The 112,558-nt window shown below is 42.9% G+C and overlaps 1 protein-coding gene and 1 long non-coding RNA gene across 3 annotated transcripts; both read right to left on the bottom strand.

The window, feature by feature from the left end:
* Nucleotides 1–19,818: 19,818 nt before the first annotated feature.
* Nucleotides 19,819–86,287, bottom strand: TCF20 (transcription factor 20). The gene is given in 9 exon segments (XM_036400350.2): nt 19,819–20,596; nt 21,747–21,982; nt 25,734–25,861; nt 28,847–28,896; nt 35,639–35,732; nt 62,024–63,341; nt 63,343–64,045; nt 64,048–67,645; nt 86,245–86,287. Coding segments are annotated over 6 exon segments (5,811 nt in total). The 5' UTR covers nt 67,610–67,645; nt 86,245–86,287; the 3' UTR covers nt 19,819–20,596; nt 21,747–21,982; nt 25,734–25,777.
* Nucleotides 86,288–88,610: 2,323 nt separating this feature from the next.
* LOC118697603 (uncharacterized) lies at nt 88,611–97,308 on the bottom strand. Of its 2 annotated transcripts, XR_004981790.1 has the most exons (4): nt 96,823–97,308; nt 93,141–93,279; nt 91,537–91,860; nt 88,611–89,546 (listed from the first exon to the last, which is right to left on the bottom strand). It is a non-coding gene; the product is annotated as an uncharacterized LOC118697603 (long non-coding RNA). The 2 variants fall into 2 exon arrangements; XR_004981789.1 differs by lacking the exon at nt 96,823–97,308 and having other exon boundaries at nt 93,141–93,683.
* Nucleotides 97,309–112,558: the final 15,250 nt, after the last annotated feature.

Here is a 112,558-nt window from a genome sequence, read left to right as displayed (position 1 = left end):
AAAAAGAAGCAGTAAACCCATCACAGCTTGATCTGTGATCTCAGTGTGATCAGAGGAAAGCCTCCTAGTGGAACAGTTGCTGCAGCAGTGATGGAGAGCTTGGGCTGCAGGGCAATGCACCTGCAAATCCCGTGCAGGCAGCGCTGGTGTGCAGCCAGGGCCTCCAATGCCCTTTCCCCTGCCAGGGGAGGCACCTCCATGCTCATTGTCTGTGTGCTGACCTTACCTTGCTGGAGTCTCCACAGCAGAATCCTGTTTTGAAAGCATCATGACTCAGGGTGCAGGGTTGGTCTCAAGTAGTTTGAAACAAACATGTAGAATGGGGAACAACTGGGGGGAACACCAGCTCCCACACAACTCAGAACTGTGATTTCTTCTGAATTACAGAGACATGCCAGGGTAGATCACACACCTGGAGAGCTGCCCCAATGGGCACAGTGTCTTCAGGAAGGACAGGCTGGAAACAGTGCGGAGTGGTTGTGTGCTGTGCAGAGGAGCGCCCAGAACTTGGCCATGGGAGAGGTGATGCGCCATCCGAGTGCTGTGGGCAAGGAGAAGTGGCAAAGCACTGTGGGCGGTGATGGACCAGGCACTCACTACAGACTTCTTGGGAAAGGAGAGAAAGTCAATAGAGCCATCCCACACAATCACAGGCCTTAGGGCTAACTCACAGTGTGCTTTAACTGAAGGGCTGCATGGTCAGGCACAGTCTGGATGGTTTCTTGAGTGTGCTCAAGACAGCTTCATGGCACAGCTGATTGAAAAGACAACAGGAGGAGATGCTGTGCTGGGTTTGTTGTTCACAACATAGGAAGAATTGGTTCAGGATATGATGGTCAATGATGAATTTTGCCTGCAGCAACCACGAAACTGTGAAATACTAAATCCTGCAAGAAATCAGCAGTGCAAACAGCGTTACTGCCCTTACCGGCAGGAGAACAGGTTTCATTTCATCCAGGGATCTCCCTGACAGAATCCCAAAGGGAACTGCCCTGCAGAGTGAAGGGGCCCAGGAGAGCTAGTTGTTCTTTGAGGGCAGCCTCCTCAAAGCATGAGATCAGTATGTCTCATTTATTTCCTGGACACTGCAAAGCCTTTAACACCATTTTCTACAGTACCAGGGTAGCTGATAAAGTGGGTGGATGATTGTTCAGATGGTGAGGCTGAAAGAAGTGGGATCAACAGTACAGAGTCCAGCTGGTGGATGATCACCAGTGACGTCCCTTAGGTGTTTATACTGGGGCTGACAAACTTAAGGTTATTAAGTTATTATGGGTGATGGGACAGAGAGCACTCTTGGCAAGTCTGGCCTGGGAGAGCTGCCAGAGCTGAACTCTGTTTGCAGTGTAGCCTGGGAGTTGTTGGCTTTTGAGTACCCTCCACATTTCAAACAGTTCTAGTGTGAGGTCTCAGGAGACAGAGCTGCAGCAGTTCCCTACTCAGTGAGCTGGCTTGAGCAGGAGATGGCTGAATGGGAAAAGGTGATCAAGGGCTTCCTCCCACATTGATTTTCATGATACATGCACTCAGATGACAGAGGAAAAATGGGAAATGTGGCCCCAGGAATGTCAGTGGACATTTCCTCATCACCCCACCAGTAAAAGGATGTTACCTTGCCTGTTTCACTTTAGTTTGAGCCTGACCTTTATGAACTTCAGCAGAAAAATCTTCACCTAGGTCCTTTCAGTTTTACTTACCCTGGCTAGAGCCAAAGAGCCAAAGGCTGTTGGATGCCCATCATTCACCTGTGGGCTCTAACAAGGATGGTTGATCAGAATTGAGGAAGTGGATTTAATTCTTATGAACATCACCCTTCTGATGGAAGGCCATCAGAATAGGAACTCTCCAGCTACTCTGCTTCCTGTGGCTCAGCCTTGACATAAAGTGACAAAGCTGTAACCTGAGAATGCATGAGCTTAAGGAAAAGACCCTTACACTGACACTGACTTCCCAATTGACATCTTTCCAAAAGGTCACTTGGAAAATGATCCTTTCCTGCAAACTTGACAGCTCCTCCATTTTTGGCTAGTAGCATGGATGGCCAAGCCTGCAAAGGAGTGGAACAAGTGCTATAGCTTCATCATTGCAAAAGAACAGTTTTCAAAGCCAGCAAAGAAACAATAGACAACAAATCTCTTTCTGACACAGAGAAAGAAAAAAGGGTGAGTATTTTTCTGAAAAATGGAAGATGCTGATTTGCATTTCTTTTCAATAAAGTAATATTTTGAGCAATTTTCAAATCAGAGAAAAAACCCTCCAAATACATACATATTAATTTTAGCTAACTGCTGCCCCGCTGTGCTGGCTGCATATCTTTGACTGAGCACAGTTTAGAATTTAGAGATGAGCTAAGTGGAATTACAGAAGTTGCATGCAGACATTACCATTCTTTGAGTGAAGGCACTGAAATACAAACAAAAAGGCAACTTTAAGAGAAAATTTATTAATCTTGCAAAACAAAGCATCCAGAACCAATATTATGCAGGAGTTGCCATTTAACAAAAAAAAAAATTTAGGCAACTTTAGTTGAGCCTTTTTGTCCATATTGTCCATAAGATCATATTTAATTATAATTACATGCTATATTTCCTTTTGAAGGACCCTCCCTGTATTCAGTGCACAGAGTAGATGATGATCACTTACTAACCTGGTTTTAATTACAGCTTTTGTCTTCCAAGTCTACTTTCCACCTACTGTTCACACCCTGCCTGTAAAGGTGGTTTAGATGGGCTTTTCCACAGTGATCATCAGTGCCTGTGTGGGTGAGGAGCAGGAGGTCATTTGTCCCCAAAGCATCTCTCAGAGATGCCACCAATGGAGGCAAATGACCTTCTAAGGCTTGGAACTGAGTGTAAAAGTCTAGAAGGTTCCACACACAGCTGTCCACGGCACATGGCCAGCTCCCAGCTGAGGCTGCAAGCAGCTTCTGCAGATCTTCCTGCAGGATCACAGCTTTGGCGCTCTGGACGTGGAGGTCAAAGCTCAGTGCCTGGTTATGAAACCCCTGTTTCAGTAATTACCCAGCACCACATACTTCTCTCTCCACAAGGGTGGGGTGAAACCCTTCCAATGGCCAAAGAGATGCTCCTTCTTCCCTCCTTCCCTCTTTGCTTCAAGTCTGGAGCCAACCAGGAAGCACTGGTCACATAGCATGAATATTTCCATGAGCTTTCAGAAATTTTTTGTCCAAATCCCATCAGGCTGACTGCTTTCCCCTTCACACCTCAGATGTGGATGGACACAAACCCCAGCAATTTTTCCTTCTGGAGAAGCAAAGCCTCTTGCAACAACATTGGTTAGTTTGAAGCCTGCTGCTCTCATTCCCTGGCTATGCATCTCCCAGGCTACAGCAGAGCTGGGGCTGGTGAAGATCCCAGAAACCTCTCCTCTTTGGTGGCCTCTTCTAAGGCAAAAACCCCATGGCCTCCAACCTAGTTCCAGACTTTTTTTTAACCTTCCCCCACCTCCTTTTTTCAGCACACAATGTCTCTTTTGCCAGTTATGCCTTCACTCAGCCGGCTTCCCCCTGACCATTTTGGTGCTGGAATGGGCAAGGGGTGCAGGGCAGAGATCAGCTTCACACTTGTCATCTGCCCTTAGCAGCCCTGGCAGCCAGCTATAACCAGCACCTGCTCCACTCAGACATCTCGGGGGAGTTTTAGATGAAGAACTGAGAGCTCTATCAGGTGCACACAAACTGGGTTTTCAAGTGCTTGTAGCGGAGCCAAGTTTGAGCACAGTCTTACAGAGCTGCTGCAATGTGTCTTCCTAACAGAAAGCTGCCTCCTGCCAAATTTTGCCTGTAATGCTTCAAAGCATTCAACTGAGACAGGAAAATAGCACCAGAAATTTTTCTAATGGGTTAGGAGAAGGTCAGATAAACAATGGATTTCTAAGAAAGATGTCAGCTGTTAGAAAGGCATGAACAAACTTTTGGCTGAATGTTCCCAAACAAATTTAGCCTGAAGCACAACCCCAACTCTGGAAATTTTAATCTCAGCTGGTTCATTGTGACTTTCTTGGCCTTCAGATGGGGATTTTAAACATTAGAAGTACTTCTACAGCCTTAAGATGGACTGTGCTAACAGCTTGTTCATAATAAAGCAGTCAGCAGAACTGAAATAGCCAAGACTTTCATAGTTACTGTTACTATGACTTACTGCCAGCCTTCCCACATTGCAAAGAAATCTGTTCTTCAGGCTTTTCTTCCTTAAATTCTCCATGGCTTCCTACCCTTTTTCCTATATCAATCACACCAGTTCACTTATCACCAAAGTGAGTTGTAGTTGAACTTTACTCACCCATCCCTGCCCATACCTTTACCCCTCATGCCATCCCATCCATCCCCAGGACATGTCCCTTGCCCTGAAAGAGCAATGATGTGAACTTGGTGCCAAAAGCAACGCATGTCTTGGGCCCCCTCTCTTTTACCTCAGAGAGACAACTCTGTGCTGGTGCTGGAAGATGTCAAGAGACGAGCTCCAGTGATGCTGTGAGCAGTTTGGCAGAGTGAGCTGTGCAGTTGCTGCAAACATCAACATCTGGGTGAATAAAGCAGCCACCGAGATGAAGTCACCCCTAGAAAAGCCTTGGACAGCGAGGACTGAAAAATGAAAATGATAAGAGCAGAATGGCTTTATTTGACTTGACATTTCACAGAGCTTGAGATGATCCAGGACTGGGCTCACACGTACACGTAACGCTGCCCAGCAATGGCTTCACCAGCTCAGCAGGCCCAAGGCTGTGGTTATGGGCCCCAACCACAGCATCCTCATCATGTTAACTGGGGTTAAGCAGAGATCAGAGCAAGCTGGCTTGGTTTTAATGGCCAAATTCAGTTCTCTCACAGGCTGAACTGTTCCCACTGTTACTTCAATCTGAGTTAGCCAAACAGAGCTCAGCACGGGCAATTTCTAAGCCCAGTGCAAGGAAGAAATGAATCGAGGGGCTACTTTGCACAGGTTGTGGTTGCAGCACTGGTCCAAAATGCCTCCTGAAGATTCCATTAAACCTCTGTGATGTGTCTGAGCTCTGGGAAGATGCCTGCTCATTTGGAAACTGGCAGCAGTTGCCTTGACTCACATTCTCTTGTGAAACTGTCAGAAAAACATGGCTTACGCCCCCAATACCATAGGCTGTTGATTTCTCTCAGCTGCTGGTTTTGGTTTCCTGCTTTTTAAGCTTCTCAGGAGCTGTGAATATCTTGCTATTCTTTTCATTTTTGGTTTAACACTGATAACATGGGTTTTTTCTTTGCTGTAATGAGAGCATCCCGGGGAATTTTGGAAACAGCTACTGGCTGAAACCCTGTTATTATTCTTTTTCCCTAAGAAATACATTTAAGTCCACACAGAAAAACTCATCCTACTTTTCTAAAGTGTGAGATCAATAAACACCTTTGGAAAGAATGGTGTAATTAGATCCATGGTTTGGAAGCCAGACAGACAAAAGAATCTTGATTTGGTTCTGCCCTTGATTTGTCCTGTGACACTGAGCTATGTCACTACCCAGTTAATAATAATTTCATTTGCTTATATTTTTCCTAAACTTCTTGAGTTGGAGACACCCTGGTTGTGATTTGTGCATATTTCAATTGTGCCATTTAGTACCAGAATACAGTAAACTTTTAACAGCTTTCCTATCTCCAAATTTGTGTATGAAGCCTACAGATTCATGTATTGCAGACAGCAATAGAAAGCTTGTTTTGCAAACCAGCAGATTGCTGTTGGAACACACTTTCTCTGAGACCTGGATCAATACAGAATGCATTTTAAGATTCTTTCTTCTGTTTTCTATGGCTTCAATTAGCCTGGCAGAAATAATTTCCAATTCCATGAATGTCATCCTGTATGACGACTCTGCTTAAGGGTTCTAAGTTGCCAGGAGAACAACATGGACTTGCCAGGGCACAGAGCTGGGCTTTCTCATAACTGTCTGGGAAATATTGAATACCCAGTTTAAATATTAGTATTTTGTAAGGAAAGAGCACCATGTATCCCCGCACTAAGCTTCCCAAAGCAATGTTCATGAACTGAACATGCAGAAGATGGAAAAAGGCAAATACTTCTACCATATACATTTCTGGGAACATGGACAGCAGAGAGTGGATGTTGTGTCAGATAATTTTCCTGGGTTTAGGATTTTCTTTGCACTCAGATACCATCATGATAAATGTAACTATATTTCTCCAAACATTAGATTATATAGGTGATTTAAATGTCCATCCTCAAATGGAAGGTATCACTACTTAGCAATGCTGAAAAAATTTGTTTCCAGGAAAGCTGCTATTTATTAAATCTTTCTTCTGTTTAAACTCTTGAGGCTAGCTTCCAGTTAAATTCTTCTAGCTTTGCTGTTTACTCAGTGCTTTATATATTAGAAGTATTGACACTTTGCTTTTAAGATATTGTTTTCCTAACTATAATCTGAAGTGTAATATAAATATAAGGAGTCTGTCTTGCCTCAAAGTGGCTTAATACAATAATTTCACTTTAGAAAACATTGCAGTTTGAGAATGAAATAACATCTGCCTTTCTGTATTCATGGGAATGAACAAAGGAATGTTACATGAAATGTCTTGAGGCGGGTCCAGTAGAAGCCCAGAATGGAATTTGGGTGCAGAGATCAAAAGTTCTAAGTCTGGAGGCATAACTGATGATCTGCTTACCAGGTAAGCATGTACTTGGTTCTCCACTGTACTTTCATTCTTTTGCTTTTTACTGTCTCAGATTCCAAATACTGTGAATGTTAATATGGACACGGTATTTTGATAATTATTTCATGCTTGGTCTGTTCAATATCTAGAGACTAGACTTCACTGTATTTCACTCTTCAGAGAGGCTTATTATGTTGGGAAGTTTCAGACCATGTGTGAAATGGAGGTTGATTTAAGAACCTTGTGAGGTTTGGTAAGAGCTATTGCTTTTTAAAAAGAATCTAGAAAGAAGAGGCTCTGCCCCATGTTCTCTATAAAGCCTGAGTAGATAGTGAACCTTCCTTCCCCCAAGTCAGAATACAAAGTTGTAAGAATTCCTCAGCATGACGGGGAATCAAACTAGAGCTTCCATCTGTTAGGATGGTGGCCTAGCTACCAGACATTGGCTGCACAGTTTAATAAGATGTATTAACTGTGCTTTGGAGGTAGCATCACTGTACAGAAAACAAAAAGTGCTCCACTGAAATAGTGACAGAGTAGATCTGTCTGCATGGCCCTGCAGTCCCATGGCCTGATATTGGGTAAACTTGTAGTTTTATAAATGAGAGCTTGTCATCTGAAGAACCCTTAGCATGGGCTACAGTCATGCTCTTCCTTGTTCTCCCTGACTGTCTCTGTGACTTTTCAGTTCTTGAAAGAGTGGCAAAGCAAAATGGTGGAAAAATGTGCTCTGCCTTCACAATTATGGAACTTGCTGGGGAAATCAAAGCTTCCTTCATTCAGAAGAGGAACTTGAACCTGTATATTCCATTTTGTGGACAGTTTTAGGGGCATAAAGGGAAGGGGAGAAAACAATAAAAGAAAAACCTCTCTAAAAGCAAAGAATAGGCTGTGCTCTGTCCTGAATTAGAACTGGGATAGAAGGAGCCTCTGTTTCCCAACGGGCAGAGATATTTTCTATCAAGTATGGATGATTCAGGTAAGCTGGGAAACAGCTGCTGACTGACTATCATATTTTTTTTGCTCAGTCTGCTTCATGGCTTGGAGCCTGTTCTGATATATGGGACTGCTCCATGAACCCTGTGTGCCTCAAGTCCACTAGCATAGAAAGTAAATGTGTAACTTTTAAGTTTCTAAGTCAATTATTGGATATAACTCAGAAATAATGTATTTGAAAAGGGAGCTAATTCTTTATTTTATCTCTGGTTTTCTGTCCCAGTCACAACATTAGTAGCAACAACCTGAAGAAGGTTCCTGCATTATTAAACCTCTATACAGGTAAACTTAGGAAAAACTACTAAAAACCTTCTCAGACACCTGCTCGAAATGTATTGTAAATGATAAGAAATTAAAGGTGGTATAATAAAAATACTAAGTAAAGCAAGAGATGCACTTCTTGTTCTTTGTAAAGCTTATTGTATAGTAAGTTTCCATAAATGTTTCATTCATTGATGAACAAGGAGCTTCTGGCAAAATTCAAATATAAAAAGGCAGTTTATAGAGGGTGGAAGCAGGGATGGTTACCGTGAGAGGAATGCTGAACCACTGTTTGGCATGCAAAGATATGTTTAGGAAAGTCAAAGTCCACTTGTAGCTGAACCTGAGAAAATATGTCAAAAGCAGCAAGAAAAAGTTCTTGAGTACACAAGTAGCAAAAGCAGGAGTAGGGGAAATGTGAACATACTGCTGAATGGACAAGTCATCCCATTCACTTTTATTGTTTGCACTTTTCTTCAGAAGTTTCTCTCTTTTTTTTAGCATTTAATTTCTTCCAATTCTTCTCTTGTGTCTTTGCTTACCTTTCTTCTCTGATTTCAGCATTTCAATGGGAATAATTTTGGCAAGTTTCAGTGGTTTTCACTGCACCTCATTTCATCTCAGTGCACTTGGTTGTAGTCATCCTATTTGCAAATTTTCTGACTTTTTTTCAATTGCATTTTACTTCATCATATCTCCTATCCAGAGTGTTTGTTAGACTTTGTTCTCTGGTTTCAAGGTTTCAGTGAGGGTCAGTTGGGCAAGCCGTGCTCCATTTCCCTGCACTTCAGGTCATCACAGTCACTTTTATTGCTTTCCATTTGTTTCAGAATTTTCTCTCTTTTTTTAGCATTTCATTCCTTCAATTTCTTCTCCTGACTCTTTGTTTACCTTTTTTCCCTGATTCTGGGAAATGAGGTGCAGTGTAAGAAGCAAAACTTGCCAAAATTAGACTCATTGAAAATTATAGTGATTGAAATCCTGAAATCAGGGAACAACATGAATGGACAGGAAAGGAAAGGGATGAAATGAAATGCTAAAAAATAAAAGAGAGAATTCTCAAAGTGAAAACAATAGAATGGTCTGGGATGACACAAAATGCATGGAAATGGGCCAAACCTTGCCGAATTACTACTCACTGACATCTTGAAATCAGAGAAGAAAGTGAAACAATCTGAGTATGGTAGACTGATAATAAAACTAAATTCAATGTAAAGAAATAAAACAAAATGCTGAAATGAAGTGATTGTAATCAAATGTAATGAGATGAGATAAAGTACTCCACTTTGCATGCATTTTGGAGTTGAAACATCCCTGAAGGTCTGGGCTTTGTGGTTTTCACAAGCCTAACCTGAAGCATAAGCCTAAACCTAAGTGGTTGTGCCTTAGAGGGTAGCATTCAGCTGGCTCCTGGCTCCATTTCCTCTCTTGCATAATGTGTTTAATGGAGCTGTTTACTCCGTTGTGATAAAGAACCTGAAAATCCTGGTGCAAAGGGCATTAATGAGCCAGAATGATTACATAGGTAATACCTATGATATCACCTAATTATACCAGAATGATTACAAATCAAAGATATATGTTGCTAAGGATCTCAAATACAGATTAAAATAGATAAAGAGCTAACCTGAAGACTCTCTTTGGTTCCAGGAAGTGTCTAGCTAGGATCTTTTTCTTCTGGCAGAGGGAGTTTTTCACAGGAAGCATTTTGCTGCTGTTTCCATGCCTTGGAAGGATAGTCAGAGATGCTGCTTTTTCATAGTTAGGTTCTCAATTTAGTCTTTTATGAATAAAATAAGAAAAAGGGAAGCTAATCTGGCTAATCCGGTGCTTATGGCTCTCAGGAGCAGGCAGAATAACCTTGGGTGATTCTGTCTCCTTATAGGAAAGTCAGATTTCAGGTTTCAGCAATAATTCTCTATCTTTTCACTCATTAATCATTAATATCAGATGATATTAACACACTAAACTGAAAATATTCAAACATACAATTTTGATGATCTAAACCCTCTGTTAATAATTTCTGAGAGAACAGTATGCTTGCTAGAGTACAGAGTTTATTATTTTCATATATAATGCAGCACCAAGTTCTCATTAAGAATTTTTCGTGGTTTTATCTGAAAAAAACTTTTTCTGTCAGGATAAACAATGACTTGAATACAAGTCAGCATTTAGAAGTTTTTCTCAGTGTGCTGCAAATAGAAGATTGCTGTGTATACTATGACAGTGAAATGGGAGTTGTTTATATTTGATTTTAGTTTGATGCTCCCAATGATAGTTTATGCTTCACAAATCCAAATGTGCATTGGAACTCAAAATGTGTATTTTGTATTTCTGTAGGAATAGAAAACCCTCAAATAACTTTTGATTTGAAATATTGGCACAGTTGTGCTCACAGATGAATTAGTAACAGTGGGAGCATATGGAGTGAAATAGAAATTAGAAATTATGGAAGTTCATGCAAGACCTTACTACTGGCTCTCAGTTTGTCAGTTACCTTTGGAGCTCCATACCAAATGATCTGCAGGTTACTTTTGCCAACAGTACTTGCTACACTCTCACAGCAACCGCACATAACAAGCCTAATTTTCTGTGCTCATTTGTAATTGTGTTTTTGTGTCAACAAAAATACTCACACTCTTTTACTCAGGAGGTATCCACAGGAAGGAGGATCAAAGATCCTGTGGCTGCTAGGGAAACTGAGAAGGAAAGTATTTTTGTGATTTTTAAGCTGACCAAAAGTCCAGGTTGCTGCTGAAAGACATCACAGTGCCATGCAGCAGGTGAGTGGTAAGGAAGCATCCCGGGATGTGCTGGTTCCTGCTTCTTTCCTTCTGATGGCAAAACAGCAAGCTCCTTGACATAAGCAGCTTCCCCACCTGCACAGAAGCAGCAGCTTCCTAAAACTGCTGAATCCCAGGTTCCCTAGGAATGGCTATGTGGCACTTGCAGCTCAGAACGAGGTGCCCCTGACCACCAGCAACATGCAGGCCTGAGCTAGCCATGAAAAATGAATGCTTTTGAGGTGATAACACTTTAAAACTTTCTGTTGGGTTTCTTAAAAAAACCACAAAACCCATGAAAATTTTCAAAGCCATGCCACAGATGGAGATGACAAACCTTAGCTCTCCTATGGACTGAACACAGGCACTATGAATGTGAGTTAAATCCTTTCTGCAGATCCTTTCTCATTTGTGCTACTCCAGGATAAAACATATTAGCTCATATCCAGAAAGAGGGAAAGGCCTCATGAAAATCCTCAATTGCTTTTTTTAACTTAATGATGCTTTATTGCCTTTTTCAAAATCAAAAGCTTTTTGATTTGTGTTCGTTTTGACCTAAGGCCTAATACCTGGGATAACCTTTGCACTCAGAGTTAAAAATCAGCAACTATTTCTAATGCTACCTGTTTTCCTGTGCAAGTCTTTTGCTAATGAAGGGCACCTCCTGTGCTGACAGCTTTGTGGCATACGGATCCCATCACCTATGTGCTCCTGTGGAAACAGAATCCACATGGATTCCTACAAACACACCTTGCTGCTAGTGTTGCTGGAGGGAACAGCAGTAGAGGGAAAAGCTGCCAACCCCAGCCAAGCTGACTTCCATGGTCTCTGCTGTGTCAGAGCTGCCACTAATCTCGCTGTCTTCCCCTGGCTGGTTGCTCTCCAGAAGTGGCTTCAGACAGACCTTCAGGTCAGAGATGCCTCCTCCCGGTGTCACACAGCACAGGAATTTTCAGCCAGAAGCACAACAAGAAGGGAAAGGCTGCAGATCACACAATAAGCCAAATAACAACAAAATTTGCCACCAAAAAGCATTCAAAGTGCAAATGCATCCACACCTCTAATTTGTGGCCTAGAGCCAATGAAACCAAGCCTCAAGCCCTCTGTCTCCCCACAGAAAGGCAGGCTGTAGAAACCTCTGAGAAACTTTCATCTCCTGCCTCATCTGCTCCGACTCTGCCCTACAGATTACAAAGGATGGTTTCTCACAAGCCACAAAATCAGGAGGTGCACGCAAAAACTTCCGTGAAACCCTGCTATGCTTTCCCATGAGAGCTGGCGGAGAAGGCAGCGGGCTCAGCGAGAGTGGGGTGAGGGCTTTGTGCCATCCTCCAGCTGCTACAGACGGCCTCTGGCCGGTCCCCAGCTCCCCAGCCTCTGTCCCCAGGGAAGGCGGGCACGGGTTTTGCTGGAGTACGAATTTAGAGCCTTAAGGTGGCAGCACCAGACAGCCCTGAGGGCCGCGTCCGCAGCTCTGGGCCGGCCAGGAGCTCGGCAAGGACAGAACCACCGAGGGCTGCGAGGCGGCAGCGATCGAGGAGGGGCAGGTGAGCAGGGAGGCAGAGGAGGGTGCGAAAAGCTCGGGGTTCTGAGAAGGAAAGAGATTTCGGTCCTGCTTCCCTCAAGCAGGCTAGGCTTGGCTGGAATCAGGATGAAGACCGCTGGTCTTCACCTGAGCATCAGGTTTGCTGGAAAGTAGGAAAAAAGCAAGCAGGGAGCTAGCAGGGAATTGCAGTTAGAAGAAGTAAAGCTTTGAAGACTCGAGTCTTTGACCCTCTAGGAATGAGCTTCAGAAGGCAGGCAGTGATCTGCACTCCCCTGTCCTGGCTGTGGAGGGAGGGACTGAGGCACAGCTCCCTGCAGGAACTGGATCCAGAATGAACACCCACTGCTGCCCCAGTTCCCCAAGCTACTCTGGACAGTTGCACCAAAGGCCTGCAGGTGTGCTGGATTTGGGGATTAAAACCACTGCTAAATATTTTCAGGGATTCAAGCAGCCTGGCTGTCCTAACCTGTCATATCACCATGAACTGCTGATTTTATAGGCAGGGCAGAGTCAGATTCTTCTCCAAATGGCACAGTGACAGGGCAAAAGGCAAATCACAAGCTGCAACAATGAGAACTGTGGCTAGATGCAAAGAATTGCTGCTCCTAGAGGACAGCTCAGCACAGGAACAGGGGCCCAGAATTAGCGTGGACTACACTAGAAGGGTTTCAAAATTTGACTGTCCAAAGCCATGAGCAGGCTGTTATAGTTCTGAGGCTGACCTTCATAAAGCCATCAGGTTGGACCAGAGACCTTGAAAGGTGCCTTCCAATCTGTTCTATAACAGGATTTCTGGAGAGTTTTAAAACACGAATATACATGATAAGTAAAAATTTCATGTGTGTCCTGGCTGTAATAGTCATGGCTGCTGGATGGGTTTCCTGATCACAGACACAGTTTGAATTCTTATTTAATTTTTTGATCTAGAGCAGGTACACCTTTGCAAACACTGCAGAAAATTTCTTCAGTTTTGGAAAAGAAAAAAACCAAAGTTTTAAGAGTCTGAAATAAATGTTCTGATTCTGTAAAAGAACAAGAAAGAAGAGAAAGAGATGGGGGGTTGGGGGGAGCAGAATCTCAGGACTTCAGACCTGCCTGGATGATGAAGACATGAGATAGGCCAAAAATCCAACAGGAGAAGCTGGTGAAGTGTAACAGCACTGCAATAGACACCGGATACCAAGGCAGTAACCTCTGCATGAGCCTGGAGATACTGGGGCATTCTGTGCTTCCTGAGGGACAGGGACCAGCTACAGATAACCCTTGATCCCACATCAGGGTGAGAGGGAGGGCTCCTGCTTGAGCTACAACTCCAAAACAGAACCTTTGAGTTACACCACAACAAATGATGACACACAGGCTGTTACCTGCGAGCAACACAGCCATGCATTACACAGATAACTTGTAAGTAATGAAAGATGGAGAAATGCAATGCCAGTCTTACAGATACCCCTCATCAGTGGAGACGAGAATGGAAGTGTCTCCACCTGGTCACACCTCTTATGAACTGTCTTGGGCTCTTTGAATCAGAGTGCCACAAGGCTTTTCAGAATGACTGGAGATAGTTGGCTGCTCTGGCAATTGCAGCAGGCTGCAGCAGAAATCAAGCTCAAACACTTGCTGTCAGTTGGGGCAGAAGTGAAAGCAAAGTGGAAATACAGGAGCTGCTGTGTTGTGTGGCTGTGAGAAGCTCATTTCAAGGATGAGCACGTTGGAAGCTGTGGCCTGAAGGTACAAAACCTGCTTACTCCATGGGAAGGGGGTTTTTTGTTTCATGTACACTGCCTGTTTGCCAGACAGAGGCTCAGCGCCTTGTGGGACATTTTGAGTTGTGACATTTTAATTGCTGAAGTGCCCCCTGAACTTGTGACAGACCTTAGCTGTGGTTTTTACCACTCCCACCCAAGGTCATACAAGCTGGTCAATGAACATTTTTTTCTCCACTTCTGAACCCTTATGTATTTCCAGACATATGTGCAGGCTTACATATAAAAAGGTAAGGACATATGTTCTTAAAAACTACAAATTGCTTATCCTTAATGCACCTAGTGAAGACATGGGTAGGCCAAAAAAAGACTGTGGCTTTTTTGTAGGGGGTTGTGGCTAACAGATATGAAGAGGCTGCTCAGGCAAGCCCCTGACTTGTTCTTCCTCTTGCATTGTAAGGAACAAGAAGTTCCACCAAGCCCTGCATTGCACACTTAGCTGCAGACTGGGAAAGGTTGTTCAGGTTTTTGATCAGCTACTCCTAATGTCCAAGTAACTCAAATAAATACTAAAAATAAGGGGCAAATCTCATTCCCTCTCTGTCTCTCTCTCTCTGCGCAAAAATGGTAAATACAGGTTGCAAAGACTTCTGGTGTCTGTCTCAAGCAGCTCTTTCAAAGAGGTCAAATGAAACCCTAGAAAATGAACATCAGCTGTTGTATTCCAGTTTCTGTGGCATGCCACTGACTGGAGGTAGAAAACCATATTGATGCATTTCTGAAGAGGTACCAACCAACCCTGGTGACCTGGCCAACACTCCCCCTTGAAGCACAACAAAGACAAGCCCCTATTTGGAACGACCATTTGGATGCAAAAAGGGTTTTCTACGTTAAAGGGTGAATTTCAGGGCCTGTTGCTCTGTAGTCTAATAAATGGCACAGAATGGATTTGGTAAGGTACCTACCTGGACTGTTCTTCCAAAACTCACACACACAGAGCTTCCCACAGAAAAGGTCATCAGCAACAGCCACCTCCACCAGTGAGGCCCTCAAATGCCATTCCAATGATCTCAGGGCTCCTCTCATGGCATAGCATTCCCTAGAAGGAACCTCAGGAAAAAATCTCCCCAGACTTCTACTGACCTGTTATTTCTCCATGACTCTTTCACATGACTGGGCCACTTGTAAAAGGTTTTCTCACTTCTCCTTATTTTCAAGAGGAACTTTGGATCATAGAACTGCTGTGCCCAGCTCAGGGGTGAATCCATCCAGCGTGGGTGGTGGGCAGTAGTTGAGGCCAAAGGGCTGTGCTCCAAAGCAGAATTTTTCCCAGTTACTGGCAGTCCTACAGTCACTGCTGTTGATTAGCAGTGCTCCTAATAATAATTTGTACATCTTCTGATCCATGAATCCTCTAGACAACAACAAGTCTGCACAGTTAAAAAAATGCACCTTCTTTCCTTTTCCTGAAGCAGCAGACCACAAACTTGATGTTTGCTAAGTCCATCTTTCACATTGGTCATAAGGAATGTTTACACTTCTGCTGTAACAGCATCTTTTCCAAGTCTTCTGTGTTCCTGTGGCAACGTGACACTGCTGGTTTTAGTAGAAATGAGTAGTGCAGCTGGAGTCAGTCAAGAGGCCTGCAAACCTTGATGTCCTCTTTAAGGCTGTAAATGCCCACTTCCATCTCACAGCTCTGGAAACTGTTTCTTCTCCTGGCACACTTTCCTGTCATGTAAAGCCAAGAATGATTCCCACTTGGAGCAGAGTCAAACACAACCCTGGAAACCAGCTTAAATGCTACAAAATTGGGCCATTCTGTATGGCCTCTGCCTTTAGTTGCAGGAAAAGTCTCCCTCAGCAGCATTTATTTTACTGGCTTATTTTCTTGCAGAGTGCAGCTCTTTGGCTTCATTCCCAAATGGGCAGTTGTATTTTTGCCATCTATCACCTGTACATGTAGTGATTCCCCCTCAGAAGTTTCAGCCACAGCAGGACACCAGGTGAACAGAGAGACTGCAACATCCACTTTATACAGTTACTTCCTCACCTTGGTTTCCAAAGCAGCAAAATATTACAAAACCCTTGTTCTGCTTACAACACAGTGCTTTCTTGCCTCTTTGAAATCCATTGCAACCTGCCAATTCTGAATTTCACAGTACAACTCTAAACAGTAATTTGTTTGCTCTTCTGCATTTCTTCTGACTACAAATGCAAACCGTGAGATCTGTCTTACGTGCATGTTACTTTAAATTCAAGGTGATGAAAAGGTGCATGAGAAGAAGTAGATATTGTTATGCCCCATAATCCAGGTTGCTGTAAATCCAACAGCCTTCAAAGTAATGTCCTCAAAATAATCTACAATTTGTAAGAATCTAATAATTCCATTTCTCTTCTGAGAGGAAACCAGTTCTGGTGGGCAAGAACTTGGGTGAAAGTCCAATTAAGTTTTTATCATACAAATGCTGTGAAGTGTACAGACTCTTATTTTTTAATAAAGCCATGAGAAGTGGTGACATTTCTTTGATGAACTGGCTTCAGCTCAGAGGACTCTCGCTATACAGTGCAAATTTACCCTTACACCACCATTTTTATTTTCAGTGTAAACACCTCCCAGTCTTTCCCCAACAATTTCTCTGCCATTCTTTGCTGCTCCCCACTAAAAGATGTGGCACTGAAAGTAAGCAATTTCAATAAAACTCAGAAAACTATTGCCATGCTGTATCTCAAAACCAGGGAGCACCAACCTCCAAATCTACTGTGCACTCCAAGTTTGGCTGTCAGCAGGGGTAGCTACAACCCAAAAGCCCCTAATGCAATACAGGTGGTATTTGCAGGTAACCTGGCTATGCTCATGTTCAGTAGCACATGCAAGCAGTTTTTATCATGCAGAGAAGAACACATCAGGATGACTCCTGAAGCCCAGCTAGAGTGGAACATTTCTTTCACAGGGGGTTTGCTATGAGCTAGAAGACTATTTTTCTTTTTCAAATTATTTGGATGGGAGTTAAGTCTCTCTGGGCTGCTAAGAAATATCAGCATTTCAAAAGTTGGCCAGGTAGGGTCAAAACCTTGAAACCCCAGCGTTAAAACTGAATTAAGCAATAAATTGCAAGAAGCCTCTGGAGGATGAAGGGGGAAGAGAAGCAATCTCAGCTCTAAGTACTGCCCTGTGGAAGAAGCCAGCAAACAAGTGATGCTTTCCTTCCAGTTCAGGTTAAACACACTAAACAGGAAGTGGGATCCACTTAAGAAATTAAATCCTACAAAAAGACTCTGTAAGCAGCATTCTCTTCACTTTCCAGCTGGATGACAGAGTAAACCTTTTGAATTCCACCAGAAGTACAGAGAGAACAAACAATGAAACAATCACATGTAGGGACAATGCCAGCAGCTATTTCGCTGACCTTGGCACTCGAAGGAAAAACCTCATAATCTCCTTCAGAGCTTTACATATTAATTTCTGGCTGAATAGCACAGGTCATGTAGGGAGCTCATGGTGCATGGTATTTGTATGGAGCCAATTTTTCAGTGGTGTGCATTAGCCAAGCTCTCACTGGCCTGTAGCAATGCCAGGAGAAAGTACCAGACTGTTACCAGTCTCCCACAATTTTCTAATAATTAATTACTTTTGTCCTCTACCTTTGTTGACTAAATTCTCTGACTTGTAATATGCTGCCAGAGTTCCATCTTAAAAAACCTGAAATGAAAAACTAAACCCAAACCTAAACTTGTTTGTTGGAATTTCACAGTGAGACAAGAATCTTATTCTGTTTCACAACAGGGATTTCTAACCCAAAGCCAAGATTGCAACTACTCTTTCAGCATCTCATAGCAAAGTCAGTAAAACCACATCTTTGTGTTTTCTAGATCTGTAACTGAACCTGGATTACCTGTATTCTGTTTGTTTTCATAATTTTTAATAGTTTTAAAAAATTCCAGAGCAGTGGTGAATTATTCATCCTCAACCATCTAAATATCCTGTTCCACTTCCAAAAGTATGATATTTACACTTAATTTTTTACATTTTGAGATAAAGGACTGCTTCTTTCAGTCATTCTGGCAAGCCAGGGACTAGATAGACAGACCAATGCTGTATCCCTCTACCAAGTATTTCTATAACGTCCAGGACACCCACTGCACTTGGGACAGCACAGGTAATTCCTTACATAATGACTCAGCTAATAGGCATGATAATTTATAAAGTTTATATCCAAATCAGCCCCCAAATGTTCCCCCTGTAACTGTGCCAGTTTAAGGTATTATCTTTCCTAATACACATTTTAATGTACATTACTGCACATTAAATAGTGAGAATTCCAGAGCTGTCATTCAATTGCCCATATCTCAACAAACTTTTTGTATTTTACATGCATGTCCCACCAAAAATGGATTTCTTTAGCTTGCCATTAGCTGGACTCCATGAACTGCACTATTCTTCAGCAGATCCTACACCCTGAACACCTGAATGTTTTTTATTTCAATACTATTGAACATCATCAGCTTGTCTTGTTCTAAGGTTCAAGAATGTCACAACCCCAAGTAAAACCCCCTCTCATACCTCTGTGGTACAGATTAGTAAGGTTGGCCACTGCCCTCTGCAGGAGCAGCTGAGATGGGTTTCTCCCATGCTGCACGATCCACAGTGGCCTGTGCCTCGGATTTCCAAGCATGGATTTCACATGCAATACATACAAACAACAAATGTATAGATGGGCAGCTCCTGGTATCAAGATCTGCTCTGTACACATCCCAGGGCTTCCACCAGCTCCGGCAGCACTCCCTTTATCCTTGTCATATCAACAAACATCCTTTGCATGTTGAATCCATTCCCTGTTCTTGACGTGAAAACATCTTTTCTTCGACCCCATGCAGCAGTGCTGACTCACTCTGGTTAGCTTGGAAGCGCTGCTAAACCATCACATTCAATTCCAGCCTCTGGGTGTAAGTCTCTTGAAAGAGATCCTGATGGGAGTCAGCATGGAGAAGCACTTTGAAAATGAGCTGCTTTATCCAAGCTCTTGTTAGTTCATTCCTCATCCAAGCAGGCAATTCCCAAACGATGCCATTCTCATCTATACACAATCTCTTTTAAGGTTCTGCTGCAGGTCATTTCTGCTCCAAAAATTCTAAATTAGCCAAGACTTCCAAACCTTTTCTTTCTTTCCAGTTTGGGGTATCCACGATGTCGAGCTGTTAATTGCTTTTGCAGGATGGAGCAGGTAAATGTTTTGTACAACAGCTTTCAAAATCCACTCAGGACTTCGTATTTTCTCAGCCAAAATAAATTTTTATTTCCAACAGGATTTTATGACTCTTCTGGATAATTTCCAAGTTCTCCCAGGAAGCCATTACACATTGTTTCAATTCCTCCTGGCTCAGTTTTAGAATCACGACAGCTCTGCTTTCTGTAAAGCCTCAACCACCAAGCACAATCCTGCTCTACTGGAGAGCACCCCTCACCTCTGACTACAGCACTGGGGAGATTAAGCCACAGCTAAGTCAAAGGATTTGAAGCACTGTGAAATACTTCCCACAGAACTGACTGTGGTACCATTTCTTTATTTGCTCTACACAACTGCCGCTACTTTCCAGCCACGGTGCACGAGGAAATACTGAATCTCCATACTTGCCACAAGCTCCCACATGGAAAACTTCCAAGGCTCCCTCCCAGCTACCTGAAAACCTTCTGCCTCTGCTGTGACACCACCCTGAGGAGCCAAAGTGAAAGTGTCAAATTCAGCAGTTCCAGCACACACTGTTCTGCTATCACAGTGCTACATACAGAGTTGACTCTTCACCAACATAAAATCAATGCATCAACAGGAACTTTTTTTTTTGAGTATGTAGAATAGAACAGACACTATGAAAAAAAAAAAACAATTTTTATTCAGTTGAAAAGAAGTCATTTACTCAATCACATTAACTATGCTAAAAATGACTTTTTTCTGACTACACCAGCAGTTAAATATTTTCAGCACCAATTCATGACACATTAGTGACATTTATCACAACAGGTCTATTTCTTAATGTAAAGGACATACTAACTTCAGTAGCTGCTACTGGGAAAGGAATAAGCAGAAGGCTGCCTTTTCTTTCCAAATATTTATGAGTGAGAGTAGCAACTTATAGAAATAAATAACTGCCAAATTATCTCCCAAATTTTTAAATCGATCTTTTAAAAATAGAGTTAAAATAGATATCTTAATATGAGCTATCATAGATTTTATTTTTATGTGCTGAATACTCCAAAATGTGAGTAGTTGAGCAAGCATCCAGTACATAACTTTTAAAATAGTTCTTCCCTCCCCACAATATCAACCCCATTTTTTTATCCATGTCATGCTGGTTAGATCCCTATCTCTAGTGACTTTCCAGTAAACAACACGCTGTTTGATATCGCTAGGATATGCTACCATCCTATGAGTGAAAATCAGTGACCTGGTGAAATACCACCAGCTCACACGAACAGAAAATTCATCCAGTCATTGGCTTGTTAACTCCGAACATCAAACAAATCCTAAGCTTTAGTTTTTCAAAGCCTTTGTGGTCTTCCTCTTGCTGGGCCAGTTCAGAAGGTCATCACTGAAGGCAGAACCGATGAAGGCAAAGAAACCAAAAAGCAGCAGATAGTACTGTCTCTGTCCTTTTAAACAAATCAAGTTCGCACAAAACAAAAGGAGACAAGGTTAAAATGAAGTTTATTAGTTTTTTTGGTTTTTTTAAGCTTTTTTTATATAAAACTGTTTGTGAAACAGCTATTTTTATTCCCATGGCAGAGTGACCCCTGAAAGATGCACTAACCCCTTTCTTAAGGCCTTAACAAGAAAAAAAAACATGATTTTTTTGTTGTTGTTCCTAAAACCCAAATGTTTTAAAATTACATAATTTACAAAAAAAAAAAAAAAAAGAAAAAAAGAAAATAAAAAAGGAAAAAAAAAGAAAAAAAACCCTACCCCGAATAACCATATAGTGTAGGCTGTTACACTGACATTCCCTCTTCCTTCCTTAGGAAAAGCAAAAAATATAAAAATAAAAAGAGGGCCAAGTGGATTTACCCCAATCAATTTGAAGATACATTGACTCCACCAACATTCAGACTTCCTTTCATTCCCCAATCTGGCAGGTAAACCATGTCTTCCTCTCACCTGCCTTCCAAACTGAAGGCAGCTTCTTGGAATGATCTGGGGGTCACGTTGTGGCACACAGGGCAGATACCAGATACTCCCTTCCCCTGTGCAGTACAGGTGTTCCCACACCAGTGAGGTGTATGGGACCTAGCAAGCAGCAGCCACCTCTTACTTCACGAGTCTCACAACCCAAGAGTCTGCAGATGTTATTCAAGCTTACATTGTCAATAGTGTTTCTCAAAAATGGAAACCTCCCTACCCCTCAGACACAACTATTGACACCAAATTACCTGCAATCATCCAAGCCTTCCTCCCACACCCTATAAACAATTTATCAGTATTTTATTTGCCTTTCAAAATTGAATTTCATCAGATGTTGTGAGAAAGAAAGCAAGAGGAACAGAGACAAGTCCTGTTTGGAGTACTCCCAGTTTTGCTATTCTTTCCCACAAAATGTTAGGCTCCACATGCCTTGCTTTAATTTTGGATTTAATATTTACTTTAGCTATAGGTTTCTTTTTTAATTTATATGGGGTTTTTAAAATCTTAATCAAAAGCATCAAAAGGGATATAGCGCACCTTTCATTTAAAACAAAGTCTTTCAGGACTAAAAAATAGATCTTTATATATATATATATTTATCCCTCCCTCTGTAATTCCCCCCACCTGTTTCCTTTTTCCCCCTCCCCTCCCCACTGTCACTATGGAGATTGTGTCCATGGAAACAGCTGGTTCAGACTCCTTGGTCAGATTCTGTGATGTCATCAGTCTTGAGTGTGATGTAAGAATTTATGAAGGAAGTGCTGGCATTGGCAGGCACGTCGAGAGGGGGCATGGCTGCACAGTGGGAGAGATTCCATTCAGTCACGAATGTCCACCGCTTTTTATCTCAACAGCCTAACCTGAAAAACAAAGTCAAAATAATATTGGAATGGTTCCTTCCCTCCATTTGCAAACAGGCCCCTCAGGCTTTGGAAAAACCCATTCAGTAGCCTACCACAGCAGCAACACCAAGAGCTCTTTAGCTTTGTGGACTGAAAACAGATATACACAATGGCGAGTAGTTCATGAAAGCTAATCCATGTGATAAAAACTCTTCATTTAACAACCAGCAAAAAAAAATTAAGCAAGCCCAGTTCTGAAGGTCTGGGATAACAGGATGATCCATACCACAATGGCACAGCACTCACCTCTACCTTTAGCAGCAAGGCAGGAGCTCACTCACCTCATGTCCGCTCCTCACACTGACCGTGAGATTGGGAAAGAGAGGGGCCAAGCATGTCCCAAGATGGTGACAGCTCCTGGGATGCCATCAGGGACTGCATCCAAATGTTTCCCTATGGGCCATCCAGTGGTGGTTTCCAGTGAATATATAGCAGATAGTGCAACTAGTGTCAAAATTACAGGAGTCCAGGAACCAATCCTGGGAAATTGCCAGATTTCACCAGCTAAAGGTAAAGCTGTGTGTGGTTTAACTAATAGAAGGGCAGGTGATATTTCTTTCTGCTGCTTTTTGGATCTAATTTTCATATTACAGAGACAGTTCATAGAAGGACTAAGCTTGTGATGTCTTTCAAGACAAATGTGGAAACGTCCAAGTGCTTGGCACATGTTCTCCCTGTCCAGAAATTCTCCGAGGTGAGAAAATGAACTTCAGGAGTTTGCTAAGTTGGTGGAGGCTCAGCTCAAAAGAGAAGTTACAAAGTTAAAATTTAATTTCTCTAAGTTAGGGTTCTCATTCTTATTCTGCATAGAGAGAAAGCAAAGCTTGAAATAATGTATTCCTTCCTTCCCTTATCCCATACCACAAGTGAGCCCAACAGCAATTTATTTATTTATTTAGTAAGGTTAAATATGATTTAGATAAATCCCTTCCTACCAGCTAGTGAGCTTGGGAAAAGAACTTACACCAGAAGTGATGCATATGGAAAGCAGCTAACGGAATTAGAGGTGTGCCTGGGAGCAAAGTAACACCCATGTTTGTTCATAGCTGGCAATTAAACTCCAGGAACTCTAACTAAGTGAGATGGAGAAGTCAATACTGCTTTGATCATCAGCACACCAATTAGATTACATCCCAGCAAGCCCAACTCTTGGCTGCACATATCCCCCATCCAGGTGCCAGACTGCAAGTGAGTGAAGAGTCAGGCAAGCACACACAAAATGCAGACGGGCAAGGTCAGGGAGCAGCAGCTGAGGAGGAAAGGGGGAGGTTCCCAGAGAGCTCAGCTGCCCTCTGTGGTTTCATTACCGCGCAACGGCGAGCCCTCGCTGAGGGAGTGTCAGGGCCGTGTTGCTCTCTGGCTCCTGTACAACTGCAGCTTGCCCATGCCTGGAATTGGTCCAGAGCATTAGGCACTGGCTCAGGGAAGAAACAGGCTCAACTCACAGAGAGTCCTGCCTCATTCCTGGACAAGATCCAGAGCACCAGACTTGCTCTCACAGTCACTCTCCAGATCTGGACTTGATCCAAATGTTCTAGAGGCAACTGGCTCAGGGAGAGAGAAGCAATGAAGACAGAATACACTGACTTGCTTGGATGTTATCCAACACGCAGGATTTTTCTTAACTTGCTAGGCCTGGGAGTGAACCAGGACTAAAACAGCCCAATAATCTCACAACTGAGTACCCATTGTATCTTACACTAAGGCCAGCAGAAGGACAGTTCCAGTACTACTTCGGCTGCTACAGAATTCCCCTCAAGTTCTTTAATTACCACAGTAATACAACAAGTTCTTGTTGTTGTTGTTGTTGTTGTTGTTATAAGGACCTTTTAGATTTGCATGGCTTTTATTTTGAAATGCAAGATCAGGTTGGAATTTGAGAATCTAATTTTTAAGATATTCTGAACATTGAAAGGGGGTGGCTAAATAGGACCTTCTGGTAAGAATTACTTGAGGCAAAAAGTGGATTTCAAAAGACATGATGCCTTAGAGAGATATCTAGAGCATACAGTGAATACAGTGCAGAGATTCCACAGCCTGCAAGGTCTTAAGACATTCCTATGATATATAAAAAAAGAAAATAATGGAAAATAATGCAGGGAACAAAGCTGTGTAAAGGTCTCTGGGACACAGTAATGTTCACCAGCACCTTAAAGGAATGGCCCAAAAATCACTTCCCTAGTGTTAAACAGCCACAAGAGGCACTTTGGCTGTGGGATTCTTGTCCTGCTTTAACATTATGAATTACATTGCGTGTTACATTTTAAGGAAAAGAGAAAAGCTTAAAGGAATCCCAATGACCTTTACCATGGAAGGAGAAAGCTACTCAAACACTGAATACTGTTAAACACTGTTTACATGGTAACTGTTAAAACAACACTCCATAGCCAGGAATGAATGCTATTAAAAATAGAAAGTCACAGAACACAGCTGAGCTAAAGCAAGTCAGCAGTCAATCTGCAAAAAGTGTTTATATGGGACACTACCTGTCTTGTGCTACTGCACCAAAACCCCACAATCTTCCAATTAATCTCTCATCCTTCACACAGAACACCATTAGAAGTACTTCACAATTACTTTACTTGAAAAACAGAAAGATTTTAAGTCAGGAGAGGTGCCTGGGAAGCAAGGGAACGGTAACGAAGGAAGGGGATTACCATCAGCAGTTCCAAGAACTGACACAAAAGAGCAACTTCCTCTGCATGATTGCAAGAAAAAAGACAGAGAAGCAAATAGCTTGAGTGAGAAATGCATTTCAGTAGTGAAATGAAGGCAAGAGACCTTCTTGGGCTGCAGCTTCATGGACAGGGTGACAACAAGTATTAACTTGAAACCAAACACTTATTTCATTTTAATCCACCCCGTTGCCTTTGAACTGCAGTGCACTTGCAATTGAGTAAGAAATAAGGAATCCCAAACTCATCCCATTCCCTGGGTGCTAACTCCCATCTCAGTGCTACTCCCTCCTTGTGCCAGTGTATTTTCCCAGCCACACAGTGAACCAGATTAGGAAAATGACCCAGCTCTGATGCTAACATGGCAAAAAGCTGTTTCAGACAAACTGAATTCCCAACCAAGTTCTCACTTGGCTGCATGAACGCTGGGCCTAAACAAAGGAGGAGGCAGAAAGGAACTGCAGTGAGGAACTTGGGGCACATTACAAAGTTATGGAATTGTGACCACTTCTGGATACAGTTCTACCTTCTATGCCCCATGTCTGTTTGCAAAATAGAGAAAAAAGCTGGGCCAAAAGAAACACCTGCTAAGACTGATTTACATATCCCTGGATCTATCTACATTTCCAGAAAATGGGAATCCTACAATAATCCTGAACTCATCAATATTATTTATTTCTTACATATAGAATTTAAGATACTTTGATGACTTTATTTATACAGAAGCTTACTAACTACTCTGAGACTCACAGAAAAACACCTTCAAAGCCTTATGGACATGATACAAAAGGAGATTTCTGCGACTCATTTAGCTGAGAGAGTAATCAGGCAGTTGTAACAGCTAATAAGCTTTGCCTTTCATTGTTTAACAGAAGGAACTGCTGCAGAAATACAAAAAAAACCCAGGATGGTAGCAGAGAAAAAAATATGACAAACTTTCTGAATATATATAAAAGCACCTTAATTTCTCACAGAAATGGGGAAGGCACTGGATGTAAGACAGCAGGTGGAACTGGAAGCTCTTCCCCACTCACCTGTGCTTGCTTTTATATCCATTCCCAGGAGTACACTTCCCCCCTCACCCCCGCTCCGACTGCTCTGTGCTGAGGCTGCCTTTCACCATCTTGTTCTGCAAGGAGGGAAAAGAGCAAGGAAGGAGGGGCTGACAAACCAGCAAGCCAAACAGAGAAGGAAAAAGAAAATGAGGGAGAAACGGAAGACAGGGGTAGGGAAAGGGAACATACAGAAAGCGAGAGAGAGAGAGAGAGAGAGAGAGAGAGAGAAGTCAGTATTGGAGTCAGAAATAGACTTTTCAGACAGAGTTTTCTCCAAGACAAAAGCAAGTAATTCCACAAAAGTAGAGTCTGAGATATGAAAGCCTGGTTAATTTTAAGAAACACAGAATTTAACACAAAAAGGTAGAACAAGCTGAGAAGCATCACTTGAAAATTGCCCAAACAGATGGCTTAAGACAATCTAAGATGGCTGAGCCACCAAAAGGTGAGGTATCCCATCCCTTTTATAGTCTCTCTACAGCTCAGCATCCTCATCAGGTCTGTTGCAACCTCACTTGCTGTGATGCAGACAGAGCCGTTTGGATCTGTGAGAGGAACCCTTCAAAAGATGACAGTTTTCAGACAGCATTTTCACTGGGATAAAAGCTGATATTTTGCATAAGTAGCACATTCAGGACATGGATGGTTGAAACATCAATCCTGACAGAAGGAAATGGAAAAGCTCACTGGGGAGCACATGGAAAGGCAGGACCAGTTCCCTCTGGACTCAGCTTGCTTATGCCCTAAGAGTCAAGCACAGTTAATGAGGTAAGAAGCACCTTTGCTCTCCAGGAGCCGCTTTCTGTGATGAAGTGTATTTACCGGTGTGAGGCACAGACTGCCAAAGGGTAACAGCCCTGGACTGGGGGACTCAATGCTGGAGATTTATAAAGTTAGCTCCTCCACCCATTAGCTACAGCACAGCAGAGTGAGCTATGAGACAGTTACTAATTTGCTAACAGGGCTAAGGTGGTGTTACCTAAAAGCATCGCATTCAACAAACTAATTGAAAGTCTTTCTTCCTCTCAATTGCTCATACTTGTATAATGCAAAAAAATTGATGCAATTTGTTCCCAGTCATTCTAGAGCAATGGTTTTCAGCCTTCCTGTTCCTGCATTGTCACTGTCTGGAATTCCCCTTTCCAGCCACTGGAATGGAAGGAACAGAGTAAGCTTATATTCTGCACTGCAGAAAGATTGGGAACAAACCAATAATGATTAGTGATATACGCAGTGAAGGCAGAGAAAGAAAGCAAAGAAAACTCTACTTGGCTTCAAATAAATTATTTTTGTCTTTACTAAGCAAAAGCCAACAAACTTCAGTGTCAAATAAAGGCTGCTGATGTTGAAGTTATGTTTTTGACAAAATAAAGAAAGTGATCTGCAGTGGGATAGTTCTGAATAGAATTAAAAATTTTATTGCCTCATGAAGAACTGTTAAGAACTTAACTGGTAGCTGTCCCACTCCCATCCTTCAAGATTACTTTAGAAATCCATGTGCTTTCTCAGAATTTTCTCTGAAAAGCGGATTCTTTGCCTGAATCTAAACTAGTTCTTTCCTTTCATGGTTTGAGCACCATCACTCCAAAGTGCTCCCATACAGCAGCAGTGACTCAAGCCATCTATGTAAAACTGTATTTCCCTGGAATACTTCGGGCAACAGGCAGCAAAAATAAAACAGCCTTCAAATACACAACTCTCTGTAATAGTTTAACCCCAGCTGGCAACTAAGTACCAAGAAGAAAATAACTATCCCATCCAAACCCAGGACATACCCAATTATCTTTAGCCAAGTATCCAAAGTCGGGCAGAGGGTGGCACTTAGGCAGTTACATTACACAGAAAGGAGAGCTCATCCTTCCCGGTTTGTTGGCAAGATCTGCAGGTTCTTGTAGCATTAATGCATTAATTTAAGCTTGCTGTACATTGTCAACATTATTCCACAGTTGTACAGAATAATTTATTTTCTTTTATATAATGAAAAGTAGGCCAATTCTGGATAAGAGCCTGAATGTGCACTGAATCTTCCAGCACATTTTAAATACGTGTGTATAAATACATCATTTTGTGGTGGAACATCCAGAAAGGAACATGAGGCTAATTCCTGTATGTTTACAAAAGACAGATTAAGAATAAGCTGTGAAAACAAAAGACCACCAGATGTCAGTCTAATTCAAGGCAGGGATCTGCAGACAAGAACTAGATGGAGACTAATCCCTGCTCAAAAGCAACACAATTCTTCCCTATTATCATTTCCTTTTCAGCACAAGCCATCCAAACTCTTGCCCAATTACTGTTGTATTCAACTGGCAACAAGAACAGCTGTTTTTTTCTGGATACTCTCTGACCATTTAAAACTGGAAGACTGGTATCCACAACCTCCTGGGGGTGTATCCTCCCTTAAGGGCTGGGAGGGTATTTCCAGCACTGTAACCCATTACTTATGCTACAAGAGAGTAGGTATTGTCTACCTTGTCCCCTCTTGCCATACAGACAGCCCTCTGCACCACTGTGCTTGTAGGCTCTGGGGACAATCATTAAGGACACCCAGACCCTGGGCAGAAGGAGCAAAGGGGTCTTCTGATGAACCAAAGATGTACAGAAGAACCCCACAGACCCACTGAAGGCTGAGTGGCTGGACTCAGTCCAGTTACTACTGACCGGTAAACTAGAACAAGATGTCTCCAAAAACCAGGAGAACTTTTTCATAAAGTCATTTTTCTTCTTTCTTGCATCCTCAGTAAATCCAAGGAGAAAACCCAACAGTCCAATGAAACATTCAAACAGGAATAGCAAGCAACATACTGATTATATCACAGAATTCAGGAAATGAAGCTGAGCTTTCTGAACAGTCATCAAGGACCTAAAGAAACATTGAGCAGATGGAACAAAAATTTTATCTTCTTAAACTTGTAGTCTTCTTGAGTTGATGTTTGCCCCCCGAATATACCACAAGCATATATCACAGAATAATTGAACTAAAAGCATCTCTAACTACAGACATTATCCAGGTAATAAAATTACTAATCCAAATTTAGAAACCAGAAGAGGGCAACAAGAGACCCAGGTATAATCCAGGAGAGGATTCTTACCTTGTGCTTGGGGCACCTCACTGAGAAATTCTCTTCGTTTAGTAAACAATCTAAAGGAGGAGAAGACAGCAATGCATTATTTTTTTAATGAAAACCAACTTGAATAATACATCACATGTGTTAATCTTGCCTCCAGGTACACATTTTTCATTCAAAGATCTCTTATAGGAATACTTTGTCAGTATTGCCTGATCTGTGTATTATTAGCAGGTTCATTGCCTAATGCCTGATCTGTGTATTATTAGCAGGTTCACTCCTTCCAGCCCCAAAGTTTTAGCAAACAAAGTAACTGAACACCCCAAGTGACAATGTTGCTTGGATTACCAAGCAACCTCAGTTTTCCCAATGATTTGTATGTAGTAAGAATGACAACAGCAAGCCTACAAATCCTGCATCCCAACCCCCTTCAGCTATTCCAGCCTTCTTTGCTTTAGCACACAGAAGATGGACACATTCATCCAATCTGAACAGACAATCCCTGCATTCCGTAGTACAAATGCTGCCTTTCACCCTTACCCCAAAGGCCCTGCCAGCATCAGGGAGAGCAGGGGTGTGTGTCTCTAGGTATGGTGTTTACTTGCAATCACAAGTCCTGGTGGTAAGTTTACACTGTGACACTATGTCTGGTAGTCTGGTCACTCATGCTGCTTTTAGATCTGCTTTCATGAATCTTATATGTGAAGCTTTTATGATCTAAAAAATGATTCAGGTAATTATTTAAACATATTATGTAAAGTGAGGCACCTATATGGAACTGCTTATTTAGGAACAAATTAAGCAATACTGCCATTTGCAGAGCACTTATTTAGCAGCACTGCCAGAGTATGGATTGCTTCTCCTCACATCCCCCCTCCCAGACTCTGCCTCTAAGTGATGCAAGTCGGCAGCTCTCAGAGCTTCAGCCACAGGAAAAGCAGCACTCCCCTCAGCGCACTCAGCTGCCTCCCCTGGGCACCCTGAATTGCAGGGTCACCACTCAACCTGCCCAAACGCCTGACACTGCTCGGTTCCAGTGGCCTCTTGCCTCGGAGGCTGACCCGAGGCTGTCACCTCATGGGCAGGACCAAGCACCCATCCCCACCTCAGCACGAGCGAGCAATGCTGCCCTGGAGAATTGAGCAAGGTGCTTCTGACCTCCTGCCTACTCCAACACACCCAAGGGCTCACAAGTAGAGAAGTGCAATGGTAACTAAGATGGGCTAATTTAAAACGCTCTTAAGTATGTAGCATAACCAGTGCTACCTGCTGTTTCGATCTGCTGGAAGAGTTTAGCAGACAGCAGGAGACTGGAACTAAAGCTTGAGGGAAAAGCTTTCTAGATACCCAAGCTTTGGCAGAGCATCCCTCTGCTAGGGATTGCTTAATGTTTTAACATGAATGCCTCTGGCCTGAATCAAAGGGAAACAGCATGCAAGAGGCTAAGTTACTTGAGAGATTTTAGCAAAGGGGAGTAAAACCCTTAATCCTGCCACAGATAATTTCAAATGCAGCATTAGCAAATCACAGGAAATAAATAAAATGTCTTCTCATTATAAGGGCAGGAATCATACATTTAGACTACAGCATGAATTATCACTGCATAATACAGCAATCATCAAAAATATACAGAGCAATCATCAAAAACATACACAGTATGTTAGAACAGAATGGAGTTTTCTTCTTTGTTGGAAACCCAACATTGGTAATGAATGCAGTTCTTTAGCTAGTACATCAGAAAGGAAGATTCTACAAGGATCAGGAAGAAGCGCCAGAAACCTTGTACCTAATGCCTGATCTGTGTGTGGAGCTCCATTTCCTACTAAGGTCAGCATTTTTGTTGCAAATACTAATAGCAGATCCAATTAATAGCAATTTTTTTTTTGTTTCTCTTAAAGGACAACTATGAAAAATGTCATCAGCACACTGCAGAAAATCAGCTGAATACCAATAAGGCAGAAATTGTTCATCATTACAAAGCTGGCCTGGATTTTGGTTAGCAGTTCCAAGTATTTTATATAACAGATTACAATTTGTCATGAAGTCAGCAGACACAGAGCTATGATCAGCTCATTGTGGCAGAAAGCAAAAAGAACTGAGACTTGTCCTTGTTTCCACAGATTTTTCTCCATAAAGTAGTCAGGGAAAACCTAAAACACTTTTAATAGAAGCAATTATTCTTCTGTAAGCTTCATACTTTTGTCTCACCCTCTGTGTTCTGCCTGTTACTCATCTTTAATGATACTTGTGAAGACACAGGATTTCTGTTCTCTGAAAATTCATTTTATTTTCCTGTTAATCTTTTCCTAATTTACAGTTAAAAATCTTCTGTAAGTGGAACTGCCTGGATATATGTTGTAGGAACAAGTGTGCTGCAACCATCAGGATCTGATTCCAGGTGGGGAGGAACAAGCAGAGGGAGAGGATATAAAATTTCAGAAAACAAAGATCTTGTTTCCATGGAGACATCCCTAGGACTAAGTTATCTTGAGACATCAGAGGCTCTTCATAAATTTGGACAGATGAAAGCCAAACACAGACAATGTTAACCACAGTCATTTCCATACAAAAATTACTTAAGTGGGACTACTGATCTTGATTTTTATGTAAATGGATAAGAAATGTTCAGCTCTCTTACACCCTATATTGCCAAAGACTATTTTCTGTGAAAGGAAATTAAAAGACAGCCTGAATTCTGCTATATAAAAGCATCCATATGTACAAACTGGCAACTTACAAAGCCACGTGCCTTGCACAGCACTCCATTAGCAACAGTGGGGCAGAGCCTGGCCCCTCACCAGGGTGGGGTTGGACACTGACCACTGGTGCAGAAGCCAGAGCCCAGGTCCCACCCCAGGGCTACCTTCAGTGCTGCAAGGAACTGAAGCCATTTGACACACTGCAGCCTCCAGCCCTTTCCCAAAAACATTCTGCCTTTCATGATGCACAGTAACTGACTGGGACCAACTCCTAACCCACATGGATGCAAAGGCAGAAACGCTTCAGCTCACACTGAACTGCTTCGAAATACAACACGGGTACTTCATCTCAACCAAGGCACGGTCACTTCCAGGAATTCAGACAAACCAAGTGTGTATGACTCAACATACCCTAAAAAACACTCCAGCAAGTGTTTTCTGTTTGGCTTTATTTCTTTGAGATACAAAACCAGTCATACATATTCCAAAAGCCTGAAAGCCCTTGCAAATGTTAACACAAACTTCTGAGGATTCAGAACAGATCTGTGACAGATCCTAAATAAAGCAAGGTGGCACCATCCTTCAAAGCAGGATGGTTGATTTCAAAATGGAACTACCACTGAGCTCAAGGAAGCTGAGAAGCACCTGTACAGTTTCACTACAGAAAGACAGTAGAACTGCAAAACCAATAAAAAGGGTTTACAGGCTGAGCAAAGAGAAATAATGTTGATTTGTTTCTCAAGGAAGCCTACATTTTCTGCTTGGTCATAAATGAAAACCAGACCTTATGCCATATAGCTTGGTTATTTTACACAGATTTATTGAAGAGTGTCTATAGATTAAGACAGCTTGATTACACCCACAGATAAAACCAACCTTGCAAACAAGGTCTTTTACTGTCACACCATCAGGCTGAAATTTTAAATGCTGAGAATCTACTTCAAGCTGGGGCTTTTTTAATTGTTTTGGTTGAAAACTTCAGCAGAAGCAGCCCAACAATTTCCTTAAAACTCTTTCTTGGAAAAAAGTTATTCCGCCCATGATAAACATCCCAGGATTTTTTCTCTGAAAAGCTCTACAATATTCTGATTTTCAGTAGGACCTGGACTTTAGCTAAGGCATGCCCTTGCCAGCTACCATAAAACCAGCAAACAGAACTCCCTGAAAAGCAATATGGGGATTTTCATGTACACATCCTCAGAAGAGGCCTATTAGATTTTAGTAGCACGGCCTTTCAGATTTTAAAAGCTAGCTAGTAGCTTTTAAAAATTCCACCAACTATACTTCTGTTTGGGGGTGATCAGGCCCTTCCTATAAATGAACCTCTGCCCTCAGATTCAGGCACCAGTCCCAAAAGCAGTGAAGCTGTCAGGGGACATTTCTAACACTCAAGCAACCCAAAAGAAGAAAGTGACCATTTCAAAACTGCAAAATGGGAAGCACTAGTCCAGCAGGCAGAAGTGAAAACAGTACTGAGAAGGGCAGCCAAGATACAGAAAGAATGGAGGCTAGCAGGAAGGAGACCAGTGCTACCGGAAGTCAGGAGCAGGGAATTAAGGATGAGTGCCAGCAGGAGGCTAAGACAAAGAACTGATTGGAAAAAGGCACAGAAAAGTGAAACAGAGAATATAAAGGACAACATACAAGAACAAACCAGGACTAGCAGGGTGAGGTGTGACAAGGAGCTGAGTTAGGAGAACCAAATGGCAGTAACAAAGCCCAGAGAGGAGAAAGAACTAGAAAAAACAAGAGAGGAAGAGGTGAAGTAAGAGCAGAGAGGAGGAAGTCAGAGTAAGAGCTAGAAAAAAGGAAAAAAGAAAAGTCAGATAGAATTAGGAGGAATTGGGTCTTACAAAGAGATTGGAGTAAGAAATTTGTAAAGAGAGGCCTGAGAGCAACTAGATAAAAGACCTGTGGCTGGTATGAGAAGCCAAAGAGAACACATCAGACATACAGATGAAAAGGAACAAACAGATAGGAAAATGTATTTTAAAAGCACCAATGAAGTATTTTGTTCTCACTACACCGTACTCTTCCTGAAGTGAAACCAGAGACTCACCAGTTTTACCAACTCCTCCACTATTTTTTAAATATGTTTGTGAAACCTCACAGTCCAAGTATCCCATCTCCATGCAGCTCTTGCAATTTATTACTGCTGTATTACTCAAAGGAGGGAAATTAGCTTGGAATTGTGCACTCCAACAGATGGCCACATGACAACATGATGTCTCATAACAAAATTAAAAGAAGTAAGCATAGCCTTGGAACTTGAACACAAAAAGCTACTCTAAAAAAAAATCTCACAGGTTGCAAAGTCAAGACAAAAGTGAAAAAAAGCCAAATTTAATCTAACCCATGTCTACACATTATATAGCAGACATGTTACATTTAAATTGGACTAAATAGTATGATTATATACTGGGTTATGTACATGATGCTGCCTCTTCCATGCATGACACAGAACTGCTCTTGGGAATCAGTCATGATTGTTCAGTACGTTTCTCATTTTGGAGAATCCTACATTTGCTGAAGTGGAGTAGAGTTAAAATAGCTGAAGGAAAAGGAGAGTATCTGAATTTTGATATCTGAATTTAGAACCCAGAAAATGCTACATACTGTATCTAGCAAAACATGAATTTAAATTAAGCCCTCAAATTATTGGGAACATTCACTATAATTTTTGTTTTTTCATGGTACTGAAAAGGGCAAGTCACAAACCAGAAACAAATACATACTAAACACAACATGAATGTGAATCTGATTGGTGATTGTGTGTCTCAAACACACTGTACAAAAGCAAGTTTATTAATGTTCATGAAACTCTCAGGCAGGACAGAGATTAACATTATAGGAAATCTCCCAGTTCTACCTTCAGAACTGAGAAGGAATCATCTGCAGTAAGACACAGATCAAGCAAGGACAACATATGTTCATGAATGAGTACCCCTCCATCCTACAGGCTGAGGTAGGGCCTTATGAAAAGACATATCAACCTTTAATTAGGTGATTACTATAAGATAGATTCATAAAAGACCAAAAGTATACTTAAATGGACACCTTTATTTCTGGTATTTTTTTGAGTATGTGATTTTTGCAACCTGAATAATCTTTCTTTTATGTGAAGTCAAGAATTCTCTCTGCTAGTAGTACTGTGGTACTAGAATATTCCACTGCAATATTAATTTAAAAATAACATTCCTATTAGAATAAAATGCACATCTCCAATAGGGTGGGACTTCACAGTGAGAGGTGCAATGCAGTCATACAGAAATGAGCATTCCTACTTCAAATACTTGGAAAACAGCATAAAATGGGTGGTGAACAAGTGGGTTGCTGTGGAATTGGAATAACAAACAAGAAGCTTGCAATTATTTTCCAGTCTAGAGTTGTAATCTTGAATCCTTTCCTGCTTGTTATCAGACTAAATTTTGTATGACAGAAGTGAGTTACAGGGGACTGGAAAAGTGGGGTATTATTTACTCTGAGATTGAATTTTTTTTACCCAAGAACAAAGTTTATCTCCATGAGAAACTGTCATTACTGCACAAAACCCACCAAACTCACAAGCCCAGGCTCATAGCTGGAAATAGTATATCATCCAAATAATTAGCTTGTATAAAGATGAAAATTGGACCTACTCAGGAGACTGGCTGAAGTGCTTCTTAGGAGGGAGAAGGATGGTTGTGCTGCAAATGGTACTGATGATTCTACAAACACAAACACTGGAAATCTTTACTAGGACCACCCATAGAAGTATAACCCTGAAAGAAGAAACCCCCTTGCTGCTTACTTACATCCTTTTAACAAAGGGTTTCTATTTTTGGTAAAAAATGAGTGATCAGTTCTCACACTGCAGTCAAATTTCAGTCACTGTAGCTGCACTCCCCCAAGCCAGGCTTCTTCTGCTCTTTCAGGCAGACTCCTTTTCATTACAAGCTCCATCTTGTCCCAGCGTGTTACTGTATGCTGTTTACTGCATGCCGTTTCTCACCATTTTTATTACTTTATCTTCACAGTAGGAGAAAAACTGAGAGGGAGTAATTTGTAAAGCACCTCAGAATTATTTAGTGTAGTATGAGTTGAGTAATTATGGAATACAGTTGCCATGTGTTCCTACCTGCATCGATGGCACATGGGTAATGGTATCGGAAGGAGCAGCCTTTGTTGTAGCAGCCTAAGGTGGCTCCCGGTTCCTGGCAATGGGAACATTTCTGAAAGGGAAACCAAAAAACAGTAATGAAGATTGCAGCCATTTTTCTGAATACCTGTATTTTCCTGGGAATTTTATCAACCACATTCCAGCACAATTTTTTTGATGAATCACGTTAAACTCTATCTTTCTACACCATGCAAATAAAGGCCTTTCAAACAAGTAACAACATAAGCTCTTTCTAACTATGAACTTTTCAGTTGTGCTAAGCAGGCAAGAGATACAAATGATCAGCCATTCAGAAACAATTCGGAATAGTTCTCAAATCTGTTTTACTGGCCTGTGTTTCAGTACCTGACAATGACATCACTATTAAAATAGGAGGAAAAAGAGTGGTTTTGAACCTACAGCAGCTTTAAAAGGAGAATTAGCATAACAAATAAAGATTTAGAAGACACCACCATAAAAGTAATTTGGTTACATCACTGTCATTATCACAAGCAGTTGAAGATGATCATGGCCAAGTTCAAAGTTTTTTCACAAGTGATCAAAAAGGGTTTATCTGGAGCAGAAGATGCCATTGTGGGAAAATACCTCATCATCACAGAAATGGCCCATGTCCAAAAAAAACCCCGCACTTGCAGTGCAACAAGGATGCTCATACAATTGTCAAAATAGCTCAGACTGATCTGATGACCACGTTCAATTTGCAATAGTCAAATCCTATTAACTCAACTAGTTAATGATGTATTCAACCATAATATCAGACAATTGTGAAAGCAGAAAGAAAGTCTCTCACCCGTTTACTTCATCCTGAATGACTTAAGAAATGACCTACGGAAGTAATTCACATCTCATTCAGACAGCCATTTTATTTCTTGAATGTATACACTAAGTGATTTTTATTAACTAATCTGATTCTGAAGAAAGCTGATTTCTGACAAGTTGACATTTTTCCCTTAAAAAAAAGATGTAGCCATACGTGGTAGAATTCACCAAAAGCTAGGAGACTGCTACTATTTAAAAATTAAAAAGTAATTAACTACTGGCAGAAAACAAAGAGAGGAACTACCATAATTTTTGAGTCACATTTTAAAAAGACAGGAATTTTATTTATTCTGCTAAATACAACGAACACCATAATAAGGCCCTGTATAATTTGTACAATTCACCTTGAGTTCAGGCTGTGAGAAGTTGCCTTTGGTCCCTGCCTGCACACAGGGATGATGACATGATCTAAAATCACTGCTGCTGCTGGCAAAGCTGGTGTTGAACCAGGCTGCTCTATTGCCACTACCAGTGAGCTGCACCTGCACCGCACACGAACAGCTGTGCCCAAGCCAGCAGCGCACCTGGCACCGGACACGAGCCCGGCATTCCCACCATACGGGGACACTCATCTGCCAACACGGCCACAGCCCCTGGCCCACGTGTCTTCAATCCCTGATCAGCACGCACGCTGCAGTGGAGATCTGCAGAACCGACGCGGCCAAAGCTAACAGCCACAGCAAAGTTCCTCACTCAGCATGGTAGACGGGGCTGATTACAGTATTTCCAAACCCTCTGAGAATATCTGACAGTTATTGTTCTTCCTACTATTCTGTGCTTTGCAGAGATGACTATAGTTTGTATTTAAATGCCTGAATGAAGATGAAAGCAAAACTAGCTCCAGCCATAAACCAGGAGGCCCTCTTCAAATCAAAGCAGATGCAACTAACAGAAAAGCTTGTGAGATGTCAGTTCTCGTGACATCTACAACTGCAGTTTTGAGTAACACCTTCTCTTTATGGGTGTGCCAAAGCATCCTGAGCCTGATCTTCAGTACTTCCCACTAAATCACGTCTATATTCTAAGCACAACAAACTACTGCAGTATTTATGATGCAAGGGAAGTATCCCTGAAGCCTAGAAAGAGACACACAAGCAGCTTATTATTGCCTGTCAGAACATCAATGAAAGTTTCCAAAGATTAAAAAAAGAGGCTAAACCAATATTGAAATGCACACCGAAATATGTGGACCACTAGCCAAACTGCAACGTAATTCACTCTCCCATGGGAGTAAAACCAAACTTTATCCACAGAAAATGTCTTTTCCTGGCTCTGAAGTCAACTCTAGAAAGATATTATGTACTGGCAACAGTCCCAGATTCACCTATGCCAAGTACTCACAAAGTGCAGCTTGAGGAGTTCTGAAACAGAGCTCTGGACCTGCGTACTTTATTCTCGTTTTTAGATGTGGCTGACTGGGATTAATTATTCTAACAGGAGAGAACCCAAATTGACTATTCTTTTTGAATGTAGATATGAATTTCTAGTCTTGCTCCTCAGAGGCATTCTGCCCTCCCCACTTTATCTCATCTTTTATGTACCATCACACTGTTGCAACAGAAGGTCATTCTCCCCTGGAACACTGTGTCCTGTGCAGAGCAGTCAATAAGGACATAAGAACTACAGCAGCAGAGATTGAATTGCAGCTATATAAAATATTTCTTAACACTAAACAGGCATGTCTTAAAAGAGTATGGTGTGTGACACAACAGAAAACAAGACCCCTAGCAAAATTTTTGATACTTTTCCAAAAGGTAATTTGTTTTTTGAACTTACTCTTTGGTGCATCTAGCATGGTTCATGTCGCTATTCTGAAAATCACATTCTGAACATGACAGGCATTTTGACAAATTTTCAGCTGAGAATGGGTAAGGAATGCTTTAAAATTATTTGTGATTTTAGGACTGATTAGACAGTAAAAGTGGGTAGTTAAGATGCCAGTGCATGTGCATTGAAGCCTTCACTGCCCCTTTTTTGAAGTCTGGCAGACAAACAGAGATTTTACCAAGGTTACCTGTGTTACGCCCACAGCAGCAATTCCCAGGTGGATGACTATGCCACTGACGGCTCAAGGCAGAGATCATCTGCTGCTGCTGGCTCCCCTGCTGCTGAACAAGTCTCCATTCTGGCAGATGCTTCTGCTTTTCACAAGCCACTGACAGTCTAATGGCCCCATTTCTTCTACCTCCCGGGACCCCCAACCATCTGCTTCTTTCAGGGGAAGCTGAGGGAACCACATACACAATAACTACTCTTTTTTTCAAGTTCTTCCTTCTTGGCACACCTGAGTGACTGAACAAAGCAGACGCCCTACAAAGATGTGTGGTTCTAAAACAACTTCAGAGTCTATCACTTTATCTTTGAAAGAGACTATCATCATGTAGTGCCACATGGTTTCCAAACACACCCAGGTGTTCCCAGGAAGACAAAAAAAAAAAAGTGTTTAAAAAATTTCTGGATGGTCTCAGTCTTCTTTTTCAAGACATTGCTGCTGTGCCTTAAAAGGTAAAAAAATGCCTTGTTCCTGCTGGTACTTTCTGTAGCTTTGGTTAGCTACATATCTCATGTATTTATGCTTCAAAAGAAAAAACAGGTACACTACAACTAGGAAACATTCTAACACCAAAATAAAATCACAGAAGTTCTTACAAGGAAATGTGTAAATTCAGCATAATGACGACTAATTGTTCTCTTGGTCCACCAGCAAATTTTCACCCAAACTCCACCATCCTGCAGCCATTCGCCAGCAGATGGTAGCAGCCTGCTTGTCACTTGTAAAGGAATTATAGCATTCTTAGCCAGGGAAACATCACTCCAGCTCTCCTGGGAAGAGAAATTCCTTTTGCTCAGTAAGGAGCCTGCTTAACCTCCCCTGCTTGAAAGAGCTCAAGGCTGGTACTTGGAGTGTGCTCCCAGTGGGAGGTGCCAATGGATAGTAATCATTGCCAGGCATCTAATCAACTCTTGGCTTAAATGTTAAAAAAGAAAGAAAAAAAAAAGAGGGAAAAAAGAGACCACACAGCAAAGATTGATTCATAGGTCCTATCTCCACAATTCATCTCTGACCACAAGGCACATATATCTCACTTAGAATAGGCTGGAGAGACTGAAAAGTGCCATTTAGAGGAGACACTCCATCCCATGAACTAAATTATCAATAGTATTAAAGCCAGATACATTGTCTCTACCTCTCCCTGCTATTAGCAGCCCATTTCTTCTTTGCTACAGCTCATCATTCTGTGTCTACCAAAATGAAGTAACAGCCAACCTGGAAGTGTGAACAGCTGGGGGACAGCTACCAGCGGCAGCAGAACAGCTCTGATTCATTTAAAATGCTACAGCACCTACCAACAATATTTCTTTTGCTTTATGCTTGGCTTTTTTCCCCCTTGCAATCTGTATTCTTCCACTCTTCTGACACCACACTGCCATATATAATAAGAGTATGCTTTTGAGTACCTTTTTTTTGCTTCCTTCAGATTTGTACCCAACTCCATGTAAGTGCTGTAACATAAACATGTCCTGAGCTACCTACCTTCCTCCTCCTGAACAAGCACAAAGCCTTGTGAAAACCAGTGCCCCAAGCTGCTCACTTTGGCTCTGCACTGACAGAGATAGTATCTTTGTCCCTAGACAAAGTACTTCTTAGTACTGGAATCCTACATGGCTTTGCTGGTGGGAAGATGGAAGTTGCTGACTAGCCCTTCCAAAATATTCTGGGCAGGAGCAGGAACAGTTGCTTAGAAGCAGAAATTAATTGCTTGTAACACGAATGTAAGGTGTTTTCAGACGACTCCTCAGCAATCTTCCTTGCCGAACAATTACCAAACCAGTTTACACCAGGACATTCACAGCAGGATCATATTTTCTACTATCTGTAATACAAACCATCTTTTCTTGATCAGTGGTTATATACCCTATACTCAGACCTCTTGGCTTCCCCTCTTCCAAAGATCAGTGTTTCCTTTGGTTTGTTTTCTTTCTTTTTCCTTTACTTTGCTTTCTAGGCATCTTCTTGTTTTGCCCCTTCTCCCATACCAGTGTCAAGAATGCATAAAAGGAGTAAAATGGAAAGCAACAACTGAAGGTTACTAACAAAGCAAAGAAAGCAAAAAGTGAAATATACGTGGCATTAATTATACAGGTACAAGTCTTTGCTTTACATGTTATATGTATTTTTCACACTCTCTCCTTCTCCTGTTTAAATTATAAGCTTTTAGGAAAATAATTGCTTCTGTATAATTGCACTGCACAAATGCAGATGTAAGATAATGAGGACTTCAGAGTCAGCTGCAATATTAGGAAGGAGGGCCTTCTGACTATTTCTGATTAAACAGTTGGCAGGCTCGGCAGAGGCTCAGATTTAACATCCAGGCGAAAGGGCAACAGAAACAGCAGGCAGCCTCATTCTCTTTCCTGGAAAGTGGGATGCAAAGAGACAACTTACTCCAGAAAGCTACAAGAAAAAATAAAAATAAATTGTGTGTGTGTGTGTGTATACATATATATATACTGCTTGCTACAGGAGAAAGAAATAAGTGATTTTGGAAGACTTCTGCAAAAAGGAACCAAGATGAAAAAAGCGAGGTGGGAAGACATCTTTAGGAAACAGGAGAGGAAAAGACTTCCACTCTAATGTGCAGATACTGGTTAATGAAAAAAATTGTTTATGTGACTGTGGCTAGAGATAACAACCAGCATGAAAGGACACAGAACTATTAGTTTACATTTCCTGACAAACAATTTTAACTTATCAAAAAACCCAGACACAGAATATCAGTAAAATGAACCCCACAATTAAAAAGATAAAAATCTTTAAACCTGCATCACAAAAAGGCATCTCTTGCCAATGATGATATCTTCTTGTAGAAAGCAAATCAAATAATAAAGGATAGTATTTCAGAAGTAAAACTGGACAGTTGTCTTCAAGTCAAGAAACTAAGGACAAATTTAGATTCCAAGATTTCAGCAAACAGACAAATCAATGATCTGGAAGACGCTACACTAATAAGGCTGCATTAGGAAACAATAAAAAGTTAGAACTGCAGTGCTGCACAGGCTGCTGAAGCACAAAGGGAAACTGCAGCTCAAAATGGATGGCATAGAAAAAAAACCCACAAGAAATCCAAGAGCTGGAAAATGTCTTAAACATGGAAAATCCTATTCAATACATGTGAAACTGATTATGCTAGAACAGAAGCACTTGAAAGTAAGAGCAGAGCATTTTATTACCCTCAACTAGAAGGAAAAATAGAATGCAACAAGAACAGAAATAAACATTTAGTTTTAACAAAGAATGGCTTGCCAGCAATAATTTTAAGGTCCTATGCAGACACTCAAGCTATTCAACTGCCCTTATAGAGACTGTCAAGAAGGGGGGTGAACAATAAGATGTGAAAACTTGTGAAGTTTGTAAAATTATCCAGGGTAGCCAGACCTCAAACTGATAGTAAAAAGCTGCAAAACCATCTCACCATGGATAACTGTGGAGCCATGGATAACTGTATGGTAAAATGGAGATGAAAATTACTACTGTTAAGTGCAAAGTGATGTATGTGGTAAAAATATTTTCACCTACGCATATACATGATGATAGATTCTAAATTAGCTTTTACTACTCATAGGAAGGTATAAGTAGTCATCCTAGACAGAAACATCATGCAGTCCCCGCAAACACAAAAAAGGACAGCCAAAATGTAAGCAGTTATTTACAAAAAAAATCCATAATGAAACTCATATGTTCATGATGTCTGTCTGTTACTCTTGTAGTAGCCTGACATTGTAATTGCGTGCGGTAATATTGTCTGATGACCCTCTTAAGAAAGGAGTACAACTAACCAGAAACAAAAATGGACAGACCACAGAGATAACTAGGAATGTAAAGAACTGGTATATAAGAGAAGTCTAAGTATTTTGGAAAAGAGAGAACTGAAGGGGGACTGAAACCTACAAAATCCAATATGATGCATATAAGGGAATGATTCTTAGCCATGTCCAAGAAGGAAGAGCAGGTTCAAATGTAACATAAACCTGTTTTTTTTTTTCACTCAAGTAACTAAAAGTCATTGCTAAAGAATGGCGCACTAGCAAAAAGATAAGCAAGTTCAAAAACAGATTAGACCAGTTCATCAAGGATAGGTATGCCTCTGCCTGGTAAACACAGGGATACCAAAGCTACAACTCTAAAGCTGTGGTTGCTGAAAGGAAGGAAAAAATATGCAACTATCATTCTGCACATGCCTAGTTTACTACAAATCTCTGAATATGTGAAGTGGTAAATACACAGCCATTGCTGGAGACAGGACACCACAACAAAAGGTACTTTTGCACCTGTCTGGAAAGGCAGCTCTTGGGAACACCAAGAGATGGGATTGTGAAATTCCACAACGAACAACAAACTCCCTGCCTCCCCATGATTATCAAAAAGAATTCAGGCACCAAATAAACACTGTTTGGTTACAAGTTTTTAAGACTCTTTAGTTTTACCTCCCTAACAGGAAGGTTGAGCTAAACTGTACACTATATAAAAAAGACTAAAATTCCAACCTAACTGATAAATTCATGTTCACTACTCCTTACAAGCCTGTTTCATTCACTTGGTGGAGTGATCAAAGGCTTAACTGCGCATGAATACATGAGACTGCTGAAGAGCCAAGTAAGACTTGAAGGGGGATGAACCCTTCCCGCCTCCTCCACACAATGGAAGGAGAAAAAACCCAAATGAAAAAGACGCAGTGTAACTGAACCAGAATAGAGGTTAGGTCCTTCAAGAGTCAACCAGGGGCTAACTAAAACAGATTTAGCAAAATTAACAAAACCCGTAATTTTAATGGTGCTGCAAAAGCATGTTTAATTTCAGTTAAACAGGCTAAGTACATACCTATGTAGCCATTTCATATTTTAAAAGGAATATTAAAATAACATATAGACCACCAAGTCCAACAAGCTAAGAAATGTGTAAATCTTTTTTCCTTTGATTCAAAGAACACCCTGAATGAAACAGTTCAGAAAACCACGTGTAAGTATAGGGATTTGAATTTGCCAAAGTATGCAAGTCTAGCAGAAAAAATAATACAGTTTATGTTATCTTGACTTTTCATTTGGGGAATTAAACATGCAACAATAGTGCAATTTAGTTACAAAAAGGTTTGAAAGATAGAAAAGCAGACTTAAAAGAGGAAAAAGAAATTCAAATTTTCAAGCAGTGATTATGTGATAAGGACCCACAGAGTAGTGGAAACAGCACAGTCAGCAAGAGAGCATTTGCTCCAGTTGAATTTTCTACCAGTACTAGATTTATTTCCCAGCCATCTTGGATACTGATTACAGGAAATATCCACACATATTGTGAATTTCTATTTAATGCAAGATCTACCGTGTAGAGCATGAAACAACAGCATGCAGTTAACTTAAAAGAAAGCAACAACTCCATCATAATCAAAGAGATTTTGGATAAATTAATTATTACCAGAAAAGCAATAGGTTTGAGTATCATTGTCTGGAGTGATATAAAAAAGGAACAAACCTGACATAAACAAGAAAATGCAATAAACTCAAGGTTTTCAAGAGGCAAACTGCTTAACAGAGCCAACTTTTTTCTAATGAAAGAAAAAAAGAGATTATGCTGAATATTTACTAAAAGGCTCAAAACAAAACAAAAAAAATATTGGTTCATTAAAGACACAATCCCTATGTTATTAGGAGCAGTGGATACAACAGAAACAAAATCTTTATAAAGGCTTAATATTAAAGAAATACTTTAGATAAAAGCAAACTGTAAATGCAAAATATTTTGACAAGATATTACATATCTGTGCAACCTGACAGGAAAAAGGGTGCAGCACAAACCCATCCCGTCAATGACTCAAAGACTTGTAACACCGGACAGAAATACACCATTTGTCATTACTTGTAATAATCTGTGCAGGCCTTCATCATAAACAGAGCCCCACTGTGCAAGACACTTCGGTAACAGAGAACAAAGCGTTGGTGGATGCAAAGGGATGAAATAGGAACGGTGAGCCTGAGCCAGCAGTGTTGGGCAGAGTCCATCTCAGCAGCAGGCTAAGCATATCCAATTATTCAGCATAAATCCCAGACAAGAAGGGCTTTGAAGAAATGCATGAAGAAAAACAAAGGTAAATGTGCAGGGGTTTGAAAGTGAAGCACTTAATTTGGGAAATTATAAAATTAGCCAGGGTGTACTGATTGGAAGTAAATCTTAAGTTTTTGAAACTGAAAGAAGAAAAAGCAGCAGGATAAAGGCAGATAAAATAATGATGAGTGCCTTATGCTTGAGGCGTAAGAAAATAGGAGGTGGGCAGATGAATGTGACAGAAGTAGGAATGTGAAAATGACCGTTTAGAACAGCAAATGTTTGTGACAGCATTCCATCGAAACTGCACTTCGTACTAAGAATACCAATTCTTAAATTGAGGTCTGAAGAATGACTGCTGCGCAGTCAAAATACATTTTACTGCAAAGAGAGGTGAAAAAAGTACAATGTTTATCTTACTGGAAAATAAATAACTTGTCTCTAGAAAAAAGGTAGCAAAGAAAACTACTAGTCAATACCATTAAAGAAAGAAGAAGACAGCTTCCCCAGAAAGCCACAGAAGCAGTGGTTGGCAGCAGAGCTCCAGTAAGGAGTAATGAAGGGCACACCAGTATTCCTGAGGTCACTGGGGGCTGTTGCTACCACTGAGGAAAAGCAGCAGAGGGTAAATCCAAGAGAAGAGGTAAAGGCGCAATGCTTTGCAGAAAGAGAAATGCCTGCAAGTCGGTAGATCTCTCTTTAGTGATAAGCTCTCAAGTAACATATCAGTATTAAAAAAAAAAAACAAAAAAATATTACAATCTTACAAACCACAGCAATAAATCATCAATCACAGCTGAGGGCAAGTAGACAATTAGCACATACTGATGAAACGTCCCCAGATAGACAGAAGGTGCTCTATGCAAAGTAATATTCGCTGGTTTAGAGAGAATATGTTAATTCATTATTCAATAATCAACAGGAAAAAAAACCCCTCCAAACCATAATAATATATGTGGTGCTTAAACTGCCCATTGCAATAGTAGGTACTGTTTATGAATTCTAAACTGAATTTATAAAAGGATATGGAGTGTCTGTAGGATTGTCACAGATACGACACAGGAAAACACGGTATGAGCTAGCAGCAGTTTAGAAGAGGCAGAAAATATAAATAGCAGCAGTCCAAGCCTGGATGGCATTCCAGCTGGATATTACACAGCAGCTGAGGTAGTGTCAGTAATTTCTTTAAAGGACAGACATAATGTGGTTCCCCTGAAAGAAGAATTTCCTCCATCTAAGGATTAGATGGGGTTCTCCTGAGATCTGAAGGGAAAGGACTAATGAAGATCTTCTGGGCTCAGAACACTGCTGAATCATGGTAAAGGCAATAATATTATTCATTTGCAAGCCACACCTTCAGTTTTATAAATCTGGATCAATCTATGCTAGGAAAAAAGGACTGGGATGAGCCACAGATTATTAGAAATAAATCACTGGACAAGATCAAAGAGAAATTTCAATCTTTTTTTCACCTGAGGTAGAAATCAAAGGATACATGTGTTTTTGTTTTGTTTTTCTTTTATTTTACATAAACACATCCTCTTCTAACTTATTCCTTCATCTTCTGAAGGCTCTAGCCCAAAAGCAGAAGAGTAAGTCAACATTAAAGTCTTCTTTGTTAAGATAGCTTCAGAATAGACAATTCTTCTTTTGGCATTACCCTTATAGCTATTTGGCCAGGAAACTGAATTTATTGGTAGCTCTTTATAACACCTGTTCCCCAGGAACTGCCTCTGAAAGTTTCTGCTTCAAGTGGTACCATGTGGCATCACTAAAGAATCCTTATACCTCTCAAGGATAAACTAACATTTGAAAGGAAGAATAATTAAATTTAAGTACAGGACTTAAGACTGCATAAAACCCACTGTAAAACAGTTTTATGTACCTATAATGTGAGTATTGAATTTTTCTAAACAATTTCCTAAAGTTAACATTAAACAAAAAAATAATGTTGGTTTTCTGGAAAGCATCAGTTATGAACTATGTCAACTCTGAAATTTTAGTGATGAAATTTAACTTGGAGAGTTACTTCCCAAGAAAAATCTTAACAATTATATATAACAATGAATTTACATATGGGACAAGTACACTCCTATTAGTATTTTCAGCATTTTTACCTTTTACAAGAAAAGAGAAAGCTAACAGCAAATGAACACATTACAAAACATATTTATTATCTTTTTGGACCTGACTCTAAATGATACATGAACAAACTTAAATTTATCTTCCTGCCATTACATCTATGCAACTAAACCATGAAGCTTTGCATCAGCTCCCTGATCTTGCAATTTAATTGAGAACATCTGACAACTTAAACACACTTCCAGAGCACCCTACCAGTTTGACTTAATGGTCACAAAATAAGTGATCCTAAAGCCTCCTTTACAGAATAATTAGAGATGGTTTATCAAAGGCCACGCAGCAATTTCTGACAGCACAGGCACGAAATCAGAAAAGTTCACAGCTTTCATACCTGAACTCAAGCACATGAACTTACTTTTCCCCTCTCATCCCCACCCACCTTTTTTATTTTCCTTTTAAGCTTCACATTGAGCAGCAGTATCCTCCAGTGAAAATCCGCATTTCAGAGATTCATGCCAGGATGCCCTTCTCCTCCCGCTTCCCCTCCCCTAGCAGTAAGTCTTTTATGAAGCTGGTCAGTCGCCTTTAATCATCAATAACTTTCTGAAATTTAGCAAGTGTGAGTTCTCAGTAAGAGTAAAGGATTTGGAAGCACAAGAAAAGCTGCAATTAACAGCAGTCTAGTGCAAAGTAACAACAAAACCATGTTGTGAAATGAGTAGCCATGAGAAAAAGAAATACAGCTGAATTAAGTCTCCTAGCTGCAAGCACAAATCAAAAGAAAATATGCAAGATAGAAATGAGGGGAAAAAATCACTAGTAAATGAAGACTGCACAACCAGTTTTTAACATTGAATTTTAATATTTTCTCAAACAGAAGGAAAGCTTATGACCCAGGCAACAATCAGCTGACTGAGATAAGACCTGACTGCACTTATGCTGCAATCAGTTGTGCAGCCAGACCTCAGAAAGGCAATCTATTTTTGACACCAGCAGCCCAGGTGGTGACAAACAGTGCAGCTGCAACACCCAGAGCCCTGGGAAGGCTTTGCCACTCAGCAGTGTCTTGTGCCTTGGGCTGGAATTTAGACCAGGTCCTACACTGGTATTTTGCCTCCTATGGCAAGTCTGAAGACAACTTAAGTAGATCTACACCATTAAAACCATACACTGAGCACTGTCAGAATTTCTCAGAAGAAACTGTAGCTACTGGAGACCTTTTAATTGGAAGAAAATGTCTGGTTTAGGTTACTCCAGCTGGCAAAGTAGGCCAGGGGAGAGAAGGGAGCATCCAGTCCCTTGTGCTTCTGAATCATGGGATCATCATAATAAAGAAAGCCCCCATCTTTTCCTATGTCTAGACAATGAGATGGATGTACTTGACATCAGTAATAAATACATACATTTGAAAACCACCTTAGATAATCTTTAAACTGCTCCTTTTTTAAAAAAAATCTTAAAATTTACTACTTTGCATAATTAGTAATATCATTTTGGAAGAACTTTCCATATGAAGTCATGATCTTGACCAGGCTTCCCACTTCCAAATCATTTTAAGACCTGAGTTTATTCTTGCACAGCCTGCAGCCCCCTCCTATGCCTAGCATTTCTCTGTATCAGTATTGACAGTGAAAGTCAAGAAAGCAGTCCAGCCAAAAATTAGCCTGATTAAAATGGGAATGGGGTGAGGGAGGGATTTGCTGGCTCGATCACCCACCTAACTCACTTCAGTCACAGAGCACTACTGCTGGCAGAAGGGGAGGTGTGGACAAGAAAAATGGCTTCTAACAACCCTAATTTAGCCTAGATGAAATTACCACCATATTTCATCTTCACAACAGATTCCTCAGTGAAGCAGAAATGGTTTACATGGGGCACTCTTCACTCATTTGTACCTCTAACACAAAGAAGCCTTGACCTTTTGCTACACTCCTACCTCCCTCTGCCCTCATTTGTTTCACTTCACCCAGCCCTTGCCCTGCACTCATCTTTCTCCTAATTTACCCCACAGTGGCACAAAACAATTAAGGGCTGCTGTCAAAGTAAAAAAAGGAATTTCACCAATTCAGAGGGGAATTCTGAAAAAGGAGCTTTAGTTGTGGCAAGGAGAGGGACAAGTCTATGAAAACCAGTGTTACTTAGAGAGTAACTCAGACCTTCAAAGGTCCTTTTCAGGGTGATGATTATTTTGTTAGCTCCCTACACTCAGGCTAATGTGCAGGCTGTGCTCTTCTGGACATTTGCTCCATTCCCCACTCCCATCCATCCTCCTAATGCTGCAGTAGGAACAAGCTGATGAGGTCAACTAAACCTCAAAATCCTTATTCCCATATTCCAAACAGCTCTGTGCCCACGTCTCCAGCTACAGACCTTCTCCCTCAACATGGCTCTAGCCACTTATGCTTACCCATAGCTTTAGCAACACAAGACTGCTGTTGAATGCTAATTTCTTACTAATGAAAACTAATCATCATGCAATTAAACTTTAATCACTAAGCAGCTGGCTGGGATCCAATCCATAACAATAAAGGCTTATTAATAACTTTTTGCCAAAGTGCTCTATCCATGAAGACTATCCTCTACACAGAGTCCAGTTAAGTGTATAAAATTGTTAGAAAAATATTTCCTCTGCCAACAGACTAGCCAGAGCACAACAGGATAAGAGCAGCATAGTATAAATTAGCTAAGAAGGATGAGTTTACAATTCAGGGAACCCAAACTACTCTTCTGGCTCCTTCCATAACCTCAGGCACAATGTGCTGCACAGAAAGAGCTTCTTTTCTCCAGTTCTTGTCTCTGTAGAGTAACATTCTTTAAGGCAAAAAACTAGTTATAATTTTGCTGTAGTTTCTAAAATTATTACATGAATACTCATCATACTTCAGTTTTATTTTTACTCATCTTTCTAAATCTAGGGAAATTAATCTAACCTCTTTCAGAACATATTTCTCTAATTAAAAAATATATTGAGGTTATATAACTAGGCTTATAATGGACAGATTGAAATCTACTTTTGAAAAGAAGAAAGTTTAAAACCTGCTTTCTATAAAGCCACAAAGATGATGAGAGGGCAGGAGCTATGTCTCTTTGCTATGAAGACAGAGAGAGCTGGGGTTGTTCAGCCTGGAGAGAAGGCTTCAGGGAGACCTTACAGACCCTTCCAGTACCTAAAGGGGCTTATAAAAATGAGAGAGAGCAACTTTCAACATGGGCAGATAGTGACAGAACAATGGGGAATGGTTTTAAACTAAGAGGAGAGGTTTAAATTAGGTATTAGGAGGAAATTCTTTACTGTGAGGATGAAGCAGTGGAATGCTGTACGAAGATGCTCTGGATGCCCCCCATCCCCAGAAGTCTTCAAGGCCAGGTTGGATGTGGCTTTGAACAGCCTGGTCTCATGGAAGGTGTTCCTGTAAGGTCTCTTCCAAACCAAACCATCCTGTGAATTCATGATTTTAAAGTAATTTCATACCACCATTAGTAAGTGTCCCAGTTTTGCCTGCAGAATTCCTATCCCAATGTGGCATAAAGCCTTACATGTAGATAACTTTTTATGAACTTGGTTTGCATTGCCATGCTTGGAGAGCTTTCCTTTATTATGAATAGTAGAACACTAGTATAATTGAAGCATTACTCTTACTTATTCAGTGACCAAAGAACTCAATATAATGTAGATTTTTAAATTTAAAAAAGTCTTACAAAAGAGAGAACACAATTCTAATAATCTACTAAATATTATCTAAAAGAAAATAATGAATTCTTATCTTCAGAAATTGACCTCTTTTCATAGTCAGTAAGACAGATGAAAGATGAAAAAAGAATTTTTTTTTTCCCAAAAATCAGGAAAAATACATTTAAGTCTGCACTTTTGCCCATTGTAATCAAATACACACCATTTTAAATACCGAGGCATGGAGCAGAATAAACTTATTTGCTAGTAGTGTTCTTCTAACAAAGCTAAAGGAATACAGCTGAAGTGACAACCATCTGGAATTAGTCTAAGTTTAAAAAATTGGTTCATTTTAAGTTAACAAAACAAAACACCAACAACGCAACAACTCTCCTCCAAAATTTTGGGGAATCTTAACAAGCTTTTTACCAGCACAGTTTACAAAGATTCAAGCTAAAATGACACATAAATGATTGCATTCACTCACTATTGAAAATTTAGTAAGAGTTTGGCACCCCTATGGCAACAGGCAATTGAAATCTTACAAAAAAAAAAAAAAAGACTGTGTGAGCTTGTGGATAAGCCAGACAAAAAGCTCTAAAGCTTTGTCTAGAAATCTCCTGCACAGAGAAGGCCCCATTCACATTCGGAAGAGCTTCCTCAAAATTAAGTTACTTAAATGTATTTTTAAATTAAAACTGTACAGAAATGATGAGGATCCCTGATGCTTTACAGAAAGGCAACTGTGGAATGAGCAAGCTGCTTTTTGCATACAAGTTTCCAGTGCTCTTGGCTACAACTCATGTAAGTGGGTAAACATCCTATTCTTTCCCAACACTCCATTGTCAGTAAATCTATTTTCCACTTTCCTCACTCCACATGCAAGACAAACAGTAAAATATAAAACCACATGCAAGCACAGACATAATGCCTGTACTTTGGGATAAACTAGTGACAAAGGAGTCTGCTATAATAAAGATGCACAGAAAGTACTTCGCTGCATCTTCTCTCTCCCCCATTACAAAGGGGTCAATACTGGAGTCTTTCCTCTTACCAGCATCAACTTTATGCTTGAGATCACAACTAAAATGTGATTCCTATCACCTTCAGTCCATAATCACCAATAGGCTGCACCAAATTCACCTCACTTCTACTCACAGTAAAGCTAAAGAAAACCAACTTCATTTTACAAATGTAATTACTGGCTTCTGATAATTTAAGATATTGAAACATTTGCATTAGACATGTACATGTGGATTCTGTCTGCTCAGCTCTTTAGCATTTAAGGCTTGTGGTACCAATGCACAGAGTTGCTGTAAGCTACCAAGTGCTGCAGCAGTAGTGATTCACACTTCCAGGTCCCCAAGAGAGGAAGGCAGTGAACTGAGATACACCAGGGGCTCCTCCCAGGTTCTCCTCCCTGTGGAGGATTACTCTTACAGAGCAGGAGTCATGACAGCACAGACTTTCAGTGGCACAGCAGATGGCAATGCCTTTCTGAGAAAACCAAATCTGAAGTTCATCATTCAGCTGTCTTTCAGAATTTCTCCTCCACCCAAAATTTCATGCTTTCTTATTTTTGTAACACTGCAGAAGAATATTAAAGATGCTGCCATTTCCTGAGGAATGAAAACGAGTATTACGCTAGAGTGCACATTTCTAGCTCAGATAACTAGGTATTTGGGCACAGTCTGTCAATGAAAACCAGGAATTCAGCCACTTTAAGGGTAACTGTAGAAAGTGCCTCAAGGTTCTGTGGCAATCCTCATTGAAGGGCTAAAGCATACTAAAAGCTGTTTCCAGAGATAAAAACAAGCAAGCAATGTTCTCAGTACATCCCTTTTCCAACCACTGCTGGCAGTGATTTTAAATCTGCTTCCCTTCCCCCACAGTGAAAAATTAAAAAGCTCCAGTGTCACTTCTTCCTACTCTTGAAATGTGTCCCTACTAACACAGCTCTAGGTGTCGAAATACAACTGTTCCTTCCTGTGTGTTGTCAGGCATGTTATTTTTGAAGCAGCAGATCATTATTTCAGTGGAACCCTGACCTAACACAGAACTCCTGCACTTGAGGAGTTTTTTTGGTTTCATGCTTTGGTTTGGCGGGGGGGAGGAGGAGTAGGTGAGAGTGGGTTTGGGAGAAAAAAATTACTAGGTTCTGCATGTTTTTCTTCTCTACAAAGAAAGATGACGAATAGAAAGGTTAACATTCTTCTCCAAACACTATTAAATAGTAGTACCATAGACCTGAAACCCTTTCAAGTGCTGGTGGCACCTGGGCACAATTTTATGTTACAGCTAAATTGATCTAATGGTTATCATTACCAGTAGAAAGGACACTCCCTCTCAGATGCAGCAAACATGGTTCAGAGGGTAAGCAGAGTCAGACGGCTGATCTGGCATAAAGATTCCCCCACCCCAAGCTAGTCTTCTGATGGATTAGCTGGCTCCAAATCAGCCCACTGTGCAAATGCACAGGTGGTAGGTAGATCTAGTGCAAGTGAAGTAGTGGAAGCAAGCAGCTCGCAAAGAAAATAAAGCAGGATCCCTCCTCATGACAGCAGCTCCCTCCTGCTCTGGCTTAGGGATAAGAGAGCCCACCTGTGCCAAATGAGAGATTCAGAATGAACTTATACCTTTATACTTGTATGGTACTACAGTAGTCAGGTTTCTGGGCCTAGAAACTGTTTTGCTTTGTTTTGCCAAAGGCAGCTAACCTGCCACAATTTTCCCAGTTCATACCAATTCGCTGGCTTAGCCACTTGATTAGCTATACAGCCAGGAACCTTTTATAAGCAATTACTTACAGAGCGTGGGAGCTTTTCTGTTAGGCTGTGATTTCCCAAATTTGAGAATATGAATAGTTTAAATCCTAGTGATCCCTCCAGGCATCCTTCTTTACCCAATTTACAGCTAGGGTCCAGAAGGTAAAGGGTAGGGGTAGAGGTAAACAAAAGAAAATGGTTCTATGAAAGCATCAGAGTAAACAAAGTATTATAGAAAGGCAATTTCCTCCAAATAAGATACGGTGGAAGATCAACTATCAGGAGTCACAAGTCAAGAACAACTTACCTGTGCAAAACCAGGAGCTGTTCCCTGTGAAATATGGGTAACGGGCAAACCTACCTCTAAAACTAACAAAGACACACTCACAACATGAGACACAAGGCTACCACTGCCCAATAGGCATGAAAAATACAAGTATCTAGTATCAAACTGAAGAGAAAGAGACTTCAGGCATTTAGGTACTAAACTTCTCATCACTAAACTCTATCAGACCTTCAAAGCAGGTCTGTTAGGAGTCCTGAAGCAGGTAGATTTTTCCACTTTGCATAAAGAGCAGGCTTTGAAAGAGAATCCATGGAGAGCTGGACAGACAAAATTACAGACTGGTGAGAGAAAACATAGAATCTTCTGCTCCACTGTAGATCATGGGCAGGTTTCACCCTTCACCATTTGTTACTCTGAAGTTCACCTGATTGAAATCCAAGATGATCTTTTCAATAAGGAGCAACAAAGGAAACAGGTTCCAAGGACTGCTTTCCATGTATAAGGATTAAAACATTTCTAAAGCTGGGAGAGATGCAGAGATTGATGAGAAAAGCATTACATTTTTTAGACCTTTTAAAGAGATCTTTAAAAGGGGGATAAACAAGCTTTCCTTTCACAAAACGCTCTCAGCAGGAACACAAGCTACATTTATCTTCAGCAAGGTCAATTCGGATAAGAGCAGGGGTAGAAGAAAAAAAAAATACAAACAAACAAAAAAACCCATCCTAACCAGAAGTAATACATGTGCTAGGTCAGAGCCTCTGCCTTAGGAAAAAACATGTCTTACAAAAAAGCCCTGTAAGAAATAGCATACCACCTTCCTAGTGAACAGCTTTTTAGAAAACAATAGCTGAACTATCTTGGATTCAACTTAACACAAAGAACATTATCTGCATTGTTCTCTTCATTTACAGCTTCATATATTTAATGCAGAGACTAAAGACCATCAATTCTTTTGAACATTAAAACTGCTGACAACTACCAAAGTGACTCCATAATTCTTCCAGTTTCAAAGGTAACCAATACTTCATCTTACATGGAAATGAACTTCTCATTAACAGAAAAATGGTGAAAGAATAGACAAGACAGGGAACTTTCTGGCCACCTACAGTATTTGAAAGAAAACATTTTATAAGCAACAGGATCACCTAGCACTAAGGAGATGGCATTTTTTCAGTTCAAGATTTCATCAGCATTGGAACAAAAAAAATCTAACTGCAAGAAGGCCACTTAGCATCGTGACTATGCATTAACAGTTTATGAGGGAGACAGACTCCTTAGCTCATCTGCTGGGGTATCTTATTTGAGCCTCAAAATAAGGAGAAGCATTAAGTCATTCTGCATCTGAAGCAGCCCAATTAATTAGATCACATTCTCAGAACCAAAAAGCACAGCAGAGTGACCTGAGTAAAAGGAACACCTTTTTGCCTTCAAGAAAGGCAGATTCTAGCACTTTAGAAATCACCTGGATTGCTGCTTAGCAGATAACACACACCATTTTCAGTCCAGAGTGAAAACAGACTTTAAGGAAAGCTCAAAGTTCTGGAGAGTCACTTCACAGTTTGATAAACCTTTTTAAGATAATGCCTTCTCAGGAATTCTTCTTGAGCATCTGGTACAATTTGATCTTTGAGCACCTTCACATAAATAAAACTCCTTTCTTGAGATTGACTATGGGCCAGTTGTCAAAAAAACTGCACTAAGACAGACATTTATTCATAAAAGAAACAACTTAGCAAGAAAAATTATTTTCTGATCTTGGAAAGCATGTGAGAAATAGGTGTCCAGGGGAAAAAAAAATCTATAATGAGCTTTCATGTGATAAAAAAAATAGGTGACAGGTGTGAGAAGAAGAAACACAGGATAGGTTACTTGTATCACTACCTACATCAATGGCCTTTGACTAGAGGTTTAAGTTTCCTATTTCTATACTAGAGTGCTGCATAAACAACAGCAACTGAGCCAGGTGTCTAAAGAAAATATTTCAACTCATTTAATGGTATGGATTCAGTTTAAATTGGTGCATATTTACCCTGTTGGTACCACAGACAGTTTAGGTAATTTTTAGTTATGGGAATATTTAATTTGCACAGAATGAGTTACATACATGAATTATTCACTTCCAGGATCATGACCCTTCATATACCATATGCTAATGTCCTTCCTTACCCATAGACAAAATCCAAGAGCTACATTCCTGTGTGCCTGTGCACACATCTCTCTACTTGTTCCTGGTAGGAAGCAGCTACTTGATTTGCACATCTGCTTTTCCATGACAGCAACACTAACGAACTGCATGTCAGAGGAAAAAAGAGAAAAAGCACTTGCAAAGCACAGAGAAGGTAAAGAAAAAGCATATGCAACAAGCATAGGAAATCAGCTGTGTGAGCCAGAAGGCTTTCCTCAGGCAGCAGGACAGGAGACTTGAGTTCAACAGAGCCCTTCCACTGCCTGGGGATGGCTTCTGGCAGGCACACCTCTGAATACCCCATGGCCATCTTAGTGCTGCACATAACCCTCTGTGAGCTGAAGGGATGAGGTTACACTGCTTCCAGAAGAGAAACCAGCACAACAGCTCGCTACAACAGGAAAAAAAATGCTAGAAGAAAACCTTTTCCATTATTTGTCACAGGGGTGATAAATGGATTACTCTTACGGATGCTATACAGAGGAGCCAAGCATCATCTCAGGGTACTGTATTTGTATGAGACACAATACAGAGCTTTCACCTCTGATTCAGGAGGGGGACAGTATTAGGCTTGTCCTTGGCAAGCTGTCGGATGAGATGCAAAGGTTAGAGAAACAGGGTACTAGTGAGGGCACTCTGCCCTTGACTCTGAAATGTGCTGGCCACACTGGAGCACACTTGGAGTCTTACAGAGGTGAGCCAGGGACTCCTGAGGTAACAGAAGCCAACAGGGAAATATCTCAAAGGAATTAAGGGGTGTTCCTCTGGGAAGGTGATGCAGCCAACAGCCTGGCCAAGGTGCCTTTACACCAAAGCACACAGAATGGGCAACAAACCAAAGGAGGGGCTGGATACCACCATGCTGCTGGAAAGTTATGACCTCGTTGCCATTACTGAAACTTGGTGGGGCAAATTGTGTGACTGGAGTGTGACTATCAATGGCTATGAGCTGTTCAGGAGACAAAGGAGGGAGAGGTGGAGGGGTTGCCCTCTATGTCAAGAGGTGCATTGAGTGTGAAGAGTTGTCTCTGAAGAACAGCCATGAAATACTGTGGGTAAAAATCAGACACTGAGGTAACAAAAGGAACCCTGAGGCCGGGGTCTGCTACAGCTGCCTGACCAAGGGGAGCCCATTGACAAAGCCTTTGCCCCAGGCACAGGAGACGTCGTGCTCACATGCTCCAGTCCTGCTGGGGGACTTCAGCCACCTTGACAGCTACTGGGAAAGCACCAAGGTAACTGCAGGCAATCCAGGAGACTCCCACAATGCATAGAAGATAGCTTCTTGAGCCAGGTGATAACCCTGCCACAGGGAACTTGATACTGGATTTGATTATCACCAGTGTAAATTAACTAACTGGGAATGTCAAGATGGGAGGCAGACTGGGATGGAGCAATCGTGCATTGGTGGATTTTGCAGTCCTGAGTGATATGGGTCAGGTAAAGAGTAAAGTTAAGCCCTTGAACTTCAGGAAAGCAAACTTCCAGCTCTTCAAGGAGATAGTCAATAGGGTACCCTGGGAGACTGCCCTCAGGAAAACAGGAGCAGAACTGAGCAGGCAGATCTTTATGGAAGTCTTCTATAGAGTTCAAGAGCTAGCAATTCTCAGAACCAAGAAACTGAGCAAGGAAGCCAAGAGACTGGATGGCTGAGTAGGGAACTCTTGGTCAAACTAAAGGGAAAGAAACAAAGACACAGGCAGTGGAAACAAGGACAGGTAACATGGGAAGAGCATAGGGATGAAGTTCAGTTGTGCAGGGATAGTCTGGAGAAGGCCAAGGCAAAGCTGGAACTGAACCTTAAAAGGAATGCAAGGAATAACAGGAAGGTCTTCTATAGGTAGGTTAACCAGAAAAGGAAGGACAAAGAAGGTGTACTCCCTACCATAAACAATGCTGGCAAACAGCTAACAATGGACGAGGAGAAGGCTGAGGTACTCAACAAATTTTTTGCCTCAGTCTCAATGGCAACCTCTCTTCCCACACCTCTCAAGTGGATGGATGACAGGATGGGGACTGGGGTAGGCAAGTGTTCCTCCCACTGTATACAAAGATCAGGTTAATGAACACCTAAGGAACACGAATGTACACAAGTCTATGGGATCTGAAAAGATGTAGCTGAGATTCCTGAGAGAGTCTGCTGATGTGATTCCTAAACCACGCTCTATGGTATTTGAAAAGTTGCTAGGCAGGTGAAACCCCAGGTGAGTGGAAAAGGGAAACATTGTACAAATCTGTAAAAAGGGCAGAAAGGAGGACCCTGGGAACTACCAACCTGTCAGGCTCACCTCTGTGCCTGGGAAGATCATGGAACAGATCCTCCTAGAAGCTGTACTAAGGCACACAGGGGACAGGGAGCTGATTCAGGACAGCCAGCACAGCTTCACCAGAGGACAAGTCCTGCCTGACCAACCTAGTGGCTTTCTATGATGGAGTGACTCCTTCCTCCCTGGGAAAGGGTGAGGATGGAATTTATATGTAATGCTTTTGAAATGTAAGGCTTTAGACAGTCCCACACAACACCCTTCTCTCCAAACTGAAGAGTGACAGATTTGACGCATTAGATGGATTAGGAATTGGTCAGACAGTCAGATCCAGAGGGTAGAGATCAACGGCTCAGAGTCCCAGTGGGCATCAGCGACCAGTGGTGTCCCTCAGGGGTCTGCACTGGCACCAGAGTTATTTAATGTCTTCACTAATGACACAGATGAAGGGACCAAGCTGAGTGGTGCTCTTCACTCACCTGAAGGATGGGATGCCAGCCATAGGGATCTGACAGACTCAAAAGTGAGCACATGGAAATCTCATGAGGTTTAACAAGACCCAGTGCAAGGTGCTGCACCTGGGTTGGGGCAACCCCTGGTATCAACACCAGCTGGGGCATGAAGGGATCAAGGGCAGCCTTGCCAAGAAGGATTTGGGAGTGCAGGTGGACAAGAGGCTGGACACGACTCAGCAATGGCACTCACAGCACAGAAAGCCAATTGTATCCTCGGCTGCATCCAAAGGAGCATGGGCAGAGGATGAAGGAGGGGATTCTGCCCCTTTGCTCTGCACTGGTGACACCTCACCTGTAGTGCTGCAGCCAGCTCTGAGGTCTTCTGCACAAAAAAGGACATAGACCTTTTTTGTTCTATGCAAAAAGAACAAGACAGTCTTTGCAAGTCCAGAGGAGGCCACCAAAATGATTAAAGGGACAGAGCATCTCTCCTTACAAGGAAAGAGGCTGAGAGCACTGGGATTGTTCAGTCTGGAAAAGAGAAGGCTTCAGGGTGACTTAATTGTGGCCTTCCACTAGCTGAAGGGAACATACAAGAGAGAGGCTACTTACAAGAACATGTAGTGACAGGACAAGGGTGAATGGTTTCAAACTGAGAGTAGGTTTAACTTAGGTATTAGAAGAAATTCTTTACTGTGAGGGTGGTGAGGCATTGGAACAAGTTATCCAGAGCAGTTGTGGACAGCCCATTCCTTGAAGTGTTCAAGGCCAGATTGGAAGGGGCCCTAAGCAGCCTGCCCTAGTGGAAGGTGTCCCTACCCACAGCAGGAGGTTTGATCTTTTAAGGTCGCTTCCAATTCAAGACATTCTATGATTCTAGAGCAAAACAAAATGTACACACAAGACAATTGTCCCTGAAAGTTCAGTCTTATGAACAGATAAAAAATGGATCTAGACAGAACAGTGGAGAGCACTGAAAGACTACATATTATTTATCATATACCAAAAGTAAGCAGTATTTCTTGCAGCCTTAAATAGGAAGGATTAGGAAGAAATAGTTTTAAAACCAAATGAGATTGTGAATCTGAGTGACATGAAAATCAGAATAAAATGACAGACAATGGATTAAGGATAACGTAGATTAAAAGCCATGTTTTAAAGTGAGATTTTGGAAACTCACTATGAATTCAAGAGCAATTTTTAAGTTTGTATTGAAATAACATGAATCTGGAGAAAAAAGGAAGCTCTACAAGACTCTGGAAGAAAGTAATTGAGTTACCAAGAGCTACTCAAAAGCATGCTATTCCAGGATTAAAAAAAAAAAAAAAGCACAAGCAAACTTCAGTGAGCCCACAAAAAAAGCATGAAGTAATGAAAAACAGCCTCTCTGAAAGATACAATGGAAAGCAAGGAGGTAATCAAAAGACACAGGCAGGAAACAAAGGTGGAACAACACTTCAAAAGCAGCACAGCTGATAGTGATAATGTAGTCGACAGAAAAATGGAAAATTAGGCACTGGATCTGAACCTTAACTGGGAAAAGATCACCATAAACACTGATTACAACTGCAGTAGAGCACAACTGAAGCCACAGTGGAGGACAAGAACCCCAGACAATGCACTCAAAGAACTTTGAGATGAAAAAAGAAAAAGGAAATTAAGAGGTAGTTGCAAAGGCAAGAGAGGCCACAAGCATTTTGTACTTTTTTTTTTTTTTTTTTTTTAAAGAGAAACACTTATTTCTACTGGCATTATGAGGGAAAAGAAAAGATAGAGGAATTGAGGAAGTGATTGAGGGAAAGAGGTAGAGGAAAAGAACACAAAGTTCAAGGGAGATAAGGAGATATTTTTGTAAGGTGCCATAAAGGCAGATGAAACGGTTAAGAAGAGGAAAAAATTTTTTTTTACTTGTAAATAGGAGATGATTGTAACAGTTGGAAGAAAGTGCTAAAGGGTAAGCCAAAGCATATTCAATCAGAAAGTCAAAGATTCCACGCAGAGAAAGAACTAGACGTCAAACAACATGCAAAAACCCACATGAAAATGTGGATAACGGGCTGCTATTATTGAACAAGTTTGATTAGAGCCTCTCAACACAGCATGTTTTAGCACAGCTGGGCTTATGTCCTTTGCACAAACAGGGACACAAAAAGGATCACTGGAGGATAACTGAAGCGGTTCAAGAACTTGTAAAAAAGGCATTTGCTATTGGGAAAACCAGAATCCTAAGTGAAAGACACACCCTACACACAGTAAAAAGGGACAATCAGGCTGGAGAGATACAAATTCAAAATACTGGTGAACTACCAGACAAATGAAAGCAGGCCACACTGCGAGTAGAATCCAAACGGTGGTGGAGGACCTGAAAGAAACCTTGCAATTATCAGAGATAAGAAATTCAGCAGTTGCATCAGAACAAGCACGCAGGCATGGCTCGATGAAAACCAAATGAAATTAACTGACTATGTTTAATGAGAGACTAGAAACAAGAATGCAAGCCAAATCAAGTTAGGGCAGAGAAGCATGTAATTACTGTCAAAGAACAGTTGAGTGAAAATTTAGAACAAGCCAGGAATCAAACTTGCAGAGAAAAAGCTCATGAGGAGGAAATAAGCACGCTGTATGTAACAATACAGAGGAAAGAAGATAAAAACTGGATCCCAACACTGTTTAGAAAAGGAAGAAACTGAAGGCAACAGGAAAAAGTAGTTCTATGCCTCTTCCATGGTCTGACCCAGGACAGAGAACAATACAAAAAAAGATAACCATAAAAAAAGCAATGCAGGATAGTGACAATGGCAAAGCAAGGCACGTAACTGGTTTTAAAACATCAACTTCTGCCTCAGGAAATCAAGAACAGTGAACGTGTCCATCCACAATCAGGAATTTGTGAAAAAAGTTTTTCCTTTGTCCCTGCTTTAATTTTACCCATTACTTCTCACTCATTGTATACTCCCTCTCTGGAGAAAGTAAATTATCAGTGTCATTTGTGAATGCTGAACTCATCAATACTAACCCCACACATATTTCACTCAATGCTTACAGACCTTTGTGCAATTCTGCTCTATCCACCTTATATTGTAAGGACTGCAAATTCTCCTAGAGTTGTGTAGTATGTATTATAGTGCAGAGTAACTCACACTGGAAGGAGCCCCTGCTGAAAGCAGAGCCAACTTCCAAGGCAGATCCACCTTGAGATGTAAAGATGCTTAGGGCTCCGCCCAGAACCAAATTTTGCATCTCCAAAACAAGGGCATTCCACAGCTTTTCTGTCATTTCCCCACCCTCAATCCAATGTCTGATTACCCTCACTGAAATTTTTCGCCAATTGAACTAGAACTTTCTTTGCTGCAATTTGTGTCTGCTACCACTTGTCCTTTCACTCTATGACTCCAAGAAGAGCCCTAGAGAACACTAAATATCTAACAGAATAGAAGAAGGAAGTGCAAAGAGACCACTGTAGTCACGAGAAAGCCTTTGGACATCCAGAACTTTTACTAGTTAATAAGCACCCAGCTTTTTGATGTCCAAAAAATCTTATCTGATCAGGTGTGGCAGAGATCTAAATGAGGCCATCAAAAGGACATCATTAGAGATTTATTAAAGATAAAAAATGGCTGTTTAAGACATGAGAGAAGAACAAGGAAAAACAGTATTCCAAAGGGTATATATTTGCTAATGAAAGAAAATAATTGTGTATAGCAAGGTCAGGTACTCACCATCTCTCTTGCAATCTCCACAGCTTCCTGCAGCCCATAGAGCCTGCCACAGACCAGGTAGATCCCATTGGCCCAGAGAATACAACCCTCATGGACCCAAAATTCATTGCTGTCAAGAGGTAGTTCAGGAATTTGTAACTCCAGCTCAGTGCCACCTTCTGAAGTGGGCATAGACGGTTTTGAGTCCAAAGGAGTCTTTTCACCACCACTGCCACCATCAGTGGATGCTTTTTTACAAGAAGCTCCCCTTGAAAGTGACCGAGAGGCTCCGCTACAGTCCTCAGAGCGGTGCCGCCTCTTAAAGCGGGGATGAGCAGCCAGGCTTCTTTGTTCCTTCTGTTGTTGCTGTTCCTCCTCCTCTTCAGTATCTGTCTTGGAACCATTAGAAGCACTTTTGTGCCGTACCTTGACCTTGCTCTGCATTTCTGTGGCCCTCTTTGGAGGTGGATTCTTGGGCAAGGTAGCTGCGTAATCCTGGGGGTAGAAAGGACCAAAGAGGTCACCCATGTTACGATAGCTGGCCCATTTGCCACACAGGCAGCAAACCAGATGCCCCAAGACAGAAGACTCCGTTACTACAGGGCCTTGCAGCATGAAAGTTGAGGTGGGCAGCACTTTGCTCTCTGCATTGCTGGGAGGGGGTGTTGAAGACCTCTGTCCTTTCCGACCCCTCACCAATTTGTTCTGCTCCTCTTCCTCCGCGTTTATGATTGTGCACACAGCGCCTAATTCACACTTGTTTACCACGTGAATATAAGGGAAAAAGGACTTATTCTTGGAGTCGGTTTTATCTACGGACTGGGTAGCATATTTAAGCTTGATCTCTGGTTCTTGAGGCTCCACGATTGGAGCAGCCCGTCTAGGCTTCCGTTTCCGTGGCTGCGCTGCAGGTTTTCGCCTCTCTCTCCTTTGCCTCTTGGGCTTTGGCTCACCAGCACCCACCACTTCTGCAGGCTGTGATGGTGCTGGCGGGGGAGGCGGGGGCGCAGGCAGCTGCTGCTGTTGCTGCTGCTTCTTCTGCTTGTTCACACTCCCAATTGGCCTCCCTTTTTTCTTTCCAGAGGGGAAATATCCCTTTGGAGGGAAACCATCTGGCTTGGGTGAAATGTTTGTCACATCTCCATCTTTTTCCTCAGACTTTGGGTTTGGTTCTGAAATGAACACACTGGAAGGGGAAATTGTTTTTGAGTCAGAAAAGGTCAGATTTCCAGCTCCACTTACAGATCCATCAGACCTTCCCTGACCACCTGACTTCTGAGAAGGTGGTGGTGCTGCACTGGATCCTGCTCCCTCTTTGCCAATACTGGCAGTTTCAGGGCACCTCTTTTTTGTTTTTATCATCCTCACTGCTTTGCCACTCTTCTGAAGATCTTGGAACAGTTTTCTCACCACTTGTATCCTGGCTTGCTGGCCCCACTTGATCTGGTATCTCTCCTTTTCTCTTCTCAGCCTCTGGTCCATGTCCAGCCACATTTCCTCCTTCAGGCCCACTCTTGAGGGACAGGATGTCATCAAGAGTGACAGTATCTGGACCAGTTTCAGCACTGTTGGTAGAAACACTTCTCCTAATATTGGGAGATGTAATTTTCTGAACAATAGCTTCCAGTTTTAATCCTCGCCCCTTTCTTGGGGGCAATATTTTGGTCTTTGCCGGGCTTGTGAGGGAAACAGCAGGACAATTCCTATTATCAGGACTTGGCAGGTCCTTGAAGGAATCTCCCTTTGCAACTGACTTGCCAGCATCTTGGCTTTGAGATGAATGGGCATAGGAGTTGTATGTTTTATCAGCTCCTTCTTTTGCTGAAGTCATCAGTCGCCCTTTATCATCACTGCCACTGTTCTTCATATCATGTGGCTGCCTTTTGGTAGGGATCGGAGAGATGAAAGAACGGACCCTCCTCCTCATAATTAACGGGTTTTGCGGAGACTGGTCCTCCTGGCCAGGGAGCCTAAGCATAGCATTACTAGGCTTGGGCAAATCTGCAGATTCCTCTCGTCGATGCCCATCGCTTTCTGAGGGCAAAATCTTTTTTGGTTGGCTGCTCCAAGAGGGCCGCTGCTTTTGGCAGGAGAAGTTTGCCGAGAGAGGTCCCAACCAGATTCATGATGCTGCAACTTCTGGCTGCCATGTTTCAGTTCGGTGCATTTGCTCTGAGTACTGTCACTCCCCATGACACAGCGCCCAGCTTCCTGGCTTCCAGTATCATGGTAAGAGCTACCTTGAAGGTACATCATTCCATCCTTGTCATTTTTTAAGGGACTCCTTACTCTTTCCAGAAACTGCTGTTGTCTTGGGCTCTTCCTTGCTCCTTCCTGCCTGTGCTGAGCTGCAGCAATCACACCCTGAGCAGCGCTGCTTGCCCAATCTTTGTATTCTTCTTGCTGTTGCTGGTATATCTGTCTCTTGTAATGATACTGGGAATTCAAACTCTGGTTGGGGTCACCAAAAGCATGAGGCCTAGCATTCGTGTGATATGCTGAAGCCAGAGATGGGCCTTCCGAATTCTGAGGGTAGACAGAATGCAAGGAACCCCTGCTAACTCTTTCAGATAGTGTCATGTGTGGGTTCATGTGATGCAGATCTGTCCCCGGGCCTCTGCTTCTGCCTGGTGACATTTTCAGCTTATCAGCAAGATCCTGATATTGAGAGGGTGATTTACCCCTTCCAGTTCTGCCAGGTCCTCGTCTCATCTGTGTCGATCTGTTGTCCTGCTGGGGCATGTAGTCTGGAGCAGCATCGGAGACTGCAGCTCCAGGGCTGGCATTGCCTCGAAAAGATTCATGTTTGATGCCAGCAGGATGACAATGGTCTCCTGTTTTTTTATTGTTGAGACTAGCTGAGCTCTTTGACTGTTCAAAATCTTCTTCCTTTATTTGCCCACTGTGAGCTTTCATCTTTGTTTCCATGGATACTAAACCACCAGGGAGTATTACTGACTGGCTCAAGCCAGGGGCAAGACGTTCACTCCTTCCGCTTCTGGCCTCAGGACCCATGTGCCCTATGGGGTGAGGGCCAGGATCTCTTACAAGTTGCCTTAATGGGGATATGTCACAGATCACTGATCTCCTCTCTGAGAGTGCTCCTGCCTCATGGGCAGCAGACTGAGACTCCACATCGAACTTTCTAGCAATAGGGTAATCAGCTAAATTTATCTGCTTCATGTCTGGAGCTGCACTGCTAGACTTCCTATCCCAGGGACCCCAGTGAGGGCCCTCTAGGAGGGACCCCATGCTTTTGTTTAAGAGGCCTCTATTGGTCAATTCATTGGTTTGACTAATTAAAACATTGGGTCTCATGGCTCCCTCCAAACTCCCAGCCATCCCAGAATGCTCCTGCGCGTTCCTAGAATACCTTCTGTCTGGATGATGGTGGTACCCCTGTAAAACCTCTTGGAGGAGACTAGGAAACTTCTCATTACGGCCTTTGCGCTCACTATGCCCTGGAAAATCCCCCTTTTCTTGACCAGATGGATACTGTGGAAAGCCACCCATACTTCTCTGTATACCAGGTGCTATATTATCCTTGTAGCTGTATCTTAAACTGCCAGGAGACTTGGAAGATTCTGTTCTTGCAGGAAAATTCGGCCCAACAACTGCATGACCAGGCTGGCTGTTCCCCTCCCCATTATGGTTAGTGTTATCACCACTTTTGCTCCCTTTACCTCCTCCTTGAGTCTCTTGCTGTGTCCCTGCATGCCCAGCTTCTTTTGCTCCACTAGTGCTAGCTGGTGCCTGAGGGGCTGTGGAAGCATCATCTTGTGCAGGTTTATCTTGTCCACCTGACTTTTCTACTCTTCCTGCCATGGCTTCCCGGGAGACAATCACCCCAACTGCCTTTTCATTCACTTTTGGGGCATTTTCCACAGCCACCACAGCTTCCTTCCCATCAGGGGAGGCCACATCCTCCCTAGCTGCAGGACTGCTGCTGAGTTTTGATGGCTCATTCTGAGAACCTTGTGCTGGTGAGGAGTTAGGTCTCTCTAAATTACCCCCTTTGTAAGTGGTGTCTGAGCTGGTACTCTGGCCACTCAGCTGTCTCACCCTTTCCCCATGATCCTCAGAACTACTGGAACAGCCACCATCCAGGGACTCTGCCATAGGAGACTTGAGTTGCTCCTCTGCCTGGGAGGAGCCTTCTGAGTTGGTGCAACTGTCAGCCTTCTTGGAAGAGGATGATCTTTTGGAACTTTTTTTCTGAGGTGCCAAAGCATCTGAGAGCAACATGTGCTGGACTGTGTTGGGCAGATTGGCAACTTGAGAACTTAGAGCACTCAGGCTGCTCAGTCCTGGATCTGTGAGCCTTTTTTCCTGCAGTCCTTCCAGTCCAAACCCCTTGAATCCACTCGCATGAGCATTGGGGCTTGGCATCATAGATGGTGTAGGACTAAGCTGAGGCATCATCTGCAGGATTCGGTTTCGAGAACCCATGGACATGTTGCCTTGCCCACACTGGAGATTTTCTCCACCTGGCATGAGTGGAGAAGGGGTAGAGCTGCAGCTTGGAGACTGAACCACAGATGCAGCAGGAGATGGATTAGAGATTGGACTGAAGTTTTGGTGGAACTGCATCGGTGACCTTACAGGAACTTCAGTCTGGCTGTACTGTCCCACTTGACTTTGAAGAGAGAGTTTGGTGGCAGCATTTGAATACTGCATTACGTGCTGAGGTGGGTGCTGTTGCTGCTGCCCCTGCTGCCCACTTTGGGGCAGCTTAGACTGCTCAAAGCTTTTCATCGGTTGAGTTTGAAAGCTGTAGTTTGACTGGGTGCCATAGGCCTGTGCATTGGAACCCACAGCATGGCCTTCGTACTGCGACCCAGAATTCACGTTGTAGCTTCCGTCATAATTCTGTCCTGACTGGCCAAAACGCTGTGGGGAAGGGAAAGAGGAGGAGGAGGATGACGAAGGTGGCTGATAGTGTTGGCTGAACTGACCCACTCGTAACTGGTAGCCTGAAGCAGAGGAAGGCAGGGTGGATGGACGCTGCATTGGCTGCAAGTGTGAGGTGCTAGAAGCAGACTGGCTGGAAGCCTGGGGTAAAGGCTGATGAGATTGATAGATCTGCTGTCTCAGCTGCTGCACCTGCTGCTGCTGGCTAGAAGCCTGCTGCTGATACTGGGCACTCCCTGGAGAAAAAGGACCAGTATAATCCTGTTGATAGTGGGATACACCCCCAAGGGTCGAGTGCTGTGTTTGGAACTGGCCCACATGTCCCTCACTCCCATACTGACTCCCAAAGCTACTCCCTTGAGGGGGCCCATAGCTCTGTACTGGTCCAGAAGGCCTGCGCTGAGGCGGCTGCTGCCCTCCTGATACCACTGGATCTTTGTTGGCAGCCATATAGTAAAACTCTCCTGCTTCTTTTCTGAAACCTTGGTAGCTCTGATGGCCAGAGCTCTCACCAGGCATTGCTGTAGAGGCTCCTGTTGCTCCACGACGTCCACTGCCAGCACCTCCTCCAAAGCTCTGGAACATCTGGGCCTGCTGGCGGGGGCTGAACTCTTCCAGTCGGGATGAAGTGTGCACTTCCTGCGGGTAGCTCTGCTGGTTTCCGTGATAACTACTTTGCTCCCGAAAGGACTGCATGCTGTTCAGCAGCAGAGCAGTAGCTCGAAAGCCCTCCTAAATATGGAGAGAAAAAGAGAGGGAAAAAAAAAAGGTATGTTTCTCAGTCACACCAGTACCCCACTCAATTTCCCTGCTTCAACAGCAATTAAAATTTAGTATTTCTCTTCTACTTCCTAGTACATCAATGTTTAACTCTCTTGTCTTGCAATCTGCCAATCTTCTAGATAATGCAGGCCAATAGCCTACTACCAGCTGGAGTGCATTTCCAGCATTAATATTTCCCCATCATCGTTTACTCACTGGCTGTGTTTTTGTGCCCCTGAAGAGAGAAACTTCCAACAACATTCGCAAAGCAAATGAGAGCAAGCCTCACCATCCAACTATTCCCTATGGCTAGTACTGGGAGTAATCCAAGTATTTTGCTACCATGCTTAAAGAGGCGACAAGAACCCTGCAATGCTTTCAAACCACCCTTGGATTTACTACAGGAATGATATCCAAGGTCCATGTTTCACATCAGGAAGATCTCTATAAGCAAACACTCAAGATACAATTGATCAAAGCTCAAACCAAGACAACCCAATGAAAGGATCCATGTGAGTGTGTGAAAGAACTGGCACCAGCATACTCAGTGCTCAGTTCCTGAGTAATTCCAGTGACGCCCCTAGGTGAAAACCAACACAAGACAACACACCGCATTCCCCCCCCAGCCATCTGCTTTGCTTTACAGGATGGAAAGTTGATACAAGTTCATTCTATTTATGCAAAACAGTCTACAACTTAATTCCTCAGGACTTCTATATTACCTTGAATGAAACATAACTGAAAACACTTGTCAGTCAGAATATATATTTTGGAATACTGTGTATGAGCATCTACACTTACATAAGCAACTCATAAGTAAACAAACACCAGGAAGGCTCTCCTCTGTATTTCAACATGTTATTCAGTATGTGGAATTATGACTCACCCTCAAGGACTGGACCACAACTGCAGAATTGTCTGGGGACCCTGGCTAGTCCCTCTATAAAAGCCTGACACATTACTAGATGCATTAAGAAAAGTACGGAAACGAACAAGTATGTGCATATACACTGCCTTTAAACACCAAAGCCAAACAAACAAAGAAAAAAACCAAAACCAATCAAACAAAACAACACCCCCAAACTAACAGATGACATAAGCACTTCATGTCTGAAACACCTTGTGGGTTTCTCTTCCTGAAAAAAAATATGGATAAAGCCACCTGGACAGACTCCTTCCTTTAAAAGAATGTTAAGACAATGCTCACACTTTTCCAGGAAACAGAACCCCAACTCCTCAGATTGGAGACTTCCTGGAAAAATTGCCTGCATTATGTTTTCATATTTAGCCAAGTTTTGTTTGCCACGTTCAGCTGAACCCATTTAGAATTAATTTCTAGCTTTGCACTTAAGTTTTGTTCAAGTAGATTACCAAACTCACAAAAAACCCCAAAACAGGCACACAAATGAGATGCAGGCAAGATTTGGCATCCAGCTCTTTTCCCATCTGCCTACCAAGGTTATTTTTTTATCTAACATGTATGTTATCTACAGAAGACTCTATCCCTGGAGTCTTTCATCTTCTGCTATCTGTGTGTGTAGGCTAAAGAACACACAGGCACAACAGCACTGCATGTCTCTGCAGCCCCTTTCCTCTAACTCAAAGGCCTCTTTGCGTCACAGCCTTGGTTCATGCAGATTGATGCACATAACAATATTACTAGAATCAAAAGGGAACTGTCAAATTGTTAATACCTCAAATTCTGTCTCTCTTCTTCTAGGGAGTCAAGTTTACTGCTGTTTTAATCTTATATTTTAAGTGTCATAAGAGAGATCTGCTGTTCTGCTGAACTTCCACTTTTTTAGCATTTTAAAGACTACATATATCACAGGAATAATACTTCTATGAATGCCACAGTGTGCCAATCTGTCCAGTTCAGACTTATTATACATAAGCTCCTCCTTTTTCTGAATGTTTTTGATGTTTTATTAGTTTGAAGCTCCAGCCCTATCGGGGTAGGACTAAAATTGGGATAACTAAGGCAAGCTTCTTTCTTTTTTTGTGTGACTTGCTGTTAAGGCAAAAAAATGAGGGGGAAAAAAAAAACCATACCTAGAAGTTATCAAGCTAAAGGTAAGAGAACATCTACTGCAACTGGCAGATGTTAAAAGCAGCTTCTCTAGATAAGCAGCCTGGGGCTTTGCAATCAGCAACATTCACGTGCCATGGAGACTGTGTGCACACCCTGGCTACCACGTGCTTGGCATCCATCGTCTTTTCATGAAAGCAACATTGCCATCCTCTCACAGGCTCAGTCCCCCACAGAATCTCACACTCAGTTTTTAAACATGGCTTTACCAAAGCTTACTCTGCATAGTCTGGACAAGATCTCAGGAAGCCTCTTCTGCATTACATCATACAAAAACTTTAATCGCTGAATGATGTTCGTTCTCTGTAACTCTACCCACAGGCTTGAAAACTGCTACTTTTCAAGCTAATGTATGTTAACAATGCTGGCAAACAGTCTTAAGACCTGTTCACTATTAAAAAAAGAGTAATTCTAATTATATAATGAATAGAAACAGCACAAGATGCTGGAAAATGCCGTTAAGAACAGAGATACAGTAAAGGTCAACCAAGGCACAAATTCTTATCCTCCATAATCTCATGCAACCATGTAACATTTATTTAGTCCAGAAGTTATATATGCTAACTCAAAACAAGGAGAACATATTTTTATCCTTCAATTTATTTTTTTTTTCAATCTTGGAATTTACCCTGACAAACAAATAAGAAGTTTTCACCAGGACAATACTTGCTTTGAGTATCTCACAAGGAGCCTAACTTGAGTAACATATCCAGCAGAATAGCTGCCAAAAAAAAAGGCATTTCATTAATAAAAGGACTAAAAAAAGATAGAACGTGATCCAACCCATTACATCACTGATAACTTAAGACATATAGCACATTTCCTGTCATTAATGTGCTATAAATACAGAACTATTAAAATTACTACTGCAATAGCCTTTCTTAATAGTAACAGCCCTGTAAAGTGCTTATATCTAAGTGCTACACTCTGAGCAAAACCACTGACAATAATCCCCTGGACAAGTCTTGTTAATAAAATACATTCAGATAGATAAGGCCTTCAAAGTCTACCCCCATCCACATGTAAAAAAAGTATCTGTTTTATTTTTTTTTTACTGGAAGCCTTTAAAGAAAACATTTTCAGCTGGTACATACTCCTCCTCATGCATGATCTCAAGAGGACAATGCAGCACCTGCCAACTAGAGACTACAACACAATCATATAAAACTCCATAATGCCAGTACACATCCATAGTGCCATCCCCAGCAGAAGGGACCAAGTCCTGCCTCCAAACAAGTGTTTTGTTAACAGCACAAATTACACACATTTACAGTACTTTCCAACACACACAAGATGCAACGTCTTCGTTTATTCAAAGGGAAGGTAAGAGTCTGGCACAGTTTTCACTACTCCAGTGTCACACCTACACTCTTGCTACACGTGTATGCAGCTCTCTCAGTAAAGCTGCATGACTTTAAAGTATTTATAGCCTGTAGCTGTAGAGCCATCTAAGCACATCCATCTAGACACTGCAGACTACACTCGCTAAGCTATGCAGTTTCACTTTGCTCCAACACATTCATTTCTCCCCCAGTAGCCCACTAATCAAAATTTGCCTTCAACCTGGCAGGAACAAAGGAAACATATTACAAGCTTGTGAGGCTGATAAAAACAGCCTCACTTACAGAATCACTGCACAGAAGTCATGAATAGGAAGAAGCAATAGGTCCTCTTACCCAAATCTCAGATTTATTTGTGAAACGTGTGAAGTTATTTCAAGCACTGTATCAATTGACCTTCTTCATGTGAACTTATTTTTAAGCATAATGCAGATTTTCTCTCCTGTTTAATCATTTGAAACAGCCTCACAGAAATTTGTTAATATAGGAGTTCCTCAAAATATGAAGCTACTGCATCGTGACCTCGCTGTATGCAAGATTATCCAATGTTAGTCAACAGCATCTAAGCATCTTTCAATGGTTCCTGCATGTGCATCAGAGTGCCCCTGACCAGTGCTGATTAAGAGAACTCATGAGTTCTCCCACATCAAGATTACTCTGTGAGATGATCTTCTGCAATGTACCATGCTAGGCTTTCCTTCACAGCCACATAAATCTTTACAACTCTTTCTGCCCTGAATATCAGAGACTGGACAAATAACAGGACAGCTGCCCAATCTCCCCATGTAACACTGATGCCAACATAGTAATGCATCACTACAGACAGCTCATAACAAGCGAACTAAAAACCAAAATACTGTGTGGACACGCCTAATTCTTGACTATAAGCCTATAAAGGAGCAAGTGAAACCACCACCAGCTCATTCAGTAGGACATAAGTGAGGTCTTTCCGCTTCGTTAAATTTTCTTTAGATTTGGGTTGACTACCGCGATCCATCTGTGCAGAGAAGTCTCAGGCAGCAGTCAAATGCAATATATCTTTAGTGCTCTGTCAAAAGCCTCTCACTTCCTAGCGTGCTTATCAGGGAAGAAAATGCATTTACAGGCAGGTGATGAACAGTAAGACAGTATTTTCCACAGGCCAAAATGTACACTAAGTTGGGAGGGTTACAGAGTATCCACAGTTCTGATTAAAATAGACTCACTTGCTAAATGCTGGGCAAGTGACAGAGATGTACTTGTACAGAGAAGTTTGCAGCCATTTCTTGCCACAACTCATACAAAATGCAAAAATCACTGGTTTTGTCCCTCCTCATCTATCTTCTTAAACTAGCAGAGAACACACATAACCAAAACAATCTCAAAAGCCAGAACCTGAGTATGAGCAATTCAGGAGTATATTTTGTAAGAAATAATGCCCGTGTTCCAAATTCAGGCAGAAACAGAAGAAAAAAGGATTTCCATGTACTGAGTACACTTCTATTGTCAAGGCCAAGTTGCTAACCCTCATTTCTGCAGGTACAGAGTTATTACCTGCACACCTGATCAATGGCTGGGAATAGACTGACCTCGTTTCAGTTTTGGAGGAACACTGCTGCTTTTAAGAAAAGGCAAATCAGCCACCTATGCCATGAGAAGATGAATTTAAAGATCAAACCTGACACTATATTTAACAAAGTAACAGATATAACTTATTTCTTCTACATTTGATGCCTTTTTAAAAGAAAAAGGAGAATAATTAAAACTTGTTTTCAACACTATGGGTGCTATAGAAGTAAACCAAGACAGTCAGCCCTTCAAACAGTCACCAGTTTGTCCAAGCAGTAACATTCACTGCTCACTTCTTTCAGAAAGTCATGTTTCTGATATTATTCACCACCACACTTCGAGAAAAAACTACAGTCAGATCTGGCTCTCACCAAGCCATCATCATATATTCTGTCAAACAAACCTTACTACACCACTCAAAGCTGAAACAGGATACAGTCACTTACCACAGAGAGCGCCAGACCCTATGGAGGTAGCTAAACTGAAGTATCTTGTCAAGTAGATAAAAATTAAATTAAACCGAGAATACTGCATTAATAGAAACCAGATTTTATCATTCTAAAAAATCACAGCATGTCTTAGAAACCATATGTAGTGGTTACACATGCTTAAGTACCTATTAATAGAACACATATTAGCAACATGTATTGCAAATCAGTGGTAATACTGGTCTTGACAAAAAAAAACCAAAACACAAAAAAACCACAAAAAAACCCCAACAACCAAAAAAAATACACAAAATAGCAAAACTTAATTTTGTCCTTCCTAGTGAAAACTTATCAAAAAATTCCTCAAATGAGCTACATCTTGGCCAAGTGGATTGTAACTAGCTTCCATCATCCCACAGACACACTATGCCTTCTTTACCAAAATGTCTGTACAGCTTTTCAGAAAGTCATTATGTATTGAGCTTAAATCCAAACAATTAAGGAAATGGTTCTCACAGAATGGGTGAGGAACAGATGAGCGTGGCAGAAGGAGCACAGTCAGCTTTGTCAGTTGAGAGAGGGGAATGCTCTGGAGATTATTGTGCTAGATAAAATCTACATTCACATCTTTTTCCATGTATTTCCTTAAGTGACCACACAAAAAGCCCAACCACAGTAAGCCTGAGTCAGTGTACCTTCCTACCTCACAGGGGAGATGTGAGCAGACATATTCAGAGCATTCAACTGCTCTAATAAAAGGCATAATGTAAACAAACTACAACAAAAAATAATCAAATTTCACATGTGGCTATTACTTGGCTGCTGCTTTCTTCCCTCACATCCAAAAATATTTTTGTAAAAAAAACGTTTCTGTAGCACCAAGAAATACACAGACTTTTTTGCATCTGCAAGTTTTTCCTTACTCACTAAGTCAAAAAAACTAAAATACCACCTCCAGTTTAGCTTTGCACTTTTAGTGAAGTGTACTGTTAACTTCATATTCCTAAACATGAAGAAAGAAGAAATTTGACAAGAACTTCTGTTTTAAGCCAGTATTTAAGTTGTAGTACTATGAAAAAATGTATTGCTAGAAATATAACAAATGATCAAAGTTCAGCAGAATTTTGGCTGATGGTATGTATCTGATTTTATTATTATGCCATTGGTTCTCAGTCTCAATCAACAGCACAGATGCACTTAAATAGCTTTCAAAAATCTATCAACCTCTTGTTGAAAGTTATCCATCCAAATTTTTAACAGACACTGCTATTTTAATAAGAATCTATGCAAATCAGTCAGATTCCATTTTATGTCAAAGATTAAAACAACAATTTTGGATCCACATATAGGGTCAGTCTTCTCTAGCCCAGCTGAAGAGGTCCGGCCTTCTCTATGATGTTAACACAGCCACTCACAAGCAAGTCAGATCAGGGAGCTGATCCGGTCAAGAAAATTCTGTGAGGGAGAAAAGCCATTTCTGACCTGACAGATCCCTTCACTGTATCATTACACAAACATCTGCACCAGCAAAACAGACACAGCAGGAACTGTTTTAAGTGGCATGGCCACTGAAGGGCACTTGAAATCAGGAGCTCATTTAAAAGTATTTAAAAGGCTCTTGCTCTTTACACAATAGTTGAACTACCTTTCCTAACCAAAATGAAAATAATACTGAACCCTCAGCTCTTTTTTTTTTTCCTCCAAGCTGCAGATCAGCTGATTGCACATCCTAATCCACCTGATCAGTCCTCCAAAAATGTGGGCAATTCATCACTTCATTACATACCTCTTATTGCAAATTGACCTGTGTCCATACCCCCTATGTCTTCAAGCAGCCAAACATGATATCTGCTCTGGCAGTACAGCAAAATCTGAACATCCACTTCAAGAACCACTTCTGATCTGTTCCTCCTCAGACATGCAAGACAGGAAGCTCAGCAGAGGCATCACAGCTCTCAGTAAACCTTCTCCATTCAGTTACAAAACAATGAAAGGGAGATGTCAATTATTAATTGCAAGAGGAACACAATAAAGTGCAAGCAGTGTTGTCAGGTTCTATCTGCCCAAGCTCCCATTTTCTGTGCAGAACTTTATCCAATATCTAAAACACTCAGAACTGTACAGTGAAGGAAATGAAAGCCCACCATCCTAACACATTATTTTTAAGCAACTTCTATCATTTTTCATACTAAGCTCTATCCCCAGCCTTGATGACAAGTTGCTAAGATGAATACTTTATAAGGGTCATATTAAATAGTACCTGTAATATGTCTGTCTTTTCTATTCAACATAGTCTATGCAATTAAATATATATTTTTTTACAATGTCTGGTGCAATGAGCCTGTAACTAAGACTCCTGGGAACTCCTCAAGGCAAATGAAGTAAATTGACATAAAATCTGTATCAGTTATGGGCAAGTATTATTACAATGGAGGCTCTGCACTGTACACAAGAATTATACCCATTGATTAGGATAAAACCATTGCTGAACATAATACCACCTATTTACATTCTAGGCAGTAACATTAAAATCAGGTAGAAATAGAACCTTGATCTACCTAAACTAACAAATTAAAGAATTACTGCTCAACTGAAGAAAAGCTGTACTCAAATTTACACCTTCCAATCATCTTATAGAGTTTTGTTCCTTTAAGGTAAGACAAAAAATTTCGCTTTAACACTTTCAATTTTCACTAGCCAAGGTTATCATTCTTCCTATTAATTCAGCACTTCATACCTCTATATCAATGCAGATTAAAGAGGAATTCGAATGTGGAAGGTCTGCAAATACTACTGCTATGGCACACTTTAAAAGAAAATACAGTCAAGGCCATATCAAGTTTACTGATAAAAAAATTGGAGAGAAACCTTATTTTTCTCAAACATAAGAACTGTTTGAACTTGTCTCAAAAAAAAAATTCAAAGCATTTGTAAGATTTTCACACTAGAAGAACATGAACTTTCTCTTTGCCTAACATTTCTCCTTGTCTCCTACAACCTATGTCCTCTAAATTCTTTGCTCATTTCTCCACACTTCAGATTCCACAGCATCTGCCTCATGTGGAAGCCACAAACTGAAGCAGACACATTCTTACAGTAAGCTTTGTCTTCTGAGACTAACAGGGAGTGACTAAGACTACAGCCACACTTACATGGAGACAGAAAAAACAGTTTAGATTAATACAAAATAACTCTATACATTTAAATAATTCAACAAAGAGACTACTTCAGAGGTAGGACTATTTTAAGGAGGTCCTCCCCCTTCCTACCCATCCCCACCCCTGCAGGCGTTCTTTGAAATTTTCAGATTGGACCAGTTTCTTGAACCACCTCATTATGCATCCCCACTGTAGCTCCACTGGTACAACCAACAGACAGATGAGAAGAGAGAGAGAAGGCAGCACAAAGCAATGTCATAGCAAACAGCTCACAACTCCTGAGGTTTATACTTAGCCTTGGCCTAAAGCACTTAAATTGGTTCGCTCTCACCAGCTCCCCACTGAGTCAAAACCTTTCAGAAGCAACCTTTCTATGTCAATTTTATGCATATAAAGTGATTAAACTTCTAACACACCTCAGTTAGAAGTCTGAAAAATCTAGGTTTTAAACTCAAGCCACTGTAACCAACAAAATCTACACTTCCAAATTTTGTTGCCACAGCCAAAGGCAGGGAATGTCAACAGCAGTCAGACCACACCACAGGCACAAAATTAACTCTAATGAGCATAAGCAGTTCACAGAAATTAACAACCTACAGTTAGAGATCTTCTCACAACTGGGTTTCAAAGCCTTCTCCTTCCTCAGAGGATTTCTGTATCACCACAGTGCTAGTGTCAGGAATGTTTGAAGCTGGAAAGTCAATGGACAAAGCTTCCACTGCATGTATTCCATGTCACATCCTAGAGGATATACTCTTGAGGAAGTCAGCAGTTGAAAAGAAAGAGAAGGGACGAATCCAAAACCAGAGCAGAAAAAAAGCCTCTGTAAATACTGATCAGTGGAGGATAACAAAGATACTGCACTCAGAGCATAATTTTTGGAAATGCTAGAGTTAACAATTCAAAGTAGGACAGAGGGAGTTTAGATAGTCCACTACTCTCAGAACCAGTCCCATCATTCTCTTAAACTTAAGTTCTCACACTCCTGCAGTCATTCATCTTGCACACCAGGAAGGAGGGAAAAAACAAAACCAGAAGACTCCACAGTTTGTGTCTCCACCTCTCTCCTCATGTGAGGAGGCTAAATAAAGAGGAACAAGTAACATAAACCATACACGAAGGATAACATATAACCATTTCATGATGCTAATGTAGTCCTAGTGTTCTATTACAAAAAAAAGGAGGACTAGATCTCTTTTTACCCCTGCTCTAAAACATCCCAACTTTCTATGAAAAAATGAAGTTTGCTACCTTGTTTCAACTAGAAAGATGGCAACTAAATGACTTTCACCTTGAGAATTGTTCCTGATTTAATTCTTCAAGTCCTGTTAACCAACTGACCAAAAGGACCTTACTCCTTAGCTTAATCCAGACAGGCAATGCACATAGAGCCAAAATTCCATGAGTAAACACAGACCAACAAAGACTTTATAAACACTACAGTTCTGTGGATAAGCAAAGACGTTTATTTCCTAAATCCTCCTCCCTTCCACTTTCAGGAACTCCCTAATGCTGTTCCTCATTGAGCTAAGAGATGTGCTTTTGCTGCTGAGTTTGACCCAGGTTTACTGAAGTTTTCTTTTTCTGCCAGCTTTGACAGGGTTTTGACTATGCTGCAGAGTATACATATAATTAACCTCCTCTCCTCCCCTTGCTATATTCAGCAGCTCTATTATATATACACCTCCCTTTGGTTTTCCATAAATTCCACCTTTCAAACATAAAACAAGTTGTATTCCTGCAAGGCAAAAAGACAAGGAAACAAACAAAATGAACACATGACAAGTCAAATTTCTATATCCCAACATCATTGAAATAAAAATGTACTCAACCAAACAATTTGCAAGCAAGAACACAGTTTTGTCTCTGATAACCAGAATATAAAGGACACCTAATATAGAAAAGGTGAAAGACACCAAATGTAGAAAAGAACACAGAGCAAAATGAAAAAGGCCAGAATGCAAGAATCCCTGCTCTCCAGAGTAAATATGATATTAGCTGAAGTCAGAACTGTAAAGGTGCAGAATACCACACTGCAATGGATCCCCAGCTCATCACCAAAACCAGTGCCCTACCATAGCTGGCAAACAGCAGAGTTCTCTTTATGCACTCTCAGAGTAACACGGGATGAGATGTTTCTCCATTAAAATGCAGTGATTTAGATGGAAGGGAGATAAGAACAGCACAGTTCAGTTTTCTCATGCAAAATAAAAAGTGTCACTTAGGAGCAATTCTCAGTTATGCTCCTGCTACTTCCGCTCTCCAACACTACAGAAAAGAATCTGCCACTCACTCAGCAATGCCCTGCAGTACAAAGACAAAGACAATCTGCTACCTCCTTCTGCAACAATTTTGCCCAACCCATTTAATTTACTGCCTGCTAAGTATCCATTATTATTATTATACTCATCAAGACCTATCCAAAAGACCAATTTTATGTAGCAACACACACAAGGTATGTTCAGGATCAGTAATATCAGAAAATCAGATGTACACATTTCATAAAATGTTGGATAAGGGAGGGAAGAGAAACCTCCCCCATCTCCACACATGAAGTGAAATAGAGAAAACTTATGGTGAGCAAACCAACTTACACAATATGACAGAACACTGTTGAATTCATTCTTTTTCCCCTGAATGTAAGATGAGAAACAAAAGGGAAAGACACGGTTTATAGCATCATGGAATCCACTGGCTCGTAAAAGACCTTAAAGATTATCAAATCCAACCCCTCTAATAGAACTGACAAAGCCACCACAAAACCAGGTCCTTAAACAGAACACCTACACATCTTTTTAAATACCTCCAGGGATGGTGACTCCACTACTTTGTTGGAGAACCTATTCAAATGTTTGACTTCTTCAGGTAAAATATATTTCTTAATATTGAATGTAAACCTCCCCTGGCACAACTTGAGGCCAGCTCCTCCTGTCCTATTGCTTGTTACTTGGGAGAAGAGACTGAACTATACCTGGCTACAGCCTCCTTCCTGGTCGTGTAGAGAGTGATAAGTCTCTACAGAGAAAAGTATCCTTTTCTCCGGGTTAAACAACCCCAGCTCCCCCAGCTGCTCCTCCTAAGATTTGTGCTCCAAACCCTTCACCATCTCCATTGCCTTTCTCTGGATGCACTCCAGCCCCTCAATGTCCTTCTCGTAGTGATGGGCTCAAAGCTGGACACAGGATTCGAGGCGCCTCACAAGTGTACAGGGGCTGGGCACACTATATCTGATAGGAGCCACATTGCCACTGGCCTTTTTGACCACCTGGGCACACACGCTGGCTCATGCTCAGCTGCTGTCAATCCACTAGGCCGCTTTCCAGCCACTCCACTCCCAGTCTGCCCACTGCACGGTGCTGTTGAGACCCAAGTGCAGGACCTGGCACTTGGCCTTGCTGAACCTCATACCACTGGCCTTGGTCCACCAACCCAGTCTGACCAGATCCTTCTGCAGAGCCTTCCTGTGCTCCAGGAACAACACTCCTGCACAGCTTGATGTCATCTGCAAACTGACTGAGGGTGCACTCAATTCCCTCACCCAGATCACCAATAAAGACATTAAACAGGGTCGCCTCCAGCACAGAGCCCTGGGGAACACAACTCGTGACTGGCTGCCAGTGGGATCTCTCCATTCCTCACCACTCTGAGACTGGCCATTCAGCCAGGTTTTCACCCAGCAAACAGGGCACCCCTGCAGGCCACAAGCAGTTTGTCCAGAAGAATGTCAGGGGGGGGACACTGTCAAAAGCTTCACTAAGGTCCAGCTAGGCAACATCCACAGCCTTTCCCTCATTCACTAAACATGCCATCTTGTTGCAGGAGATCAGGTTGGTCAAGTAGGACTTGACTTTCCTAAACATGTGCTCACTAGACCTGGTTGAACCATACATGCCACATGTGGCACTTAAGGTCTGTTCCACGACATTCCTTGGCACAGAGGTCAGGCTGACAGACCTGCAGTTCCCTAGATCCTCCTTCCAGCCCTTACTGTAGATGGCCACCAGGTTTGCAAACTTCTAATCACCTGGGGCCTCCCCAGGTAGCTGGGACTGCTAAAGGAAAGCAGCTCAGGGAGCACTTCTGCCAAGTCCATCAGTACCTGTAAGTGAAGTAGCAGGGTCACTGACCATTTTCCCTTGGATTACAGAAGCTTCTTTCTTCTCCTCATCTGTCTTCCAGCTCTGGGGACTGGATGCCCAGGGAACAACCGGTCTTACATTACTGAGGCAAAAAAGGCATTAAGCACCTCAATCTTTTCCTTCTTCTTTGTCACTTTGTTTCCCTGCATATCCAATAAAGCCCTCCTTCTGTTGCTAATGTATGTCATAGAAACATTTTTATTGTCTTTCATGGTAGCAACCCGACTAAGCTCTAGTTAGGTTTTGGACTTCTAAGTTTCTTTCCGTGTAACCTCACAACATCCCTGTAACCATCCTGAGTTTAACACCCCTTGGTTCAAGGGTTGTCTCTTTTTTATTTCCCCAAGTTCCAGCCAAACCTCTCTGTTCAGACAGACCAGTCTTCCCTGTTGGCTTATCTTTCAGCACAAGGTGACATCCTGCTCCTGGACTTTTAAGATTTCCTTCTTGAAGAATGCCTAACCTTCCTCTGCCCTTCAGGAATGCCTTCCAAGGGGCTCTATCAACTAGGCTCCTGAACAGGCCAGACTCCTGCTCTCTGGAAGTCCAATGTGGAAGTTCTGCTGACTCCTCTACTTGCTTCCCCAAGAATTGAAAACTATCCTTGCATGATCACTCTGCCCAGGATACTCTCTGACCATCACATCACCCAAGAGTCCTTCTCTGTTCACAAACCACAGGTCCAGCAGGTGCCTTCCCCAGTTTTCCACCTCATCATTTGTGTCAGGGGACACACACTCCAGAACCTCACACACTGTTTCTGCCCTGATGCTTTGTATTTCCAGCAGAAAACATAATGCTAATCACACAGCATTCTCTACATTTATCATATAACCATTTATGTTAATTTTTTAAAAATCACATACATCATTTCCACTATTCCAGAACATCTACTCATAGAAAAACACTGTTAAACAAATCAAACCCCAGGGAAATTCAAGAGTATCCAGGAATATGAGCAAAGGTAACAGCAAATTGCAGATATTGAATTGAAGGTTGATTAACAACATTTCATTATGGTGTACGAAGGGTTATGCCCATTCTGGCAAGTATGACAGCACATATTTTTCTTTCAGCTAATAAGTTTTAGGTATGTTTTTCCCAGTCATTAGTGATGCTGTACATGGACACAAGTCATTCAGTTAGCTTTGCTAATACCAAGTCTTTAGATCAGTTAAAAGCTATTAAAAAGACACTTTGCAGCATCTAATTTTACAAGGAAAGTGATATGAACAATATTTCCAATAAACTGTACTAAAGCTTCCAGCATAGCAGCTCCCTATACAATTTTTAGCTAAGTACTGAGCTCTTATCAGAGCTCATCAGAGGGTTCTGTTTAGGATTTGCAATTTACTAGCAATTAGATGACTGAGTTCATACTAGTAAAATACTACAAAATAAGTCATCATATTCCAGCACAGAATACACAATGAATTCCATACACATTTATTGGTATCAACATAGGCATGCTGTGTGCTTGTAATGAAGAGGTAGGGGGAAAGAAAATTTTCCTAGCTTTTTTCTATTTGTTGCATCACAATTCAGACAAGAAATAACAGCCTTCCCAAATGGAGAACAGGTGAAATCTCAAGGGACTCAAGCCAGGGCTCCCCGACAAAGAACCTGGTAACACTTTCCCCCCCCCCTCTTGCAATACCATCACAGGTTACAAAGACTGTGCTAAAAGAGAAATACAAAAAGCACTGGAAGAAACACAAGCATATTCACTGTCACCAGGCTGAGCTGACAAGAGGATGCTTGCACTTTTGGTTACCACTGCTTAGCTCCACTCTTGAGGAATCATTGGGAAGAGGCAAGAAGAAACAGGAGTCTTACTGCAAGATCACTGCTCTGTTGTAACCAAAACTGCAAGTTTGACTTGTGCTTGTGCTGTTGTTCATGAAGGCAGCAAGAAGAAGTTCAAGAGTTGGTAAAATGAAATTCTACTTTTTATTTGTCTTCAAAGGCAAACAGGCAGCAAAGCACAGAAGACCCAGAGCAGATCTTATCCTCCAACAGGGCCAAACAGAATCCACTGTTGACTACATGTCTGTCTTGATTTTTGAGTCTTTGGGTCTTGCTTTTTATTTTTGTCCTTTCCTGTTCTTAAAATGAAAGGAAACCCATGTACATGCATAATGAAGAATGTCACATGCTTTGCCAAGTGACCCCAAACAAATCAATATATATTTTAGTGGTAAGCACCAGTGGAAAGACTCAGCTGAAGCAATCAAGGAGTGGTGCAGCCAGACACCTGATACAGAGGCACCAGCAGTGCTGTACATGGCTGCAGACATCTTCAGTTCTCCCAGTTCAGTCAAGACTGAAGTCTAGTCAAGAACCATCAGGAATGGGACCCAGGCAATAATAACTGAACCACCTTTTATTTTCCTTTTTTAAGTAAGAAAAGTTTGATAGGAACAGAATTGAACATCAGGATGCCACTACAGACAGAGCCTCTCTCCTGCATGATTTTAGAGAAGTATACACCTCTGCTTACACTATGTTTGTGTTCTCTATCAGTAACACTAAACGCTTTTCTACCATAAAGAAAATTCTACATAGCATGTCAACACTATGAGAAGTGGGTTTAAACACTTAAGACTCCCTTTATTTTTGATTTTAGAAGTCCAAAAGCTAAACCACAAATTAAAATGTTACTTTCAAAGAGATTTCACCAAAAGCAGTCAATAATAAACATCTTTTGCTATTAAACTGCAGTTTTAATTTCCTGAATGGGAAGAGTTGGTTGGTCTCAGTCCAGTCTCCACCAACAAATCAGTTAGTTGGCTCTTCAGAAACTGCCATCTGTAATCTTCCCCATTTCAGAGGCCTACCATGGGATTAAGTAACACAAATTCTCACACAGCCAGTTAAGGCACACTCTGAAGTCTGAGAAGCCAGCACTGCCAAAAGCATTACTACATCTTTGTAACTTATAAGAACTCAGGTTCCCAAAACATGAGTGTAAAACCTTTCATAAGTATAAAGCATAACTGAACAAGGTATGAAAAAATACATGCTTTAATTAAAAACCTATCCCACCCAAATGGAGATCTTGCATGCTCTGTGTCAAAAGGCAAGATATCCATAAGCCAGCTATAAACTCTTAAATACCCTTATCTCAAATTATAGAGAAGCCAAGGAAGCAGCATGAAATTATTCAAGTTTATTACATATTATGCCCTCACTCCAGACAGCAGCATGCCAAGCTGTCCAACAGCAACAGGAAGTGCAACTCTGAGGAAGGGCCCCTTCCAAGAGCAGCATTGTTGCCATCTTGCTGTGCCCAATGGGTGGGTTAGTTAAACGTGACCTACAGAGGGAGAAAAGGGGTTGTGCAATTATTTTCTTTTTAACATTGTCCTAAGAGCCCAAAAAGGTTGTCTTTGCACACATTTCCGCAACAGGAAGTGGGAGAGGGGAAAAAACCTCAAAATCCTACACATTTCACTCTCTGTCCTACGAACTTCGTACATGTATCAATCACAGAGCCATTAAGAATGTTTTTACTCACATTCTGAGTAGTACCCTTTAAAATGTAGCCAACAGGTTAGTAACAGCCTATTTCTTCAGCTGAAGATTAAGGAAGCTTCTGACAATAAAACGAGGTCTCCTTTACAACTAATACACAAATAAGGTTCTCTTTCATTTAAATAACTTTCACTTCTTATTTATGCATTATAGAAACACATTTACTCCTTTAATATAAGTTCACTTCAGGCTATTTTTACGCGGCATTAGTAACAAAGAAAAGAAATTACAATAAAACCAGAAATTCCTGATCTCCTATCAAAGTCACAAACTGCTCCTACAGCTTCCATATAGGGAACCACACTTAACCTGCCCCAGGCTGCAAAGGTATAGGAAAGTATGTTTCAGCAAAAAGCCATGTTTCATCAATCCCCAAACTTCTGAAAACTGATTTAAAGGTCAAAACCCAAATTGTGTCAAAACACACACAATTCTACTAGAAAGGATGCTAAGAGACTTAAAGCTAAGTAATCTGAAGAGTACCAAACCAGCAAAAAAGTCCAAGAACTTCCCCCTAGACATTTCAACCTAACAATACAAAGCCCAAAAGCTATCCCAAAACTACAAGATTTAAAAGAGTACAAGAGAAAGTAGTATTTGTAATATAAAAAGTGTTGTCATACTTTCACTCAAATAGCATAATAACTTGCATGTTCATTTAACCAGAATACACAATATGCATTTCATGTACCAGCAATTTACAGAAATGAGGAATGACTATCCTCCTCTCCTTGTAGCATTAACAAAGTTTAGGAGACAGATGACTGAGCAAATAAATCTTTTCCCTTTTCTTAACAGTAATTCTCTCTGCAGTATACTAATGCAGCTGCCTTTTTAAACGCCAGTGGAACCTAATATTAAGATTAAATAATACAGCTTCAAACAACTCAAAGTGAAGTAACATGGAACCCTATTTAAAGATGCGGATTTAACAAAAAAAAACAAAAAAAAACCCAACCAGAAACATTCATGCAAATTAAAACTCAAATAACAATACTAAAAACTGTTTATCACATACACTTAATCAAGTGCACTTGGTTAGGCTACATAATACCCATTAAGCCTCGAAAAACAAGCTTATCTGACAAAAGAAGTCTAGAAAATGTGTAAAAGAAATCAGCTCTTCTTGAATTGAGTTCAGCCAGTGTGCTACAAACCCAACCCAGAAGCTGCTGCATCTCCATCATCCAGTCACTTCATTGTTCTATAAAATCTGAGCAGAGGTGATCCAACTGTTCCATGCACATCTACTGGTCAGAAAGCATGCTAAAAATCATACTCTCCAAAGAACTACCCATGCATGCAGCAACAGATGGCAACAAGCGACACAGACATGAATAGCTTTCAAAATGCTAACCTAAACACAGAAAGCTCTGAAACTCAATCCCCTCACAGGTGTACCTCTCCTTTTTCTTTTGTTTTCAAAGGAAGACTTAAAAACCACGAAATGGTACAGAAAACAATGCTGCATTTTAATCAAACTGCCTGCCCTTTTAATGAAGGAAAAGACAGTATGCACAAGAAATAAAGGATTCTGGTGGAGCCAAATCTACCCAGAGACAGTCACTTGTTGATTCACACACACAAACGTGCTCTTATTTTCAGGTTAATAACAGAGCCCCGGTACCATTAGGCAGCTCTGATACATAGGTTAGAACACTTATGTTACATAACTTTCTCTTACTCCTTCCCTCAAGGCAGGAAAAATGACTTCCAACTGCAGCCCTAAACACAACTTCCAGCAAGGTAAGCACCATTAAGAAAAGACAAACTGATCCTCACAGCAGCCCAAACACATTATATCCTGATTATCTCTGCAGATAAGCAACGGCTACGTTGAATCTCCAAAAAGCAGAGAGGCACTACAAACCTCAAGCATTCCAAAACAGCCTGTCCACCTACTACAATCTGAGCACTGTGCATCCATCTTCTCCAACAGTTTTAATCGTTTATCTCTTCAACGAAACACCAAATCCCACAAAAACTTCTCAATTCTTGCAAAAAAACGTTCTTCCGGGACAGGAAAACAGGTGGGCACTCCACCAGGTAGCACGAGGGCGTCTTCGAACACACGTAAACAAACATTTTTTTTTCTTTAAAGAAAAAAAAATATATAGAAAAAGGGGGCGGGGGAAAGAGAAGGTTAAACTTCCCAGGAGCCCCTTCACAAGCCCCCTCGTACCCAGCGCTCGCCCTCCAACTCACGGATGAGCCCCTCACATCCCCTCCCACACGCCCAAGCGACCTCGGCTTCCCCCGCCAGGAGCTCGCACTCGCTCCCCAGGCCTCCCCCACACACCGAGACAGCCCGGGAGGGCACGGCCTCCCCTTACCTGAGACCCCCCCCGCCGCCGTGCCCGGCGCCCTCCGCCGCGGCGGGCGGGGCGGGGCGGCTCAGCAGCCGGGGCGGCGGGGCCGGGGGGCGGGCGGGGGCGCGGGGGCGTCCGGTTCCATCCTCCTCCCCTCACTCACACCTCACACACACACAGGAAATAACACGGGGTCACCTGACCCCCGGCAGCCAATGGTGACGGGCGGCGGTAGAGCCAGCGCGCGCGCCAGCGGGAACGGCGGCGCGAGGCGGCGGGTCCCGGCCGGCCGAGGGAGGGATGGGATGGAGGGGAGGGGGAGCGCGTGCGCGCGCGCCCCCGCGAGCAGGGACGTGCCTTCGCGCGCGCGCGGAGGTGGGGGGGGCGCGTGAGGGAGCCACCGCCCCTCCCACCACCACGCGCCCGCTTAAAGGAGCCGCGCGCCGCCCCCCCCACCGTGTCCCGCGCGCCCGGAGCACGTGGGCGAGGCGCGCCCTGTGCTCGTGCTGCCCCACCCCGCCCCTGTGGAGGGCACCGGGGCTCCGCGCCGCCCCCCGCCCCTCGGGGCAGGCACCGGGGCAGCTCGCGTTTCCCTCTCCTCGTAAATCAATACCGCCTCTCTCCACCCCCCCGCCACCCTTCCCCTCCCCCAGGTCATTTTAAGAACGGGCTTTGCTCCGTTTGCCCACTTGTCTCCCGCTGGCCTCCTCGCCAGCCCCGGCGCGTACAGCGATGGCCGGGCCCGGAGCCCTGGAGCACACCCCGAGGCGGCAGTCGGACCGTACGGCGGGGCTGGGCGGGCCCCGAATCGGAGGTGCCTCAGCGGAGGCGCGGGGATCTCAGGAAACAACATGGAGGCGGCGGTGCTCGGGCTCTCCTGCCCCGCAGCCCGCCCGGTCGCGACCGCCAGCCCAGAGCCTCCCGGGCCATCAGAGGTGGCACTGCCAGCTCTCCGAGTCCCCACTGCCTTTGCATTTGGGAGTCCGGGGTGTCCAGTTGCACTTCTGTGCTGGAGAGATAATGAAGCTTTTTTCAGATCATTCACGAGTTTTTGGGTTTGAGAGCGAGAGGGCGGGGAGGCTGTGGAAGGGGCAGCAGTAGAGCCAGGATGCAGTGCCTGTCAAATCATCACCTCCTTCATTTAAGCCCGTATCCCAGCAAAGGAAGCTCTATGTGACATTACAGTTTCTTCCATCTGCCACTCAGAACATTTCACGTGAAAACGCAGTAGGGCTGGCAGTCTGCGAAGCTCTTAAGTGCTGGGCAGAGAAAGCTCAAGCGGCATTTAAAACTTGCTTTGCCAGGAACTTTACTGAGCAGATATGACACTTTCAATAACTGCCCTGTTTCCCAAGCTTTGTTTCCCAGATCCTCAGCAAGCCATATTCCGAGAGTAGGCCTCTGCTCAGAGCTCATCCAAAAGGTGATGAACTGCTGAGGACTGTGTTGTAAGCACAGCCAGTTGACAACTTCACTGATGGCTCCTCCACAGGTGCCTCGCTTTTTTTGAAAAATAAATACAAACCACCACATCTCATACCATGCATTATCTGTCAAAAATAATTTGGACGCTAGCTGAAATTCCATCTAGATAAGCCTAAAATGATGCCAGTAGTCGGGGGAAAGCAACCAGAGCAGACAACAATTACATGTGCTCCTACCATTTGTCTTTCAAGTTAACAATTTGTGGGTGTTAGGGACTCCCCAGCTGCTGGTCAGGCAATCGTGCACCTGGAGCATCTAGGAAAGACTTGCCTGCTCCTCTGTTCACTCATCTTGGAACTTGAGAGGCACTGGCTCCTTTCTGAAGCGAGTCTACTGCTGTGATCTACGCCTTGTCTCCTTCAGATGAGAATATTGCGAAGCTCTCCGCATCATCTCCCTGGAAATTGCAGCTGGAGCATGCAGGCGCTGCCTCATTGCAAGCCCTCGCAGTACTGTATGCCCTGCTCTCCTGGGCACTGGCTGCCCATTCACAGGGGGGGTTTCAGGCACGCTGCTTCGCTCACATGACGTGGAGGTCATCGCTTCCTTCGCCTGGACAAGAGGCTGCCACAGCACATTCACCGTGATAAACCCGAGGTTGCTCTCGTCAGAAACAGCCTTAATCTTGTTGACTGCCACGGCATGCTAAGAGCTTGGTTAGAGCAGCATTCCCCCTGGGGATCCAGGACTGTGATAAAAGCTGTAATGGGGTGGGGGAACTCGATAAGATTTTTATAATTTGGTTTTCCATTATCTGTTTTCTGATTTTGTAGTGAAGCATCAATTGAGGTCAATCCTTTATGTAGATTTGTAAGGTAGGAGTGCTTAGAGCACTCTAACTAAAGCTAAACTTAAACTTACCTTAAGGTAAAACCCTTTGGTATAAATAAAAACATGACAGCATGCCTTATCTAGATAAGCTTGTTATAACAAGGTATTTTTTACCTAATGTCTAAAATGAAGTTGCAGCATAAATAGCAGAAGTTTTGTAAAATGCTCAAGAATGCATATAAAAATACAAGGACAGCCACCATTCCCAAGTCAAACATCTCTCAAAGGACCAAAAATAAGTGAGTTCACAGAGTTCAATATCTGGATGTCTAGTCTGCTGCAGAGCAGCATTTCCCATCTCCCTTATGACTACTTTGTAGGTGTTACAAGGGAAATACAACAGGAGTTGCTTTTTAAAATATTTAAAAGCTTGAAAACTATATGGCTGATTTTGAAGGATGAACTGAAGTTTTAAAAGAGCTCATGCTATAAATGCAGGCAATTGTCACATCATCATCAGCTGTTGCATTACAGTAGGCATCACTGGTAATACACAGGGTCAATTTAAGTGCATAATATAAACAAAATTATCAAAACTATATTTGTTAAATATCACGCAAGGAGAGACGCCATATCCTTTGCAGCTTTCCAAGTGATATATCAGGCTTCAACGTACAACCCCACTGAGCTTAATGGATAATTTAATTCTCTCAGAAACTAATTTTTGGCTGTCTGCAGACTCCAGATGAAAAACCACTGTCATTAGTACACCTTGTTCACATTGCCAAGTTCTCCTTTGCCACTGAACATTTCATTTTCTTTCCAAAAGGAAGAAATTCAACCTTCTGACTTGGCCATTCAGGGACATCTACCTACTTGACCACAGTCAGTTACACAAAAAAAATTGTTACATACAAAACATTCCTAGGACTAATGACAAAAGTAACCCCATCATGCTACTAGGCTACAATCCCACACACATGATCAGGGTGGAAATCTAACATCCATGCACGCCTTTCTACTTCAGGGTGAAGTCCTCAGTTGCATCTATACGCTCTCACCCTTCAATTCTGAAAAGAAGAAAAAGCCCCAGGGATTTAAGGCCAAAAATGGTTATAAAAACCAAACCAAAACAAAACAAAAACCCACCCAAAACCAATTTTTAAAAAATTTTTAAAACCCCACAACACATAAAGGATCAATTTTACAATCAACACAATGAACAAAGCAGGTTTGAATGCAAATTTCCAGCAAATACATTCCATCATCCAAGAGTAAGTGCTATAAATTCAGCAGATGTGCTACACCACAGTTGTAAGAAAGACTGAAGTCTCTGCTTTTAGTGTAAGAAAATCAACTCGGTCATAAACTGTACAGAGCCACCATGGTCCTACCACAACAGAAACTTTCCAAATCCTACCTACATCCTCCCTGCCATCTCCTAATCAAAATGCTTTTGAGGATAGAGGCACAAATAAGGCAGGGAAATGGCCTCAAGACTTGGCACCTTCCTCTATGATGGATGGACAATTCTGAGCAAAATGAAGTCCCCTGAGTAGCCCTCTGGGTTAGTGCCAGTGCTCCCACCAGTGCTGCTGTCATTACACACATGCAAGCAATGCTGCATCTTACTGCACATGAATGCTGCAATGGCTAAAGCAAACGTTTTTTCCCCTGTTATGCCTTAAAGTAAGGCTTACCTTGCACTTCCCTTTCCCCCCCTCACAGATGCCAGCGAAAAATTGTCCTTCTGACCCCAAGGGGACTGACAAATGGAGATGGAGAGTCTCCTTCTGTCTTTGAGGTCACCACTTCTGATCTAGCCGTAATTCAGTAATTACTCAGTTTGTGTGGCTCTCCAGAAGCATACATTAGCAGCTTGGAGGGGGAACAGAAGGATGACACCATCCTGACCTCAGCCACCTCTCATCTTCACACACTCCCTGAGCTCCCTCTGCCTGGAAGGGGGGAGGACAGTAAGTGATGCAGGATGGGGGACTGAGAACAAATTTGCAGGTAACATAGGCTGGAAAGACTCCGAGCACCCCAGTGTTTGTTAGAGCAAACATGATTTCTGAATGCAGCTGGTGGGGTCCTCTGAGAGATTTCTTCTTCTTTACAAAAGGTTCCACTGTTGATGCAGCACTAGGAAGGTGAAGCCTCCATGGAGTCAGGCTCACAGATTTCCCACAGACATGGCCCCCGTCCCCTCAAAGTATTACCCTTATCCTAATCTATTCCCCTGTTACACAATTTCATGTCATGTACAGGCTCACCACTGCACTTTCACAGGTTTCATCTGGAGGCTCTTAGATGCTATGGGAATGGGCATTAGTGACTACCTTGAAGATAGATAATACAAAACATGACAGCAAGATTGGGCACCTACAGGTCATGCGACTGGGGACTGAAACTTATATTCACGGTGGGACAGCTACATCTTTAAGCAAGTGTAAAGCAAGGGCAGCTCACCTGTTTCCCTTTCTCCAAGAAAGACATCAGCATGGCTACATTCATTATCATTTCCTACCTCTCCTCCTACCCAGCCCCAGGATTTCCCACACCTTCCTCTTATTTTTTTTACACTTAACTTCAGATAAAAAGTGTTACACCTGAACCTACACAAGGGAGAAGCAGTATCAGACATCTCCCAAGGAACTGCAGCAAGGACAGAGAGGGCTCCCCTCTCATTAATTCACTGATATTTAACTTTTCCCCTTAAGATTATCAGAGGATCTGTGCTCGCTGGAAAATATTTTTGACAAGCACAGATTTTTCAGCCTACTGATGGTCATGTCTTGGGTGCATCACTTGGAAGGTGCTCTCCTCCAGACACTGGGAATGTCTCCATAAGCAATAGTATTAAGTCCTACAGCCCCTTCCTGCAGCAGAACAACTGGATTGAAAGACTTTGGAGCATCTCAAAGGAAGGAAAATGATAAAGCAGCTGAAGGTAGGTAGTGTGAATCATAGCAGGAGAAAAATTAAAACACTGCAACAGTTCTGCCTTTTCATCTTCCCATTACAAAGAGCTGATTCATGAAAATAAGATCTTTGTACCTTAAGACCTCCTCTGCTTCTTCTGCTTCTTCCTTTTGCTTCCTGCCAAAAAGCTGCTTCTGGCAGAATAGAATTAGTTGCTGTGAAAGTGATTGTGATGCTGCAGACAAAAGAATCTGAGTCCAGCAGAAAAAGCAAGAAACAAAAACAACAGAAGCGGAACTTTTAAGGAAAAGCCAATCAAATTTCCATGCAGATGCCCAGAGTAATAAAGGTGGAAATTAAAACAGAAAGCCATACAAATGTGATTCTCCAGCAAGACTGTCTCCAACAAGGCAGAAAAGTCCATCAATAAATCTTCATTATCTGAATTGTTATGCATATCTAAATAAAAGTAGAAATTCAAATATTAGAACTTGTCTTTTTAAATTATCTTACATAAAACCAACTCTGCCTTGCCTGAACATGTTTTACAGAAAGGGCATTTTTTCTCTCTTACTTCTGCTAGCCCTTTACAGAGGTTTCATTTGCTGGGGTGGCTTTTTCTGCCTACAGGGAAGTGGGAATTTCTGGGCTTAACAAGCACAAATCCCCATGATATATAGTTCCAAATTTTACAGGCAACTAAGGTTTTGATTCTTACTTTGTTCCCTGTTGGCTTCCTCCCTGATGTATGCAATAGCTGTTGAATCTCAGCTGTTCCAACAAGAGAGAAAAAAAGGTCCCTGAAGGAACAGCTTTAGTTCTTCCAGTCACCTTGCTGCTACCACGCTCCAGAATTGGAGGCACATGAAACAGCACCTAAGAAGAGCTTGCAGCAGCAAGAGGCCAATGCAGAAAGCATCAGACTGGACCAAAACCAAGAGAGTCTTCTATATTCATCTGGTAAGAAGTCTGTACTTATATTGGGAAGTAGAAACCTAAGGGTGCACTAAAGACAGACATTGCAAGAAATCTGATTAACTTCTTGTCATAGAAATCAACTTCTGTGCCTTTTTGTTTTTTTTGTTAGGTATAGTGATGTTCTCTGGTCCTGATTCATCTGAGAGACTGGTTTACTGAAAATATTTTTAAAGTTCCACCACAGTTTACTTACATATCTCCTCTTGCTAACAAAACATGAGGGAAAAAAACCTACTTCAAACACAACCACTTTAATTACTTTGTATCTTGAGACTCATTTAAGTTTATTCAATGCTCAAACGCTCTAATTCTACATTTCAGAAGTTATTAATGTCTCATTTTAGTGGCCTGCATTACTTTAAAGTTGCAATCAAATCCAAATCAGGATAGGGCACATGAGAACATATAGAACTTACAACTTTGAATGCAACTTATTCAACTATTTATGAACGCTACTGACTCATTTGGGGATGGGGAAAAGTAGCATATTTTCATTCACATTACCTGAGCCAAGTGATGGAACACTTTAAAAGCTATTAGGTAACAACAACAACACAAAGACACAACTGTCCTCAGTTAAGAAAATGAGTCTTTAATTTTTAAAGGCTGGACAAATCTGTCTTTAGAGAGTCCAAGCCACATAAAAATCTTAAGCAAAATCCACGTAAAATCTTAAGTAACTTGGTTTTGTTTCAAGATTTGAGGAATTCTTCAAGTTGCCTACTTAAGTTCAGGTTTAAACTAACAAAATCTCTCCTTACATATCATGGCTTTCATCATTCCTCTTGAAATTATCTTCCGCAGATGGGAATCCTGCTGGCACTCACATTTGTCCTGAGAGATGATTAGGACTGAAGGTCTCCCATTTAACTTCTGTAAATGTGCTGTGAGTAATTAGACCTAAACAAAATACTGTCAGTTCCATTAGGGCTGTGAAAATAAGGTCAGCACTTCTTAGAACAGCCAAAGCAAGAACAGATACCTCAGCAAGCACAGTTCATGTCCACCTACCAACTCAGTAAGTCTCCACTGGTTTTAGCAAGTTTAGGAAATAGCCCAAACTTCCGAACAAGCTATCCCAGCACTGACACTTTCAATGAAAAGCAGCAGCATTAGGCTGGGAGGTGGGGGGGGCAGCAGTACTCAAGGTCATCTGCTGACAGCCCTGGCTGAACCCCGGTTTAATGCTGAGACACTGGTTACACTAGTGGAGAAAAATCATTTCACCAGGGTGAAATTTCACATACCCTGGGGTACCCACCCCCAGCTCAAGGATCCCCTCATCAGGGCCAAGCCTTTTCACAGCAGGGAGCATAATGTGAGAGAAGAAATGACTACTCTTCTCCAAAAGTAACAACTCTTGCAGTGTGATTCATTCCACAGGCTAAAGATCAAGGTGTCGGCTTACTCGTAATATTGATGAAAAAGGGCAGTCAGCCTATTTATAATCAGCTAGCATTATCTCTTCTCGAGAAACAGTAAGTCAGCAGCCAGCCTCAGGTGATAAGTAGGGGGTTTCCTTAACAGTCCTTTTCATTGGGACACAAGTTTAAAAAAAAGAACACGTAGAAAAGAAAGACAAAAAGCAGTTGTGGTTACAAGAAAGGGAATATCTTAACAGAAACGGGGGCGGGGGGAACTAATTAACGCTTTCAGCTCGTGCCCCTTCACCACTGCCTAGAAATTCTTTTCTGACACACACATTGCCTGCCTAGGGCTTTTTGAGAGACCCTTGCACGTCCTCACTGATTACTTCCCCTACTCAGGGAGACAGACTGTCCTTTACCCTAAATGCTTTTATCCTCTTGATGAGGTCTCTTACCCAGCTGGATCCCACTTCCTTCTCCCACTGCAATCTCTGAGCCTGAGAGAAGACACCTGGGGACCTTCCACTTTGCTTAGGAAAGAGATTTAATCCTTTCATGTCCTAGCATGGGGCTGAAGTGATGCACATCTACCCCTGACCTGAACACCTACAGTTACAGTCCTGGGTGACGGATGTCCCCAGCTGAAGAGAAATCAAAGGAAAGGGTTTCTCCACTGTTTGCTGTTCTTTTGAAAGCAGGTGTAGATAAAGAACTGAGGAAAACCCATAGGGGATAATCTTGCCGTACCTAGACAAAATAATGAGGCTTAAAATCTTTTCTGTACCTAATCTTAGCTAAATCACATCCCCAATGTCCTCTGCCCTCAGTTTTGCAGAGTGTATTTCAGTCGTGGCCCCCCACCTCCCAGACTCATGCAGTATCCAGTCCCACTTGGTCACCCCCACTTCTGTTCTCCCTAGGGACAGAGGTCCAAAGGAGGATGCCTCAAAGGTTCTTTTGACTTAATTCTCCAAGTGGCCTGTGGAAGGATTCTAGGTTTCATTTCCCAGGGAAGCTAGGTAGTGACTCAGACAAGCCAACAGACAGTACTCTGCACAGACAATGATTTTTATCTTCAAAGTGCTTTACAAACTTATAGATCCTTACTTCCCCTCTGAGAGAAAAAAAGAAGGAAAAAAAAATCCCTAAACATCACCATTGGGATGGAACAGTGATGCAAAAATGCCTAAAAGTTCTTTCATGCTGGAGCAGAGGCAGAGGAGAGGAGTCCTGTGGTGCAGCAGCACTTGGGGTTTGAGGTTGTTTGTGGCTTTTACACCAAAGACCTGGATTTGAATCCTGTTTCACATCAGTCCAGTAGGACAGAGGCTCTTAAGCTGTGGCAAACAGGTCCCTTCCCCAAGGGCAGTGGAGCTGGGGCACTGAGAAGCAGGTGGCAGCACATGGGTGTCTTCCAAGAATCCACTTGCCTGTTCAGACTGCAAAAGTGCTGCACAATTAATTATACATCTGTGCTACAAAAGATCAGCTCTATAACTGCAGGGGGTGCTATTCATCAGCCTTGAAACATATTGGCAGAGGACAGCCAGGGTCCAGTAGTTGAAATAAAGAAATAAATAACTACAAAAGCAGGAGGTGCTCTGGGTCTTTAGGAGTGAAGTGCAGCAGCAGGACCCCAGTGACCCGGGAGCGGAGAGAAGCCTGGCCCTGCAGACAGTCGGGACGCGGTGCTTTTCACAGGAGCTTCAGGAATCAGAGCAGCAGAGAAGCCACCGGTCATCGGGGTGATCGGGGTGAGGTGCGTAGGCAGAGCGGTGGCAGCAAGGAGCCTGCCTGACACCTGCCCTTTTCGTTTCTCAGCCCTCCCCTTTCATGGAGGCAACAAAACATCACATTCCCAGTAGTGGGAATCCAGTCCGAAGTGGCTTCACCAAAGGGCAAATTCAGAAGGACCCCCTTTTGCTCATCCCTTTCTTTTGAAGCCCCCCTTTCCTGGAGCAGGCATTTAGCAAGTACAAATATACCACAACATTAGGCATCCTTCCACTGTCACTCTCCACTATCCTTCCTCCTCCAGACACGCACACTAACACAAAATGACGGCTTCCTCAACAGACTGAATGAGCAAAGCCCTCGCGCTGATCCTTAATTGTCTGTGCTTTACTCTCTTGCTCCAGTCATATTATATCACAAAACTCAAAGCAGCCCACCCACTGCCCCCGTCTTTGTCCAAAATCTCAAGTGAACAGTAAATTTGACACAGGGGAAAAAAAAATTACCAAAGAAGGGAGGGGCGAGCTAACCCCCCACTTTTCTCCCCCCCCCCCCCATTTTCCTCCTCCCCCTTTTTAATTTTTATTTTTTAAAAATATTTTTTAGGTTGCTGTTTGCTGGTGCATCCACATTGCTATTGTGCAGCTGTCAGTTAAAAAAACAACAACAATCACCAAACCCCCCCCTCCAAAAAAAAAAAAATAATCAAGAAATTAAAGAAGAAATCATATCTCACAGCCCTTGAGAATGTGACCCTGAGGCCTTGCCCTTCTCCCTCTTGATGCACCCACATATCACGGGGGAATGGCAGGCCCCCTCCCCATCCACCCCCGTGCTACTCTGAGCCTGCAGAGCAAGGAAAAAAAAACAACCACATCCAAAACCAAAACAAAATAAATTAAAAAAAAAATCACCAACGAGAGATACATGGGGAAGAAAACGGGGAGGGGGGGACGACACCTCCCCCCCCCCCGGCATATGCATAAACCCCATAACCCATTTATGTCGGTCTCGCAGGAGCCAGACTGCAGCGAGCAGCCAACAGCTGGGGCCTTTGAAAAGGGACAAGGCGAGCGGCTGGCCGTGCCCAGCCACGCCGGACTCCGGCTGCCCCGGCGCCCCCAGCCCTCCCCGCCGCCCCCAGCCCCCCACCCCGCCGCGGGCAGCCCGGGCGGGCACGGCGGCGTCGCGGGGGCGGGTGACACGCGCAGGGCGCCGCAGACACACGGCCGCCGCCACCGCCGCCGCCGCGCGTGGTCGGCGAGAGCTGGCCTCTGCAGGGCAATTTTCCACTCTCAACTTTCAGGGAGAGGGAGAGAGAGATAAAGCCCATTTACTGTACCTTTCTGGCATCTTTCTCAGCTTTCCCTGCTGCTTCTCCCCACCCCCTTCCGATTTATCTCAGCTACTGGTTTTATAAACCGAGAGGGTGGAGGGGGGGAGGGAAGAGGAGAGGAGGGGGCTTTTTTTCTCTTCTCTCAGCCTCGTCTGCACCTTCTGCTTGAGCCCGCCGGTGAAGTCACAAGACCGAGTCTCTGACATCACACAGAGCCCACAAACGCCGGATTGTGACTTCACTGCAGGGTAGAACAGGGAGGAATAGGAGAGGGGAGGGGAAAAGGCTCTTATTCAAACACATATCTGCAGTAGTAACAAAGGGAACTCAGGAAATGGCTGGCCAAGAAAATGGCTTTTTTTTGCTTTTTTTTTTTTTTTTTAATAAATCATACTCCCTTTTTTGTTGTGGGTTTGGGTGGTTTTTTGTGTTTTTTCTTCACAAATAAACTTTGTGACCACAGTGGAAATACCTTTTAAAAGTGGCCTGGGCAGGACAGACAGCCAGTGCCAGCCCAGGCGCCATCCTCCAGCGCAGCACAAGCACCAGCAGCCCTTCTGGGACAGAACCACCTGCCGTGGCCCATCTGGACCTGCCGCGATGGAGCAGGATGAGGTGCTGGGGGGAAGATCGAGAGGTGGCAGTGGCCACAGGAGAGGCTCGGGGGGGCAGGGCAGAGGGGGATTGCAGGGTAAGGGTGGAAACAGGCAGATGCTGTGGGTTCTGCCTGAGGCACACAGGGAAGGCAGCGCTGAGAGCCACCGGGCAAGCAGGGCCACCAGAGTGAACACAACTCCGTGCCAGAGGTCTGGGAGCTGAGGGCCGGGCAGAGGTGAGGCTCTTCAGTGGGCACTTGGGGTTTTTCCCCCCACGCGAGGATCTGAAATCACCACTGAACTACAGTTTGAGTAAAAGCGGTCTGCGTAAAGGTAACAGAGTTGTATGTAAGGCCCAAGCAAGGCAATAGGGAAAAGAGGGGAGTTTTTGATTCCCTAGTGTATTTTTAGGTTTTAGGTGCCCTGGGGAGGGGAAGACAGACTGGGGTAGATGAAAGAAAGGCCAGGAGACTTTGATGTACTCCCAATACAATGCAATGCTCGGATGTTGCTCTGGGAGCAAAAGCTGATGATATAAGACTTCTGTAGTCATTTCTGAAATGAAGCCTAGAAGAAAAAAAAGGCTTATCAAGTAGCTATTGGCTTAATGTGACCTGGAAAGTTGTAAGATTTGGGGCTTTTTTTTTTTGTTTATTCAGCTGGCGTAGTTTTTTTAACATCAATTTCTGAAAATTTAACACCACCTCAAACATGTCAGTAAATAAACTCAAAAAAATAAAACGCTGTTATTTGTGTTTAAAATGGAGGGGTTTTTTTCACCTTTTGAAGCAAGACAGCTCAAACACACTGTGCTAATCATGCCTGAAGGCCAGGAATTCAGAGGAATAAGTCAAGGGCACAGCCACAGCCAAGTGAAATTAAAAATAAATCTTAAAAAATTAAACTGTGCTAATTGCAGACGTTATATTTATGAAGTTATTGAATCTGCAGAGCCAAAAGGAAGACAGCTTGTGATCCTCACAGTGTGTCCACTCCTCTCTCCAACCTCCATCCCTGCCCTCATCAAGACCTACAAAGCAATTCCCATCACCGTGTCGACCTGGAAGGGAGGAGAAAACAGCACTACCATCGCAGCCTGCCCTTTCTGCAACCTGCCAGTGAGGCAGGAGGGAAATCTGGATGTGGAGCAAGCGAGAAGCAAGGAGGAAGCAATCCAGATCCCTGCCATGAACCAGCTGGCAAGTACATTCCCAACCTGCTGCTGCTGGACGGTGGGAGCACCCCATGAGTGCCTGTGGTGCCCCAGAGGGCTGGCACCAGCACTGGAAACCCACGACACTTGTCAGAAACTTTTGTACCCCAGCAGCTCTATGTGCTTCCAGCATAAAATCCAGGCATCTAGAAGATGGTCCTCCAGGTTGGAGCTGCTCCATGGCCAAAGCCTCTGGCCTCTGTTCCCACATCAACTCTGAATCCCAGTGCCTTAGGGCATCATCCCAGCCCTGGCAGAGCCACAGTGTTAGGGAAGATTTCCCCTGTTGTTTTACAGTGTCTCCATGCCAGTACGGCAATAAACCAGGCTGCAATGGATGGAATAAACTCTCCTGCCTCTGCTCATGAGAGGGAGGGAAAAGGAATGAATTGCAAGCAGGGAGGTCCCCATCCAATCTCATATCTTTCAGTATGTCTTGCTCCTTGTTTGGCCACAACTTTACTACCATTTTTATATCGACTCCTTTCATTTTTTCATCTATTTTTTTCTACCCTGCTGACTGCATGAGAGGAAACCTCCATGTTTATCCCACTCCTCCTCTCTTGGGGAATCTCTCTCAACCTGCCCATGGCAGGGAGGCAACATGGCTGCCAGCATGCCAGGATGCAAGGTGAGGAGGTGAATGGGGGAGAAAGGGAGGCACAGGCATTTGCTGGGAAGAGGAAAAAAGAAGGGGGAAAGAGCAAGGAATCTAACACATACACACTGACTAGCATGGGCTTGCTCCAGCTTGGCCCACGATGCAATTACCTGACTTGGAGGCTGGCCAAGCCTCCCAGGTTAAGTCCCTCTGCACTTGTGCAAAATGCTGTCAGAGCTGCCGGGACTGTGAATACTCAGGGCTCCGGCAGCATGCCTCATCCAAAAAGGAAAAAGGGAAAAAAAAAAGAACAGAGCCAGGGCAGGGACTGAATGGGCTTATTTTCACACAACTGCAATTGTTTTGTTGATGCGGAAAGGTAATTAAAAAAAGTTCTGATTTCAAACGTGCCACAGAATTCCCAGAGCCCGGAGGCTGCTGCTTAGAGGCAGATTAATCACACTGAATTCTCCATCTAGATATTGCATGCACTCCAAACTCCCACCGCTAATAGCTCTAATATTCTCCTCAGCGTGTGCATGCTGCTGGTGTTATGTTCCAGGAATATTAATTCCCCAACTCGAGCTCCTTTTGCTTGCGCATGTACCCTAAAGGCTTGCTGCTGGGCACCGGGAGATTATGGAAAAGAGAAAACAGGGCTAGAGGAGAACCAGGGTGCAAAGGTACTGGCTGCAACTCCTCAAGGAAAGTCATTAATGTTCTTTGGATAAGCAAGCCGTCCAAATAAAATCTACCTGAAGGCCAAGTTCTTTAAACAAAGACAGCCAACTACACATACACAAGATGGTTGAAATTAAAATGAGCTCCCAGTGCTGGCTTTGTGTTACCCGTTCCCACTACCCTGAGACTTGCTCAGAATCTCAGTCCTGTTAACTGTGAGCTCTGAACTAGCGGTTTCTTCTGCTGGGGTCTTCCCCCAGCCCCCCTTACCCCTAAGCAAGGCTTCATGCATCTAAAACTCTTGCTGCCACACACCAGTAAAAGTGAAAATATAGCAGGTTGTAGCACTTTACACAGCAAGTCCCTTCTATCCCTAGCAAAACTGACAGGCCAGGGGGTTCATGGTCCAGCTCAAGGCATCCCCAAGATCCTCATTCCACACAGAAAACAGGAAAGGGGAAGGTGAAGACAGGAGACAAACATATAATTTTGCTTTGCATTCAACTAACTGCCATCCCTGATAAGCAAGTCAGAGTGTGTGTGATCTATATATATGGCCAAGAGGCCAGCTGCTAAGCTTTAAAACCAATGCACACTTGAGAAGTACATTTAAGATGCCTATGATGTAATTTTCAAAGCCGCTAAATGCCCAGTGCTTCCAGTGCTGCTCAGCAAAGACTGCAGGTAGTCGCCAGATGAAAACAGTTCCCTAAAACTGGCCATACCAGGACTCTGGAAATTACCACGCAGAAGAGACCTCAAAAACGGATGGTGCTGGCCATGCTTCCATTTAGTAGGATTACTTGCTTGATAAGAAGCTGTCATGGGCATGATTTTCTTTGTCAAGCAGTCACAATATGTAAGTCCATGTAATGTAAATCAGTGTACTTATGTCAGTACTGGAAAATCAAAAGGGGTTTTGCCCCTTTTGTTGCCGGTGTTTTTGATAAGTGAATCAGTACAATATCTGAGTCACAGGTTAAACTAGATGTTCAGACCAGCCCATCAGCTGTTCTCACAACTGAGAACCCAGTCTCTGGACTAAAATCTGTAACACCACAAGTGCACAGGTGGTAAGATAGGACTTTTCTTTTTGACCTGCACAATCATGGCAGGTCAAAAAGAAAAGTCCTATCTTTATGGCTAAATATTTTACAGGGGGCTGTTGTTGCTTGGAGAGAAAGGGATAGCAATGTTTTTGAAGCTTCTTCTTCTTGCTATCTGTACCATGCAGGTCTACAATCATATGTGCGCCTTGAACTCTCAGCCAATTCCTTAAACTTGGCTTCTGCTGCAGGGAGAGAAAGGACAGGACTCCAACTGAGGCACTGGCTGTGTAAGGCCCTTGGGGCTTAACTCTGCTGTAGTGGGCAGGGAGAGGCATGGGCTTCCTCTACTGTGATAAACCAAGGCACTGGCATCACTCTCTGTAGCTTAGGTGCAAATCTGTGATACTCTTTCTCTCTTTGTGCACAAAGAATGAAGCTGATAGTGAAGCTGACATGTAAATCCTCAATATTGCACACCTGAGATAACCCCAGGTGGTTTTGTTTGTCAAACTCAAATATATAAGAAGGGAGAAAGACAGAAGGATTTCAACCCTTGTCAAACCCTGTTGCCAGCCCCCTGAGTTACAGATCTATGAACTCTTACATGGGATGAGGGCTCTTTGCTTTTATCTCCCTGTGCAGTGTGTGTCCTCAGCCCTTTGCAAACAGATGTTTTGCCCACTGAAAAGGAATAGGGGGGAAAGAGAGCATGAGCACAGGGGAGAGAGAGTGAGAGAAAGAGAGAGAGAGAGAGAGCGTGAGCATGAGCAGGAATGCTGTCTGCAGATGTCAATCAGGACTTCAGTCTAGGTCTAACCTGCCAGTCCTGCAAAAGGAGGATACATGAATTTTCTAGTTGGATAGTCAGTGTCATCAAACAAGAAAATTGTGAGGTTTAGATTGTAATGCAGTCTCACATTCAGTAAAAAGGCCTTATACATGGAGATAATGTGGGACTGAGGAGCCTATTCCTAGCACCTTAAAAATTAAAATTTCACTACAAATAACCCAAATGAAATGGTCAAAAATAGTACAGCATTTCAGACCATTTTTGTAGAGCATGGTAGTATTTGGCATGGGGAAAGTGATTGTAGGTAGAATACTGTCAGGTTTGGGGAAAGCTTTCTCTGCATTTAAAAAATTATATGAAGGAAAATATTCTTGGTAATGAAGTCTAATGATTACATGTATATGGAGTGTCATCTCTATCTTGGCGTTTAACAGAAATCAACTCCCCCGTGCCAACACCCTCCCCTCCAGCCACCCACCCTGATATTCTTCTTCACCACTTCCCACCCATTAACCCAGTACCTGCAGTGCAGTGTTCAAGTGGGACTGGCGGAGCTGCTGCCGCTGTCATCTCCTCGGAGCTGGCAGTCACCTGCCAATCTCGCCCCCACTTCCTCCTCCCTCCTGCTCCCCCCACCCCTCGTCAGTGCAGCTTTCCCTGGGGATAGATCTCTCTCCCCCCCACTCCAGCCGCCTCACAAATAACTACTGTTAACTCAGTAATATCCCCCTCCACGGTTTTTTAATTACCAGCCGTCCACAGGGCACATACAGACTCGCACATACAGGGAGCAACGGGCCGGAGAGGCGGGCTAGCAACAGGGCGCCCGAGAGTTTGGGCTGATGTGGGCTTCAGCCCAGAGACGGCTCCCTGTGCTCCAGCCGCACGGCAGGGCTGGCACAGCAGCCTGCAAACCCCTGCCACCAGGGACACTGCCACCCTGGGCACGGGCACACCTTATGCCACTGTGCTTGGGGACAGGGGGACTTGGTCCTGCAAGGGCCGGGGTGGAAAGCTGCCCCTGCAGGACAAAGGAATGCTCTGCTACACCAGCTCAGGAAGCATCATCCAGGACAGCATTTGTTTATACAGTATTTTAAACGGGAACCAGAAAAAGGGGGGGAGGGGAGAAAAGGAAAAAAAAAATCAGGTGCATTTCTGTTTGTGTATCTTCACCAAATACACCTCTCTTTTCACATATGAAAAGGCCTTTTTTTCCCTTTGCAAGACAATAGTCTTATTTCACCTTTTTTTTGTGTGAAAATTCATCGGTCTGTGGCCTGAGGCTTTTTCTTAGCCTTTTATTAAATGGACACGGCTTAGTGAACTTTCAGACAACCTCTCCACCTAGTATTTGTTTGTTCACACCCATTTACACTCTCTTGATTTTTAACAGGTCTGAGTAAGGCTTATTTTTTTAAACACTCAGTTAATGAAGTTTTATCTGAATAGTCATAAGCCTATTAGTGCTCAAGTTGTGCATCGAATTCCCCCTCCCCCCTAGAGGTTAAACAAGACCAGAAATCCTTTTGTATTTGAAATAACACGCTGAGAAGAAAAGAAGCAAAGAAGGATAAAAAAGCCCAAGCCCCCCATTAGATCCCTTTTAAATCAAAAAGAGACACTAGAAAAGGGGCATAACGCAAGGCACTTTCCCCGTTCCCCCCTCTTCATTCTTCTCCTCCCTCCTTTGTAGGTCACCTTTACTATGAAGACGTTGATGCTTCAAGTCTTCATTTGCTTAAATAAAGAAGTAAGTTCAACACCCCAATCAGATAACCACTGTACCCCAGGCAGGCAATGAACGGGAAGGGACATCCAGGGAGGGAGGCAGCCTGCCTAAGGCAAGCACTGGATCCTCAACACACGAGTGGGACTGGGGGGGTCTTCCCTGGGAAACAGCAGGCGCTTTTGGAGGAGGACAAGTTTGACAGCATGGCACTGAAAATGCTGGGCTCGAGTGGAAGGGGAGGAGACAGACATGCTGTGCTGAGGGATGGCCCTGACGCTAGCATCTGTACCCTGGAAAGGGCTGAGGGCAGCAGTTGAGGGGAAGAGCATGGCAGTCATGGCCTAGGAGTCCTTTGGCAGCTGCCCCTCCATCCCAGGCAGAGCATCCTGGCAGACGAGAGAGCCCCCGCTCCCCTGAAATAAACAGCAGCCTTCCCAATGCTTCATTAAACTAACACAGCTTCCCGCCATTGCCCCGGCAACCGACACAGGCCTCCTGTTTGCCAGCTGGGGGAATTAAAGGAAGCCTGGCAGCCAGCCCCTGGCTCCTCCAAAAGCTCCCCTTACACAGTCAGAAAGCATCCCCTGGCAGGGGAGGGGACCAGGTGGCTCCCAAGGTGCCAGCTGAGATGGGGGAGTCCTGCCCACCCCCTCTTGCAAGCTACAGTCCCCAGGGAGCCAAGGACCCTGCCACTGCCACCAGCACTGCTGCTGGAAGGCAGCACAAAGCTGGAGGGCTCACCAAAATGCATCCCCAAACGGGAAAAGGACTGAATAACCCCTGGATGGTCCAATAGCACAAAGGTGGACGCTACTCCCCTCCACAGCATCACCTCTGTCCAAATATGATCAATAGTTCACTTTAATTAGCAACACATCCCTCTTGCTGCCCATCCACCAGCTGAGTGAACAAAATACATCCTCTTGTCCCTGGTTTGCATCCTTTCAACCCTGGTTTTCCTCCTCTCTCTTAAACTACATTTACTATGGGGTAAGCCTCAGCATGACCCCCACTCCCCTCAGCCCCTTGGTTGGACACAGAAGGTGCCACAGACCAGCAGCTGCCCCTCCCTTTGCTGCTCGCCCTTGGAGAAAGCATTTCAGGAAAAGTTCCACATGGAGCTGTGTTGTACCAGCCTGCGGACACCCTCCTGCTCTTCCACTTGTTCTCAATCCATCCATTCAAAACAAGTAGATGGGCCCTTCAGCCAAGGCAGAGACACCCCTCCACAGCAGAGGAGCTCTGCCCAGATCCCAAAATCAGACCTACTGGGCTGGCGTAGGTGCAACATACCAGCTGCTTCCAGCACCTTCTTCCCACCACTGTCCCAGGCCACTGAAACCACAAAAGAAGCTTGGCAAATTGGTGAGGAGAGGGAAACATCTCACTTCAAAACAGCAATGAATGAAGCAGTACTATTCACTTGCTCGGGCATCCACATCTGTTTTGTCCTGTTTTCCATGACTGCTGGCTGTGAGCAGAGGTCTCACAGGGAAGAGCATTAAGTATTTATTCCAGCTCTTGGTTTGTTAGCTTCTGATGCCACCAACATGTTTCGATTCTGCTTGAAAAACTATATTTCCTTTCTTATTTTTAATCCAGGGATCCCAAAACAACCACACAAAGGTACCTCCAATCTCCCCAACAGTAGCCTTGCTTTCTGTAGCTCTGCAGCATGCATTTCATAAAAAACTTAACTCTATATGGAGAGACCCATTTTCAGTCCCACCTCTGAACAACCTATGCCCTTCTCCTCTCTTATTTTGCGATGATATTTAGCTTTGTGAAATACTACTTAGCTACATTTAGAACAATTAAGGGGGAAAAAGGAGGAAAATAAAGAAATTAGTACATTCCAGATTCTGGCCACGGCTCTGCATTGCATGAGGAAGTGGCACATGGAAAATGTGGAGCTGTTTATAAGCATTCAATAACACTCTCTAGCAAGCTTGCAGGGGCAAACATAAAGGTAGTGAGTCCAAGCAGCCTTACAAAAATTAGCTCAGCAATCCCACCTCAGTGACAGAATACAGCACTGTAGTTAAAGGTGTCTGAGCAAATCTTGAGCAGAAGGAAATAAGGGTAGGATAATACAATCAAACACCTTCCTTCAGTGCAAAACTCTCAAAAAGAAGTGTTACAGACTGTGAAAGAGGCGTCTTTAAGGTTAAAGAGACTATAAATTATAGGGAAGAATACTGCCTTATCTTTGATGAGGGATGTAGAGAAAAGGGGACACTTTCCCCTACTTGCAGGAGAAATTAAAAGGGGAAGGTGTGTGTGCAGACCACTGCAGGTAATTGCCATTGGACTGGGGAGCCTGGCAAAAAGTTGTAGGCCTTCCAGTGGTCCTGATTTAGCCGTGTCTCCTTCTCTGGAAGGTTTTGATATTCTCACCTGGTGTGGGGTGCTGACCTTGCAAAAGATCCCATATACACACACATACACGGAGAAAAAAAGGCAGGTTCCTGTTTCTTAAGCTTTTCTTTACAGCACTAAAAGTCAGATCCTGGAGATTTAAAACCAAATGCTTTCCCCAAATGGTTTCCCCAAAAGAAAGCCAAATTATGTTTTTTTCTGTTGGGGTTTTTTCCCCTTCAGGTATTGCCAGGGTGTGGAAGGAGAGGCGGCTGACAAGTCCTGAGGCAAAGAGAGACCTGCAACAACAATCTGGACTGGTCTATGCCCTGTCCCCACCTCTCCAACTGGGAAGTACTTGCAGCCTGCTGTTGCCAAACCTACTTTTATTTTTTCCATTCTCCTCACTAATTAAACCTTCAGTCAGGTCAGTCTCTCCTCCCACCTGGACTAGTTCAACTCCCTGCTTTCACATTATTTTTCATTCTTCTCCGGACCCAGGAGATTTAAGTTTCTCAAGTCTTAAAGTTCCTGGAGGATGGGGTGGGTAAGGAGCGGTCTCTTGGCTCAGGCGAAACACGGTCCCCCTCCGGCTGCCCTCCTCTGGGACTGGTTTTCCGAGCAGAAGAGATCGCTGTCAGCGAGCCAAAGGCGCGCAGGGCTAGGGGAGGTGCTGGTCTCCGTGTGCACACCGAGTCCTCCTTCCTCACTGCTGCCATACATGATTAATCATCCCTGAGACACGCCTGCTGCTTCCCTCTGGCTCTCCAACAACCACAACAGCGGCGGCAGCAGCAGCTGAGAGCACAGAGACCTCCTCAGGTTCCCGGCCCCAGCCCAGCGAGCGATTCCCAGCGGGGACCTCTGATCCTCGCACTCATCTCTCCCGCACATGCCGGTCCTGCCTCACGGCCTCGCAATCAATCGTTCCCCTCCCCCCATTTTCAAACTCGGCTCATCTCCCACCCCTCCCCCACCCCCCCCTCCATCTGTGTCTAATTGCATTTCGTCTGTAGTCATTCTCTGGAAAACTCACCGGGAAGGTGTCCAGGAGACTAGCACAAGCTCAAACACGCGCATGACACGGGGAGCCGGGGAGCAGCCCACCGCTCTGCTGGGCTGGAGCAGGGGCCCGGGGGAGCTGGTCCTCCCAGCAGCCCAGCCCTCTCCTCCCTGCTCCCAGCCCCGGCAGGGGATGCGCTGCCTGCCAGCGGGCGGGGGGCTGGCAGCTGGAGAGAGGCGGCAGGCAGCCAGGAAGGGCCGGTGAGAGCCACTGGGGCAGAGGTGAGGCTGCTCAGATGCCAGCTCCTGCTCCCCTCCTTCCTCCGCCGAGCACCGTCGGCCTCCTCGTGGGTTCTGCCAAGGCCAGCGTGGGGCAAAGGCAGGGGAGAGGCAAGGTCCCACCTGTACGACCTGCCCTCAGCGTGATCCGGAGGCTCTCCTGGCTTCTGGCTCTGCAGAACGATGTCCCCATCCCCACACAGGCACTCTCCACTTCCATCACCGATGCTCCTGCCTTGACCGGGGCACCCTTAAGCCTGACACGTCCCAGCTGTGTCTGGTATGGCATGTGCATCCCTGCTGGCCGCACAGTTCCACAGTCCCACCCCATCACCTTGCTGCTGCTCTGATCCTGCATGGCCTCCTGTAAAATCCAAACATTTCCCGAGGGCTTGTTCACCCGGGGAAGGGAGCGATAAGCTGGGCTCCAAGTGGACAGCACACTGGGCACTGCACACCTGACTCACGCTGTAGCCACTCTTACTCAACGCTGCTGGAGGAAGCAGCTCAGCTCTTAACTGCATATGAAAAATGCCCACACAGAAGAGTCAAGAACAGCGGGGGAGCCATAAACTCACACCCCAGCGTACTGCATGCCAACTTCCTTGTGTAAGTGCCCAGTGGTTTTACACTGAAAGCAAGGTTTCCTCCTGGAGAGGCAGACCCTGAATGTGGGCTATTTTAAGGTTTCAGGCCTTGGGGAGAAGATCTGCAGCTCAAGGGCTGGGCACAGATCACAAGTTCATTTTGCATAGGCTGAAGCCACCTGACTTCACACATCACTGTTGGATAACGTGGAGCTGTGGACTGACGCGTGGCTACCCAAAAGCCCAGCTTGGTTCTGAGCAAGGCGAAGGTTCTCCACCTTTTCTACAGAGTCAGTCTTCCAACTGTGGGAGGATAGGGAGTAAAATACTAACCTATATAACACCACCTTCAGTTTTGTCCATTTGCTGCCAAAACTCTGAATATAAAAATTCACAGCTCAGATGAGGGTGACAGATTTATTTCAGTAGGCCGGTGACATAGACACAGACAAAACTTTTCCCATTTCTTTTTGCCATCAGCTCTACAAGCAGATCTGCTTCTATCCAGACTATCAGAGAACAGTGATTACATCCAGGTAAATTCCAGGCTTTTCCTTTCACTTGCCACCCATTGACAATGGTTACCCACCAAAATCGGTTCAAGAGCTACCAACACAGAAATAAGCAACTGAATTACCACAATTAAAAAGTTGCCATTTGCCAGCTGAGTCACAGTAACACTGAATCAAGCAACGTCCTGATAGTCTAGGCAAACGTTTTAGTACTTACTGCAATGAAGAAAGATCACAGAGTCAAACTACTATAGCCCAGGTCATAATTTATAATCTTAATGTGGTAAATAAACTTGCTGGCCATCGTCTGTTCATATGTTTTGCTCTGCCATTATCACACTGTGTCAAATCTTGATTCCACCAAATGTCACAAGCCAAGTGCATTCCTGCAGTACAATTGCAATGCAGTTTGCAGTGAAGATGCAAAAAATCCCTACATTTTTATCCTTCTAAGCCCCTTCTCAAGACAATTATCCTAATGAAAAATGAAGCTGTTCATCTCCACAGGCCAATTCAACACAAAAATATGTAAATATATCTTTAAATAAGCACAAAAATCATCCTGCCTTTTTCCTCATTCTTCCTGAGTACTGGACACTGAACCAAGAATCTGAGAAGCCTGGGGTTAGTTCCCAGTTTTAATGCAGACTTTCTGCACCATCTCAAACCACACAACATAGTTCTTTATTAAGCTATAAAATGGGGACGCTACTACTTTTGACACAAAGCAAGGTGAAATACATGCACCAGTGCTTGTAAAAAGCTCTATACAAAGGAGAAGAGTTGCAGAAATAACTAAATATAAATATACACGTCAGATTTACCTCTACCCCAGAACTCTAACTCTGTAAGGTAGTCTACAGAAAAGGGTATTTCCCATGCTGATGCTTTCCCATCTAAAGCAAATGAATACCTGTGAGAGAACAGACAGCACTCCATCTGGAGATGAATTTTACCTGCTTTCAATGCCAATTCAGAGTCAGAACATGCTGGGAGTAAACAAAATCCATTACAAGACAAGAATGAATGACAAATGAGATCAACACACGGACTGAGGACCATTGAACAGGTTCCGCCATACCCAGCAAGATGACAGAAGCTACCATCACCCTTACAAATTCTTGCAGAGGTCAGTTGGGCAAGACAGAAACTTACCTGTTCTCCTACTGTGAGTGGCACTCTGCTCTATGTCAACACACATCCTGCACACTGCAGAGGAAGTTTTTACTGGCATTATCTGAACTGTATAGTTACAGTGCAATGACTGTCAACCCCGTGTCATCAGCACACAGTCCTCCTTATCAGAGAAGGGATGCACAATAGGGAAAGAGAATTACGTACACACAAGCAGTGTTTCTCTGATGCTCAGCATAAAAATCTAATCAAAATTGTACCAGAATGGTGATGTGAAAAGCACCCTGCCAAGTCAGTAATAAATATAAAATTCATATCTTACATTTCCACAATGTATCACCTCTCATTCCGCAGTACTTTACACATTGTTGGGACTCAGATGAATCCCCAAATCAGAACAGATTTGTATTGGAATCTAACATTTTTGTTGGCTTCACATTCATTCAAACTACAGCCCTAAGCAAGAGTAGGATAACAGGCACTTAAAATGGCCCCTTGAATACGGCAGCAGCCATTTTAAATGAGGCCCAACTCCTTCCAGCCACCAGACTGATTCCCTGAAGATCATCTCCCACCCACCCCTCACTCCTGAGCCCTGCATGAGGTCCTGTTTCCCCTTCCATCCACTCTGTGGCAGAGGAAAGACAAAGTGGTTACTTTAGGGTGCATTAACAGCAGTTTCTCCCCAGTAGGCCCAATTGAGGATATCCTAAATCCAAACACAAACCATCTAATTTTGGAGACTGCAGCCACCAAAACCTGAGCAAGCCTCAGGTTTAAAGACAATAAACCCCCATCTTCTTGGCTTTCACCCTTCCCAAGCAACACCACTGCACGGGTATTACACACAGCATCTGCAGAGATCAAGAACTCTGGAAGAGTTGAGCAATCAGCAATAGCAACAGCTTTTCCTTTTTCTGAAGACCTTGTGAACTAGGAGAAAAGTAGAGATGGCAAAGAGTGAAAAGTCATAATCTACCTCCCTGTGGCTCATTATGTTAACACCCATCACTAAATCCTTCCTGACAGATGCATTTGCTAACTGCTCTGACGGTAACACTGAGCAGTGCCATTCTTTCTTGTCCTGTCAATATGGCTACATGACAAAAGTGCGCTGATTTTTGTCCCAAGGTTTCACTTCCTGAAAGACACATGCATAAAAGATAGAAGGTGTTAGAAACCGTGAGGAGCACTACAAGTGTTAATAGTAACAGGTACCTTAAGACATAAATGCTGATTGTAATGCTTCAAGCATACCATACATAATCACTGCAGGTCTAAGTAAGAAAAGCATCTTCTAAATGCTCAGTTACGACTAAGGTGTCTAAACAAAGACCAGGTTCTCATGACTGTTTAAAAGCCTTGAGCACTAGGTGTTCAGTTCTAAATTCTGATGCTGCCTCTAACAAGCCACAGGTGATCTCAAACTCCTCTGCCTCATCACTAGTGGTAGCACAGCTAACTCAAGACAGCAGCAGTGGAATGCCTTGTAAGGTTTCCCAGTAAGGTTTGGAGATCTTCATATTTTTCATAGTCATATCTATTCACTTCTTGGGGCACTGTCTAAAAACCAAGTTGGAAGAAAAAACCCCTTGGAAGCCATAATAATGTGAATGGCTTAAAGTCCATTAAAGCAAGAAAAAAGGAGCTAGTAACACTTGGAGATGCTTCCAAAAAGAATTACATTATAAAGGCAGGAGTCTTCTGTAGCTCCAACTACATTTATCTGCATCTACACTGATGAAATCAGGACAGTTATTTTACCTCTGGCAGCAGAAACACAGCTGCAGCACATACAAGAATCAGCTCCTGACATTAAAGAACACCCCAAACCCTTCCACAATGCCATTTAGCTTTACAACTAAACAATAAACTATGCATCATTTGTCTTCCTTTTTCTAGTATAGATAAGACCCTAGAACAGCATCACCTAAACTGTGGTCCACAGGTCACTGATGGCCTGTGAAGCATAATAGGCAGTTAGTGCAGTGCCCTATCTGCAAACAACACTCTGCAAGCCACAGCACCCAGTAAAACTGCCTGTGCATTGCCCCGTGTCATTTTTCTCCTTATAAACTCTGCATGTTTTTATGCTTGTATGACAGATAAGCATTTGTATCTACATGTGCTACATGTGTACCATGGTCCAGAGGGCATCTGTTTTTACCAATGGGAAGAGACAATGTGAGACCCTTGCTGAGAGAACCAGCCATCACACCCAAACCATCAGCGTTTGGTACTCAGAACCATTGCAGTGGCACAGGCACAGGAGATGCAGCATGCAATCTCTTGGAGAAGACTGTTGTGACAGAGCCACTCCTGTGTACAGGTGGGCACTGCTGGAAGCAAATAGCTGCACTTGCTGCATGTGCTTATGTATTAGAGCTGACAATCCTCAAATTATTTTGGTTCCAACCATACCAGAAAGCTAGTATTTAACTTTGGGCTAAACCTGCTCAAAAAAAACCTCATGACAAAATAGAAGGTTGCAGAAGAGCAACAAGTGCATTATCAAGAAGCAGAAATTATTTACAAACACAAAGACTAAAGAGGAGATCTCGCTAAGCAATGGCCAATGAGCCGGGACCTGAACTGCCTACAAAGCTCTGAGAAGCACAAACTAAAAAGAGGAGGATCATTCAGTGCCACCTGAGTATTCAACACAACCTGACTGCTGCTGCATGGGGAAAAGAGGACAGATCACCTTAATAGGAGACATATGGTCTCGTCTTCTCAGGAAAATATTGGAAATGCAATCACTTGGGACAGCTAAAACAAAATTGAACGCAAACACCAGAAAACACATGGAAGGAAGTATCACATCCACTGGATTTTGATCATGTGTGGAGCCAGGTAATCAGATTAGTGGGGTGAGGGGGGTTGTTGCTGGCTAAAGGATATTTAATTCCACAGCTAAACTGCAACTTACTCTTCACATCCACCTTGCCTGTGTCTAACCAGGCTCCAGCGTGGGTCAGTCCCTGTCACAGCACTGTGACGCTCCTGTACCTACAGTGCAGTGAAAGAGGCTTCAGGCAGAACCTCCATTCTTGACTCTGCCAGGATAACCAAATAACCCTGCTGGTTGTTTGTTTTGCTTAAGATGTATTTACTTCAACAAGTAATTAATATTTTAAGTAGAAAAGGCCTTTGTTAAAGATTCACCACATTCACCCCTTTAATTAACATTTTAAACATTCACATTCAT

The sequence above is a fragment of the Molothrus ater genome, chromosome 5 (assembly GCF_012460135.2).
Source record: "Molothrus ater isolate BHLD 08-10-18 breed brown headed cowbird chromosome 5, BPBGC_Mater_1.1, whole genome shotgun sequence".
In the NCBI taxonomy this organism is placed as follows: Eukaryota; Metazoa; Chordata; class Aves; order Passeriformes; family Icteridae; genus Molothrus; species Molothrus ater.
Note: the sequence above shows the minus strand (reverse complement) of the source record. Positions and strands in the feature narration are given on the sequence as shown.